Source organism: Ranitomeya variabilis, chromosome 5, assembly GCF_051348905.1.
Source record: "Ranitomeya variabilis isolate aRanVar5 chromosome 5, aRanVar5.hap1, whole genome shotgun sequence".
Lineage (NCBI taxonomy): Eukaryota > Metazoa > Chordata > Amphibia > Anura > Dendrobatidae > Ranitomeya > Ranitomeya variabilis.
In genome coordinates, this window is record NC_135236.1 from 677,058,221 (window position 1) to 677,202,399 (window position 144,179).

General features: G+C 45.2%; 1 protein-coding gene across 1 annotated transcript; it reads right to left on the reverse strand.

Moving 5' to 3' along the window:
* Window positions 1-51,279: 51,279 nt before the first annotated feature.
* SYT10 (synaptotagmin 10) lies at window positions 51,280-117,908 on the reverse strand. The gene is made up of 7 exons (XM_077266914.1): window positions 117,641-117,908; window positions 97,857-98,214; window positions 91,879-92,443; window positions 68,224-68,344; window positions 63,518-63,689; window positions 63,220-63,349; window positions 51,280-60,047 (listed from the first exon to the last, which is right to left on the reverse strand). The coding sequence occupies exons 1-7, from the start codon at window positions 117,795-117,797 to the stop codon at window positions 59,976-59,978; spliced, it is 1,575 nt and encodes a 524-aa protein (XP_077123029.1). The 5' UTR covers window positions 117,798-117,908; the 3' UTR covers window positions 51,280-59,975.
* Between the last annotated feature and the right edge of the window lie 26,271 nt (window positions 117,909-144,179).

Below are 144,179 nucleotides of genomic sequence, written 5' to 3' on the forward strand. Positions count from 1 at the left end.
ATCTACAGAGCAGGGAGCATTCTAGTGATCTACAGAGCAGGGAACATTTTAGTGATCTACAGAGCAGGGAACATTCTAGTGATCTACAGAGCAGGGAGCATTCTAGTGATCTACAAAGCAGGGAACATTCTAGTGATCTACAGAGCAGGGAGCATTCTAGTGATCTACAGAGCAGGGAACATTCTAGTGATCTACAGAGCAGGGAACATTCTACTGATCTACAGAGCAGGGAACATTCTAGTGATCTACAAAGCAGGGAGCATTCTAGTGATCTACAGAGCAGGGAGCATTCTAGTGATCTACAGAACAGGGAACATTCTAGTGATCTACCGAGCAGGGAGCATTCTAGTTACCTACAGAGCAGGGATCATTCTAGTAATCTACAAAGCAGGGAGCATTCTAGTGATCAACAAAGCAGGGAGCATTCTAGTGATCTACCGAGCAGGGAGCATTCTAGTGATCAACAAAGCAGGGAGCATTCTAGTGATCTACAGAGCAGGGAGCATTCTAGTTACCTACAGAGCAGGGAGCATTATAGTGATCTACAGAGCAGAGAACATTCTAGTGATCTACAGAGCAGAGAACATTCTAGTGATCTACAGAGCAGGCAGCATTCTAGTGATCTACAGAGCAGGGAACATTCCATGGATCTACAGAGCAGGGAACATTCTAGTGATCTACAGAGCAGGGAGTATTCCAGTGATCTACAGAGCAGGGAACATTCTAGTGATCTACAGAGCAGGGAACATTCCAGTGATCTACAGAGCAAGCAGCATTCTAGTGATCCATAGAGCTGGAAGCATTCTAGTGATCTACAGAGCAAGGAACATTCCAGTGATCTACAGAGCAGGAAGCATCTAGTGATCTACAGAGCAGGGAGCATTCTAGTGATCCCAATACAAAAGAAAGAGTTGTTGTTGGTCATGATTAAGGGAGCTTAGTCTCCAGAAACTCGTTGAGATTCACATCCACATGGCTTGTGCTGAAGTTTGTATCCTCTGTGTTACAAGTTTGTGAATAAAGAAACTTTATTTTCGCGGATTCGGTGAAGCTGGACATTTTTCTTCTTTAGCATTCTAGTGATCCCCATACAAAGAGCATTCTCATGATTCTAGCACAATGCATTCTAGAGGTCTTCATACAACACTGGGAGCATTCTAGCTGTCTTTGTACGTGATCCGTGAACAATATACTATGAAACATAAGAAGAAAGTATTTTTGCCATCACAGACTTTGGGCTTCTGTTCTTGCTTCTTCTTCCATGTGTCTCGATAGGTCATTTACACATTTATCACTGTCTGCGTTTATGAGGAGTCTCCTGGTGATTGTCCAATTGATGTTCTCTCCAATTTCCTCCTTCCTTTTGTCACTTCTCGATCCATACAGAATGTCAAGCCGGGATCGGCAATTCTAGTATCTGGAGCAGTTTGTTTTGTATGGCGCGGCGGATGGGCGAGTGCTGCTATTTTTGGAATTACTTATTTTTCTTCGTGATACAAACAGGTTATTTAGAAGAGTCTGGAAAGGGGAAAGATAATTATGATGCTGTGCAGGTTCACGTCTGTTGGTGAATTTTGGTAAAAGGGGACCTGAATATTTGTTAGAAATAATAGGTTTCGAGCAGGGGTGAAGATTAGGAGGCATTTAAAAAGCGAGTCATATGACCTATAAAAAGAGAGCTGGGGGCGCTAAGAAGCCTCCCGTCTTGGACCACTTATTTTCTTTGTGTGAGGGAAAGTTAAGCTGAAAGTGAAGTATCTAGAAAGTGGCCCCACATTTCTTCTACAGTGGCCACTATTAGGAAAATATATCTTTCCGTGGACCAAACTTTCCCGGTATGTCAATATGACTTTCTAAATTCTCTGTGGCCCAGTCAGTACTGAAGGGTAAACGAGTGAAAGGTCCCAGTATCAACCTACCTGCACCTCCAGAAAAACACAAGTCCCAAAAATTCATCCATCTGGTTTTGCTGAAGAACTCAATTTTCCTTGATATCTTCATCTCAACTAGCATTCCTGGGGTTGGTACGGTGACTGAAGCCATCCATCGTAACTTTTCCTTGGGTCTAATGCCTATGAACAGCAATATGTCTCAGCACGTAGCATCTCCAGAACTGGATTAGTATTGGTCTTCTTGAAGAATCCTTTCTAGGACCACTTGGCCACCATCACTTATGAACTACCATGAGAACATTCTACCATTTTCTGAATTTTTCAACTCTTCTTCTAGAGAACATCTTACAAGTTGGAGACATATTGTAGAGTTTGTCCTCCTGGGACCTGACTGAGCCACAGGGGCACTACAGAGGTTGTCCTCAGTATAAGGAACTTAAAAAGTATGATCAGAACATCAATCCACGAGTGCACAGGATCCAAGATCCAAGGAAAGACAATGAAAAGGGGGGAATTTGAAGCAGCAGATAAAAAGTTTATTCCATCAATAAAAACATTGTTCAAAGGAAAATTCACATATTCAAATGAGAAGTTATGTCATCTGAGGAAAAAGTCCCAAGAAAAAGATTCAGGGTCCTGATTGATGCGTTTCGCAGTGGTACTTCTTATTCATAGCCTGTTGCCTTTAGTATCTAGTTACCTTTCCATCAGGTTGGCCTACATCAACATGGCCTACATATCTGACCTAGCTCTGAAGGTCACCAGTTAGACACAGACGATCAGTACTGGTGTAGAGGAACCTGGATCCATTTTTTTACCAGGTAGAAGAGACCATACTTTTCGAACCTGACAGGTTTGTCCACCTTGATCAACCAGCCATGGTCTTTGGCTCAAAGAGAAGCTGTTACTACCCAAAGCAAGCAAGAACCTCTGCTTTTATCTTCTCATTTTAGCATAGTCCTCGGCATCCTGGTCGCTAATGTCACAGTAGGCTTTTTTGAGGCTTATCCATTAGATGGGGTGTGAGAACATCAGCAAATATTGTCAGGTAGGCCTCAACGTCATCCTCAGGTGTGATACTTTGCAAAGATCTCTGCACACTTTCTTACTTACAGTCTTTCTAAGTGCAGTAACTTGATCCCATACTACTGTTACAAAACCATTTACCTAATTAGCGCCTCCGTGGCACTTGAATAGGTTTGTAAGGTGGCAACGGATTTCAACCAGGACATAAGCAGTTTTCAGCAGCATTAACATTCTATTTCAATCAGCAGAGAACAGTCTCTCACAAATCGAGCTTCTGGCATTACTTCCATAAGATCTTTTTTTGTGCCCGCATCCTCCACCAAATTTGACAACGATCTTTAGCAGAGGTGTCAAACTGCATTCCTCGAGGGCCGCCAACAGGTCATGTTTTCAGGATTTCCTTAGCATTCCACAAGGTGCTGGAATCATTCTGTGCAGGTGATTAAATTATCACCTGTGCAATACAAGGAAATCCTGAAAACATGACCTGTTGGCGGCCCTCGAGGAATGCAATTTGACACCTCTGATCTTTAGGGTTAGATGGATGACACTGATTTACTTGTCATAGCAAAGCGAGTTACACCAACCAAAGCCGTGTTAATCACCTATATATAAATGAAACAGTGCTGCATTCAGTGGGTTTATTTCTCCACTAAATACACAACTTTCTAAACATTTTCTAACCAAGTCGAAATTAACTCCAGACACTATGTAGTCAAATAATAAGCACAGAAACTTTGCCTCATCTTATTGAAGACCCTACACAAAACCAATGTTGTGGGGTGATGGAGTAGCAGGACCCTCTGCCTTAGTACCTACCACTCTTTATAAATCCAGGCCCAGAAATTGGGGTCTATCCAGAGTCCTAAGGTTCTGAGGCCAATTCCCAGCCAGGGCCCCTATTAGCTATACATATATGTCAATATTACCAGTATCTGTAATACCAACTTCTTGCACCTTATATTAATGCCTCATGTGCCATCACATAGTAATAATGTTCTCACGCACCCCCATATATTATTATTTCCCCTTTGTGCCACATCTATTATTAATGCCAACATGTGCCCCCATGTAATATTAATGCCCCTTTGTTCCACCATGTAATATTAATGCCCCTTTGAGCCACCATGTCTTATTAATGCCCCTTTTTGCCACCATAGAATATTAATGCCCTCCTTTGCCACAATGTAATATTGATGCCACCATGTAATATTAATGCCCTTGTGTAATATTAATGCCCCTTTGTGCCATCACATATTATTAATGCCCCCTTGTGCCTCAATATATTAATACACCTTTGTACCAGCATATATTTGTAATGCCCCAGTATTAATAATACCCCAATATATTAATTTTGCCTCCTTGTGCGTCCATGTATTCTTAGCTTTCCCTTTGTGCCCCCCCCCCTCATATAATGATACTTTCATACCCTCTTTGTGAATTAAAAAAAAAGAAAAAAAATACACCTCAACTCTATGGCCAAGATGAGGGACACGGCTCTGCTCCTCTGGTCAGCCCAACACAGGCAGTGCAATTCCTGTTGTTCTTAGGGTCATTCCTTTGTCCTTTGGGCCATTCCTTTTGTTCTTTTGCCCTTAGGGTAATTCTTTTTGTCCTTTGGGTCAATCCTTTTATCCTTAGGGTAATTTTGTTATCCTTTTGGTCATTCCTTATGTCCTTTGGTCCTTAGTGTTCATCTTGTTGGGCTTTTGACCTTTGGGTTATTCCTTTTGTCCTTTGTGCCTTTCCTTTTATCCCTAGGGTCATTCCTTATGTCCTTTTGTCCTTTGGGTCATTCCCTGTGTCCTTTGGATCATTCCTTTTGTCCTTTGGGCCATTCCTTTTATCCCTAGGGTCATTCCTTATGTCCTTTTGTCCTTTGGGTCATTCCCTGTGTCCTTTGGATCATTCCTTTTGTCCTTTGGGCCATTCCTTTTATCCCTAGGGTCATTCCTTATGTCCTTTTGTCCTTTGGGTCATTCCTTTTGTCCTTTGGATCATTCCTTTTGTCCTTTGGGTCATTCCTTTTGTCCTTAGTATGAGTCCTTTTGTCCTTATGGTCATTCCTTTTATCCTTAGGGTAATGTTGTTATCCTTTTGGTCATTCCTTATGTCCTTTGGTCCTTAGTGTCTCTCTTTTTGGGCTTTAGACCTTTGGGTTATTCCTTTTGTCCTTTGGGTAATTTCTTTTGTCCTTTGGGCCATTCCTTTTATCCCTAGGGTCATTCCTTATGTCCTTTGCGTCATTCCCTGTGTCCTTTGGATCATTCCTTTTGTCCTTTTGGTCATTCCTTTTGTCCTTAGGGTCATTTATTTGCATACACATGGTGACACATGTGCAGATTACTTTATGGGTTTAGTTGAAGGAATACAATGGGGGCAAAATGTAACAGTTGTCATGAAAAATGGCGTCCGGAAACTTGGTGTTATTTTACCGCTTCTCGGATATGTAAATTTACAGTAAACAAGCAGAACAATATAATAATGGCGGACAGCGGGGGAGCGCGGGTGATGATTAAACTATCATTAAAAACATATTATAGAAAGAAAGTGTAATTTAAGCCTTTATATAGCACAGATAAGACGGAATGATTGGCAGAGGAAAGTATACATCATCTTACAGAGAATTACCGAGCTCTCTACGTATCTCATCCCCGTACCGCCTGAAATAGAGCAGGAATAATCGGAAGTTTATCACATGTATCGCACAGGCGGCGATCATGGAAATGTGCAACTGCAATCACATTCACGTTATTTCCTCGCTATCTTTGGCTTCAAATTCACCGGAAACCTGATGGATTATTAGTCAATGGGATCCATTTATGGCTTCTAGGAAACATCATGAAAACTCCGAAAAGCAAACAGTTTTTAAATCTGCCCCAAATACTTATGTAGGACGTGCCCCGACCTAAGGGATATTAAATGGAAGTGATGTTTATAGCTCAAAATAAGTACAAACCCCACCAGACTCCAGAAACGATTGTAGAGCTTCCACCCACAGATCAGACCCCATAGCTTAATGCTGACCCTAGATCTTCTCAACTAAGGGTACCGTCACACAGTGGCATTTTTATCGCTACGACGGTACGATTCGTGACGTTCTAGCGATATCGTTACGATCTCGCAGTGTCTGACACGCTACTGCGATCAGGCACCCAGCTGAGAATCGTACGTCGTAGCACATCGTTTGAAACTTTCTTTCGTAGCTGGATCTCCCGCTGTCATCGCTGGATCGTTGTGTGTGACAGCGATCCAGCGATGCGTTCGCTGGTAACCAGGGTAAACATCGGGTAACTAAGCGCAGGGCCGCGCTTAGTAACCCGATGTTTACCGTGGTTACCAGCGTAAAAGTAAAAAAAAACAAACAGTACATACTCACCATCTGATGTCCGTCAGGTCCCTTGCCGTCTGCTTTCCGCTCTGACTGCCGGCCGGAAAGTGAGAGCAGATCACAGCGGTGACGTCGCCGCTGCGCTCTGCTCTCACTGTACGGCCGGATCTCAGTCAGAGCGGGAAGCAGACGGCAAGGGACCTGACGGACATCAGATGGTGAGTATGTACTGTTTGTTTTTTTTTACTTTTACGCTGGTAACCACGGTAAACATCGGGTTACTAAGCGCGGCCCTGCGCTTAGTAACCCGATGTTTACCCTGGTTACCTGGGGACTTCGGCATCGCTCCAGCGCCGTGATTGCAACGTGTGACCGCAGTCTACGACGCTGGAGCGATAATCATACGACGCTGCGACGTCACGAATCGTGCCGTCGTAGCGATGTAAATGGTACTGTGTGACGGTACCCTAAGTATCCTTGACTTTTAAATAAATACAAACCTCAGGCTAGACCCTCTAAACTAATGTAGACCCCAGACCACACCCCTAAACTAATACAGACCCCAGACCAGACCCCCTAAACTAATGCAGAAAACAGATCAGACCCCCTAAACTAATACAGACCCCAGACCAGACCCCCTCAACTAATGAAGAAAACAGACCAGACCCCCTAAACTAATACAGACCCCAGCCCAGACACCATAAACTAATACAGACCTCAAACCAGATCCCTAAACTAATACAGACCCCAGACCAGACCCCCTAAACTAATACAGAAAACAGATCAGACCCCCTAAACTAATACAGACCACAAACCAGACCACCTAAACTAATACAGACCCCAGACCAGACCCCTTACACTAATACAGACCCCAGACTAGACCCCCTAACTAATACAGACCACAAACCAGACACCCTCAACTAATACAGACCGCAGACCAGACCCTCTAAACTAATACAGACCCCAGACCAGACCCCCTAACTAATACAGACCCCAGACCAGACCCCCTAAACTAATACAGACCACAGAACAGACTCCTTACATTTATACAGACATCACACCAAACCCTTTAAATCTATATGGACCCCTGACCAGGCCCCTAAATAAATACAGACCCCAAAACAAGACCTCTAAATATATACAGATCCCAGACCAGAACCCTAAATAAATATAGATCCAAGAGCAGACCCCTTAAATAAATACAGACCACAAACCAGGCTCACAAATTAATACAGACGCCAGACCAATTCCCTAAAATAAATAGAGAACCCCCACTAACCATAACTTTCTCCCCTTAAAAAAAGGAACAATGACCTCAGACCATGCTCCTAAATAACTACAGGCCCCCAGACCATAATCCCTAAAGACAGAACCCCTAAATAAATACAGACTCCAGACCAGGTCCCCAAAATATTTAAAACTCAAAACCAGACCCCCCTAAACACAGACCACCTAAATACTTTATACACAGACTTCAGAACAGAACCCTAAACACAGATCTCATACAAAAGCTGTGAATAAATACAGACCCAAGATCAGACCCCTTGAATATATACAGACCCTAAAGCGACCCCCGTAATGTAGACAAATCCCCAACCAGTGTAGGGTGCTGGCGGTCGGTAGTCGTGGTTGAGCTGCTGTTTCATGTCGGCTTGGTACTCTACAGAAAATCTGTGTCCCAGGTGAATGTGCCATGGTGCGTGGGGTATGTTGCACCCACTTCTTGTAGGCCGCAGCCCTCAGCTGTGTCCAGGTCTTCAGTTTCCGGAGACCCCGGAATCAGGAGACCCCCCAGTCTGTTTCATGACAGAGGAGTTTACACTTCCAGGTTTTCCATCCGTTTGGCCTGGACTATCCCTGCTGTCACTGATCTTGTAAGTCCCAGGGATCCCCAACCCAGTCCCGCAGTACATCCGAGGTCCGTTACTTCTCCCACTCGTGACTCCATGTTAATCTTCTTCTGTATGGAAGGGGTCAAAGTGCCCGCCAAAGCACCAGGATCGAGCCTTGAGCTCCAGACATTACAGGAGTATGTTCGTCCAGGGAATTCTAGTAAGGCCTCGTATTGCCTAGTTCTTCCCCTTTCTATTCAGCTCTAACTCTCAATCTTAGGTAGCAGCTGTGCCCAAACACTCAGCCCCTTCCACTATGGGCTAGTCCCGAAAATTAATTATATCTTACCCTAATGTTACCTAACTACAGTCAACTATAATATGCTACATACAGTTGGGGAAATAAGTATTTGATCCCTTGCTGATTTTGTAAGTTTGCCCACTGACAAACACATGAACAGTATATTATTTTAAGGGTCGGTTAATTTTAACATTGAGAGGTAGACTATCAAAAGTAAAACCCAGAAAATCACATTGTATAAATTATGTAAATTTATTTGCATTTTGCAGTGAGAAATAAGTGTTTGATCCCTCTGGCAAACAAGACTTAATACTTGGTGGTAAAACCCTTGTTGGCAGGCCCAGCAGTCAGACGTTTCTTGTAGTTGATGATGAAGTTTGCGCACATGTCAGGAGGAATTTTGCTCCACTCCTCTTTGCAGATCATCATTAAGTCATTAAGATTTTGACGCTGTCACTTGGCAACTCGGAGCTTCATCTCCCTCCATAAGTTTTCTATGGGACGAAGGTCTGGAGACTGTCTAGGCCACTCCATGACCCTAATGTGATTCTTTTTGAGCCACTCCTTTGTTGCCTTGGCTGTATGTTTTGGGTCATTGTCTTGCTGGAAGACCAAGCCACGACCCTTTTTTATGTCCTGGTGGAGGGAAGGAGGTTGTCACTCAGGATTTTACGGTACATGGCTCCATCCATTCTCCCATTGATGTGGTTAAGTAGTCCTGTGCCCTTAGCAGAGAAAGGCCCCCAAAACCTAATGTTTCCACCTCCATGCTTGACAGTGGGGATGGTGTTCTTTGGGTCATAGGCAGCATTTCTCTTCCTCCAAACACGGCGAGTTAAGTTAATGCCAAAGAGCTCAACTTTTGTCTCCTCTGACCACAGCACCTTCTCCCAATCACTCACAGAATCATCCAGATGTTTATTCTAAAACTTCAGAAGGGCCTGCACATGTGCCTTCTTGAGCAGGGGGATCTTGCGGGCACTGCAGGATTGTAAACCTTTACGGTGTAATGTGTTACGAATGGTTTTCTTGGTGACTGTGGGAGATCATTAACAAGTTCCCGCCGTGTAGTTTTAGGCTGATCTCTCACCTTCCTCATGGTCAAGGATACCCCACGAGGTGAGATTTTGCATGGTGCCCCAGATCGATGTCGATTGACAGTCATTTTGTATTTCTTCCATTTTCTAACTATTGCACCAACAGTTGTCTCCTTCTCACCCAGTGTCTTACTTATTTTTCTGTAGCCCATTCCAGCTTTGTGCAGGTCTATGATCTTGTCCCTGACATCCTTATAAAGCTTTTTGGTCTTGTCCATGTTGTAGAGGTCAGAGTCTAACTGATTAATGGAGTCTTTTATAAAGGTGACTATGTAAGACAGCTGTCTTTAATGCAGGTAACGAGTTGATTAGGAGTCTAACTGGTCAGTAGGAGCAAGAACATAATGGTTGGTAGGGGATCAAATACTTCTTTCTCACTGCAAAATGCAAATAAATGTATATAATTTATAGAAGGTGATTTTCTGGATTTTATTTTTGATATTTTATCTCTCAATGTTAAAAAGAACCTACCCTTAATATTATAGATTGTTCATGTCTTTGTCAGTGGGCAAACTTACAAAATTAGCAAGGGATCAAATACTTATTTCCACTCACTGTATGTTATGTCCTGAGCTATGTCTTACCCTATGCTTTCCTATATTGTACACTACCATCTTGATTCATTACATCACATCACACGATATATTCATGTAAAAGCCGTAGGACATAGTTTACACCACCATACAAGGCAGTTGGTGTCTTCAGGGGCAGGAACGAGATATCCATGGTCAACCACACTTACAGAGGCAATATATCATAGTCACACTCCCAGCAGCACTATGAATGCAGCTCTGGTAGTGACTGGAGTATAAGGATTCCGGGAAGCAGGAAGTCTATGAGCCACATAGAGTATATTGTATATAAGCTGACATATCAGTAACGAATCAGTGCTGCCGATCCCACCCGGCATTATCTAATGGGCCCAACAATATGGGAGGCGATCACAAGGTCCCTGCTGGTCCCAGATATTTATGGGATACAATTAGAGGCGGAGGTCTTCTGTGCGCAGGATGGAGACACCTGTTACCCTGACAACAAGGAATCTTACACCGCATAATGGCATTGGTATTCAGAGCGATAATTACCGAGAGCAGAAAACCCACATCGTCACCTGGAAGTGAGGCCATGTAATCTCCTATCATAGAAACACCAAGAAATGCCCCGGACCACCGACGGTGGAGGAGAAAAAAGGAAAATAGTAACTGTACCATCCCCTACATCAGTACATAGGGGCAGTATTATAGTAGTTCTATTCTTGTACATAGGGGCAGTATTATAGTAGTTATATTCTTGTACATAGGGGCAGTATTATAGTAGTTATATTCTTGTACATAGGGGCAGTATTATAGTAGTTATATTCTTGTACATAGGAGCAGTATTATAGTAGTTATATTCTTGTACATAGGGGAAAGTATTATAGTAGTTATATTCTTGTACATAGGGGCAGTATTATAGTAGTTATATTCTTGTACATAGTAGCAGTATTATAGTAGTTATATTCTTCTACATAGGAGCAGTATTATAGTAGTTACATTCTTGTACATAGGGGGCAGTATTATAGTAGTTATATTCTTGTACATAGGGGCAGTATTATAGTAGTTATATTCTTGTACATAGGGGACAGTATTATAGTAGTTATATTCTTGTACATAGGGACAGTATTATAGTAGTTATATTCTTGTACATAGGGGGCAGTATTATAGTAGTTATATTCTTGTACATAGGGGCAGTATTATAGTAGTTATATTCTTGTACATAGGGGCAGTATTATAGTAGTTATATTCTTGTACATAGGGGCAGTATTATAGTAGTTATATTCTTGTACATAGGGGCAGTATTATAGTAGTTATATTCTTGTACATAGGGGCAGTATTATAGTAGTTATATTCTTGTACATAGGGGCAGTATTATAGTAGTTATATTCTTGTACATAGGAGCAGTATTATAGTAGTCATATTCTTGTACATAGGGGGCAGTATTATAGTAGTTATATTCTTGTACATAGGGGCAGTATTATAGTAGTTATATTCTTGTACATAGGGGGCAGTATTATAGTAGTTATATTCTTGTACATAGGAGCAGTATTATAGTAGTCATATTCTTGTACAAAGGGGGCAGTATTATAGTAGTTATATTCTTGTACATAGGGGCAGTATTATAGTAGTTATATTCTTGTACATAGGAGCAGTATTATAGTAGTTATATTCTTGTACATAGGGGGCAGTGTTATAGTAGTTATATTCTTGTACATAGGGGGCAGTATTATAGTAGTTATATTCTTGTACATAGGAGCAGTATTATAGTAGTCATATTCTTGTACATAGGGGGCAGTATTATAGTAGTTATATTCTTGTACATAGGGGCAGTATTATAGTAGTTATATTCTTGTACATAGGAGCAGTATTATAGTAGTCATATTCTTGTACATAGGGGGCAGTATTATAGTAGTTATATTCTTGTACATAGGGGCAGTATTATAGTAGTTATATTCTTGTACATAGGGGCAGTATTATAGTAGTTATATTTTTGTACATAGGAGCAGTATTATAGTAGTCATATTCTTGTACATAGGGGGCAGTATTATAGTAGTTATATTCTTGTACATAGGGGCAGTATTATAGTAGTTATATTCTTGTACATAGGGGCAGTATTATAGTAGTTATATTCTTGTACATAGGGGGCAGTGTTATAGTAGTTATATTCTTGTACATAGGGGCAGTATTATAGTAGTTATATTCTTGTATAAAGGAGCAGTATTATAGTAGTTATATTCCTGTACATAGGAGCAGTATTATAGTAGTTATATTCTTGTACATAGGGGACAGTATTATAGTAGTTATATTCTTGTACATAGGGGACAGTATTATAGTAGTTATATCCTTGTACATGGGGCAGTGTTATAGTAGTTATATTCCTGTACATAGGAGCAGTATTATAGTAGTTATATTCTTGTACATAGGAGCAGTATTATAGTAGTTATATTCTTGTACATAGGGGCAGTGTTATAGTAGTTATATTCTTGTACATAGGAGCAGTACTATAGCAGTTATATTCTTGTACATAGGAGCAGTATTATAGTAGTTATATTCCTGTACATAGGGGGCAGTATTATAGTAGTTATATTCCTGTACATAGGGGGCAGTATTATAGTAGTTATATTCTTGTACATAGGAGCAGTATTATAGTAGTTATATTCCTGTACATAGGGGGCAGTATTATAGTAGTTATATTCCTGTACATATGGGGCAGTATTATAGTAGTTATATTCTTGTACATAGGAGCAGTATTATAGTAGTTATATTCTTGTACATAGGAGCAGTATTATATTAGTTATATTCTTGTACATAGGAGCAGTATTATAGTAGTTATATTCTTGTACATAAGGGCAGTATTATAGTAGTTATATTCTTGTACATAGGAGCAGTATTATAGTAGTTATATTCTTGTACATAGGGGCAGTATTATAGTAGTTATATTCTTGTACATAGGAGCAGTATTATAGTAGTTATATTCTTGTACATAGGAGCAGTATTATAGTAGTTATATTCTTGTACATAGGAGCAGTATTATAGTAGTTATATTCTTGTACATAGGAGCAGTATTATAGTAGTTATATTCTTGTACATAGGGACAGTATTATAGTAGTTATATTCCTGTACATAGGGGGCAGTATTATAGTAGTTATATTCTTGTACATAGGAGCAGTATTATAGTAGTTATATTCCTGTACATAGGGGGCAGTATTATAGTAGTTATATTCCTGTACATATGGGGCAGTATTATAGTAGTTATATTCTTGTACATAGGAGCAGTATTATAGTAGTTATATTCTTGTACATAGGAGCAGTATTATAGTAGTTATATTCCTGTACATAGGGGGCAGTATTATAGTAGTTATATTCTTGTACATAGGGGCAGTATTATAGTAGTTATATTCTTGTACATAGGAGCAGTATTATATTAGTTATATTCTTGTACATAGGAGCAGTATTATAGTAGTTATATTCTTGTACATAAGGGCAGTATTATAGTAGTTATATTCTTGTACATAGGAGCAGTATTATAGTAGTTATATTCTTGTACATAGGGGCAGTATTATAGTAGTTATATTCTTGTACATAAGGGCAGTATTATAGTAGTTATATTCTTGTACATAGGAGCAGTATTATAGTAGTTATATTCTTGTACATAGGGGCAGTATTATAGTAGTTATATTCTTGTACATAGGAGCAGTATTATAGTATTTATATTCTTGTACATAGGGGCAGTATTATAGTAGTTATATTCTTGTACATAGGAGCAGTATTATAGTAGTTATATTCTTGTACATAGGGGCAGTATTATAGTAGTTATATTCTTGTGTATAGGGGCAGTATTATAGTAGTTATATTCTTGTACATAGGGGCAGTATTATAGTAGTTATATTCTTGTACATAGGGGCAGTATTATAGTAGTTATATTCTTGTGTATAGGGGCAGTATTATAGTAGTTATATTCTTGTACATAGGGGCAGTATTATAATAGTTATACTCTTGTACTTAGGAGGCAGTATTATAGTAGTTATATTCTTGTACATAGGGGCAGTATTATTGTTTATATTCTTGTACATAGGGGCAGTATTATAGTAGTTATATTCTTGTACATAGGGGCAGTATTATAGTAGTTATATTCTTGTATATAGGGGCAGTATTATAGTAGTTATACTCTTGTACTTAGGAGGCAGTATTATAGTAGTTATATTCTTGTACATAGGGGCAGTATTATAGTAGTTATATTCTTGTACATAGGGGCAGTATTATAGCAGTTATATTCTTGTACATAGGGGGCAGTATTATAGTAGCTATATTCTTGTACATAGGGGCAGTATTATAGTAGTTATATTCTTGTACATAGGGGCAGTATTATAGTAGTTATATTCTTGTATATAGGGGCAGTATTATAGTAGTTATATTCTTGTACATAGGGGCAGTATTATAATAGTTATACTCTTGTACTTAGGAGGCAGTATTATAGTAGTTATATTCTTGTACATAGGGGCAGTATTATTGTTTATATTCTTGTACATAGGGGCAGTATTATAGTAGTTATATTCTTGTACATAGGAGCAGTATTATAGTAGTTATATTCTTGTACATAGGAGCAGTATTATAGTAGTTATATTCTTGTACATAGGGGGCAGTATTATAGTAGTTATATTCCTGTACATAGGGGCAGTATTATAGTAGTTATATTCTTGTACATAGGGGCAGTATTATAGTAGTTATATTCCTGTACATAGGGGCAGTATTATAGTAGTTATATTCTTGTATATAGGGGCAGTATTATAGTAGTTATATTCTTGTACATAGGAGCAGTATTATAGTAGTTATATTCCTGTACATAGGGGCAGTATTATAGTAGTTATATTCTTGTACATAGGGGCAGTATTATAGTAGTTATATTCCTGTACATAGGGGCAGTATTATAGTAGTTATATTCTTGTACATAGGGGGCAGTATTATAGCAGTTATATTCTTGTACATAGGGGCAGTATTATAGCAGTTATATTCTTGTACATAGGAGCAGTATTATAGTAGTTATATTCTTGTACATAGGGGCAGTATTATAGTAGTTATATTCTTGTACATAGGGGCAGTATTATAGTAGTTATATTCTTGTACATAGGAGGCAGTATTACAGTAAATTCTCATGTAGAGTATTATCGGATTCCCCTTATTTCTGCGTAGGTCACAGTTTGGCAGCGAATACAAAACATTCACTTGCAGTTGAATTAGAAAATTGTAGAATTTGATTCAACATCAGTCAAACAGCAGAAACATTGTATCCGCCAAGTATCTTGTATAATTACATTTCGCTCAGACCCATAAACACAGATGTAATATCATTAAACATCAGTTAATTGCGAAGCAATTTTGGCTGATTTGTTTTCCTCGACTGTCAATCATTCTCCTAGAAAAGCGCAAGAAATCATCTCCGGTGACGCTCAGGAGTTAATTACAGGTCTCGACTCTGCAATGAGAACTTTGTGCTGTGGGAGTTTTACCCGTGTGGCGCCATTTATTCTCCGTCCGGTGGCCACTCAGGATACTTTGCGTTATCATGGTGACAGATTATCTGATGTGGGACCTCAGGCCATTCTGCACCAGATATGGATGAGACACAATCTTCTTCAGAACGATGCAAGGAAAGTAAAGTAAATGCAAGGTCTGACTACGCACGGTGCGTCTGTAGTCTGTAGCCATGGCAACACATAGGTCTTACTAGGGGCTGTATATGAAAAAGAGGACAAGATTTTTGATCAAGACTTTCTTGCAGCCACCTGTCACATAAGTGTGAAAGGCTCATGGAAGTCTTTTACAGAGATACCAGTCCCGGATACAGTCCAGTAATAGGATAAATGCCCTGGGAGATAAGAGTCACAATCCTCCGCTTAGAGATCGATATAGCACGGCGGCTCCAGATACTTCTCCGTATAGGCTCCTCCAGCAGTATTATCCAGGGTGATCAGAGTTTCTCCAAGTCTCTCTGGGGTGCTGGCTTTAGCATCCGCATCCCACAAAGGATCTATCTTATTGGTCTCTCTTCTCAGGAGGATAGAAAATCCCTCTTTATACCCACATTTCGGCTCCCACAAAATTGCACTGTATCTCTTCCTCAGGCAAGATGCACTGGACAAAGTGAGGGTGCGTGGGTCTCCCTCCTAGTCCTTGAGGGACAGCTGGCTTGCAGGTGCCCAGGTTGCCCACACCCATAACATCTTCTCGCTGTGATCTCCTCCAGGTTGTGGTCGGAACTGTTGGGGCCCAGGATTGTGAGGCGTCGTTGTCATCGGCCTGCAGCTGGATGAAGGGGCTGATGTAACCTGAGAGGGCCAGGGCACAGGAGCAGGCTGTGGTTTATTGTAAAGAAGCCTTCCAGAAGCCTCCTCCATTGTGGTTGGATAGTAAGGACCTCATCGGCCAAGGCTGCAGCTCTATGAAATGTGCGCAGCGTGTCATGACTGGGACATCCTATGGGCATACTTCCTAAACGATCCCCCCCGTGGTGCATGTGAGGTCTCGGAACTGGGCCCTATATGAGTCTGGGGTAATAATAACATGGTAATCCAGAATAGTCCATTTGGCAATGTTATAATCCCGGTTCCGCTGTGAAACAACGTTTCTGTAAGCCTTTGCCATGCTTCCGTTCAGGAGTCCCACTAATTAATGGAGCCAAAGTGGGGCGCCTATGTGGTGCCCCAGGATCCTGGTCATCACAGCAGCATTGCTTTCCTCACGGGGAGAGTGATGTAACGTTTGAAAGCGATGAAGGAGATCTTTTATCAGGTAACTTCAATGCATACAACATGTTTACACTCCAGATCAGAAGGGGGAGCTCTAAGCCTACTTTAGGGTGAACTCCCCTATAAATACATCCTGATCTGGAGGGAAAGAGTTCAGTTTCAGTTTCAGTTCAGAAAGTGAGAGAAAGAGAAGAGAGCAGACCGATATAGAGTGTCAGAAGGTCTGAAGGGGCCTGTAGTCTGAAGTACTGCAGCCCCTGGAGGTAGAGACATACAGAAAGCCGAACATTGTTCAGTCAGGGTGACGGAGAGCGAAACACAGGAGAGTAACATCAGGAGAGACCAGCTAAGATCAGGCTGCCTCCCTCTGAAACGCAGATAACGGTAGCTGGACCACCGAGGTTGTAAGGACCTCTAAGACTTACAGCAGAAACCGACAGGACAGCTGAATTGCAAGTTATCTGTCCCGACACACACCTGAAGACATGGTGACACCTTTAGAGCCTGGGGCGAGCTAGAGTCCCTATAAACAGGCTCAAGTCATCAGTCATATGGGTTATGTCCTATCCTATACGGGGGACAGAGAGAGAACATCTCTGAGGACCTTATCTGAAGCCGTAGGCAGTAAGGGACTACAACCCTAATGCGCTAGAGGAAGGCTTTTAACTCCACTTGGTAAAGGTGACTCTGGATTCGCTTCCAAGCCGGCCGGACCCTGCCTGCCCTGTGATCTGGTGCCCTGGACTGTAGCTGCCTGAAGTCTTCAGTAAACAAGGTAAAGAGACTGCAAACCTGTGTCCTCGTTCTTTACTGCGTCATTCACCATCTTCCATCTGCACATCTGTAGCCCTGGGGCTATACTTCACCTGTGGGAAGTTATACCATCTAGCTGCCGTAACATCACCACAGAGGACCTCTTTAAAGCAGCGTCGGTACCCACTGACCGAATACCACAGGTGGCGTCACGAACATAAACTTTATTCTCTTTAAATACCTTTCTTTTTTTACATGGGCGCCCAGGGCCATGGACCGGGTCGCCACCGTGACATCCCCCTGTGAAACACCGGACCCAGTTCCGAGTATCCCACGGCCCTGGCGGGGCTACTCATCTACATCACGATACACTCTTGATCAAAGTCTGTGAAGAATCCCTCCACATCTTCAGAAGCGTCATCTAATGGCTTGAAGTCTGTCCAACCGGGTGAACCATACAGGCCCCCGAATCATTAGTTTTACACTTAAAGCCACAATACTCCCTCTTTCGGGCTCCATTGCTTCTTGTCTCCTTTGTTGTCGGAGAGCAGCCTCCTCCTTACACTCCTGAGAGAAGCCTGGGCCCAGAGCCGCCATCTTTTCTTCATACTAAACCAAACACTAACTTTTGGGGGCGGGGATCCCCGTCTCCAACGCTTGTCCACTAAACATCTGGGAGGAGGTGATCTGGTTAGCACCCACTAGGAGATCAATTAAGGCCTCTTTAGTCAGTCCCAGATCTTTCAGGCCCAGATCTCTGGCTCCCTCCTGTAGACTGGATACAGCCCAGCTTCTGTATTCACTCTATGGGTGGTTCTCCATTGGGTTGCGTTCTACTGATCCCACTGCTGCCACCAGTTGTCACGCGGTCCTAATCTGGTATCACGCAATCAACAGAGTAAGAGATGAGTGAACAGTCCCAAGTACCCTTACTACATGCAAACCGAAAAAGTTCCATAAAAGCAATCCACCACATAGAGGATAAAATAGTCCAGGAACATGAATACAGTACATTAATGGGATAAATGCCCTGGGAGATGGGAGTAACAACCCTCCCCTTAGAGATCGATATGGCAGTGCGGCTCCACATACTTCTCCATATAGGATCCTCCAGCAGCATTTTCCAGGCTAATCAGTGTTTCTCCAAGTCACTATGAGGTGCTGGCCTTAGCATCATCATCCCACAAAGGATCTATCTTACTGGTCTCTGTTCTCAGAAAAGTAGAATCTCTCTCTTTATACCCACATTTTCAGGTCATCATCCACAGGTCAAGGAGGAGGTAGGATGAGTTTGACTCTCATTGTTTGAGTATTGAATCAATCGACCTAGTTTGTCCTCCTCTGTTTTGCAGGTCAACAAACTAGATGACCTGGTACAATGTGTAATCAACATATTAACAAACATCTATTGTTCAATTACCCTATGTTCAGGTCTTGTAAAGATATTAGTACAATGAGCGGCAACTAACAGCAACTCAAAAGTCAATATCCAGGTTCATACGAACAATAGTCTGTGTTTCTTGATCTACTGAAAATAGATGGGATAATTAAGATTAAATGCTGTGTTGTCACATTAGAGGGCATACACAGAATGACAAAGAGCAACACGACAACACTCCTAAAATCAGAAAAAGTATAAACGTAAAAAGAAAGATACCCCACATCGATTCCATGAAGGTCCTATAATCACTTTGAGGAACTCCAAATAAACTCCCAAACATATAAGCATCAGCAGCACTTCTTAAAGAAATAACTAAAGTTAAAGAAAACAAAGCTATTACATTTCTATATACTCAGACTGTCTCTTTAACTGCTCTGTAAGTGCCTCTGGATACAGCTGCGCTCTGTATTGGCTGATACGTTCTGTTCTCAGGCACAAAGCGCACGTCTTCTCTTCAGTCGGCAATCTATAATTATTTTTTTCCTTAACAAGTGTTATCATTAGGATTAGTCATCCCCTTATGTGATAATAGAGTCAGACGAACATGTGGAAAACTGGAAATGTCTGTGATATTTCCTCCATCTACTCTGAGTGAATACATAACAAAATCCTGCAAATGGCACAACCATCTATCACAAATTATACAGAGCAAATCATTGTAAAACTACTAACTACAGTACTGCCCCCTATGTACAGGAATATAACTACTATAATGCTGCCCCTATGTACAAGAATATAACTACTATAATACTGCTCCTATGTACAAGAATATAACTACTATAATACTGCCCCTATGTACAAGAATATAACTACTATAATACTGCTCCTATGTACAAGAATTTAACTACTATAATACTGCCCCTATGTACAAGAATATAACTACTATAATACTGCTCCTATGTACAAGAATATAAATACTATAATACTGCCCCTATGTACAAGAATATAACTACTATAATACTGCTCCTATGTACAAGAATATAACTGCTATAATACTGCCCCTAAGTACAACAATATAACTACTATAATACTGCCCCTCTGTGCAATAATATAACTACTATAATACTGCTCCTATGTACAAGAATATAACTACTATAATACTGCTCCTATGTACAAGAATATAACTACTATAATACTGCTCCTATGTACAAGAATATAACTACTATAATACTGCTCCTATGTACTAGAATATAACTGCTATAATACTGCTCCTATGTACAAGAATATAACTACTATAATACTGCTCCTATGTACAAGAATATAACTGCTATAATACTGCCCCCTATGTACAAGAATGTAACTACTATAATACTGCTCCTATGTACAACAATATAACTGCTATAATACTGCCCCTATGTACAACAATATAACTACTATAATACTGCCCCTGTGTACAAGAATATAACTACTATAATAATGCTCCTATGTACAAGAATATAACTACTATAATAATGCTCCTATGTACAAGAATATAACTACTATAATACTGCTCCTATGTACAAGAATATAACTGCTACAATACTGCCCCTATGTACAAGAATATAACTACTATAATACTGCCCCTATGTACAAGAATATAACTACTATAATACTGCTCCTACAGTATGTATGAGAATATAACTACTATAATACTGCCCCCTATGTACAAGTCTATAACTACTATAATACTGCTCCTATGTTAAAGAATATAACTACTATAATACTGCTCCTATGTTCAAGAATATAACTACCATAATACTGCTCCTATGTACAAGAATATAACTGCTATAATACTGCTCCTATGTACAAGAATATAACTACTATAATACTGCTCCAATGTACAAGAATATAACTACTATAATACTGCCCCCTATGTACAAGAATATAACTACTATAATACTGCCCCCTATGTACAAGTATACAGCTACTACAGTACTGCCCCTATGTACAAGAATATAACTACTATAATACTGCTCCTATGTACAAGAATATAACTACTATAATACTGCTCCTACGTACAAGAATATAACTACTATAATATAGCTCCTAAGTACAAGAATATAACCACTATAATACTGCCCCTATGTACAAGAATATAACTGCTACAATACTGCCCCTACGTACAAGAATATAACTACTATAATACTGCCCCTATGTACAAGAATATAACTACTATAATACTGCTCCTATATACAAGAATATAACTGCTACAATACTGCCCCTATGTACAAGAATATAACTACTATAATACTGCCCCTATGTACAAGAATATAACTACTATAATACTGCTCCTACAGTATGTATGAGAATATAACTACTATAATACTGCCCCCTATGTACAAGTCTATAACTACTATAATACTGCTCCTATGTTCAAGAATATAACTACCATAATACTGCTCCTATGTACAAGAATATAACTACTATAATACTGCTCCTATGTACAATAATATAACTACTATAATACTGCTCCTATGTACAAGAATATAACTGCTATAATACTGCTCCTATGTACAAGAATATAACTACTATAATACTGCTCCTATGTACAAGAATATAACTACTATAATACTGCCCCCTATGTACAAGAATATAACTACTATAATACTGCCCCCTATGTACAAGAATATAACTACTATAATACTGCTCCTATATACAAGAATATAACTACTATAATACTGCTCCCTATATACAAGAATATAACTACTATAATACTGCCCCCTATGTACAAGTATACAACTACTACAGTACTGCCCCTATGTACAAGAATATAACTACTATAATACTGCTCCTATGTACAAGAATATAACTACTATAATACTGCTCCTACGTACAAGAATATAACTACTATAATATTGCTCCTAAGTACAAGAATATAACCACTATAATACTGCCCCTATGTACAAGAATATAACTGCTATAATACTGCTCCTATGTACAAGAATATAACTACTATAATACTGCTCCTATAAACAAGAATATAACTACTATAGTACTGCTCCTATGTACAAGAATATAACTACTATAATACTGCTCCTATGTACAAGAATATAACTACTATAATACTGCCCCTGTATACAAGAATATAACTGCTATAATACTGCGCCTATGTACAAGAATATAACTACTATAATACTGCTCTGTTATGATCCCAATGGCAGGGGACCTCAAAGATTACAGCAAAGTCTGCAAAACATAAATGCCAGCTCATAGGGAAGTGGTAACTAGGCTGACCATATACCTGATCCTAGCGCAAACACTAACAGCAGCCGGGGAACGTGCCTACGTTGATCCTAGACGTCTCGCGCCAGCCGGAGAACTAACTACCCCTATCAGGGAAAATAAGACCTCTCTTGCCTACAGAGAAAAGACCCCAAAGTAATACAAGCCCCCAACAAATAATAACGGTGAGGTAAGAAGAAAAGACAAACGTAAGAATGAACTAGATTTAGCAAAGAGAGGCCCACTGACTAATAGCAGAATATAGTAAGAAGACTTACATGGTCAGCAAAAAACCCTGCAAAATATCCACGCTGAATATCCAAGAACCCCCAAACCGACTGACGGTGTGGGGGGAGAATATCAGCCCCCTAGAGCTTCCAGCAATAACAGGAATCACATATTGTACAAGCTGGACAAAAAATATGAACAATGCAAATGATCAAGAGTACGAAAGCAGGACTTAGCTTATCTTGCAAAGAACCAGGACCTGAAGACAGGAGCAAACAGAAGTGAACTGATTACAACGATGCCAGGCACTGGACTGAGAATCCAGGAAGTTTAAATAGCAACACCCCAGGCCTAACGAAGCAGGTGAGCACCAACCTGATAAAAGACAATCCAAGTGCCAAATCACTAGTGACCACAAGAGGGAGCCAAAAAGTATAGTTCACAACAGTACCCCCCCTTTAAGGAGGGGTCACCGAACCCTCACCAAGACCACCAGGGCGACCAGGATGAGCAGCGTGGAAGGCACGAACCAAATCGGCCGCATGAACATCAGAGGCGGCCACCCAGGAATTATCCTCCTGACCATAGCCCTTCCATTTGACCAAATACTGGAGCCTCCGTCTAGAGAGATGAGAATCCAAGATCTTCTCCACCACGTACTCCAACTCGCCCTCAACCAACACCGGAGCAGGAGGCTCAACAGCAGGAACCACAGGCACAACGTACCGCCGTAACAAAGACCTATGGAATACGTTGTGAATGGCAAACGACACCGGAAGATCCAAACGAAAAGAAACCGGGTTAAGAACTTCCAAAATTTTATAAGGACCAATAAAGCGAGGCTTAAACTTAGGAGAGGAAACCTTCAGAGGGACATACCGAGAAGACAACCAAACCAAATCCCCAACACGAAGTCGGGGGCCCACACCGCGGCGGCGGTTGGCAAAACGCTGAGCCTTCTCCTGTGACAACTTCAAGTTGTCCACCACATGATTCCAAATCCGCTGCAACCTATCCACCACGGAATCCACCCCAGGACAGTCAGAAGACTCAACATGACCCGAGGAGAAACGAGGATGAAAACCAGAGTTGCAGAAGAATGGCGAAACCAAAGTAGCGGAACTAGCCCGATTATTAAGGGCAAACGCCGCCAATGGCAAGAAGGTCACCCAATCATCCTGGTCCGCAGAAACAAAACATCTCAAATAAGCCTCCAGTGTCTGATTAGTTCGCTCCGTTTGACCATTAGTCTGAGGATGGAAGGCAGATGAAAACGACAAATCAATGCCCATCTTAGCACAAAAAGATCGCCAGAATCTGGACACAAACTGGGATCCTCTGTCGGACACGATATTCTCCGGAATGCCGTGTAAACGAACCACATTCTGAAAAAACAAAGGAACCAGATCGGAAGAGGAAGGCAACTTAGGCAAGGGTACCAAATGGACCATCTTGGAAAAACGATCACACACCACCCAGATGACAGACATTCCCCGAGACACCGGAAGATCAGAAATGAAATCCATGGAAATGTGCGTCCAAGGCCTCTTCGGGACGGGCAAGGGCAAAAGCAACCCGCTAGCACGAGAACAACAAGGCTTAGCCCGAGCACAAGTCCCACAGGACTGCACAAATGACCGCACATCCCGTGACAAGGAAGGCCACCAAAAGGACCTAGCCACCAAATCTCGGGTACCAAAAATTCCCGGATGCCCTGCCAACACCGAGGAATGAACCTCGGAAATGACTATGCTGGTCCATTTATCAGGAACAAACAGTCTGTCGGGTGGACACGAGTCAGGTCTACCAGCCTGAAATCTCTGCAACACACGTCGCAAATCCGGAGATATGGCCGACACGATCACTCCCTCTTTAAGAATACCAGCTGGCTCCGAGACTCCAGGAGAGTCAGGCACAAAGCTCCTAGAGAGAGCATCAGCCTTAACATTCTTCGAACCAGGCAGGTATGAGACCACAAAGTCAAAACGAGAGAAAAACAATGACCAACGAGCCTGTCTAGGATTCAGGCGCTTAGCAGACTCGAGATACATCAGATTTTTGTGATCAGTCAAGACCACCACACGATGCTTAGCACCCTCGAGCCAATGACGCCACTCCTCAAATGCCCACTTCATGGCCAACAACTCCCGATTACCAACATCATAGTTCCGCTCAGCAGGCGAAAACTTCCTAGAGAAAAAGGCACATGGTCTCATCACAGAACAACCAGAGCCTCTCTGCGACAAAACAGCCCCAGCACCGATCTCAGAAGCATCCACTTCAACCTGAAAGGGAAGTGAGACATCAGGCTGGCACAAAACAGGCGCCGAAGTAAACCGGCGCTTCAGCTCCTGGAAGGTCTCCACGGCTGCAGGAGCCCAATTAGCCACATCAGAACCTTTCTTGGTCATATCCGTCAAAGGTTTAACAACGCTAGAAAAATTAGCGATAAAGCGACGGTAGAAATTAGCGAACCCCAAGAACTTCTGAAGACTCTTAACAGACGTGGGCTGAGTCCAATCATGAACAGCTCGGACCTTGACTGGGTCCATCTCCACGGCAGAAGGGGAGAAAATAAAACCCAAAAAGGAAACCTTCTGCACTCCAAAGAGACACTTTGAGCCCTTCACAAACAAAGCGTTATCACGCAAAACCTGAAACACCATCCTGACCTGCTTTACATGAGAATCCCAATCATCCGAGAAAACTAGAATATCATCAAGATACACAATCAAAAATTTATCCAGATACTTCCGGAAGATATCATGCATAAAGGACTGAAACACTGAAGGGGCATTAGAGAGCCCAAAGGGCATCACCAAGTATTCAAAATGACCTTCGGGCGTATTGAATGCAGTTTTCCATTCATCTCCCTGCCTAATGCGCACAAGGTTGTACGCACCACGAAGATCTATCTTGGTGAACCACTTGGCGCCCTTAATCCGAGCAAACAAGTCTGACAATAGCAGCAACGGATACTGAAACTTAACAGTGATTTTATTCAGAAGCCGATAGTCTATACAAGGTCTCAAAGACCCGTCTTTCTTGGCCACAAAAAAGAATCCCGCACCGAGAGGGGAAGAGGATGGACGAATATGCCCCTTCTCCAAAGACTCCTTGACATAAGAACGCATCGCGGCATGCTCGGGTACAGACAAATTAAATAATCGTCCCTTAGGAAATTTACTGCCTGGAATCAAATCTATAGCGCAGTCACAGTCCCTATGAGGAGGAAGAGCACTGGACCTAGACTCACTGAATACATCCTGATAGTCACACAAATACTCAGGAACTTCTGAAGGAGTAGAAGTAGCAATAGACACCGGCGGAGAATCGCAATGAATTCCCTGACAACCCCAACTTGAGACAGACATAGCCTTCCAATCCAAAACAGGATTATGCGTCTGTAACCATGGCAGACCTAAAACGACCAAATCATTCATTTTATGCAGAACAACAAAACGAATCACCTCCCGATGTTCAGGAGTCATGCACATGGTCACTTGTGTCCAATACTGCGGTTTATTTTCCGCCAGTGGCGTAGCATCAATTCCTCTGAGAGGAATCGGAACCTTTAAAGGCTCCAGGACAAAACCGCAGCGCTTGGCAAACGACAAGTCCATAAGACTCAGGGCAGCACCTGAATCCACAAACGCCATAACAGGGTAGGAGGACAATGAACAAATTAAAGTCACAGACAAAATAAATTTAGGCTGCAAATTACCAATGGTGACAGGACTGACAACCTTGGTTAGGCGTTTAGAGCATGCTGATATAACATGTGTAGAATCACCACAGTAAAAACACAGCCCATTCTGACGTCTATGATTTTGTCGTTCAGTTCTAGTCTGAATTCTATCGCATTGCATTGAGACAGGTGTCTGTTCAGACAACACCGCCAGAGGTTTAGCGGATTTGCGCTCCCGCAAACGCCGATCAATCTGAATAGCCAGCGCCATAGAATCATTCAGACTTGTAGGAATTGTAAAACCCACCATCACATTCTTAATGGCTTCAGAAAGGCCATTTCTGAAATTTGCGGCCAGAGCACATTCATTCCATCGAGTAAGCACGGACCATTTCCGAAATTTTTGGCAGTACACCTCAGCTTCATCCTGGCCCTGAGAGATGGCCAGTAGGGCTTTTTCTGCCTGAATTTCAAGATTAGGCTCCTCATAAAGCAATCCGAGTGCCAGAAAAAACGCATCAACATCCGCCAATGCAGGATCTCCTGGCGCTAACGAGAAAGCCCAATCCTGAGGGTCGCCACGCAAGAAGGAGATAATAATTTTAACTTGCTGAGCTGAATCTCCAGACGAACGAGGTTTCAAAGATAGAAACAATTTACAATTATTCCTAAAATTCCTAAATTTAAATCGATCTCCAGAGAACCGCTCAGGAATAGGTATCTTAGGCTCTGACATAGGACTGCTAACAACAAAATCCTGAATGCCCTGCACACGTGCAGCAAGCTGATCCACACTAGTAATCAAGGTCTGAACATTCATGTCTGCAACAAAGCTTCAAGCCACTCAGAGATAAAGGGGAGGAAGAAAAAAAAAAAAAAAAAACTCGGAACTTCTTTTCTTTAAATCCCACTTCAGCAATGCATTAACTATTTATGGGCCTGGCATACTGTTATGATCCCAATGGCAGGGGACCTCAAAGATTACAGCAAAGTCTGCAAAACATAAATGCCAGCTCATAGGGAAGTGGTAACTAGGCTGACCATATACCTGATCCTAGCGCAAACACTAACAGCAGCCGGGGAACGTGCCTACGTTGATCCTAGACGTCTCGCGCCAGCCGGAGAACTAACTACCCCTATCAGGGAAAATAAGACCTCTCTTGCCTCCAGAGAAAAGACCCCAAAGTAATACAAGCCCCCAACAAATAATAACGGTGAGGTAAGAAGAAAAGACAAACGTAAGAATGAACTAGATTTAGCAAAGAGAGGCCCACTGACTAATAGCAGAATATAGTAAGAAGACTTATATGGTCAGCAAAAAACCCTGCAAAATATCCACGCTGAATATCCAAGAACCCCCAAACCGACTGACGGTGTGGGGGGAGAATATCAGCCCCCCTAGAGCTTCCAGCAATAACAGGAATCACATATTGTACAAGCTGGACAAAAAATATGAACAATGCAAATGATCAAGAGTACGAAAGCAGGACTTAGCTTATCTTGCAAAGAACCAGGACCTGAAGACAGGAGCAAACAGAAGTGAACTGATTACAACGATGCCAGGCACTGGACTGAGAATCCAGGAAGTTTAAATAGCAACACCCCAGGCCTAACGAAGCAGGTGAGCACCAACCTGGTAAAAGACAATCCAAGTGCCAAATCACTAGTGACCACAAGAGGGAGCCAAAAAGTATAGTTCACAACACTGCTCCTATATACAAGAATATAACTACTATAATACTGCTCCTATGTACAAGAATATAACTACTATAATACTGCCCCTATGTACAAGAATATTACTACTACAATACTGCCCCTATGTACAAGAATATAACTACTATAATACTGCCCCTATGTACAAGAATATAACTACTATAATACTGCTCCCTATGTACAAGAATATAACTACTATAATACTGCTCCTATGTACAAGAATATAACTACTATAATACTGCCCCTATGTACAAGAATATAACTACTATAATACTGCCCCCTATGTACAAGAATATAACTACTATAATACTGCCCCTATGTACAAGAATATAACTACTATAATACTGCCCGCTATGTACAAGAATATATCTACTATAATACTGCTCCTATGTACAAGAATATAGCTACTATAATACTGCCCCTATGTACAAGAATATAACTACTATAATACTGCCCCCTATGTACAAGAATATAACTAATATAATACTGCCCCTATGTACAAGAATATAACTACTATAATACTGCCCCCTATGTACAAGAATATAACTACTATAATACTGCTCCTATGTACAAGAATATAACTACTATAATACTGCCCCTATGTACAAGAATATAACTACTATAATACTGCCCCCTATGTACAAGAATATAACTACTATAATACTGCCCCTATGTACAAGAATATAACTACTATAATACTGCCCGCTATGTACAAGAATATATCTACTATAATACTGCTCCTATGTACAAGAATATAACTACTATAATACTGCCCCTATGTACAAGAATATAACTACTATAATACTGCCCCCTATGTACAAGAATATAACTACTATAATACTGCCCCTATGTACAAGAATATAACTACTATAATACTGCCCCCTATGTACAAGAATATAACTACTATAATACTGCTCCTATGTACAAGAATATAACTACTATAATACTGCCCCTATGTACAAGAATATAACTACTATAATACTGCCCCCATGTACAGGGACATAATTACTTTAATACCGCCCCCTATGTACAATAATATAACCAGTATTAATAAATCTCTCTTTAGTCATGGCATTGCAGTATTATTTTGGCATTGTACTGTTATTTGGGGATTATTTTGGCGGTATTGCTCTGTAATTTCCTCCGTGTGGATGTGTTGTGCTTTGCAGCTCTGTGTACAGCACACGGGGGTAATGAGCGGTGGGGCTGTGTACCATGTACTTATGAACAACCTAAAACCTGTGTAATTTTCATTCTAGATCCTGTTTTTTGCTCGGCACAGTCACAATGCCTTGTGCTGTAATGACGGGGAGCAGCGTGCGTGGCCATGGTAACCGGCTCAGCTTCTGATGAATGGGCTGTCAGGAAAATGGCTCTCGTCAGTTTAATAAAGGAGAAAAAGGCATTTCCCAGAATATTCACCAGTATCGTGAACAGCGAGAATGCACATAATAGCGCCACATACCCATAGAAGTGGATAGAGCTCTGGTCACACATACACTGCACCGCCCCGGACCACTGGACTGATGTTTTTTCTTTGCTGACACCAACCAATGATTGAAATATTTAGACTCCACTCCAATCCCTTTGAGACCGCCCATAAAGTGACAGTACATTTGCATAGTGTGCATATTTTTTCAGCACTACACCCCTTTTGCCACTCCCATACTCATAGCTGGTGATGCATGTAGGATGCACAGCCATGATCCCGAGTTATTATATAGCTATAGTATAATGGATGGTGATGAATATAAGATGCACAGCTATGATCCCGAGTTATAATATAGCTACAGTAAAATGGAAGGTGATGAATGTAGGATGCACAGCCATGATACTGAGTTATTATACAGCTACAGTATAATGGATGGTGATGCATGTAGGTTGCACAGCCATGATCCCGAGTTATTATATAGCTATAGTATAATGGATGGTGATGAAAGTAGGATGCACAGTCATGATCCTGAGTTATTATATAGCTATAGTATAATGGATGGTGATGAAAGTAGGATGCACAGTCATGATCCTGAGTTATTATATAGCTACAGTATAATGGATGGTGATGAATGTAGGATGCACAGCCATGATCCTGAGTTATTATATAGCTACAGTATAATGGATGGTGATGAAAGTAGGATGCACAGCCATGATCCCGAGTTATTATATAGCTACAGTATAATGGATGGTGATGAAAGTAGGATGCACAGTCATGATCCTGAGTTATTATATAGCTACAGTATAATGGATGGTGATGAATGTAGGATGCACAGTCATGATCCTGAGTTATTATATAGCTACAGTATAATGGATGGTGATGAATGTAGGATGCACAGCCATGATCCCGAGTTATTATATAGCTACAGTATAATGGATGGTGATGAAAGTAGGATGCACAGTCATGATCCTGACTTATTATATAGCTACAGTATAATGGATGGTGATGAATGTAGGATGCACAGCCATGAACCCGAGTTATTATATAGCTACAGTATAAAGGATGGTGATGAATGAAGGATGCACAGCCATGACCCCGAGTTATTATATAGCTATAATATAATGGATGGTGATGCATGTAGGATGCACAGCCGTGACCCCGAGTTATTATATAGCTACTGTATAATGGATGGTGGTGAATGTAGGATGCACAGCCGTGATCCCGAGTTATTATACAGCTACAGTATAATGGATGGTGATGCATGTAGGATGCACAGCCATGATCCCGAGTTATTATATAGCTACAGTATAATGGATGGTGGTGAATGTAGGATGCACAGCCGTGATCCCGAGTTATTATACAGCTACAGTATAATGGATGGTGATGCATGTAGGATGCACAGCCATGATCCCGAGTTATTATATAGCTACAGTATAATGGATGGTGGTGAATGTAGGATGCACAGCCATGATCCCGAATTATTATATAGCTACAGTATAATGAAAAACAGATGTGGAATTCTCCTTTAATTATAAAAACATCTGTAGTAAATTGCCTTCTCCGGTCTTCATTACCATAGATAAATTAATATTTGCATCGTTTCTTCCAGATACTTCGAAGGCCATAACCCGCGCTGCTGTCATTGCCATGGGGGAAAAGCGACACCTAATTTAATTCATGTAAATTATCCCATTAATTTAATCTGTTTATTTTTCACGCTTTTCTCCCAGGAGTAATAAATGTAATTTCTGCCAAAGATTTAGAGGAATCACCATTCATTTATAGGTTCTGCTAGCATTCATTATAGATGCATCATTTATTGGCCCTGGCTGTGGAGGATGGGAATTATATTTTGGCAGAAATGGGGCACGCTTAGACTTGTAGTTGTACGAATGTCTATTTACAGTGGTTTAAACAACTTCTTTTGCCCTGGAGGACCAAAAGTATCTATACATCGTACAGACATTGCACTGATTTCATTGAGAGTTGCGTAATGCTTCATTTTGCCTTTAGAGGCGCTGTAGGGAATGTGAACACTATATTTTCCTGTAGATTTTGGCTAAAGGCAGCAAGATACCAGGGACTGGGTTCACAGGAGGCCAATCAGTTTTTATCCTTTTGTCAAAGGGGTACATAGAAATGACAGGGACACATAGAATAAGTTAGATTTGCCCCAAGTAAAAATAGGAAGGTACCAGAAGAGAGTGTTGTTAGACAGTGTCAGGCTTCTGTAGAACACCTTATTGACCTTTGTACTTATTGTGCCTGGGCTTGTCCACCATGGTAGAATTGATGAGGTGGAATCCAGAGTAGACTTGTCCATTAAGGGAAAGAAGATGGACTGGAGGCCAGAGTAGACTTATCCATCTAGAGAGAGTTGGTAGGCTGGAGGCCAGAATAGACTTGTTCATTATGAAAGAATGGGGAATTATCCATCATGAGAGAGTTGATGGGCTGGATACTGGAGTAGAATTGTCCATTACGAGAGAAAGAGTTTATGGGCTGGAGGCCAGAGTAGCCTTGTCCATCATGAAAGAGTTGATGGGTTGAAAACTGGAGTAGACTTGTCCATCATGAGACAGTTGGTGGGCTGGATACCAGAGTAGATTTGTCCAACATGAGAGAGTTGGTGGTCTGTAGACTAGAGTAGACATGTCCATCTTGAGATAGTTTGATTGGAGACTGAACTAGATTTGTTCATCATGAAAGGGTTGAATGGCTGGAGACTATAGTACACTTTTCCATCATGAGAGAGTTGGTGGGCTGCAAACTAGATTAGATTTGTCCATAATGAGGGAGTTAGTGGACTGTTGACCAAAGTAGACTTGTCCATCATGAAAGAGTTGGGTGGCTGGAGACTATAGTAGAGTTGTCCATCCTGAATGAGTTGGTGGGCTGAAGACTAGAGTAGGGTTGTCCATGTTTGGGTAGCTAAAGATGGAATAGACTTCTCCATAATGAGACTGGAGAATGGAGTAGATTTATTTATGATGAAATGGATTGTGGGCTCCAGTCTGGAGTAGACTTCTCCATCATGAGAGAGTTGAGAGTTAGTGGGCTGGAAACTGGAATAGACTTGTCCATCATGAAAAAATTGTTAGACTTGTTCATCATAAAAGAGTTGGCGAGTTGGAGACGGAACAGACTTGTTGACTATGAAAGAGTTGGTGGGCTGGAGACATGAGCAGCATTATCCATAATGAGAGACTGGAATCTGGAGAGAGTGATGAGGTTCATGGTGCAGTGGATGATTCTATGGTGACCCAGAGGAACAGAGAACCTGTAGTTGCCAATAGTCGTGGATTTTCCAGAATTGCCCACATTTTTCAGAAACAGTCGCAACAAATTTATATGTAACTGAAAGGCAGTGGAGTTTACACAAACCTCACCCAAAAATGAGAGTTTTGTGTAGGATTGGGGCAGTCCAGCGTTGGGTAGGTAATACCATCACAAAATTACATAAAACAGTGTGGTTATCTATTGCTATCATGTCACATGGCCCAGAAGTCTTCTCAAGAAACACAGGGTCAGCTCTATAAAGTAGCGGGTTGTAATTACCTTTAGCCCTGAGAAGAGCATTGGGAAGTCCATGTGGACTGTGGGTGTGATTTTGTAATGTGATGTGTGCTATGTGAGAACTTCAACCCTGTGGGAAGTCAACGACCTAGTAGATGACAATTGAAAGTACGTTCTGCAAATCCATCCGTTAGTAGTATAAAAATTGGATACTTTATTATTGGTCCATTAAAAAACAAAAACCAGAACAGATACGAGGACATTAAATTCTCACGCGTTTCAGGTGAGAAACTATCCTCAATAATGCTATGATTGAGCGCGTTTCAGTTAAATTTGAGCATTGCTGGGACTTGTGTTCCTCCAACCATTATATGTGTTTCTGCCGTGAACTGATTATTCTGTTGTAAATTACTCTCTGCTGGGACAGGAAAGATATATATCTCTGCTGGGAGTCATAAGTGGGGTCTGGGTTCCCCTGGGATCTGCTAAACAGACTAGCTAGCGCAAAGCCTGTCCGAGGGATCACTATTAAGACCTTCCAGCCTTTCTAGTTCTTCTCAGAGAAACTATCAGAGAATGTTCAGAGGGCATCAGCGAGACACTACAGCTGTTATGTTTCTATGCCTGGAAACGCTTCGTCTTTGGGAATGAGAGACATTAGTGCGACACTACAGGTGTCATTTTTCTATCTCTAGAAATCCTTCGTCCCTGGGGATGAGAGACACTAGTGAGACGCTACAGCTGCCATTTTTCTATGTCTAGAAACCCTTCTTCCATGGGAATGAGAGACACTAGTGAGACGCTACAGCTGCCATTTTTCTATGTCTAGAAACCCTTAGTCCATGGGAATGAGAGACAATAGTGAGACGCTACAGCTGCCATTTTTCTATGTCTAGAAATCCTTCCTCCCTGGGGATGAGAGACGCTATTGAGAAGCTAGAGCTGCCATTTTTCTATGTCTAGAAACCCTTCTTCCATGGGGATGAGAGACACTAGTGAGACGCCACAGCTGCCATTTTTCTATGTCTAGAAATCCTTCCTCCCTGGGGATGAGAGACGCTAGTGAGAAGCTAGAACTGCCATTTTTCTATGTTAAGAAACCCTTCTTCCATGGGGATGAGAGACACAATTGAGAAGCTACAGCTGTCATTTTTCTATGTCTAGAAACCCTTCTTCCATGGGGATGAGAGACACTAGTGAGACGCTAGAGCTGCCATTTTTCTATGTTTAGAAACCCTTCTTCCATGGGGATGAAAGACACTAGTGAGACACTACAGCTGCCATTTTTCTATGTCTAGAAACCCTTCTTCCATGGGGATGAAAGACACTAGTGAGACACTACAGCTGCCATTTTTCTATGTCTAGAAACCCTTCTTCCATGAGGATGAGAGACACTAGTGAGATGCTAGAGCTGCCATTTTTCTGTGTCTAGAAACCCTTCTTCCATGGGGATGAGAGACACTAGTGAGACACTACAGCTGCCATTTTTCGATGTCTAGAAACCCTTCTTCCATGGGGATGAGAGACACTAGTGAGACACTACAGCTGCCATTTTTCTATGTCTAGAAACCCTTCTTCCATGGGGATGAAAGACACTAGTGAGACACTACAGCTGCCATTTTTCTATGTCTAGAAACCCTTCTTCCATGAGGATGAGAGACACTAGTGAGACACTAGAGCTGCCATTTTTCTGTGTCTAGAAACCCTTCTTCCATGGGGATGAGAGACACTAGTGAGACACTACAGCTGCCATTTTTCGATGTCTAGAAACCCTTCTTCCATGGGGATGAGAGACACTAGTGAGACACTACAGCTGCCATTTTTCGATGTCTAGAAACCCTTCTTCCATGGGGATGAGAGACACTAGTGAGACGCTACAGCTGCCATTTTTCTGTGTCTAGAAACCCTTAGTCCATGGGAATGAGGGACAATAGTGAGACACTACAGCTGCCATTTTTCGATGTCTAGAAACCCTTCATTCAACGAAATGATAAAGAGTGGGGCACGGGCACTTTGAAATCCACAGAACAATAATGTCATAAAGAGGATGAGAGACTCTTTTGGGAGTTACTACAAAGTTGATACCGATAAACATTATTGGATGATTCTATACCACCTAGAGGGTCTTCTCCTGGGACTTTTTCTTGTGGTTTCCAGTTTGGTCAACCTGAACGCTGTGAACAAAGAGAGTTCTGTCAAGAGACCAGCTTTTCCGATGTGGGTGGCCGAGCTCCAGGGACATAGGATGCAGGGGCCAGACCATCTACCCATCAAAGGACAATCGGGAGACAACAAGAATGTGTTTTTCATATTCACAAAGAGTTTGTTTTTTGGCATCATGGGCAAGAATCACAATGAAAGTCAATGTATCCAGGTGCCATCCATCGTATTTAGGGGCAAGGGCCACCCGGTACCATCAGACCCTCGTACAGGCAGAGTTACAGCCTTTCAGGGATATTTTATACACCAGATACTTCTTCTCTTCAGTCATTTTGTTCAATTCTGTTGACAGACAGAAAAGACAAGCAACTTATTTGCTGCATTGATTTTCCGGCCTGCACAATCAGAGATGACACGGATGGGGAAGATAATCTATTTGTCTGGTGTCAGTGCCGGTGACTCGTGAAGATTGATGAGGAGCCGCTGCCGAGTTATTTCACTGCCGTTAGATGTGGATGGTATGTAAGTGCAGGCAGCTGAAAAACCTCCATGGAAAGTGTCTTCAATTATTAATTTATCATCAGATTGTAATAATTCCAACAAATTCTATTATCTGCGTAGGGGTTATGGGTAATTAAAAGAAACGCAGAAAAAAAACTGTATATCACAACCAAGTCTATATGGGGTGTGAAAATGTTCCAATATCCCATAGATTGAGGATATCTTTGTTAGGCTCACATTCAACACCCAATCCCATCTCCCATTATATAAAAAGTATTATTTCCTGGTGCCTACTTTTGAGCCGCGTTGATTTGACTCTGTGTCGCAAAGAGGCCACAACGCATAGGATACATTACTTAGTATACCCGCTGTAGGGTTTCGCTCAGCTAGTGCTTGAGGTAGGAGCACTATGACCAAAGACCGCTCAGCTCCTCAGCCGACTCCCCAGTCACTCCATTCAGAGAGAGACCTTCAGTTGTCTCTCTCCCAGCTACAGCTCACATCTTGGCTGGTCACTCATGAGCTTATGCAGCGCCCCCACTGCCGCAGGGCCGAGGGGTACCCGGTACCGGGCCTCTGAGTCTCTGCTCTGGGGTTGTCACGGTGGCTAGACCCGGTCCATGACCCTGCTGAGGGGCGCCCAATGAAAGGGGTGGATAAATGATGATAATGTGATGTGATGAAGTGCCGGTCGCGGTAAATAACGAGGACACCAGGTTGCAGTCTCTTTACCTCTTTACTGAAGATCTCTGGGTCCTCAGTCCAGAATACGGTTCACCAGGCTGCGCAAGTCCGGCCGGTCCGATGGCACCTCCAGAGTTCTCTTAACAGGTGGAAATCTGTGCCTTCCTTCTTGCGCTATGTGTTGCGGTCCTTCCCTGCTGTGCTTACGGAAAGTCCCCACAACTGTTGTGTCTGTTTCTTAAGTTCCCTCACAACTCGATTAAATGATGTTCTGCTAATCTTCCGTCCCTCCCTGATGTTACGGTTAGGACGGCACCCGTTTGACGGGTAGGCTCGGAGCTCTTCCGAGACCCTAGAGTCGCCCCTCTCCACAAGTTGCCCCCCAAGACTGCATAGGTGATTTAAGTGAGTCAGCCCGCCTGAGACTGACTGTCCTGCCGTAGGTTCGAAGTATTGCGTGAAGCTGTATATAGAAATACTTCCTTCGGCGTTCCGGCCACCGGTTGTTTGCGCCTCAGTAGGATGTTGCCTCGGTCTTACAGCACGACCCCTACTGGTATTCTCCTTGTTGCTTTGATCTCGTTTCTCACTCAGCACAATCTATCTCGCTTCTAGTCCTTCCTTGGGCACCGCCGCTATACTGAGCAGGCACGGTCCCGTTACGTTCTCTCAGTTTGCCAAGCCTCTGTCAGGATCCCACCCCTGAGAGACCCTACCGAATCTTCCCCTGCAACACCCTCTGCCACAAGGTGTTGCCTGGCTCCAACCCAGTCAGCTTTCTATCTAACTTCCTGCCTGACCCCCAGTTTTACCAGTGTGTGGAGAGTGGCCTAGTAAATAGAACCCTTAGCTCCCCCTGGAGGCCCGGCGGTGAAATGTATTGGTGTCTGTGATACCTGCTCAGATGAACTCCTTCAGTGCCATCAGACGTACCATAGCTCCCCTTAGTGGCGGAGCCACAGTACTGCAACGACCAGGACTCTGGGGCGCTGCACTCCCCCCTGGTTAAATCCAGTACTCCGGGACTGGGAAGAAAACAACAATACAGGTTAGCAAAAAGACATACAATTTGTTGAGTGCAAATAACAATACGTATACTTGAACAGAGCTTCCCTTTATGGGAGGTGAGGACAATTGAACGTTACAAACATGGTTAAATATCATAGCAACATGCTATAAGTAACTTTTCTTACCCAACCGGGTATTCTACTTAGTACAAATTCTTGAACAATAATTTAACATTGCCTGTAAGGACGTACACTCAATATCCGCTAAAGACCCTCTTATAATCACATTATAAGGCAATTTAACTTTTTCATTCTCCTTCTTTAAATCTGCAGGACCGCCTGTCCTAACGGCACCAGACCTACTGCCTCTCCTTTCTTACAGGACCGCTCCTTTCAGCCCGAGCCTTCTGTCTTTTCAACTACTATACACAGTATAGAACATAACATTACTTTCAATTTTAAGAGCACTGAGCCATCTCTATATGGCTCCTAGGAGGACTCAAGGTTTACCTTCTATCCTCATTTTCTATCAACGTTATCAACATTTTCTTAAAGCATTAACTTCCATCATTACTTTCTTACTAGCAACTATGCAGGACACTACGTCTACCCCTACGGGCCTACTGCATCTTTTCTTCTAACTTTCACTTTCTTTCGGGAAACATTATCAGCATTCTTTTACAATTAACTAGTTCAATACATATAACTTTTACATGTAAACATTATCATTTTCTTTCAAGGCATCGTTATCACTTTACTGTTTTAAGGCAGTATTACTCATAAGTACACAGATAGACATCCCCTTTAAGAGGGGACCAAGTCTTTATGAGGTAGCATATCCTCTCAGGCTACCAGTCCATACTCATCAAAGGCTCCGGTGCGGTATCTTCGCAAAGAGTCTCTCTTTAAGTAAAACCAGTAGGGAGCACCTTTAAGAAGGTGCAAACTATTTACAAAAAGTTTGTATCATGCACTGTTCATGATTGCGGCAGTTCTGAAAACTTGTGCAAAACTTAGAAAAACAAACAAAACAAAACAATAGGGATCCCGGGTCAACAAAGGGATCCCTTTAAAAGTTAACCCAGGACGGGCTTAGCAGCAAAGAGTAGACAAACAGTTAAACAAGGAACTATTTACATTCTCATGGTATCGAGGTTTATCTTCATAGTAATTCACAAGACATCAGCCGAAAGTGGGCACCTTTCGACTGCAGGCTTTGATCCTAGGTCAGCAGCTGATGCAGCACCAGTGTCACTGGTGGGTTTCCCGGGTGCAGTCAGACCACCCGATGTCTGGATTTGAAGGCGAACTCTAGCCGCCAGCTCAGTTGCTGCAATAAGACGTACAGCGGCAATGTTGGTAAGATCTGTCACATCCGGTTCCATCATGGTTGAAGCAACAGATGCCACTCTCCCAAGTTCACAGCGGCGAACGTTCCGGGCGTACCATCCGTATGCATTCCGATGACGGGTATAAGTCACCTGATCCCCCTTTTGCAATGGGTCACCACTTCGGCCACAGCAGGGAGTCTTCACGTTGCAACTGGCAACGAAGACGTCAGTTAGTAGCCCCGGTTCCTGTATGGAGCCCCATCCCCTCTTCGGGTGGAAGGCCAACACAGTGCCCCGCTTTACCATGTCCCTGTCATCACATGCAAGAGGCGATTGTTGTACCCTCGGTGGGTCGGTCAGCTCTGCCTCTTTTTGCCTTTTCCAATGTAGGATCAAGCATTGTTTGTATTGTTCCCAAGTAAGCACAGCAAGGGTGAATCCTTCCTCCCGAACTCCATCTGGCCCAGCCCGGGGGGTGTCCCACTGGAGGATCACCCCATCTGGGCCCACGTCGATGGGTTCTCCCATCCTAGTCGGCAGCGGTGGTACCAGCTTCCCCATCGCATCGGGGGGTAACACTACTAGCTCTGCCGAAAGGAGACGGCTTTTACTGGAGTGAGGGCCGGTTGCGGGAGCGGGACCGAGCGGGGGAGCAGGGGCGTCTTCCATACCTGCGCCTGATGTGATTCCACCGATGTCGATCCGGTCCATTAACGAGGATGCTGGAGTCGGCTGCAGCCCGGACCGCGGCTCCTCCAATGTGGTCCCCGGATGAGGCTCCGCCCACCATGGTTCCTCCTCCGCTGGCTCTGAGGACGGGATGGGTAGACTCGGTTCCGCAGCCGGTTCCGAGGACTTCAGATCCTTCCGCTGCGGTGGACGTAGGTCCGCCTCTGGTGGATGAGGGCAAGCCGGGGTCACTCCTCCCCGGTTCAGGCACTTGCTGTTCATCATCGCTGTCTGATAGTCGGTGGCAGTGCATGCACCTAGCTCCGCCATTTCTCCGGGGTCGAGCTTCTCCGTCACCCGCTTCCCGCCGTTGCAAATCAATAGGTGGTCCTCTGCTTTGAGGCAGGTCCTCGCTTTGCAGTAAGAGGCGCAGGGGCGGTCGCCACTTCGGTAGTCTCCTCCCATGGCACGCCCTCCTTCTTCTTTGGTGTAGCAATGGCGGCGATTTTTGGTGGGAACTTCTGGCGGTAAACGGCAATACACAGTCTCTCAATAAAGCACAGTCCAAGCCCAGTAAATCACAGTTCCAAGGCACACATGACCTGATTCTTCAGGCTTAAGTAGATCCTGTTCGTGACGCCAAGTTGCAGCGCCCCCACTGCCGCAGGGCCGAGGGGTACCCGGTACCGGGCCTCTGAGTCTCTGCTCTGGGGTTGTCACGGTGGCTAGATCCGGTCCGTGACCCTGCTGAGGGGCGCCCAATGAAAGGGGTGGATAAATGATGATAATGTGATGTGATGAAGTGCCGGTCGCGGTAAATAACGAGGACACCAGGTTGCAGTCTCTTTACCTCTTTACTAGTGTTGAGCGATACCGTCCGATACTTGAAAGTATCGGTATCGGAAAGTATCGGCCGATACCGGCAAAGTATCGGATCCAATCCGATACCGATACCCGATACCAATACAAGTCAATGGGACTCATGTATCGGACGGTATTCCTGATGGTTCCCAGGGTCTGAAGGAGAGGAAACTCTCCTTCAGGCCCTGGGAACCATATTAATGTGTAAAAGAAAGAATTAAAATAAAAAATATTGCTATACTCACCTCTCCGACGCAGCCTGCACCTTACCGAGGGAAGCGGCAGCGTTCTTTATTTAAAATTCGCGCTTTTCTTTCCTTTACAAGAAGTCCAGGCTTGTGATTGGTTGCGTGCCGCCCATGTGGCCGGGACGCAACCAATCACAGCAAGCCGTGACGTAATTTCAGGTCCTTCAGGATTTTAAAATTACGTTCCGGCGTTGTGATTGGTTGCGTTGCAGTCACATGGGCGACGCAACCAATCACAGCAAGCCGTGAGGTAATTTCAGGTCCTTAAGGATTTTAAAATTACGTCCCGGCTTTGTGATTGGTTGCGTCGCAGTCACATGGGAGACGCAACCAATCACAAGCCGTGACGTCACGGGAGGCTGGACACGCGCGCATTTTAAAATGGGCGCGTGTCCAGCCTCCCGTGACGTCACGGCTTGTGATTGGTTGCGTCTCCCATGTGACTGCGACGCAACCAATCACAAAGCCGGGACGTAATTTTAAAATCCTTAAGGACCTGAAATGACGTCACGGCTTGCTGTGATTGGTTGCGTCGCCCATGTGACTGCGACGCAACCAATCACAACGCCGGAACGTAATTTTAAAATCCTGAAGGACCTGAAATTACGTCACGGCTTGCTGTGATTGGTTGCGTCCCGGCCACATGGGCGGCACGCAACCAATCACAAGCCTGGACTTCTTGTAAAGGAAAGAAAAGCGCGAATTTTAAACAAAGAACGCTGCCGCTTCCCTCGGTAAGGTGCAGGCTGCGTCGGAGAGGTGAGTATAGCAATATTTTTTATTTTAATTCTTTCTTTTACACATTTTTACATTAATGTTGTTTCGATACCGATACCCGATACTACAAAAATATCGGATCTCGGTATCGGAATTCCGATACAGCAAGTATCGGCCGATACCCGATACTTGCAGTATCGGAATGCTCAACACTACTCTTTACTGAAGATCTCTGGGTCCTCAGTCCAGAATACGGTTCACCAGGCTGCGCAAGTCTGGCCGGTCCGATGGCACCTCCAGAGTTCTCTTAACAGGTGGAAATCTGTGCCTTCCTTCTTGCGCTATGTGTTCCTTCCCTGCTGTGCTTACGGAAAGTCCCCACAACTGTTGTGTCTGTTTCTTAAGTTCCCTCACAACTCGATTAAATGATGTTCTGCTAATCTTCCGTCCGTCCCTCCCTGATGTTACGGTTAGGACGGCACCCGTTTGACGGGTAGGCTCGGAGCTCTTCCGGGACCCTAGAGTCGCCCCTCTCCATAAATTGCCCCCCAAGACTGCATAGATGATTTAAGTTAGACAGCCCGCCTGAGACTGACTGTCCTGCCGTAGGTTCGAAGTATTGCCTGAAGCTGTATATAGAAATACTTCCTTCGGCGTTCCGGCCACCGGTTGTTTACGCCTCAGTAGGATGTTGCCTCGGTCTTACAGCACGACCCCTACTGGTATTCTCCTTGTTGCTTTGATCTCGTTTCTCACTCAGCACAATCTATCTCGCTTCTAGTCCTTCCTTGGGCACCGCCGCTATACTGAGCAGGCACGGTCCCGTTACGTTCTCTCAGTTTGCCAAGCCTCTGTCAGGATCCCACCCCTGACAGAGACCCTACCGAATCTTCCCCTGCAACACCCTCTGCCACAAGGTGTTGCCTGGCTCCAACCCAGTCAGCTTTCTATCTAACTTCCTGCCTGACCCCCAGTTTTACCAGTGTGTGGAGAGTGGCCTAGTAAATAGAACCCTTAGCTCCCCCTGGAGGCCCGGCGGTGAAATGTATTGGTGTCTGTGATACCTGCTCAGATGAACTCCTTCAGTGCCATCAGACGTACCATAGCTCCCCTTAGTGGCGGAGCCACAGTACTGCAACGACCAGGACTCTGGGGCGCTGCACTTACACTCACCTCTGCTGCATCCAGCAGACTCACTGGTTCACCAGTGACCACAAGCTGAACCCATGAACTGGTCCTTAGCAAAACACTTCAGGTGAACTCCTAACCAAGCCCTGAAGTGCTAGTGTAAAGTGCTGCAGAGCGGTAGTCGCGACCGAGCTGTTGTCCGGTTTGGCTCTGGCACTTTACAGACAAGGCATGTCCCAGTCCCAGTGTGCTGTAGGATGTGGGGGGCATCACACTCACTTGTGGGCCGCAGGACTCCGCTGCCTCCAGGCCTCCATCATCAGGAGCCACCGCACACAATGTATGGGACACCAGGTTCTTTGCAATGGACCAACAATTATTAAGTTCATCAGGTAGATGCAGGTGGGATACGGCACAGCAATTCGCACTTCCTTCCTCCTTAGCACAACTCTTCTGTTCTTCCACCTGTTCATACTGGACAATCCCCAAGCCCACTGACTCCATCAGCCCCAGGTATTCGTTGTCCACTGCTGCAGTGCACCTGGGTCCGGCTACCTGCCCCTCGTGGAACTCCATGTCCACCGACCTTGTGATGTTGGAAGACCAAGCCTTCTCCATGGTATCTGGCCTGAAAACCAGGCTCAGGATGCTGCTAAAATGTCCATCAGGGATCTCCATTTGGCCGCCCTCTGCCCTGAATGTTCGGCCCATGCTGCCCCTAGCAGCCCCCCGCACCTGAACCTGAACTCGCCCCCACACTTCACTGAACTCACTCTAACCAGGACGTGCCCCCCCCACTGGCCAATAACCATTTCCTATCTAGCATGCTAACCTATTATCCTTATTCTATATATTATGGTGTGCTAAGCTTATCCTATGCTATACTCACATTATGCATTAACACGTTACATACTGCATATCACCATAATACATTACATTAGACACACGTTACTTTTACATATAAAACCGTACGACGGTATTCACATGACGCATCTGTTATCTTCAGGGGCAGGAACAGGGTAAGACAGTCCACATCGCTACACTAGCACTTAACCCTCACCATCTTGACCTTGCTACCGCTTGTATATTTTGGCCTAATGGTGATTGCCTTATCATAGAGAGCCCGGAGGAGTGGGTTTGGGGCAGCTGCACAGATAGCTCTCTCTTGTCCCTGAGTTCATCAATATGATCAGTGCTGAAAAACAGTGTATAACACCAGCCCCCTACCCATGTGTAACAATGAGCCCCATTGCCCCAGCGTATAAAATATCAAACCCCCTCCCACCCACGATGCATAACATCCAACCCCCTCGCCCCGAGGTATTTCATCCAACCACCTCATGACCCCAGGGTATAACATCCAACCTCCTCAACGTATATCATCCAACCTCCTCATGCACCCTGATGTATAACATTCAACTCCTTTGACCCCCAGTGTATATAATCCAACCCCCTCATGTCCCTGATGTATAACATCCAATCCCTTCAATCCCCCTCCACTCGGTGTATATCATCCAACGACCTCATGCTCCCTGGTGTATAACATCCAACTCCATCGCCCCCAAGGTATATCATCCAACCATCTCATGCCCCCGGTGTATAACATCCAACCCTCTTTAGCCCCCTGTGAATAACATCCAACTCCCTCACACCCCCGGTGTATAACATCCAACCCCCTCAACCTCCCGGTGTATAACATCCGACACCCTCACGCCCCCGGTGTATTACTGAGTACGACATCCAGCCCCTTGCCCACCAGTGTCTAACATTCAGCCCCAGGTCTACAGCATCTCCCCCGTGTATAACTTCCAGTCCCATCGCCCCCACTGTATAACATCCAGTTCCTTGCCCCTTGGTGTATACTATTCGTCCCCTTGCTCCCCGAATATAACATCCAGCCCCTCGCCCAACTCCCCCCATGTATGATATCTGGCCCCCTTGAACCCGCTGTATAAAATCAAGCCCCTCGCCCCCCAGGGTATAACATATGGCCCTTCACCACCAGTGTATAACATCCAGTCCCATTACCCCTCAGTGTATAATCTCCATAACCCCCCGGTATGTAACCTGCTGCCCCCTGCCGTAACGTCTGCCTCTACTATCACGTGACAGGCCAGAGGTGCTGAGCTCACGGATACCAGTGCGGTCCTGTAGTAGGAGCCACCGGGGGAACAAGTCCATCCATGAAAGTTCTTCCTCCTGAATTTTCCGCATAACCTGTGACTGATATTACTGAGAAGTGGAAGGAACCGCAACTCAGCCATGAAGTGAAGACCTCGTAATGTTACAGAGCGGCGGGCCAAGTGCTGAGGAGCAGAGGGCAGAAAAGTCACCACCGCTCTGCTGACCCCATAGCTGTAGAGTCCAGACCTTCTCTGGTATAAGCACAAACACTGCACCCCACTGGGAGCTTCATGGCCTGGATGAAGGGGCAGAAATTCCCACAGACGCCTCCAAAATCTTGTAGAAAACCGTTCCAGAAGAGTGGAGCCGTTATATCTGTAGAGGGGCCGACTTCACATTAATTTCTATGGCGGGAGGATGGGAGGTCAAGAAAGATCCTGTAGTAGATGTGGGGTGGGGGGCACATACTTTTCTCCATAGAGTGTAGATGTAGATCTGCTGTCATCTTGCTCAGGTGAACTGATATCTGTGATAACACATACTGTTAGTTTTTGATTGATGGTTTTGTCATCTTGTTTTTGAAGACTGTCAGAAGAATTGAAGATATGTGATCATTGTCCTCCCTCGCGGAATGTGAAGTAACCAGGAGGTCATTGTGCCCTTCATTCCCAGCAGCCCGGCCGGCAACGTATAAACAGAGCGGAAGATATATATCTATACATGCACATTATACACAGCATGTGGAACTGGTGGCGTCCAATACGTCCGTCTGTTTCGGTTAAATGTTTTTCTGGAGATTGGTTGACTTGGAGGCAGGGGAGGTTGTAAACCAATCACGTGTTTACCAACGAGTCGGCAAACATCATTGATCAGCTCAATTCTTCACTACCTAAAAGGCACCCTCTCCTCCACGAATGGTGAAAGCAATTCTTATAGCGGCCATGTTGGCCATTTTCAGATGATATACCTCGGGTGAAATAAGTATTGAACACGTCACCAAAAAAAAGGCAGCTGGCCTAACACAAGGTGTCTCATTATCAAGGTGCCACACAAGAAAAACCAGTGAGCTGTCTCAAGACCTTTGCAACCTTATTATTGCAAAACATACTGATGCCATTAGTTACAGATGAAGTTCTAAAATACTGAAGGTTCCAGTGGCGCCTTAATTTGGAAAGAACATAATTTCACCATAACTAGCCATGAATAGGTGCTCCTGAAAGATTTCAGACAGAGAAGTAAAAACAATTATCAGAAGAGTTGTCCAAGAGTCTAGACCATCTAGGAAAGCTATAGAAAGACTTGGAATCAGCAGGTACAATTGTTTCAAAGAAAACTATAAGTAATGCACTCAACCTCCATGGCCTGTATGCACGCTCACCATCTAAGACTCCATGGCCTGTATGCACGCTCACCATTTAAGACTCCATTGCTGAAGAAAAATCATGGTCAAGCATGTTTACTGCTTGCTCAACAACATTTAAACAAGTCTGTGAAATACTGGTAGAATATAGTCTGGTCAGATGAGACCAACATTGAACTCTTTGGATGGTCTAAATATACACCATGTTTGGAGGCCAAAAGGCACTGCATATCACCCCAAAAACACCATACCAACAGTGAAGTTTTTGGAGGTGGAAACATCATGATGTCGGGGGTGTTCTTCAGCATACGGCACTGGCAGACTTTATACAATTGAAGGAAGGATGAATGGACAAATATATCGAGACATTGTTGATAAAAATCTGCTGCCGTCTACCAGGATGATGATGAAATACTGTGGATTGGATGGGTTGTTACCAACAGCTGGTGAGAAGTTCATTTCAATAGCACCTTTAGAAAAAGATTTAAGTAGAAAATTGGTGACATGTTCAATACTTATTGAGCTGTTGTAGTTGTACTAGGCACAGTGACGTACATTGGGCAATGACTGCTAATGGTCCTGAAGCCCACATCATTCTATGTTTTATTCAAATAAATGTGCCCATGCTGTGGTAATAGGCTTAGTGCCGTGCATTTGATAGTGATTTTGCCTGGTTCTGCAAATTAAAATCAATTTGGTCCTGTTCAGGAGCAAGAAACTGAGATACAGTACCAGGAACAGTGATGTACAGTACAATACGCTATGACTGTGCCTGGTCCTGCTGTTCACATAAAGTTGTTCCTGTTCTAGTGAAAAGGATTGAGCATAGTGAAGTACATTTGGCTGTGACCATGTCTGGTCCTGTAGCTCTCATCAATTTAATTTTATTCAAATGAATGCGTCTGAGCTGCAGGACTAGTCTTAGTGTTCTACAATTGTTAGTGAATGTACCTGGTCCTTCCTCAGCTCACATCACATTTGTCCTGTTCAAGGGAATAAGACTGAGATACAGCACCAGACCCAGTGAAGTACATTAGGCTGTGACCATGCCTGGTCCTGTAGCTCTCATCAATTAAATTTTATTCAAATGAATGCGTTTGAGCTGCAGGTCTAGTCTTAGTGTTCTACAATTGTTAGTGAATGTGCTTGGTCCTTCCTCAGCTCACATCACATTTGTCCTGTTCAAGGGAATAAGACTGAGATACAGCACCAGACACAGTGAAGTACATCAGGCTGTGACTGTGCCTGTTTCTGCAGATCACGTGAATTTAGACTTATTCGAATGAATAGGACTGAGATGTACATTAGGCTGTGACTGCGCCTGGTCCTGCAGCTCACATCAAGACTGTCCTGTTCAACTGAAAAGGATTGAGCTGCAGAACTAGGCCCAATTATGTACTTTTGGCAGTGACCGTGCCTGGACCTGCAGCTCACTTCAGTTTAGTTTTATTCAAATGAATGCATCTGAGCGGCAGTACTAGGCCGTGTTGTACAATTGTTAGTGAATGTGCCTGGCCCTGCAGCTCGCATCAAGTTTGTCCTGTTCAAGAGAAAAAGACAGATACAGTACCAGGCACAGAGAGGTACATTTGGCCGTGATTGTGCCTGGTACTGCAGCTCACATCAAGATTGTCCTGTTCAAGTGAAAAGGATTGAGCTGCAGTACTAGGCACAATGACCTACATTTGGCACTGACCTTGCCTGGACTTGCAGTTCACATCAACTTAATTTTATTCACATGGATGGGTCTGAGCTGTAGTTCCAGGCTGAGAGTTGTTAATTTAGGAGTGAATGTGCCTGGTTCTGTAGCTCATATCAAGCAGGTCCTGTGACTGTGATACAGTACCAGGCACAGTGATGTACATGTGGCCGTGTCTGTGCCTGGTACTGCAGTTCACATGAATTTTGTCTTATTCAAATGAATGAGACAGACCTGCAGTACTAGGCTTAGTGCCGCACATTTCATAGCGACTGTGCCTGGTCCTGCAGCTCACATCTACAGTCCTGTTCAGGTGGATAAAACATACTGTAAAAGAAGAAAAAGAAGTTAAAAGGATGCAAAAGCACAAAATGCACTTGGAAAAAATATAAGGATAAAATCCAAACTATATAATATTACAAGACAGGATAATAACGTATTTTTGCCCTTATACACGGGTCTTTTTCGTTTTTGCTTAACAGTTTGTCTAATGGCATCGCCTATTACATATTTGATTTTGTTGCTTTTAGGTTGAAAAATAAAATTTTTTAAAACTAAACAAAATTAAGTTTTTTTAAGAATGTCAAACTATTTCAAAAATAAAAAATTCAAAGAGGTAAAAAAAATTTTTAAAAAAATTTAAATGTAAAAAAAATATAAAGCAAATTTTAAAAATGGATACCAAATAAACACAACCTGTAAGTCGTGAATTTAGAATATCTTTATTCTTTTAAAATACATATGAAACAGATCAAAATTATATTTAATATCTTTAATATCTTTTTTTTTTTACTTTATTACATTTTTTTTCACTTATTTTTTAGAAAATTATCACAAACTGTACACTCCATGACAAATAATGTTGAGGTTTTGCTGTTTCAGTACTCATCTGTAATGACAAACATTTTTGCACATTTTTCCAGAGCAGACGATTTTTGAAAATACTGAAATGCGATACATCTTTTCCAGACCAGTGCAAATCAATGGAATAAAAGAAGAAAAAACAAAAACAGAAAAACAGAGATCGAAGGTCGTACAATAAATAGATTCTGATATATAGGTAAATACTCTCTTGTAGCTCAAAATTTCACAAACATTAGAGTCAGCGCGTACAAAAAGCCAGATACACAATTGTTCCAAAAAGTTTGTCTTCATCTTAAATAGTACAGAAGCTGGAGATATTGACTTCAACAATAGGCAAGTATCAAATCACAAACCCCATTAAAAATTCACATTTTGCTGGACACAAGTAAAAGTGTACAAAACGCTCAAGTATTGTAAGTCAGCCAACGACAATTAGCACAAATAATTGACATCCTGCAAGAGATTTTTTTTTTTTTTTGACCAATGTATCTTTCCATAGAGCTCATTTATTAAATGTACTTAAAAATTCCACTATAAATAGAGGCTTATGAAATATACACAAAAACAACTAGAAAAAAAAAAATCACTACTTCGTAAAGTGCAGCATTGTAACCTGGCAAACTCTCTATCTCGCTATTTTTCCTTGGTTAGGAAAGAGTGAAAAAAAATAGGGTTGGGGAAAACCCTAACATGCTATCCCCTAACACTGATGCCCTAACCTTAGCACCCTACCCCCAAAATCCATCCTATACCCTATTACCCCATCATCCTATCCCCAACAACCACTTCTCTAACATCCAATCTCCTAACACTAATGCCTTAACCTTAGCACCCTATCCCATAACTCCCTATCCCTCAACATCCATCCTAACCCCAACTGTTAAGTTAACTTCTTATCCCTAAAATTCTATCCCCAACATCCATCGTATCCCAAAACATCCAACCTATCCCCCAACGTCCATCCCTATTATCCCATCATCCTATCTCCAACAACCATTCCCCTAACATCCTATCCCTCAAACATCCTCACTAGCCCCCAACATCCTCACTACCCCCCAAAATCCTCACTATCTCCAAAATCCTCCATACACCTCAACCTCCATCCTATCCCCAACCTCCAGCCTATCCCCCAACACCCTCCCTATTCCCAACATCCATCCTAACCTCTCAACATCCATTGTATCCCCCAACATCCATTCTATCCCTCAACATCCTCTTTACATCTCAACATCCATCCTATCCCCCAACATCCATCGTATCCCACAACATCCATTCTATCCTTCAACATCCTTTCTACACCTCAACATCCATCCTATCCCGCAACACCCTCCCTATCCCCAACATCCATCCTAACCCCTCAACATCCATCGTATCCCCCAACATCCATTCTATCCCTCAACATCCTCTCTACATCTCAACATCCATCCTTTCCCCCAACATCCATCGTATCCCACAACATCCATTCTATCCTTCAACATCCTTTCTACACCTCAACATCCATCCTATCCCGCAACACCCTCCCTATCCCCAACATCCATCCTAACCCCTCAACATCCATCGTATCCCCCAACATCCATTCTATCCCTCAACATCCTCTCTACACCTCAACATCCATCCTATCCCCCAACACCCTCCCTATCCCCCAACATCCAGCCTAACCCCAACATCCTCCCTATCCCACAAAATCTTCCCTATCTCCCAAAATCTTCCCTATCCTCCAACACCCTCACTATCCCCCAACATCCATCCAATCCCATCACCCAACATCCATCCTATCCCCAACATCCATCCTTATCCCCAACATTGTATCCCCAACATCCATCCTATTCGCCACATTCTTTCTATCCTCAACACCCTCCCTATCCCCGAACATCCATCCCATCCCCCAACATCCATCCTATCCCCAACATCAATCCTATCCCACAACATCCTCTCTACACCTCAACATCCATCCTATCCCATAACACCCTCCCTATCCCCCAACATCCAGCCTAACCCCTCAACATCCTCCCTATCCCCAAAATCTTCCCTATCCCCCAACATCCATCCCATCCCTCAACATCCATCCCATTGCCCAACATCCATCCTATCCCCAATATCCATCCTATTCCCAAACATTATATCCCCCAACATCCATCCTATCCCCCAACATCCATCCCTTAACATTCTCCCTATCCCCAACATCCTCTATCCCCCAACATTGTACCCCCCAACATCCATCCTATCTCCAATATCCTTTCTATCCCCCAACATCCATCCTATCTCCAATATCCTTTCTATCCCCCAACATCCATCCTATCTCCAATATCCTTTCTATCCCCCAACATCCATCCTATCTCCAATATCCTCCCTATCCCCAGCATTTATCCCATTCTGAACATCCATCCCATACTCTAACTCCAACTTCCTATCCCCCAACCCCATCTTCCTATCTGATTAACCTATTTTTATTTTTTTAGGAGAAATAATAATTTACAAGTTTAAGAAAAGGCCTTTTGAATTACAATGAATGAAATTATTATTATTATTTTTTATTCTGGAATACATTTTCAAAAAATTGCATAATTGTGTGACAAACACATTTTTGCATAAATTATTTTTGCCCAATATTTTTATTTTCAAAATTGCATATTTTTTTTTTGTTTTAATCCTATAGAACCCATATATTTTATTATTTTTTTATGGTACTTGGTGAAATAAATGATTACTATATTTTTTTTATTATAATGTTCACATTATCGTATATTTTCATCTTCACGTTATGAAACTTCACTTATTAAAATGTGAAAGTTTTTTTCTACTTTTTTTTTTAAATAAAAACACTTCTTAAAACTCTACATATATTTGTGATACATAAGTAACCGTTTTTTAGTATATGGAAAACAAATATTTTAATACTAATTAAACAATTATTATTATTAAACATTTATATAGCGCCATTTATTCCATGGCACTTTACATGTGAATAAGGGGCAAATAACAAAAAAAAATAATAATAAACAAGAGACAAATGATAAAAAATAATACAAATTCAATAATTTAAAAAAAAATCCCATATACGGCCTAATTAAAAAGGAGTCTATCATTTTTTTTTTAAATTATTATTATTATTATTATTTAGGTATTTCTTTTTCGCCTGTGCGTTTACTGGCCAGATTACATGGCTGCACTAATTTTTTTATTGTTTTTTTTTTCCCACCATTGATCTCTGCACATTTCATTCGATAATTTTTTTATTAAATAAAAAATTCCCCAATAATTTAATTGCAAAAATGAAATCTGTACAACTCGAACACAACAAACACGTCCGGTAATTTAAAAAAAATAAAATAAATTAAACATATATTTCTAGAATGCTACATTTGAAAGGAACAATTTCCGATATTCAGAAACGCGTTTTTTTGTCAGGTACGTTTTTGTTGGAAAGTGGTCGCTGTACAAATAACCGGTTATTTCTCTTTAAAAAACGGAATACTGAGGCACGGAAAAAAAGGTTCATCTAAGTAGACATTGCAGAAGCTTCCGGGCCCCAATGCAAAGACTTCTCCCGCCTATACCTCTGGAAGCAAGGTTCTGAGGAGTTGCTCCGCTTTGTAAAAAATACAAGGAAAAAGGTTATTTATTGTGAAATATTTAGAATTTTTTTTTTTAATTGTTTATTATACGTTACTAGAATCTTATTCTTAATCGGTTTTATATTTTTTTATTTTATGTCTTTTTTAGCTGCAGACTTTCCTGATGCAATCGATATTTTGGGGGAAAAAAAATGACTAAATAAACTATTCCTGTAAATTCACCCCTCAACCATAAGGAAATACCAGTGAGATTTACAAATAATATACATATTCGAGTAAAATTGATAATAAAAAAAATTACCCCCCCCCAAAAAAAAACAAACAAAAAAAAAACAAAACACACACTTTGGTTTTCCGTGGTCATGTGAGGACTATTTTATTGATTTCCAGTCATCGGTATGCTGTACACAGTGTGTAATAGTCAAGAATGAAAGGATTAAGATTTGCTTCCCTGGTGGTCTAGTGTTATGGAGGGGGTTAATATTTTATTTTCCTTGTGGTCTATGGTATTATCAAAGGATCAATTTTTGTTTTCCTGGTGCTCTAGGGTCATAAAGGGGTTAATGCCTCCTTCCCTTGCGATCTAGGGTACTGGAAGGATTATTATTTACTCCCCTGGTGGTCTAGGATAGTTGATGGGTGGTCTACGTTAATGGAAGTGTAATTTGCTTCCTTGGTTGTATAAGAAAAAGTGATAAAAAAATGTTTGGAAGTTTGTGAGAAAATAATTTTTTTAAGGGGTTAACATCTGCATTAGGCTACGTTCACATTTGCGTTGTGCGCCGCAGCGTCGGCGCCGCAACGCACAACGCAAACAAAAACGCAGCAAAACGCATGCACAACGCTGCGTTTTGCGCCGCATGTGTCCTTTTTTTCATTGATTTTGGACGCAGCAAAAATGCAACTTGTTGCGTCCTCTGCGCCCGGACGCGGGCGCCGCAGTGACGCATGCGGCGCAAAACGCAAGTGCGACGCATGTCCATGCGCCCCCATGTTAAATATAGGGGCGCATGACGCATGCGGCGACGCTGCGGCGCCGACCGCAAATGTGAACGTAGCCTAAAAATTACAAAAAAAATTTTAAACAATCCCTCAATTTTTTTTTTTTTTTTTTAGTTTGATGTAAATTTAATCAGAATTTTACACGGATGATCTAATAAAATTAGATTTAATAATAATAAAAAAAAAAAAAATTTCAATGAACTCATTAATAATAATAATAATAAAATAACATGTTTTCTTTCTTTGCTGCCGCCTGTAGAAGAAATCCCATTATGTAACTCGTCGCCGAGGAGCGCAGCAGCTTGATTTCTCATCTTCTCTGTAAATGTCTGCACTTATCTGACAGGTATCAATTTAGCTTGAAAGGACATCATCTAAGAATTCGCCCACGTTCCCCGTTTACTACAATGGCTTCTCTTCTTTTCCAGTCTCACCGTTAATAATATTAAAAATGTAATGTATTTCAACTTAAAAGTAATTTTTCACTGTGTCATTTTATAGCAGATCTTGATGAGGCTGGTAGACTTACTATTGTAGAATCGAGGGGGTTCAATCCGGATGTTAAAATGAGCATGTGAAGTGTCCGGCTTGTCAGTCAGGCTAGGTGGGTGGAGGGAGGGACATTGAAGAGCTGTCAGACTACGTAGGGTCACGACAGAGAGGAGCCAGAAGACCGCAGTGTCTGATTTCTCCTACTCCTGCACTGGTTAGAAGCACTTCCCTTCGTATTAAATGGTGTAAGTTTCTTTTTGCAGTGTAGGGGTTAATCTGCTCAGTTGAGAGCTCCAGGAGAGTTAAGGCTCAGCTGTGCACTGTTAGCCTCTCCGATCTCCTATATAATCTGGGCCCTGGATAGCACTCATTGTCAGAGCTAGCTTATGCTGGATGCATGGAGGTTGTTGCTCGTGGTTATTGGAGAAGGCATTTGGTAGATTTATCTGTGACTGTTGCTAGGTTTTGAGTGTGTGTTAATTCCCTTTCTTCTCCTACTTTGGTTTTTCCCCCATCCTCCACTCCCCAATGTTTACCTCTGTTTGTGTGTGTGTATATTTGTATGTTTGGTATTTTCCTTTATCCCTGTTCGTATTACCTGGTTATTCTGGTTGGTGTATCACGGTACACTACTACTTTCCTTTTTCCTGGGTGGGGGAAGGGTACAGACTGAGGGCGGATTAAGGAGGTAAGGTACCTAAGACAAGGTGGCCCCGGTGTCTTAACCATAGAGCGCACCTAGCATTAGGGACATTGAAGGAGCTCCTGGTCTCGAGACACTCGACTAGAGTAGTAAGACGTAGATGGATATTAAGCCGCAGGGAGGAACACTAATGAGCTTGCAATTCAGGCTAAGGGGAAAGAGCTAAAGCAGTAGCAGGGAAGGGCACACTGCGGAGATTGTCAGTCAGGCTAGTTGTAGAAGGCTTCAGCAGCAGCAAAGAGGAGGGACACTGAGGAGCCTGCTTTTTTTAGGTGTCAGAGATCCAGAAGCAGGGAGGCTGAACTCTGAGGAGCTTGTCAGTTAGCGTAGTTGGTTTGAGGTTCAGCAGTAGCAAGAAGGAGGGACATTGAGAAGCTGTGAATCAGGCTATATAGATGGATATTAATCAGCAGGAAGGAGGGACACCGATAAGCTTGGTATTCAAGCTAGGTGGATCAGGCTGAACTGTGAGGAGCTTGTCAGTCAGGCTAGATGGGTGCAGGTCCAGAAGTAACAGGGAGGAGGGACACTGAGGAGCTTCTCAGTCAGGCTAGATGGGAGGAGGTTCAGCATTAGCAGGGAGGAGGGACACTGAGGAACTTGCCAGTCAAGCTAGATGGGTGGAGGTTCAGCATTAGCAGGAGGGAGGGACACTGAGGAGCTTGTCAGTCAGGCTAGTTGGGTGGAGGTTCAGAAGTAGTAGGGAGGAGGGACACTGAGGAGCTTGTCAGTCAGGCTAGTTGGGTGGAGGTTCAGAAGTAGTAGGGGGGAGGAGGGACACTGAGGAGCTTGTCAAGTCAGGCTAGTTGGGTGGAGGTTCAGCAGTAGTAGGGTGGAGGGACACTGAGGAGCTTGTCCGTCAGGCTAGTTGGGTGGAGGTTCAGCATTAGCATGGAGAAGGGACACTGAGGAGCTTGCCAGTCAAGCTAGATGGGTGAAGGTTCAGCATTAGCAGAGAGGAGGGACACCGAGGAGCTTGTCAGTCAGGCTAGTTGGGTGGAAGTTCAGCATTAGCATGGAGGAGGGACACTGAGGAGCTTGTTAGTCAGGCTAGTTGGGTGGAAGTTCAGCATTAGCATGGAGGAGGGACACTGAGGAGCTTGTTAGTCAGGCTAGTTGGGTGGAGGTTCAGAAGTAGTAGGGAGGAGGGACACTGAGGAGTTTGTCAGTCAGGCTAGTTGGGTGGACGTTCAGCAGTAGTAGGGAGGAGGGACACTGAGGAGCTTGTCAGTTAGGTTAGGTGGATGGAGATTTGCCAGCAAAAAGGATGGACAATGAGGAGCTTCTTATGCTTGGTGGTCAACGGAGGATAGGGTGGAAAGTTGAAGCAGCAGGACACGGCGTGGCCAAGTTCAGTGTACCATTTTTTTTTAATTTTTTTTTTAACCTCTTTCCCAGGTTTCTACAATCCAGAAAACCGGCCATAAACTTTCTGGATTCTCACAAAGAGAACCGCCCAAAAAATTAATTTGGCCATGACTGGGACATATTCATCGGTGGACTCAGCCATCCCAAGACTAATGAGCACGTCCACTTTGACAGGCCTTGCGTTTTACATCATAACTGTGTACAGCATGCCGGTGATTTAGGAGACCGGACGTCAGCGATCCACACAAGTCTTTAACATAACCTGCACTTTAAGCTAATTTGATCACTAATCTAATAAATCTGTTAATAGACATCTGCTATTAAAAAAACATGGCAGGCTTACATCACATTTTAGTATCCAATAAGTGTGTAAATGAGTAAAAAAATAAATAAATAATTGTAATAAAATCAAATAAAATTAAATTTAAATAAAGCACAAGGAATTTCAAATAAAATGTAAAATAACTTACTGGCAAATTATATAAATCACATTCTAATATGTTTGAGAATTAAACTTTGTAAAATCTACAATTTTAGATCATCTGAATTTTTTTTTTTAATGATCCATAAATAAGAAAATAATTCAAAAATAATAAAAATTGTGCTTTTTTTTCATCGATAAAATTCCCTTTTAGCCCAAATGGCCTCTTCGAAGCATAAGCGTCTATTTAGATTTGAAGTTAATACTTGTATTGGTAAATATCAAACCATACTACCTGGAATTGATGTATAACAGTCTCGAGATATTGCTGCTACAGTGTATCGTGATGCTCGAAAAACACACAACTCTACACACGCACCACATAAAAGTACATTCAAATAAAGTGTCACAGGCAGGAATCAAGTGAAAAAGAAGAGGAGATTAATAATCGGCGTCCTTCATTGATGACTTGGGGAATTTAACAAATAAAAAATAAAAAAATAAAATCAACAAAATGAAAAACAATAAAACATTTTTTTGCTTCGCTGGATTAATCTTCCTAAAATTGTGTAAGTCAAACCATTGGAATTTTTTTAACTTAATTTTTGGCACTAGTAGGTAGGAAAAAGCGTCAATTCATTGGTGAAATAATACAATTTTACAACTTGTCCAAATTCCTAAAATGTTGCCAGGTTGCTGCCAAGACAGGAACGGAGCAAAAATAAAATGCTTCACAAAAAAAAAAAAAAAAAATCAGTGTCAACGAGTCCCTTCATTTTGGGAATTGAAAGAAAAAAATTATGAAATTTTAGCCATTTTTAAATTTACAGCCCAAATTTTAAATTTTGTATAAATTTTAAAAAAATGTTTGTAAAAGTCCCAAATTAAGGCAGATCTGACACCAGGTTAAAAGTGACCAGATATTACTCTCAGCTCCGCGGAGTATTTAATTTTTTTTCAATCCGGCATACAGTTTCAAAGATATTGGCCTTTTTATGATCTTCACCAATGAGAGCCTTTCTCATAAGATCCTCAAGGGCGGGTCTTTAGTGAGCTCCACCCTCGTAGTAAAGACCATAAAAATTAAAAAAAGCTCATATCTCTGGAACCGTAAGTCGGATTTGAAAAAGGAAAAAAACGGAATACTCAGTGGGGATAAAATAACAACAAATTAGATACTGTTGTTCAGGTGACTAATTCTAAATGGCAGAATTCAAATCAATGTAAATCAAAGTGGGCCACAAGGGACCAAAGGACATAGTTAATGATGGGTGGCGGAAAACAGTGAATCCTGGCCCAATCATCTTCGTACATCTTGAGGAGGATCGTTTTTTCCCAAAAGAATATAATCTAATATTTAAAGATTTGTTTCAGTATCTGATTTCCTTTTAGATTTTTTTTTTCCCAGTCTATAAAAATATTTCCGCTGCTGCACAGAGCAGGGACGCGGCTCTTTGTATGCGAGCACGACTGTCTGTGCAGGCATTGAATGGCCCGTGTCATGGCAACAGACAGCCCCTGTGTTAATTGGCTCTTTCATCAACATTATAATAGGCGATGGGTCTAATGGACTCCCCAGGCATGTGCCAGAAAATCGTAAGGTCAGGGGCGACTGCTAATAATAGTCCCTATTTATTCAGGGAAGTGATCAGTCATCTCTCTGGAAATGCTGCATTTATTTCTGCAAATTGATCTGCAGTATGTATCTAGGAAAAAAATGATAAAAAAAATACTACTTTTATCCACGTTTGAATTTTTTATTCTTAAAGGGATAAGATTTAGAGATGGGCCTTTTATATGTGATTACCCCAACTCACCCATCTACAAAACAGGGCTCAGAAATGCCCCGTTAGGATCGAGATCCGGTATCTCCTCTACTGTTCCATCCTTAGAGTCCTGTTCTAAGATTGGAAGTGGTCACTACGTTCGGACCCCCAATGATCAGCAAGTTGGGCTCAATTTAGCGTTTTTCAACCAACAGGGTTGGGGAACCTTTGGCTGGAGGTTACCTTTTATCTGGCCGCTGGGAAGAATGCCGGAGACCGAGGTGCTCAATCCGACAGCTGTGTTTTGACTGCCACTGGCCCTTTAATTTCTTCTTCCTCCGTGGGCACGCGCTGCATGGTCTACTGTACCTCGAGATGGGTGCAATGAAATATTACAGCCTGACGCCAGTGCCAAAGATGTACCTTGTGGGCGGAGTTAGTGTACTGTTTGTACGGCCCCCGAAGAACGGTATAAACACTCAAATAGCCCTTGGCAGAAAAAAAGGTTCCTCATCCCTGGTTATAGTGTTCCAAAAAATGTATTTTACCCATTTTCTGCAGATGTTTGCTACTGTTGCTAAGTACTGCTCGCTGCCCGCCATCTGGTCCTTCGTTTATCATCACGAACCGCATCTCTGGAATTTTCATTACAAGCCAGAACTTCTGGCCACATCCCAGCTTCTCAGGCGTGACAGCAGAAAGAAGAGGACTGGACGGCAGGTGGGAGGTGAGCAGAGGGTAGGCCGGAGGGATCGGCGATGAGAGGACTATAAGTTTTCTTTCTTTTTTTTCCCACATCTTATGCTTGTAACCAAGTCGTACGTAAGTCGGGAACAAAAATATTTTTAAACCCTTCCCATAGGAAACATTTGAAAAATTCTAAAACTTAGTGATTTTTTTCAATCTGTTTTTACCTTTTTAAGGGAAATTCTGGGACATTTTACATTTTTCAGAATATGTAAAAAAAATATACATTTTGAATTCTCCACATCTCTTGGTAGGATCCACTAGCCCTATGCAAGCACCTTAGATGTAATGTTCACTGAGGCCTTCATTAGAGGACGTAGTAACATGACATCACCGTGGAAGGATCGTCAATGTATCTCAAGACTGGCAGCACCAGAAAAAAAGTCAATGGTATTGAGTAAGACCAAGTCCCGAAAAAACCAATATAAGACCAAAACTATCAACTCTGTGTAAGAATATCGAGAAGGAATAATTTCTTGTTCTACTTTTTGATCTAAGCCAAATGGAATTCCCTGTATCTGTACTTAAAGGAACGGTACATTAAAAAAAGGGTGTTTATAAGGAACCGTTACTACATTGGTTTTCGAGTAGAACTGATTACACTGGGGAAAACATTTAGTGTAAGCACAGGAAGCTTCCTGCCCAATAACTCAACAACATGGCAACATTAAGACTGAATTTCAAATTAAAAACTAAATTTGGCCTAATATAAATATTTTTAAGAAAGCCAACATGGACTTACAGTTAGTTAGCTTAACATTTTGGGTAAAAAATTCCAACTGAACCATAGGAGCCAATCAGGACGTGCCGGTAACGTAATGATGGCAAAGTTCTGATTGGCTTCAGTAGTAGACTCGCACAACTTTTCGAGTTAGTAAATTAGAAGGAAGTCTTCCCTTTAAAAATAAATAATTTAGAAGACTCCTTTAATAAAGGGTACTTGGTGAGTCCATAAGGCACCAACAATGATGCCAAAATTGGCCTAAACAGATTGGCAAAATGTCCGACCGGTCAGTCAACCTCTCATGCCAATTTTTCAATTTTTCATTTCCAATGGTTTTACTCATGGACATAAAACTCCTATAACGATGTCGCCCTAACCCCTAATTGCCTCCTAAAAATCCGATGAAAAATTTTAGATATTTTTTTCATAAATACATTCCTGAATTTCGCCTCTGGAGAAAACAAATTCAACTTTTAGAACCCCTCCTCCCTGAAAAAAAAATCTCTAGGGAAAACATCAAATGTTATCTCCAGCTAAACATTTCCCCTCGGAGCCCAACTAATATTGTGTGGAATGGAAATTTTACAAAAAAAAGTGGCTAGAAATAATTCTGCATAAAATTTGGAGATACTTTACTTAAAGACTGAGCTTTCATTCGATGTGGTCAAAGTTTTACCGCCGGTTTGATGGTTAAGCCCAAACGGATGTAGGCGGAGTCATAAATGGGCGGAGCCCTACACCCAGAATGCACTGCTCTCTGTCGTTCGGTTAGAGATAACGATATATATATATAAAACAAAAAAAAAAGACATAGAAATATTACTCCTGAGTGCGTTTGTGTTCAGAACAACACATTTCAGGGAGACCCACCACAAGGAACAATGAAAATGCCCTCACAATTCTTGTGTCGGTGTCAGATCCGGTTCCCGTTTTATCGGCGGGACTGTGAGTGCTCCTGCTGGAGACGATGAGTGTTGGCACGATGCAAAATAAACTCACTTCTGATTGGCTGCTGTGCACCGAGCTCCTGGATGGGGCCACGTATGTGTTTTAGGCAAGTGGTTGACGTGTAAGACCTCGTACCGGCGGTTCTAAGGTGTCAACGGAGGCTTTGGAGAAGAACAAGATCCTTGACTGTCAAAACTGGTAGCTCTGCCCGGCATCTGGAAATACAGAATTTATTATATTTTTACGTATTGAGGTTTTGTTCAAAAATGTAAAACAAAAATCTATTTTAATAGAATATTTTACCCACAGTCAGTCAGTTCTGGCTGCATCCAGATATATATAGTGACGAGCAAAAGGGTAACAATGTTTTGAACCTTTTTCTTGGAGGCTCCATATCTCACCATCCACTACAGACTTCAAACCTGAGACTACCATCATCTTGTAGACTATCATCTTGGCTATCTCATACATATATTTGACTTGCGGCTAATTAGCATATGATTAGTTATGCAGATTCTGTTTGGCTGATTTTGTAAATCCACCTTTGGCTTTCACCACGGCCTGAATCCTTCTGGGCTGCTTAGATTCAAACATGTCTCAACCAAAACCTGATCCCAGGTCTCTTCTGCGAGTTCCCAGAGTTGGTGCATACTGGTCGCCTCACTTGGGTAATTATACAGCTTTCTCTTCTCCTCTACCCACATGTGTTGGATTGGGTTGAGGTCTGGAGACTAGTGGTACGAACGTCGTGTGCACAACTAACATAGTGGTGCCTGGGTAGGTTCCCAAACCATAATGACAATCAAAACATAACCCAGCACTCAACTTAGCGGTGATGAAAATATAGAGGATTTTATTCATCCAATGTAAACCAAACGTTTCGGTCCCTAACCGGGACCTTCATCAATGACAAAAGTATGTAATGAAAATGACTCGAGGGAGAATTAGATGAAACGAGGACTAAACCTGAGTCCTGGTGGCCGCGGCATCCACCGCTGTTTAGACAGCGGTGGATGCCGCGGCCACCAGGACTCAGGTTTAGTCCTCGTTTCATCTAATTCTCCCTCGAGTCATTTTCATTACATACTTTTGTCATTGATGAAGGTCCCGGTTAGGGACCGAAACGTTTGGCTTACATTGGATGAATAAAATCCTCTATATTTTCATCACCGCTAAGTTGAGTGCTGAGGTCTGGAGACTGTCTGGCCAATCTAGCATCTCTACTTCATTGTCACTGAACCATTTCTTCACCAATCTCGACCTTTGCTTCAGGTCGTTCTCCTGCTGGAACACTGTTGTCCTTTTCATCCCCATAGTACTTGAGTGTATGAAGTAACTCGTCTTGTAGGACACTCACATATAGCTCAGTATTGAGATCATAGATCCTGGTCAAGTATCCAATTCCTTTGGCTGTGAAACAATTTCATAACAATTCCATATCATCAGGCTTCCTCCACCGAACTTCAAAGTTCCTTCAATTTCTCGATCCGTTGGCCCATTTTTCCCTTGTTTCTTCCAAACCCATTTGCACCCATCAGAGTCTAGTCTATTGACTTTCATGTCATAGCTCCAAATCACCCGTTTCCAATCTTCTACTGTCCACTCTTCCTAGTTTTTTGCAAACTCGTGCCGATGCTTTTTAAGACGATATTTAAGTCGAGGCTTCTTCACCTTTTGTGGGCCACCATTCCAGACTTATGTAACACGCGTCGCAAGGTGCTTACATGGAAGTCTGTGACCTCACTATAATAAAGCATACGAGACACCTCCACTGCTGCGTTTGCCGCCCCAGAACTGATAGACCTTGTGATGAGCCAACTTGTTGACTCCGATATTTTGCCTGGACGTCCACCTCTTGGCTTCTGAATGGATGGACAGACTTCATCTCGTATTCTTCAACCTGGCATGGCGCTCATTTAATGGAGTTTGGCAATTTTCTTGGCCGAGAGACGGCCCGACTTGTTGATTCCGATATTTTGCCTGGACGTCCACCTCTTGGCTTCTGAATGGATGGACAGGCTTCATTTCGTATTCTTCAACCAGTCATGGCGCTCATATAATGGAGTTTGTCAATTTTCTTGGCCGAGAGACGGCAATCGATGAACTGGATGATGCAGTTTCTCTTTCCTTGGGAAATCTTCTTCATGGCTGCGCCTTGATTCGAACCAATGACTTTTCTTTTGGGAATCAACCTAATAACACACTGAGCTATTATGGAATGTGAGACTTAGCCCCCCCCCAAAAAAAATTGTACAAAAAAATAGAAAATCTATTCAAATTGAATTTTATTCCTATATCAGTCAGTTCTAGCTGCATACACAATATCTATAGAATAGTTTTAAAAAGTGTTTATAATTAAATTTTTTAAAATTAAACCTTAATCCTTGAAATTTTGCCTTACAAAAATTGAAAAAAATAAATAAAATTAATCTATTTAAATAGAATTTTGTTCCCTGTATCAATCAGTTCTGGCCCTGCATACGAATATGTAAAATAATTTAATAAACGTTTTATTTTATTATCTTTTTTTTCTTTCAAATTAACATCCTTATCCTTGAGTTTTAGCCAAGAAAAAATGATTACTTTATATATTCCGGACAGAGAAACAGAACTTTTTTGATATTAGAAGAACGTTGTATATGCTTAGTTACTTTTTTATTTTTATTATAATATTATTTAAATGAAAAATTACAAAACCAAGTTTACATTTTTTTTTTATATCCAGCTGCAAAAACAAAAGGTCTAGATATAAGAAAAAAAATTAGATTTATTTTTCTTTCTTTATTTCATTTTTGATAAGTCCTTAAAAGTTAATATTTAAATCAATAAGAACTAGGATATGAATAAATATTATTTGGGGATTTTTTTTTTATTATTTATTTATTTAAAATGTTCAATTTTACGGCTTAGTCCAAAATGAAAAAAAAAAAGTTCTGTATATTTAAAGTAAATAAAAAGTATTAATAATTATATATATATATTTGAACACATTTGAATAAATTGAAAAAAAAAATTATATACGGTATTTTAAATCCTAATCCTTACATCCAAAATGTATAAAAAATAAATAAATAATAATAAAACATGTAAGTAAATATACCTTTCTACCTAGAAGTACTGTCCCTTAATAGTTCTGAACTATTTAGTGGGAAAAAAGTTTAGTTAAAGTTTTAATACCACACAGTCTACTTATTTGATAGTATTAGCAAATATCAGCCAATCGGATTTCAGCTTTAATTGTTCCGCCAATTTTGGACCTATAGGAGCAATCTTAGGGGGTCCACGGGCATCGGTTCTACTTTTCTGTAGCACCGCAAAGTCAAGAAAATGGAAAGATTAAATGGTTAAACGCGTCAAGGATGAAAAAAAAAGTTGACGTCTCGTTACCTCCACCAATGCGTGCCAGTGGGTGATTGGCTTTCTTGGGTAGGCCAACATCTCGTTCCAGTGGTCTCTGCCAAGCCCCTCGGCATCCACTCCAGTTCGGCACACCCCAATGACTTCATTGTGTCCCACCCTGTAAGGAAAAGTCAGATCTGTTTATCAAAAGAAGGAAAATCCGCAGCCAAAACCTTCATCCTCCCGAGACTAATCCTCCGGGAGACAGGAGCAAAACAAAGGATTAGAGGGGATCTCTAGAAATAAAAGTGAAATATCGCTTCATTTCCAATGACAAAGCTAATACCGATCATAATCCATGACGGCGATAGACAAGCTGACTTGGTCCATGTTCTCCGGAGGGATGTCAAATATGATGGCCTCGTTGTAGACCGGATTTAAGGTGTTCTTTTTTGTGGTGGTTTTGCGCTTCTTCAACCTACGACCATCGCACATCAGTGACACCTTCACATACGGATCTAGGACGAGAGCGAGAAGGTAAGAAAAACACAGAGAAAGGGATTATAGCAGTTATACTCTGTACATAGGGGCAGTATTATAGTAGTTATAGTCTGTACATAGGAGCAGTATTATAGTAGTTATATTCTTGTACATAGGAGCAGTATTATAGTAGTTATATTCTTGTACATAGGGGCAGTATTATAGTAGTTATATTCTTGTACATAGGGGGCAGTATTATAGTAGTTATATTCTTGTACATAGGGGGCAGTATTATAGTAGTTATATTCTTGTACATAGGGGCAGTATTATAGTAGGTATATTCTTGTACATAGGGGGAAGTATTATAGTAGTTATATTCTTGTACATAAGAGCAGTATTATAGTAGTTATATTCTTGTACATAGGGGCAGTATTATAGTAGTTATATTCTTGTACATAGGGGCAGTATTATAGTAGTTATATTCTTGTACATAGGGGCAGTATTATAGTAGTTATATTCTTGTACATAGGAGCAGTATTATAGTAGTTATATTCTTGTACATAGGGGCAGTATTATAGTAGTTATATTCTTGTACATAGGAGCAGTATTATAGTAGTTATATTCTTGTACATAGGGGGCAGTATTATAGTAGTTACATTCTTGTACATAGGGGCAGTATTATAGTAGTTATATTCTTGTATATAGGAGCAGTATTATAGTAGTTATATTCTTGTACATAGGGGTAGTATTATAGTAGTTATATTATTGTACATAGGGGCAGTATTATAGTAGTTATATTCTTGTACATAGGGGCAGTATTATAGTAGTTATATTCTTGTACATAGGGGCAGTATTATAGTAGTTATATTCTTGTACATAGGGGCAGTATTATAGTAGTTATATTCTTGTACATAGGGGCAGTATTATAGTAGTTATATTCTTGTACATAGGAGCAGTATTATAGTAGTTATATTCTTGTACATAGGGGTAGTATTATAGTAGTTATATTATTGTACATAGGGGCAGTATTATAGTAGTTATATTCTTGTACATAGGGGCAGTATTATACTAGTTATATTCTTGTATATAGGAGCAGTACTATAGTAGTTATATTCTTGTACATAGGGGCAGTATTATAGTAGTTATATTCTTGTACATAGGGGCAGTATTACAGTAGTTATATTCTTGTACATAGGAGCAGTATTATAGTAGTTATATTCTTGTACATAGGGGGCAGTATTATAGTAGTTATATTCTTGTACATAGGGGCATTATCATAGTAGTTATATTCTGTACATGGGGGCACTATTATAGTAGTTATATTCTTGTACATAGGAGCAGTATTATAGTAGTTATATTCTTGTACATAGGAGCAGTATTATAGTAGTTATATTCTTGTACATAGGAGCAGTATTATAGTAGTTATATTCTTGTACATAGGAGCAGTATTATAGAAGTTGTATTCTTGTACATAGGAGCAGTATTATAGTAGTTACATTCTTGTACATAGGGGCAGTATTATAGTAGTTATATTCTTGTACATAGGGGGCACTATTATAGTAGTTATATTCTTGTACATAGGGGGCAGTATTATAGTAGCTATATTCTTGTACATAGGGGCAGTATTATAGTAGTTATATTCTTGTACATAGGAGCAGTATTATAGTAGTTACATTCTTGTACATAGGAGCAGTATTATAGTAGTTATATTCTTGTACATAGGGGGCAGTATTATAGTAGTTATATTCTTGTACATAGGGGGCAGTATTATAGTAGCTATATTCTTCTACATAGGGGCAGTATTATAGTAGTTATATTCTTGTACATAGGAGCAGTATTATAGAAGTTATATTCTTGTACATAGGAGCAGTATTATAGTAGCTATATTCTTGTACATAGGGCCAGTATTATAGTAGTTATATTCTAGTACATAGGGGCAGTATTATAGTAGTTATATTCTGTACATAGGGGCAGTATTATAGTAGTTATATTCTTGTACATAGGGGCAGTATTATAGTAGTTATATTCTTGTACATAGGAGCAGTATTATAGTAGTTATATTCTAGTACATAGGGGCAGTATTATAGTAGTTATATTCTTGTACATAGGGCCAGTATTATAGTAGTTATATTCTAGTACATAGGGCCAGTATTATAGTAGTTATATTCTGTACATAGGGGCAGTATTATAGTAGTTATATTCTTGTACATAGGGGCAGTATTATAGTAGTTATATTCTTGTACATAGGGGCAGTATTACAGTAGTTATATTCTTGTACATAGGAGCAGTATTATAGTAGCTATATTCTTGTACATAGGGGCAGTATTATAGTAGTTATATTCTTGTACATAGGGGCAGTATTATAGTAGTTATATTCTTGTACATAGGGAGCAGTATTATAGTAGATATATTCTTGCACATAGGGGCACTATTACAGTAGTTATATTCCTGTATACAGCCACGATAAATACAGCAGCAGGGACTCGACCATATTACTCGAGCACGCAGGAGACACCCAGGTAGCAATGAGCAAGATAACGCCTTATAATACCACGTTCACTCATAACTAATCAGAATCCTATTGTCAGTGTTTTGTTCCGCTCTGATTTATGGTCGCCTTTTCGTTTAGCTTTCTGCCGTCTTTTTCCAAAATGTCGGCCCCTGGAACTTGTACCATTGTTGGGTCCCGTGCCACCCCGGCCACATGCACTAGTAACAGAGGAGTCCCGTCCGCCCCCGGCTGAACCTTCCTGACAACCGTGAGCCCTGCAGTAAAACCACAGAGAGCGCCATGAGACAAACATGTCTCTTGCCATAGAAAGTGCCGTAAATGGGATCATTGGGTCCAGCAGATAGAGAAATGGAAGTTCCCGAGCGCTTTGTTCCTGGATGTGAGAATGCCACATCCGTTTTCTGATAACTGTGCGGGGAAACCATGGAAGTCCGCCATGTTTTTGCCTACGACTGGAGCGTCCCAGGGATCAGACCAACATTTACAGCAATTCCTATTAATACTGAAGAAAGAAAGGAAGAGGAGGAAACAAATGGTGGAAGAAGGAAAGAAAAAAAAAGAGGCGGAGGGAAGAAGGATTTAAAGAAAAATAGAATAGAAAAGGAGAAAAGGTAAAAGAAAAGAAAGGGGAAGATGACCAAAGTAATCAGGAGAAGGGATTGAGGAAGGAAACGTAAGGAAGGAAGTAAAGCTGGCTGGGGAATAAGGGCAAGGGAAAGGTAAGGAAGGAAGGAAAGCTGGCTGGGGAATTAGGGTAAGGGAAACGTAAGGAAGGAAGGAAAGCTGGCTGGGGAATAAGGGCAAGGGAAAGGTAAGGAAGGAAGGAAAGCTGGCTGGGGAATTAGGGTAAGGGAAACGTAAGGAAGGAAAGAAGAAAAGCTGGCTGGGGAATAAGGGCAAGGGAAAGGTATGGAAAGAAGAAAAGCTGGCTGGGGAATAAGGGCAAGGGAAACGTAAGGAAGGAAAGCTGGCTGGGGAATAAGGGCAAGGGAAAGGTAAGGAAGTAAGGAAAGCTGGCTGGGGAATAAGGGCAAGGGAAAGGTAAGGAAGGAAAGCTAGCTGGGGAATAAGGGCAAGGGAAAGGTAAGGAAGGAAAGCTGGCTGGGGAATAAGGGCAAGGGAAACGTAAGGAAGGAAGGAAAGCTGGCTGGGGAATAAGGGAAACGTAAAGAAGGAAGGAAAGCTAGCTGGCGAATAAGGGCAAGGAAAACGTAAAGAAGGAAGGAAAGCTGGCTGGGGAATAAGGGCAAGGAAAACATAAGGAAGGAAAGAAGAAAAGTGCTAATGTAACAGGGAAGAGGAATGAAGGAAAGCAGGAAGCATGATGGATGGAAAAGGAAAGAAGTAAGAATGAAAGGAAAGATAGGAAGGAAGGAAACAAGGAAGGAGAAGGGAGGAGGAAAGGGAATGAAGGAAGAAAAATGGTAATGAAATGGAAAAAGAATGAAGAAAAGCAAAAAAAAAAAGAGGGTAAAAGGAAGGAACAAACGAAAGAAGGAAAGATGATGGATGGAAAAGGGAAGGAGGAAAGGTAGGGAAGGAAAAGAAAAGAAAGAAGAAAGGTAGGAAGGAATAAAACTGGGAATGAAACAGGGAAGGGGAAGTAAAAGGAAAGTAAAATAAATGAGGAAGGAAGGAAAGCTGGCTAAAAGAATAATGAAGGAAGAAAGAATGAAGGAAAGATGATGGATGAAAAAGGAAGGAAGCAAGGAAAAAGCAAGACAGGAAAAGGAAGACAGCAACAAAGGAGGAAAAGGAAGGAAGTAAGGAGGGAATGGAAATTGGAAAGGAAGAACAAAAAGAAAAAAGGGTAAAAGGAAGGAAGGAAACAAAAAGAAATGAACAGAGACTAGGAAGTGTAGGAAAAATAGTGGGTGGGATGGAGCAAAGAAACACTGAAGAAAAAAAAAATAAAGTAATGAAAAATAAAGACTGTGAATGGACAGGCTGTGAAAAGATGATAAAACTTTTCCTATTTCTTATTTTTAGTGCCGGATACTGACACTGGTGCATAATTTAGCCCCAGACATCGTCATCTTCCGTCTCTGCGGGGAACGTACCGGAGGATCCTGTGATGTCCATCGCCTTCAGATTCCGACACTTGATCACCGTCAGCGTCATCCTGCCGGCAGTCGGGAGGTAACACAAGGAATACATGATCTCCCCGAGGTCCACACTTTCCTGGAAAAAATTCCCCAAAAAAACCACAATCACTGAGCAGCACATCACATTAATGCCGGTGACTCACGAGGGCCCTGGTGACACCGAATCTGAGAAAACTGGGACACAAACGACCCCCCACAGAGCTTTATGGCTTTTACCACAGACTTGTAATAAAGAGATAAATCCCGATCATTTGATGAAATTCCCAAAGACATTAAGGGGAAATTATGCAGTATGCTAATCAGCGGGCTTCTCGGCCGTCCAATCAGCTGACAGCAGCAATCAGCGGATCCATTAATCAGGGAGCGTCGCACCAATTCAACTCTGATTACATGGTGATTTACGGTCGCCCAGGTCAGTGCACCGCGGGTAATAATCGCTCTACGTAGAAAGATATTTACACCGTTCATGGGGAATTCAGAACGGTGACGGATTATTAGATCTGGGCAGGAATAATAACAAAATATCAGAAATGGACAGAAAGTATAAATCATATAAACTAAAAAACACATCATATACGGTCGTCCCTTTAAAGAGCTGGTGTCTGGTGGGGTTCTGATGACAGGTGGGGTTTTGGGTCTTTTGACCTCCAACAATTACTCGAACCACAGAGATAAAGGGTTCATTTTATGCACCACTGTGTGGGCCTCTCATGCCTTCTCCTCGGGGGGTCTAAATGATCGTCAGAGGTCTTAGAAGTCAGACCCCTACAAATCAACATTTAAAAAAGAAAATTAAAGTTAGGCAAAAAGATTGGCAGGACCACGTGGTTGGTCTGTGGGCCACCAGGCCAGAGCCTTGCGAGCCTCCTCCTCCTACCAACTGGAATCCACTGCGCCTCTTCTGATTAGTACCAAGGTTAACTCTAGCTACACTTAAAATAATAACAAAATAATTAAAATACTAATATTATACAGTGCCTTGTGAAAGTATTCAGCCCCCTGGAACTTTTCAACCTTTTCCCACATATCATGCTTCAAACATAAAGATACCAAATGTAAATTTTTGGTGAAGAATCAACAACAAGTGGAACACAATTGTGAAGTTGAGCGAAATTTATTAGTTATTTTACATTTTTGTCGAAATTCAAAAACTGATAAGTGGGGCGTGCAATATTATTCGGCCCCTTTACTTTCAGTGCAGAAGTTCGTTGTGGATCTCTGAATGATCCAATGTTGTCCTAAATGCCTAATGATGATTAATAGAATCCACCTGTGTGTGATCAAGTCTCCGTATAAATGCACCTGCTCTGTGATAGTCTCAGGGTTCTGTGTGAAGCACAGAGAGCATCATGGAGACCAAGGAACACAACAGGCAGGTCCGTGATACTGTTGTGGAGAAGTTTAAAGCCGGATTTGGATACAAAATGATTTCCAAAACTTTAAAGGGAAAGTGTCACCAGTTTTTTTGCCTATCAACTAAAAATATCATCTAATAGAGTGTGAGCTATACATTCCCCAACTACTTGTGAAACCCCCCGACTCCCCATGAATCCCCCATAAGAACCTTTTATATTGCTCCCGCGCTGTATGGAAATATCCTCGGTCCGGTCCGATGGGCGTTGCTTCTGGCCCCTCAACCCACCCCAAATCTGTATGCTGTACGCATTCCATTCTGTGAATAGCGTTGTTCGCGGACAGGTCCCGCGCGTGCGCCTTCAAATTGCCTTCTGCGCGTGTGCAGTATGCTTTGCCCAACTGCGGGCAAAGCTGAAAAGCAATTATGTCTTATATTCTAGGTTCTTCAAAGTAGCCACCTTCTGCTTTGATGACTGCTTTGCACACTCTTGGCATTCTCTTGATGAGCTTCAAGAGGTAGTCACCGGGAATGGTTTTCAATTCACAGGTGTGCCCTGTCAGGTTTAATAAGTGGAATTTCTTGCCTTATAAATGGGGTTGGGACCATCAGTTGTGTTGTGCAGAAGTCTGGTGGATACACAGCTGATAGTCCTACTGAATAGACTGTTAGAATTTGTATTATGGCAAGAAAAAAGCAGCTAAGTAAAGAAAAACGAGTGGCCATCATTACTTTAAGAAATGAAGGTCAGTCAGCCCAAAAAATTGGGAAAACTTTGAAAGTGTCTCCAAGTACAGTGGCAAAAACCATCAAGCGCTACAAAGAAACTGGCTCACATGAGGACCGCCCCAGAAAAGGAAGACCAAGAGTCACCTCTGCTTCTGAGGATAAGTTTATCCGAGTCACCAGCCTCAGAAATCGCACGTTAACATCAGCTCAGATTAGAGACCAGGTGAATGCCACACAGAGTTCTAGCAGCAGACACATCTCTACAACAACTGTTAAGAGGAGACTTTGTACAGCAGGCCTTCATGGTAAAATAGCTGCTAGGAAACCACTGCTAAGGACAGGCAACAAGCAGAAGAGACTTGGTTGGGCTAAAGAACACAAGGAATGGACAATAGACCAGTGGAAATCTGTGCTTTGGTCTGATGAGTCCAAATTTGAGATCTTTGGTTCCAACCACCGTGTCTTTGTGCAACGCAGAAAAGGTGAATGGATGGACTCTACATGCCTAGTTCCCACCGTGAAGCATGGAGGAGGAGGTGTGATGGTGTGGGGGTGCTTTGTTGTGACACTGTTGGGGATTTATTCAAAATTGAAGGCATACTGAACCAGCATGGCTACCACAGCATCTTGCAGCGGCATGCTATTCCATCCGGATTGCATTTAGTTGGACCATCATTTATTTTTCAACAGGACAATGACCCCAAACACACCTCCAGGCTGTGTAAGGACTATATGACCAAGAAGGAGAGTGATGGGGTGCTACGCCAGATGACCTGGCCTCCACAGTCACCAGACCTGAACCCAATCGAGATGGTTTGGGGTGAGCTGGACCGCAGAGTGAAGGCAAAAGGGCCAACAAGTGCTAAGCATCTCTGGGAACTCCTTCAAGATTGTTGGAAGACCATTCCCGGTGACTACCTCTTGAAGCTCATCAAGAGAATGCCAAGAGTGTGCAAAGCAATCATCAAAGCAAAAGGTGGTTACTTTGAAGAACCTAGAACATAAGACATAATTTCAGTTGTTTCACACTTTTTTGTTAAGTATATAATTCCACATGTGTTAATTCATAGTTTTGATCCCTTCAGTGTGAATGTACAATTTTCATAGTCATGAAAATACAGAAAAATCTTTAAATGAGAAGGTGTGTCCAAACTTTTGCTCTGTACTGTATATAATAAAATAAATCAAACAAAAAATAATAAATTAAATAAAAAATAAATTATAATAAATAAATACATAAAATAATAATAGTAATAAAATAATACGGTTATAAATAAAATGTTTAAATAAATAGAAATGAAATGTGAAACAAGCAATAAAAAGATTGGCAGGACCACGTGGTTGGTCTGTGGGCCACCGGGCCAGAGTTTGCTTTATTTATAAAATAAATAAAGCAAACAAAAAATAGTAAGTAAAATAAATTATAATAATAAATACATAAAATAATAATAGTAATAAAATAATAATAAATAAAATGTTGAAATAAATAGAAAAGAAATGTTAAACAAACAATAAAAAGATTGAAACAAGCAACATTTGGAAAAGCATTAAAAAAATTAAAAAAAATTAAGACAGTATAGTAAAAAAAATATTTTAAATATATAATGATTTGACTTTAAAGATTCAACCAAAAGTACAGAAGAATTTTCTTCTTGAAAAAAGTACTCATACCCTGTTAAGTTTAAATATTTAGAAAACCGTCCATAATTTCCTTTACACGTCATTTTGTTTTCATATCACAGAAAATCCCAATAAAATATATTTCCGTTAATGGGTGCAACGTGAACATGTGGAAAAGTTCACGGGGTATGTGATTAGATGTAATACCCCAAGCAGCCACAAGGATGACAGTAGCGCTGTTTCTACAGACTAATATATTCTACTCCACTAAAACTCCTCCAAACACAGAATAACGAATATCTGGCCCCGGCCGCTCGTCCGACCCAGGGATTACAGTCACAGCTATATCGGTCAGGAGTCTCTTAAATAACCCGAAAAAGGTAGAAAGAGAAAAATCTCAGTTTTTCCATTTCTATATCTTCCTTCCAAAGTTCTGGCTTTATTTTGCCCCCGGCGGGATCTTAAAAAAAAAAAGTCGGCAGAGTAATCAGAAAGTCATCTGTCAGAGCCGTCATCCAACTACACTAAGTAATGATAATTAATAACCCCGCAATACAGTGCACAGTATCAGAACTAAATATGGAAACTGCACAAGAGTCAAGAGAGAAACCTCAACTGACAGCAGATATCAGTCACCGCCGGCTGTCATCACTACATCACATCCTGCACCAAAGGTAATTATACCGCCACTCCTGACAATCCCGGGGAATCATATCTGTACTGAGCCACAGAGAAAGATGTCACCGTCACATAACACTCACATCATAAGTACCGGGACCCATGGGAAATAATAACTATAATACTGCCCCTATGTACAAGAATATAACTACTATAATACTGCCCCTATGTACAGGAATATAACTACTATAATACTGCTCCTATGTACAAGAATATAACTACTATAATACTGCCCCTATGTACAAGAATATAACTACTATAATACTACTCCTATGTACAAGAATATAACTACTATAATACTGCTCCTATGTACAATAACATAACTACTATAATACTGCTCCTATGTACAGGAATATAACTACTATAATACTGCTCCTATGTACAGGAATATAACTACTATAATACTGCCCCTATGTACAAGAATATACCTACTATAATACTGCTCCTATGTACAAGAATATAACTACTATAATACTGCTCCTATGTACAAGAATATAACTACTATAATACTGCTCCTATGTACAGGAATATAACTACTATAATACTGCTCCTATGTACAAGAATATAACTACTATAATACTGCCCCTATGTACAAGAATATAACTACTATAATACTACTCCTATGTACAAGAATATAACTACTATAATACTGCCCCTATGTACAAGAATATAACTACTATAATACTGCTCCTATGTACAAGAATATAACTACTATAATACTGCCCCCTATGTACAAGAATATAACTACTATAATACTACTCCTATGTACAAGAATATAACTACTATAATACTGCCCCTATGTACAGGAATATAACTACTATAATACTGCTCCTATGTACAAGAATATAACTACTATAATACTGCCCCTATGTACAAGAATATAACTACTATAATACTACTCCTATGTACAAGAATATAACTACTATAATACTGCCCCTATGTACAAGAATATAACTACTATAATACTGCTCCTATGTACAAGAATATAACTACTATAATACTGCTCCTATGTACAAGAATATAACTGCTATATGTCATGGGGGTACTGGGTAGACTACAGCTGATTACCCGGGCCCCTGCGATATCCCTGAGACTAGGGAAAACCCTGTCTGTCCCTCTCCCAGAATTTACACTGATGGTGTGCTTGTCTGGGCCGCCAGGCCTGACCCTGACTCCTGTTTCAGTCCTATGCTGAAACCTCCACCCACCACCCAGTGATAAGACCTCTCACCAACCCCCTCAGAAAGCACAGACAGGGAAAACTAAAAAAATGCACCACGCCGCAGACACAGGAAAACACTATAATGTGCACAGGGCAAAACAAACACAAATATAGGAAGAAGGAATATAACAAAGGATAATACACCACCAGATACGATATTTCATCTCCTAGACCACCACTCCAGACCGAGATCACCAGGTACAAGACACAAGCTATAATCGGCGACGCCCAAAGTCCAGAATTACTATTTAAAGGCCACGGGCGTGACCCAGCCTCCAACCAGATTACCAGCGAGATTAACCCCGGATAACCTGGATAAAATCTAGATCAAAAAGAGAGGCAGCACTCCATTTTCAAAAAGGTGCAGGATTTATTCAAATCCACATGTCTGTGCGACGTTTCAGCTCTACTGAGCTTTTCTCAAGCTGGATAAAATCTAGCCGGCGCCACTGAGCGTATAGTGGACGAATGTGGAATTACCGCTGTCTGTCGGACGCCCTAGTGTGAATAGCGTCCGACATGACAGTACCCCGCCTTTCTTCGAGGGACCCCAGGGCCCTCAGGACTTATAGGACCCGGCTTGTCCGGATGGTGGCGGTGAAACATACTGACCAGCCGGTCCACATGTATGTCCCAAGCTGGTACCCAAGACCTCTCCTCCGGCCCATAACCACGCCAGTGTACCAGGGACTGTAATGTGCGGCGCACTATACGAGAGTCAACCACCTTGGAGACTTCAAACTCCAAATTGCCATCCACCAAGACTGGAGGTGACATCGGTGCCGCGTCCACGGAACCCACCACCTTCTTTAAAAGAGATCTGTGAAACACGTTGTGTATTTTATATACCGTAGGAAGCTCCAATCGGTAGGCTACCGGGTTAATGATGGCGGTGACCCTAAATGGACCAATAAACCTTGGACCCAATTTCAGGGATGGTACTTTGAGTTTTATGTTTTTTGTGGACAACCACACCCAATCACCCACACTCAAGTCCGGACCTGGCACACGTCTACTGTCAGCCACTTGTTTATACCTTGCACCCACGCTCAGCAAGCGCTGTTTCACTCTCCTCCAAACGGATGACAGTTGTGCTCCTAACTGGTCCTCCTCCGGAACACCAGCAGAGCCACCCTGACGCAGAGTACAAAATTGAGGATGTAGCCCATAAACACAAAAGAACGGGGACTCCCCAGACGACTCCTGGCGGTGATTATTAATGGCAAACTCAGCCAAAAGAAGGAACGTCGACCACTCCTCCTGGTTATCAGAGACAAAGCAGCGTAAGTACTGCTCCAAATTCTGGTTCATATGCTCGGTCTGACCATTTGACTGAGGATGAAACGCCGAAGAATGCGACAACTTGATCCCCAGCCGTGAGCAAAATGCTTTCCAAAACTTTGCCACAAACTGAGTACCCCTATCAGACACTATGTCAGATGGGACCCCGTGAAGTATGACCAACTCCTGCACAAAAACCTGAGCCAGAGTCGTTAGGCAACGAAGGCAAAGACACAAAGTGCGACATCTTTGAGAACCGATCAACAACCACCAAGATGACCGTGTTCCCAGCTGAGGAGGGTAGGTCTATAATAAAATCCATGGAGATCTCCGTCCATGGCGTACTGGGTACCCCTAGAGGATGTAATGAGCCAGCAGGACGGGAGCGAGGCGTCTTAGCCCTAGCACACGTGGTGCATGCTGATACGTACGATACCACGTCCTGTCGGATTTTGGGCCACCAAAAGCGACGCGATACCAACTCCAAGGTACCCCTAACCCCTGGATGGCCAGCCAGGACAGCATTATGATGCTCACCCAACACCTTTAGGCGAAGATGGAGCGGTACAAATGATTTGTTAATGGGAAGCTCTGGTGGTACCTCCTCCTGAGACTCGGCAATCTCAGCCTCAACCTCTGTCGTGAGAGCCGAGACCACTACACCCTTTTGGAGGATGGGTACCGGATCCTCATGGGGGTTCTCCCCCCGGAAAACACCTGGACAAAGCATCTGCCTTAGTGTTCTTAGACCCCGGACGGTACGTGACAAAAAAGTTGAATCGCGTGAAAAATAATGCCCAGCGAGCCTGCCTGGGGGACAGACGCTTGGCTGACTCTAAATAAAGCAGATTTTTATGGTCGGTGATAACTGTAACTTGGTGGACCGACCCCTCCAAGAAGTGTCGCCATTCCTCAAAAGCCAACTTGATAGCCAACAACTCCCTGTTGCCGATATCATAGTTACGTTCTGCGGGCGACAGCTTCTTGGAAAAGTAGGCGCATGGACGCAACTCGCCCAAGGATGAGCCTTGTGACAGCACCGCCCCCACTCCAACCTTAGACGCATCGACTTCCACAGTAAATGGTTTCGATACGTCCGGTTGCACCAGAATGGGGGCCGAAGCAAAACTGTTCTTCAGAATATCGAATGCGCGCACAGCAGGCTCAGACCAGGCGGAGAAATCGGTACCTTTTTTTGTCATGTCAGTAAGCGGTTTAGCAATGGTAGAAAAATCTTTGATAAATTTTCTATAATAATTAGAAAATCCAAGGAACCGCTGGAGTGCTTTTAGGTTATCAGGCCGTTCCCAATGCAGCACCGCTTGCACCTTAGCGGCGTCCATTTTAAACCCTGAAGCAGACACAATATAACCCAAGAAAGGCAACTCCTGAACCGAAAACACACATTTCTCCAATTTAGCATACAGCTTATTCTCTCTGAGTAGCTGTAACACCTGCCTGACATACTCTAAATGAGTATCACGGTCGCATGAATAGATGAGAATGTCATCAAGGTACACAATAACGAATTTCCCAAAAACATGCGAGAACACATCATTTATGAAATGTTGAAAAACTGCAGGCGCGTTTGTCAACCCAAATGGCATCACCAAATTTTCAAAATGACCCTCAGGAGTATTAAAAGCCGTTTTCCACTCATCCCCTTGACGGACTCTTATGAGGTTGTACGCCCCCCTGAGGTCAAGCTTGGTAAACCACTTAGCACCTGCCACCTGGTTGAACAGATCGGGTATCAGCGGCATAGGGTATGGATCACGGACCGTAATCTGGTTTAACTCCCTGAAATCCAGACACAGGCGTAATCCGCCATCTTTCTTCTTAACGAAGAAGAACCCTGCTTCCACCGGCGAGGATGACAGCCTGATGTGCCCTTTGCTCAAACTCTCAGCAATGTAATCTTTGAAGCTTGCCTCTCAGGACCAGAGATGTTAAACATCCTTGCTTTAGGCAATATAGCCCCTGGTTTAAACCTAATAGTACAGTCATAGGGCCGATGTGGTGGCAATTCTGAACAACCCTTCTCAGAGAACACATCTGCAAAATCCAGCAGTGACTCAGGAATGCTAGGAGTCACAGCGGACACACATGTGGCCAGGCAATTCTCCTGGCAAAATCCGCTCCACTGGATTATGTCCTGGGTTTTCCAGTCAATCACCGGGTTGTGCATAGACAACAATGGAAAACCCAGAACCATTTCTGCAGGAAGATTACTGAGCACCTTACATGTAACCTGCTCGGAATGTAGAACCCCAATGTGGAGTTTCACCTCAGCCACAAATTCAGTAATCTCCCCCTGTGGGAGTTAAGTAGAATTGATGGTGACCACCCGGATAGGATGAGGCAGTTTTTCGACCGTGAACCCGGCCGTGAGCGCAAACTCTTCATCAATGAGATTAGTGGCCGAACCACTATCCACAAAAACAGTGAATGGCAGCTCTCTGCCAGCGACCATAACTCTGGCAGGGAGCATACATTGAGAGACCACCATGGAGGATATGCATAAGCTCAGATTGGCCTCCTCCACACCCTCTGAGCTTAGTAGTTTTCCGCCGTTGCTCTTTTCTTAGAAAACAGAGGACAAGCATTAACATAATGCCCTTTTTTACCACAGCAAAAACAGGCTCCCTGCTTCCTGAGTGAGGGGGCTCGATGATGTGACACCCCTGCGATTTGCATAGGCTCCGTGGGCTCACCTGCAGCAACCTCACGTGCACCTACGTCCTCCCCCATAAGCGGCATCTCTTGCACCCCCTGACGCAAACGGCGATCAATGCGGACAACAAGACTCATGGAAGACTCTAGAGAAGCAGGAGTCTCATACATCAGGAGGGCTTGTTTAACCCTTCTTGAAACCCCATGAACAAACTGACTCCGCAGCGCAGGGTCATTCCATTGTGTGTCCACCGCCCAGCGGCGAAATTCAGAACAGTAATCCTCCGCCATTCGCTCCCCCTGGCGGAGAGCGCGTATTTTAGATTCTGCTAGTGCCAATCTGTCAGGATCATCATGTATGAGTCCAAGAGCAGAAAAAAAAATCTCCACTGAGTTAAATGCAGCTGAATCAGATGGTAAAGAAAATGCCCATGCTTGGGGCTCTCCGTTCAGTAATGACAATACCAGGCCCACACGCTGAGCCTCATTACCTGAGGAAACCGGGTGCATACGAAAATATAATTTGCAAGCTTCACGAAAAACAACAAATTTACTGCGTTCCCCAGCAAACCTCTCAGGTAAAGGGATCTTTGGCTCTGCAACTCTACCTGCAGTTTCAGCTTGCACATTAGATACTACAAGACCCTGTTGCTGAACTGCCCCCTTTAACTCAGTGACCTGTAAGGACAGCACCTCCAACTGGCGGGTTATGGAAGTCATGGGATCCATGGCATCCAAAAATGTATTTAGGCCGATTATAATGTCACAGGGGTACTGGGTAGACTACAGCTGATTACCCGGGCCCCTGCGATATCCCTGAGACTAGGGAAAACCCTGTCTGTCCCTCTCCCAGAATTTACACTGATGGTGTGCTTGTCTGGGCCGCCAGGCCTGACCCTGACTCCTGTTTCAGCCCTATGCTGAAACCTCCACCCGCCACCCAGTGATTAGACCACATACCAACCTCCACAGAAAGCACAGACAGGGAAAACTAAAAATGCACCACGCCGCAGACACACAGGAAAACACTATAATGTGCACAGGGCAAAACAAACACAAATATAGGAAGAAGAAATATGACAAAGGATAATACACCACCAGATACGATATTTCTTCTCCTAGACCACCACTCCAGACCAAGATCACCAGACACAAGACACAAGCTATAATCGGCAACGCCCAAAGTCCAGAATGACTATTTAAAGGCCACGGGCGTGACCCAGCCTCCAACCAGATTACCAGCTAGATTAACCCCGGATAACCTGGATAAAATCTAGCCAGCACCACTGAGCGTATAGTGGAAAAATGTGGAATTACCGCTGTCTGTCAGACGCCCTAGTGTGAATAGCGTCCAACATGACACTATAATACTGCTCCTATGTATAAGAATATAACTACTATAATACTGCCCCTATGTACAAGAATATAACTACTATAATACTTCCCCTATGTACAAGAATATAACTACTATAATACTGCCTCCTATGTACAAGAATATAACTACTATAATACTGCTCATATGTACAAGAATATAACTACTATAATACTGCCTCCTATGTACAAGAATATAACTACTATAATACTGCCCCCTATGTACAAGAATATAACTACTATAATACTGTCCCTATGTACAGGAATATAACTACTATAATACTGCCCCTATGTACAAGAACATAACTACTATAATACTGCTCCTATGTACAGGAATATAACTACTATAATACTGCCCCTATGTACAAGAACATAACTACTATAATACTGCCCCTATGTACAAGAATATAACTACTATAATACTGCCCCTATGTACAAGAATATAACTACTATAATACTGCCCCTATGTACAAGAATATAACTACTATAATACTGCTCCTATGTACAAGAATATAACTACTATAATACTGCCCCTATGTACAAGAATATAACTACTATAATACTGCTCCTATGTACAAGAATATAACTACTATAATACTGCCCCTATGTACAAGAATATAACTACTATAATACTGCCCCTATGTACAAGAATATAACTACTATAATACTGCTCCTATATACAATATAACTACTATAATACTGCTTCCTGTGTACAAGAATATAACTACTATAATACTGATCCTATGTACAAGAATATAACTACTATAATACTGCTCCTATGTACAAAAATATAACTACTATAATACTGCTCCTATGTTCAAGAATATAACTACTATAATACTTCCCCTATGTACAAGAATATAACTACTATAATACTGCCTCCTATGTACAAGAATATAACTACTATAATACTGCTCATATGTACAAGAATATAACTACTATAATACTGCCTCCTATGTACAAGAATATAACTACTATAATACTGCCCCCTATGTACAAGAATATAACTACTATAATACTGTCCCTATGTACAGGAATATAACTACTATAATACTGCCCCTATGTACAAGAACATAACTACTATAATACTGCTCCTATGTACAGGAATATAACTACTATAATACTGCCCCTATGTACAAGAACATAACTACTATAATACTGCCCCTATGTACAAGAATATAACTACTATAATACTGCCCCTATGTACAAGAATATAACTACTATAATACTGCCCCTATGTACAAGAATATAACTACTATAATACTGCCCCTATGTACAAGAATATAACTACTATAATACTGCTCCTATGTACAAGAATATAACTACTATAATACTGCCCCTATGTACAAGAATATAACTACTATAATACTGCTCCTATGTACAAGAATATAACTACTATAATACTGCCCCTATGTACAAGAATATAACTACTATAATACTGCCCCTATGTACAAGAATATAACTACTATAATACTGCTCCTATATACAATATAACTACTATAATACTGCTTCCTGTGTACAAGAATATAACTACTATAATACTGATCCTATGTACAAGAATATAACTACTATAATACTGCTCCTATGTACAAGAATATAACTACTATAATACTGCTCCTATGTACAAGAATATAACTACTATAATACTGCCCCTATGTACAAGAATATAACTACTATAATACTGCCCCTATGTACAAGAATATAACTACTATAATACTGCTCCTATATACAATATAACTACTATAATACTGCTTCCTGTGTACAAGAATATAACTAATATAATACTGCTCCTATGTACAAGAATATAACTACTATAATACTGCTCCTATGTACAAGAATATAACTACTATAATACTGCCCCTATGTACAAGAATATAACTACTATAATACTGCTCCTATGTACAAGAATATAACTACTATAACACTGCCCCTATGTACAAGAATATAACTACTATAATACTGCTCCTATGTACAAGAATATAACTACTATAATACTGCTCCTATGTACAAGAATATAACTACTATAACACTGCCCCTATGTACAAGAATATAACTACTATTATACTGCTCCTATGTACAAGAATATAACTACTATAATACTGCCCCGATGTACAAGAATATAACTACTATAACACTGCCCCTATGTACAAGAATATAACTACTATTATACTGCTCCTATGTACAAGAATATAACTACTATAATACTGCCCCGATGTACAAGAATATAACTACTATAATACTGCCCCGATGTACAAGAATATAACTACTATAATACTGCTCCTATGTACAAGAATATAACTACTATAATACTGCCCCTATGTACAAGAATATAACTACTATAATACTGCTCCTATGTACAAGAATATAACTACTATAATACTGCCCCCTATGTACAAGAATATAACTACTATAATACTGCTCCTATGTACAAGAATATAACTACTATAATACTTCCCCCTATATACAAGAATATAACTACTATAATACTGCTCCTATGTACAAGAATATAACTACTATAATACTGCTCCTATGTACAAGAATATAACTACTATAATACTGCCCCTATGTACAAGAATATATCTACTATAATACTTCCCCCTATATACAAGAATATAACTACTATAATACTGCTCCTATGTACAAGAATATAACTACTATAATACTGCTCCTATGTACAAGAATATAACTACTATAATACTGCCCCTATGTACAAGAATATATCTGCTATAATACTTCCCCCTATGTACAAGAATATAACTACTATAATACTGCCCCTATGTACAAGAATATAACTACTATAATACTGCCGCTATGTACAAGAATATAACTACTATAATACTGCCGCTATGTACAAGAATATAACTACTATAATACTGCCCCTATATACAAGAATATAACTACTATAATACTGCTCCTATGTACAAGAATATAACTACTATAATACTGCTCCTATGTACAAGAATATAACTACTATAATACTGCCCCTATGTACAAGAATATATCTACTATAATACTTCCCCCTATATACAAGAATATAACTACTATAATACTGCCCCTATATACAAGAATATAACTACTATAATACTGCCCCTATATACAAGAATATAACTACTATAATACTGCCCCTATATACAAGAATATAACTACTATAATACCGCCCCTATGTACAAGAATATAACTACTATAATACTGCCGCTATGTACAAGAATATAACTACTATAATACTGCCCCTATATACAAGAATATAACTACTATAATACTGCCCCCTATGTACAAGAATATAACTACTATAATACTGCCCCCTATGTACAAGAATATAACTACTATAATACTGCCCCCTATGTACAGGAATATAACTACTATAATACTGCCCCTATATACAAGAATATAACTACTATAATACTGCTCCAATGTACAAGAATATAACTACTATAATACTGCCCCTATGTACAAGAATATAACTACTATAATACTGCCGCTATGTACAAGAATATAACTACTATAATACTGCTCCAATGTACAAGAATATAACTACTATAATACTGCCCCTATGTACAAGAATATAACTACTATAATACTGCCCCTATGTACAAGAATATAACTACTATAATACTGGTTGAACAATAAAACGTTTACTGATCCTTTCATTTCCTTCTGGAAACTTTGGAACATTGTAGTTTACGACAATGAACTTTTCTTACCGGCTCCTGACATTCTCCGCGCTCCTCCCCCCGGGACCAGGACAATTCGTACACTCCATAGTTGCACCTGTTACTTTGTTGCAGCGTCTCTGAATGCAGGATAATTACTTCCGCTATAATGAGGGTTTATATGGCGGGTAAATGGCCTCCGCCGGGTTCTGCTTACTTTGCGTTATATCAGTCACATCCAGCCATTATATTATCAGTGTATAACACCTGCAATGTACGGATGGAGAATAATCCATTGTGAGAGGCTTCCACAGAGAGCCTGAAATGGCTGATAACAGAGAGCAATCTATTATATCTATGCTCCACACAGTCGGCCTCTTTCTAGCCTCAAATGGGTAATAGGAAAGAGTAATAGACTGAATATAAGTTCGATTAATATCAACCATTGTTCCCTGTGAGCAGCCACGTCTAGCAGGCAACATATTAATATAATAATCTAACCAATTACTCTCTGTTATCAGCCATTTCAGGCAGGGGACAAACTGACTATATCTAGGACAGACGACTACAGTCTTTCTCCACTCTGAAATTGACTTGGCGCTGCCGCTCGGCAATATCTGCTCATCGCTCCCCGGATGCTTCATAGATTCAATATTCTGCTGGATCTCGATTGTTCTGTTCTGTGCCCAGAAGGGATCCTGGCACTCTGCCCGGGCACCCGCGCTAATAAAAAAAGAAGCACATCCACTGAATGATCCCCAAAGTGCCGGTCAGGGGAAGAAGCGAGAGCGGAACCGTAAAGATTATTGGTTGGATTGGGAGCACAGTCTCACCTAAGAACATACCAAGCAATTAGTGATACATATTTCTGGCATTTTATATCTGTGTAGCTTTATGGGGGGTTGGGGTCCAACTTTACAATAATTTTTCTTGTTCCAATGCCATCTAGGGTCACAGTGAGCAAGTGGAAGAAGGTGCGACCAAAAAAAGAACTTTTTGAAAACTAATATTGCACATCGCCCTGAAAACACCATCCACACCGTCACACACGGTGGTAGCCCCATCATGCTTTGGGGAGGCTTTTCCTCAGCAGAGGCAGGGAAGCTGGTCAGAGTTGATGGGAGATGGATGGAGCTAAATACAGGACAATCCTAGAGGGAAAACTTGTAAGAGGCTTCAAAAGACTTGAGATTGGGGTGTAGCTTCACCTTCCAAGAGGACAATGACCCTAAACATCCTGCCAGAGATACAATTACAGGGAAAAGTGGTCCTACAAAGTAGTGGTTCAGGGGGCTGAAGACAAATGCACCTCACAATTATCAGATTTATATTTTTAAAACCATGTGTAATTTCCTTGACATGTCACAAATACTTGTTACTTTGTGTTGGCATCGCATAAAATCCAATTAAATAACCATACATTTAAGTTTGTGGGTGCAACGTGGGAAAAAAAATATGGAAATTTTCATGTGGCATGAAGACTTTTCAAGGCACTTTATATATCACATACATAATTCCTATACGTAACTATGCATCTCCATGGTAACAGACTACAAACAAACTCTTTGTAGTCAGATCCTGCAGTCCAATCCCTACCATCCATCACTCAATAACTTAATAACTCTAAAATATTTTTTAGGTAGCAAAGTAGGATTTCAGGATCTGACTACGCAGGATTTGTTTGTAGTCTGTTACCATGGAGACACATGGAGAATCATTACACACCAGCTTTATTTTACATTGTAGAAGCATTAGAGCAAAAAAAAAAAGAAAACTGGCTGTAAAGATGTACTTCCTCTTTAAACTTAAAGGGGCCGTGAGGTGCATGTCATATGCATTAAGTGTTATCCTGTGGATGAAGAATGCCAGATGCTTCAGTATAAGTGTTTCTGGGGGAAAAGAATCGAGTAAGGAAGGCTCGGATTACACCCCAAAAAAAATTACAAAAAGGGGTGGGGCAGTGGTAACAATGGCCCTGTAACGAGCAGGAGGCTGTTATAGGTGTATAATAATTTGGAAATTACACCATTATTCATTAATACTGCCATAAGGAGACATTTGGTACCCCATGTCTCATCATCAGGGCTGTGGAGTCGGTAAGCCAAACCTTTGACTCTGACTCCACCAAAATGGGCTCCAACTTCAACTCCATGACTCCACAGCCCTGCCAGGCCTGTGGAGCCGGTAAGCCAAACCTCCGACTCCGAAATTTCCATGACTCCGACCCCACAACCATGCCAGGGCTGTGGAGACAGTAAGCCAAACCTCCGACTCCGAAATTTCCATGACTCCGACTGCACCAAAATGGACTTCGACTCCAACTCCACAGCCCTGCTCATCATGCCAAAACCCCCTTTAATTATGACCCATCAGGCTTGACATAGGGGTCATGGAATCCCTTGTGGTGTTATGAATATAGTGAATGGAGTCTGGAGACCAGAGATTCCCCTTTAAACTCAAGGTACTTCTCTACAAAACCTGAGATAACATTTTACAGCACACGTAAAAAGAGCAGCACCGGAGATTTGGTGACAGCTGTCGTCTCCGCGCCTCCTGGAACATTCATCATTTCCTAAGAAGCTCTAAAATAGCGAAATCTGGGCATAAATTATCAGCAAACACCGAAGGAAACATATGGACGACTTCTAATACAATCTCTCCACGTTGGTAAGGAAAGACCAGGATCTCCTCCTGGAATTCATGGCTCCGTTCCCCGTAGTGGACCGAATCCTCGGAGCACAGAGAAATCAAAAACTTCTGCTCGACGTCACAATAGTTCAGTCGTCCATCAGGAAAGAACCAAGAACAAGAAAAGAGAGAAGAACCTAAGATGCCGGCTGCTCTCTGTAGCACGACACAACGTGACCTGGACTTGTCCTGCTGATAGATGGGTCCTGGGACACTTTGGAGAATTGGCCACTTTGCTGATCCATAGACATCACACACAGACCCTGATGGTCTACACAAACCATCAGAAGGTGTCATCACGACAATGGTCTACGAGCTGGACGTCCGACTACAGGTGTTCCATGCCCTCATGCTACAGTACTCAAGATGGCAATGGAGGTCTATCCTCCTCATTGAGCTTCAGTCTTGGAGGCAATGATGGTTGGAGATTAGTCTGGAGACACCATGAAGAGGCCTTCATGAGGAAAGGTCACCTTGGTCCTACTCAAAGGATTATGGTATGGAGTGGCATAATGTATGGTTGCAGGACAGCTTTTGAAGTGGTAGAACCCACAGTGCGACTATATGTCCAGTGTTCCAAGAGTCGACTTACAAAATGACAACAACATTCGGCCACGTGTTCCTCATACTACCGTGAGCAGCCTGCATGACCCAAGTGTTCTACCATGGTTGCAGCATCTCTAGACTTGCCTTCCATCGAGCACATCTGGGACATCAATGTTCGGTGTTTAGACAGGAGCTGCCACCAGCGGATCTTGGTGATTTTCCCAAGTGCATTCAGTGGCAGAACCTTCCTCAGACAACCATAATGACCTCACTGATAGCATCTTAGGAAATCTACAGGTTTTGGAAGTTTAGTTTTAATTTTTCCCTAATTTGCAGATCAGTAACGTCTCCATCCTTAAATAGGATCATCCAGAATGATCTCCATCATTCCATGACTTTTCATTCTTGGTGTTTCAGTGTTGAGGAGAGTATAATACACATATAATCTTCTGAAAAGTTATATAAAAACAAAATCTGAGATTCCGATATTTACAAACTAAAAGAAAAAAAAAAAAGAAAAAAAAAATTGTACAAAATTTTTCAAGAAATCCACTAAGAATTTACATTTCCCCCAAAGAATCCAAAACACAGCAAGCACCCCGAAAATAATGACAAATTACATATATTTAATGCCCTAAAATAAAAAACCCACATATGACTCCCTCCCAAATCCTGTGCTCTCTCAACCCACATGGTTTCCTCTCCTCTGGCACTTAGGACCCATCAGGTCAGACAGCGGGGGAGGGTGAAGTAGGTGGCCACCAAAGAGGATTAGAGTTACGAATGGCGTTGGGAGGCGGGAAGCAAATTGGGCAATTGCCCAGGGACACCACTCCCATGGGGACCCTCAGTGTTTACTGCAGAAACTACCGTACATTTATAGTAGAGAATGGAAGAAACACAAGATGACTGTCAATCTTCCTTGGTCTGGGGCTCCATTTAAGATCTTGACTTGTGGGGCAAGGATGATTCTGAGAAAGATTAGGAATCAGCCCAGAACTACACGGGAGGACCTGGTCAATGGCCTGAAGAAAGCTGGGGCCACAGTCTCACAGATTACCGTTAGTAACACACTTTGCTGTCACACAAGGTCTCCCGCTCACACCAGCACATGTCCAGGCCTGTTTGAAGTTTACCAATGACCATCTGGATGATCCAGAGGAGGCATGGGAGAAGGTCATGTGGTCAGATGAGACCAAAACAGAACTTTTTGGTATCAACTCCACCCGCCATGTTTGTAGGAAGAAGAGGGATGAGTACAACCCCAATAACAGCATTCCAACCGTGAAGCATGGTGGGGGAAATATCATTCTTTGTGGTGCTTTTCTGCAAAGGGGAGAGGACGACTGCACTGTATTGAAGGGAGGATGGATGAGGTCATGTATCGCAAGATTTTGGCCAACAACCTCCTTCCCTCAGTAAGAGCATTGAAGATGGATCATGGCTGGGTCTTCCAGCATGAGAATGACCCAAAACACATAGCCGGGGCAACTAAGGAGTGGCTCCGTAAGAAGCATTTCATGGTCCTGTAGAGGCCTAGCCAGTCTCCAGATCTGAACCCAATAGAAAATCTTTAGAGGAACTGAAATTCATTGTTGTCCAGTGACAGCCCCGAAACCTGAAAGATCTGGAGAAGATCGGTATGGGGGAGGGGGCCAATATCCCTGCTGCAGTGTGTGCGAACCTGGTCAAGAACTACAGGAAACATCTGACCTCTGTAACTGCAAACAAAGGTTTCTGGACCAAATATTAAGTTCTGATTTCTATTGTATCAAATACTTATTTCCTGCAATAAATGCAAATTAATTATGTAAGAATCCTACAATGTGATTTTCTGGATTTTGTTAGATTCTGTCTCTCACAGGTGAAGTGTCTCTATGATAATAATTACAGACGTCTCCATTCTTTTTAAAAGTTGCAAAATCGCCAGTGGATCAAATACTTATTTTCCCCACTGTATATACTTTCATGTGTCACATATTGCGTGTTTATGTCGTAGTAACGACTTGAATATTGTCGATCGCGCTCGTTTAACGGTCAGAACTGAGTACACGTGAATAAAACTGAAATCTTTGTGTGTGATGGTCCAATATGTCAGTATTTAGGGCCAAACTTTTCACTTTTGCCCAGGGTCTCATTTTGTCTAAAAACCGGCTCTGCTTGGAAAGGAAAGGTGTGGGAAGAAAGCAGGATCCTTCAGGTGAGTTCTGGGATATTAAAGGGATTCTCCATTAAAAAAAAAAAAGAAAAAAAGCTGACTAATAAGGTAGAAAGTCTTACTTGACAAATTCACAACTTCCTCACCGCCTTTCTTAAATACAACTACGGTAAGTCAAAGTGAAATTGATAAAAGCTGGGAGCACGTACCCAGCAGAGAAGGAGTAAACTGCAGGATAACAGTCACATCACACGTCCTCCTGCGTTATTAATCAGATCTTTCTTATTCTTACAGATTAAGTGTTTAACAGAGCAAAAAAGAAAAAAAATCCACTTTACTGGGTTCTTGGCCCCCCATCAAGACTGGGAAAAGAGAAGCATTTCCTTTTGCCTTATTAATCAGATTTTTCCTCTTTTTGTTAATAGGTAAGTATAATAAACATTAGAGAAAAAAGGTTTAAAAAAAAAAAAAAAAGCCAAAACAATTGAAAAATAAAATCTGATTAATATGGCTGTAAGATTTTTTTCAAATAGGTAAATGTAATAAAATATTTTTTAAAAAAGGTAAAAAAAAACAAATGAAAAAAGAGAATCTTTACGAAAAATCTGCTTAATATGGCTTTAAGATTTTTCCTATTTTTTTAAAATAGGTAAATATAATAAATATTAAAAAAGGTAAAAAAAAAAAAGAATCTGATTAATACAGCAGTTAAAGAAACATACAGGGATATGAGATACATATAGTAATTAAGAATGTAGCGGAGATTTACCGCTCAGCGGCTCATGTAATATGAAATTAGAAAAGTGACAGTGAAGAGTCATTATCCCTCCAAGGGGAAATCACGGTCTTCTCCACTTTCTCTAATGAGGAGACGTCACATAGGTAAGTTTTATGCTGTGGGCCCTGGAATTCTCTTCGTTGTACCCAGGACATGAGTATTGAGTATTCATATTCTTCTAGGCAGCCACCAATCCCCTGAAATTCCAGTTAGAATCCTATAACACGTAGCCACACCCCTTCATCATTGTGCCCACCCCCGAGGAGAATGTCACACACCCAGATGTGAAACCCATATCATACGTACAGTACAAAGCTTCGTCACCATCAAAAAAACTAATTTTCGCGGTTTTAGTCCAATTCACAGACAGAGAGATCAGTAATTTGTCTTGACGTGAACTCCACTCGACTATAGGCGCTTAGATCATGGTGCCACATTAAAGTCCAAGATGGAATTCAGGGAGAAGGATGAAACGTTTTACTCTGTCTACAATGGAGGAGAGGACTATAGGGGACAGCAGGAAGAAGGAGAAGAGCTAAAGGAGATGGCCCCCTCTCAAACAGGGATCAGGAACGTTTCTCCATGTTATCACCCACCGCTTACCTAGTAAGCCCTGAGACGTGATATAGAAGGTTGTATTCATCTTTTAACCCACCCATTATCTACTGATCTCCGAGAAGAGATGCAGGAACTATTAGACATGTTATAACCCACCCCTTACCCAGTGAGTCATGAGAAGTGTTGCAGGAACTTTTCTCCATGTTACCATCCACCTCTTATCTAGTGAGCTCTGGGAAATGATGCAGGAACTTTTCTCCATGTTACCATCCACCTCTTATCTAGTGAGCTCTGGGAAATGATGCAGGAACTTTTCTCCATGTTACCATCCACCTCTTATCTAGTGAGCTCTGGGAAATGATGCAGGAACTTTTCTCCATGTTACCATCCACCTCTTATCTAGTGAGCTCTGGGAAATGATGCAGGAACTTTTCTCCATGTTACCATCCACCTCTTATCTAGTGAGTCCTGAGAAGTGTTGCAGGAACTTTTCTCCTTGCTACCATCCACCTCTTATCTAGTGAGCTCTGGGAAATGATGCAGGAACTTTTCTCCATGTTATCAACCACCTCTTATCTAGAGAGCTCTGGGAAATGATGCAGGAACTTTTCTCCATGTTACCATCCACCTCTTATCTAGTGAGCTCTGGGAAATGATGAAGGAACTTTTCTCCATGTTACCATCCACCTCTTATCTAGTGAGCTCTGGGAAATTATGCAGGAACTTTTCTCCATGTTACCATCCACCTCTTATCTAGTGAGCTCTGGGAAATGATGCAGGAACTTTTCTCCATGTTACCTTCCACCTCTTATCTAGTGAGCTCTGGGAAATGATGCAGGAACTTTTCTCCATGTTACCATCCACCTCTTATCTAGTGAGTCCTGAGAAGTGTTGCAGGAACTTTTCTCCTTGCTACCATCCACCTCTTATCTAGTGAGCTCTGGGAAATGATGCAGGAACTTTTCTCCATGTTATCAACCACCTCTTATCTAGTGAGCTCTGGGAAATGATGCAGGAACTTTTCTTCAAGTTATCAGCCACCCTTTAACTAGTGAACCCTGAGAAGTGATATAGGAACGTTTCTTCATAATTTAACCCATCTCTAACCTTGTAAGCCCAAAGAAGTAACAGAGGAACTTTTCTCCTTGTTATCACCCACCCCTTAACTCGTGATCTCTGAGAAGTGATACTGGAAATGTTACACGTTATAACCTACCCCTTATCTAGTGAGTCCTGAGAAGTGTTGCGGGAACTTTTCTCCATGTTATCATCCACCTCTTACCTAGTGAGCTCTGGGAAGTGATGCAGGAACTTTTCTTCATGTTTTCACCCATCTCTAACCTTGTAAGCCCCGAGAAGCAATTGTGGAACTTTTCTCCTTCTTATCACTAATAAACCCTGAGAAGTGATACAGGAACTTTTTTGATGTTATCATCCATCTCTCTCCAAGTAATGCCAAAGAAGTAATAGAGGAACTTCTCTCCATGTTATCACCCACCTCTTAACTAATGAGCCCGGAGAAGTGATACAGGAACTTTTCTTCATGATATCACTAATCCCTTATCTTGCGAACCCTGGAAAATGATGCAGGATCTTTTCTTCATGTTATTACCTCCATTTACAACTCATGGAGGATGTGAGCATTCAAAGTCAGAGTGTCGGGGGGCTACTTTTATTTTGGGAGGCGAGAGCTACATGTGATAAAGGAACTCTTCCTCATACTATCACCCCCCCTTACTAATCAGACAGAATATGTCATCTCTGATCAGAGCATTATTCTGTGAGTAAGAGGCAGGGAATCATTAATAGGTCTGTAAAGGAGAAGGAAGGACGTACAACAGAAGAAAGGGGAAGCTACCAGTCCCTGCTAATGGTATAAGGAACTTTTCTTCATGTTATCACCCCTTTATATGTGCTCTCCTTCCATCACATTAAGGATGGTTTCTATGTTCTCCTAAAAAAGTGAGTAGTTGCCCATATGATTAGCCCTTGTACCTTCACGGATCATATGTGGATGTGGATCTTGGGAGATTTTTGGTCTTTTCAGTTCTAGCGATGATAAAGGCATAAGTCTCATGTATGAACAAAGTGTATCTTATACTGAAGGTCTCCTTAAAATATACGCCTCTCACACTCCGCCTGGGTCGGATTTTTTGCCCACTATTGTGACTTCTCATGGATTTTTACAAAATATTGCACTTTAGAGTCCCATGACGGTAGCCATAACCAAAAAGTGCTGGTCGGCATTATCAAACATTCAATAAAACGACTGATATAAGATAAGAGAATACGGCTGGAACTTACGGTCGTGGCACAGTGGATGTCCTTCCACACTGTGGCTTCTCTGGAGAGATCCGAGACCTCAAATAAATTGTCAAGGATAACTTCCCCGATCATGTCATGTCTGGAGAAACGGTCAAAGTCGTACACACTAAAATGCAGTTTCCTATTGCTGAGCTGCTCGTAAGCCACCGGGAACTGGAAAGTCTCATCAAACATGGGGTTAAGAGTCTTCCTGTGAACCCGGGTCTGAAACTTCTTCTTCCTGTCGGGGAGGAGATAGATCTTGACGTAGGGATCGGAGGTCCCACACAAGTCTTTAGCCGGCAGTTCCAAGGCTTTCAGGATCTTGACCACGAGCAGTTCGTTCTCGTAGTCGTACAGGAGGGCGAAGTTGAGCTTCCCGCACGTCTTGACGTCTTCCTTCTTGTTGTCTTCGGAGTCTACGGACTTTTGCTTGTATAACTCGGGCTTGATCCTGCCGATGCTGGTGGTGGTCTCGCCTCTTTGTAGGGGTTCCACGCCCATGCTGAAGTCTACGCTGGACACTTGCATTTGTCTTGGTAAATGTCTCCTGAAGGAATTGTGTCTGCGAAGAAAATAAAAGTAAAAAAATAAATGCATACGATTTTTGTGTACGATATTTAGAAGAAACAAGATTCCACTCCCCTAATCTTCTAGTTATTCGAGCTCACTCATCTCCTTAAATACTCTGTTCTGCTGGAGAATGCTCCTCCTACAATGTAACGTTCAGCAAATTTTTCTCTACCCTCTACTTCTTTGTATACAGGGAGCTCCCCCTAGTGGTGGCTGCAGACAGGATCTTATCATGTATCTCTGTATACAGGGAGCTCCCCCTAGTGGTGACTGCAGACAGGATCTTATCATGTATCTCTGTATACAGGGAGCTCCCCCTAGTGGTGGCTGCAGACAGGATCTTATCATGTATCTCTGTATACAGGGAGCTCCCCCTAGTGGTGGCTGCAGCCAGGATCTTATCATGTATCTCTGTATACAGGGAGCTCCCCCTAGTGGTGACTGCAGACAGGATCTTATCATGTATCTCTGTATACAGGGAGCTCCCCATAGTGGTGGCTGCAGACAGAATCTTATCAGGTATCTCTGTATACAGGGAGCTCCCCCTAGTGGTGACTGCAGACAGAATCTTATCATGTATCTCTGTATACAGGGAGCTCCCCCTAGTGGTGACTGCAGACAGAATCTTATCATGTATCTCTGTATACAGGGAGCTCCCTCTAGTGGTGACTGCAGACAGGATCTTATCATGTATCTCTGTATACAGGGAGCTCCCCCTAATGGTGACTGCAGACAGGATCTTATCATGTTTCTCTGTATACAGGGAGCTCCCCCTAGTGGTGGCTGCAGACAGGATCTTATCATGTATCTCTGTATACAGGGAGCTCCCCCTAGTGGTGGCTGCAGACAGGATCTTATCATGTATCTCTGTATACACGGAGCTCCCCCTAATGGTGACTGCAGACAGGATCTTATCATGTTTCTCTGTATACAGGGAGCTCCCCCTAGTGGTGGCTGCAGACAGGATCTTATCATGTATCTCTGTATACAGGGAGCTCCCTCTAGTGGTGACTGCAGACAGGATCTTATCATGTATCTCTGTATACAGGGAGCTCCCCCTAGTGGTGGCTGCAGACAGGATCTTATCATGTATCTCTGTATACAGGGAGCTCCCCCTAGTGGTGACTGCAGACAGGATCTTATCATGTATCTCTGTATACACGGAGCTCCCCCTAGTGGTGACTGCAGACAGGATCTTATCATGTATCTCTGTATACAGGGAGCTCCCCCTAGTGGTGGCTGCAGACAGGATCTTATCATGCATCTCTGTGTACAGGGAGCTCCCCCTAGTGGTGGCTGAAGACAGGATCTTATCATGTATCTCTGTATACAGGGAGCTCCCTCTAGTGGTGACTGCAGACAGGATCTTATCATGTATCTCTGTATACCGGGAGCTCCCCCTAGTGGTGGCTGCAGACAGGATATTATCATGTATCTCTGTATACAGGGAGCTCCCCCTAGTGGTGACTGCAGACAGGATCTTATCATGTATCTCTGTATACAGGGAGCTCCCCCTAGTGGTGGCTGCAGACAGGATCTTATCATGTATCTCTGTATACAGGGAGCTCCCCCTAGTGGTGACTGCAGACAGAATCTTATCATGTATCTCTGTATACAGGGAGCTCCCCCTAGTGGTGGCTGCAGACAGGATCTTATCATGTATCTCTGTATACAGGGAGCTCCCCCTACTGGTGGCTGCAGACAGGATCTTATCATGTATCTCTGTATACAGGGAGCTCCCCCTAGTGGTGACTGCAGACAGGATCTCGTCATGTATCTCTGTATACAGGGAGCTCCCCCTAGTGGTGGCTGCAGACAGGATCTCGTCATGTATCTCTGTATACAGGGAGCTCCCCCTAGTGGTGGCTGCAGACTGGATCTCATCATGTATCTCTGCATACAGGGAGCTCCCCCTAGTGGTGGCTGCAGACAGAATCTTATCATGCATCTCTGTATACAGGGAGCTCCCCCTAGTGGTGGCTGCAGACAGGACCTTATCATGTATCTCTGTATACAGGGAGCTCCCCCTAGTGGTGGCTGCAGACAGGATCTTATCATGTATCTCTGTATACAGGGAGCTCCCCCTAGTGGTGACTGCAGACAGAATCTTATCATGTATCTCTGTATACAGGGAGCTCCCCCTAGTGGTGGCTGGAGACAGGATCTTATCATGTATCTCTGTATACAGGGAGCTCCCCCTAGTGGTGGCTGCAGACAGGATCTTATCATGTATCTCTGCATACAGGGAGCTCCCCCTAGTGGTGACTGCAGACAGGATCTCGTCATGTATCTCTGTATACAGGGAGCTCCCCCTAGTGGTGGCTGCAGACAGGATCTCATCATGTATCTCTGTATACAGGGAGCTCCCCCTAGTGGTGGCTGCAGACTGGATCTCGTCATGTATCTCTGCATACAGGGAACTCCCCCTAGTGGTGACTGCAGACAGGATCTCGTCATGTATCTCTGTATACAGGGAGCTCCCCCTAGTGGTGGCTGCAGACAGGATCTCATCATGTATCTCTGTATACAGGGAGCTCCCCCTAGTGGTGGCTGCAAACAGGATCTCATCATGTATCTCTGTATACAGGGAGCTCCCCCTAGTGGTGGCTGCAGACAGGATCTTGTCATGTATCTCTGTATACAGGGAGCTCCCCCTAGTGGTGGCTGCAGACAGGATCTTATCATGTATCTCTGTATACAGGGCGCTCCCCCTAGTGGTGGCTGCAGACAGGATCTTATCATGTATCTCTGTATACAGGGAGCTCCCCCTAGTGGTGGCTGCAGACAGGATCTTATCATGTATCTCTGTATACAGGGAGCTCCCCCTAGTGGTGACTGCAGACAGGATCTTATCATGTATCTCTGTATACAGGGAGCTCCCCCTAGTGGTGGCTGCAGACAGGATATTATCATGTATCTGTGTATACAGGGAGCTCCCCCTAGTGGTGGCTGCAGACAGGATCTTATCATGTATCTCTGTATACAGGGAGCTCCCCCTAGTGGTGACTGCAGACAGGATCTTATCATGTATCTCTGTACACAGGGAGCTTCCCCTAGTGGTGGCTGCAGATAGGATCTTATCATGTATCTCTGTATACAGGGAGCTCCCCCTAGTGGTGACTGCAGACAGGATCTTATCATGTATCTCTGTATACAGGGAGCTCCCCCTTGTGGTGGCTGCAGACAGGACCTTATCATGTATCTCTGTATACAGGGAGCTCCCCCTAGTGGTGACTGCAGACAGAATATTATCATGTATCTGTGTATACAGGGAGCTCCCCCTAGTGGTGGCTGCAGACAGAATGTTATGTACCAGTAACAGAGAATGTTGGACATGGTCAGGGTTCTTGTGATGTTTTTCAAAGGCTCTTGCTATCTTTCTTCATGTGATTTTCCCTCGCCAGCTACACTGAGATGGGGCCACCTTTGCTCGCTGATCCCATTTACCTCCAATGAACCCAGAGTACAAAGACTCAGTGAATAACCCGTCCTCTATTGTACCTGTGGGAACAGACTGCATGAATCCAGCGCCAAAGAGACGCGCCGAGACCCCGCCGTCCTACATCTACAGATCCTTCCACTTTCAATTAATTTTGCTCTTTTGTTTGTCAAATTAGCAGAAGGAAATTGCTTATGCAGAACATAAATTACCTGCCGCCATTGTTCTCCGGTTGTCCGAATGTTCCGTGTAATTACTTTTCATACACATTTCATGTCTGTGAGCAATCTCTCGTTACCCCGCATGATTGTAGTCATGTCCTTCCCTCTCCAGACAGACCCTCGGGAAGACAATTGCGCCAAGTTTTTCTTTTGTCTATGGGTCTTATTTAGCCCGATCTATTGATTTGTGTTTATTCGAGTGTTTTGCCATTTTGTGTAGCTGGAATCGTGACCTAATTAAGCCTTAAAGGGTTTGTCCTCGATCCAGAGTTCGCTGGGGGGTCCCACCGCTGGGACTCTTACCAATCCCAAAAATATGAAATGGAACAGTCCTCCACCATCTCCAGCAGTCCTTGACCCCACTAATATAACTTTTACCCCACCATATGGAACATGAGTGGGTCATGAGCTCACTTAAAGGACAGTTCTACATATAATAGAGTTAAAAATGTGCCCGAAACAGACCTGCCCACGCAGGATTCATGGGCCTTAGTCAGGAAATCATCAATTAAGGGATCATTCAGGTGGGTTTTCTTTCCTTTACTGCCATTTATACATCACGTACACCAAATTTATAGGCTATAGTGGTGTGGCAGATCCTCAGGGGCGGGGCTATGCTGTTGCTCAGGGGTGGGATTATGTTCTTCAGTGTTTTATATAATAATAGGAAAGTCCAAACGTTTCTCATTAACAACAAAGGGAAAAAAGAAGGAAGAAACAACCTGGTCTCTCACACTGTACCCTACCCATTTTAAAGAGTCTCTTCAGGTCAGGATACATTTTAGCTGTAACAAACCCTCAGCTGTGAGAAGTATATTCTCTGAATTAGGTTTTTAGACTCTGGAATGAAAACAATGAAGGATTTCATTCACCGTCAGCCAGCTGAGAGATTGAAAAATGATGAAGAATGGAATCAAGGTGAAAGAAAGAGGAAGATCTTCTTATATGAAGGATTAAAGGGATCATGGATTAAGGGTATACGGCCATCATGCAAGAGGGTCACCTCTTCGGGACCTCAGGAGTGGAGTTCATTTCAATGGTCATCCTGCAATCCTAGATTTCCTCTGCTCTCATTTTCAACCAGCTTTATTTATAGCGCCCTGGACATTTGCACTCCCGACCACCGATCTATTTAGTAGGTTCAATAGATTTTTTTTCATTTTTGTTTTATTGGAGGCCTCTAAATGGTTGTCTGCACTCGCAGTGGAGGTCTAACAGACCCCATTATAGTCGATCAATCTGTCAAAAGAACTGAGCCTTAAATTATTTGATAAAATAGGCCCTAAGGCCTGTTCAGCCTTTTTACAGGAACCTAGGGGGCAGGGCTTGGGAAAAAAAAAGGTGGAGCTTAGTTTACTTTTTCTTCAATTAGCAGCCTTGCCTTTAGATTCCGCCCTAAAATTTGAATACTCTAAGAAGGAAACACAATGGAGGCCTCCTGAGAAACGTAAAAGGCTACTGTTCTTACTAATTTAACAGAACAACGCATATACCCCGCCCTGTGCACCTTTTTGATCAATCTGGTGCAATTTGCAATGTGAAAATTTCACCACTGTGATACCCTCTATGACCGTGTCAGATGTTGACATTGTGGTGGACAAAGGTTTCGATCCTTCTGGCTTCTCAATGACAACTCTGAACTGCGAGAGCAGCCGGGCAGTGTAGTCGTGAGGACAGCTCTACACAAAAATATAAGGTGGAAAAATATAAAATAATGAATAAAGAAAGAAAATTGGTTCCCTTACCGCGAGGAGGACGCGGGCTCAGTGATTTGGCGCTGTATCCGCGCATGCTTCATCAAATGTTCCTTCAGTGCGTTCTGCACCTCGGCCGGGATGTCGGGTGATGTGTGGCTGATCTTCATGGCGGCTTCCTGCAGTCTCACCGAATGCCTCCCATTCTGTTTGATTTCCTTTTTCTCATTGGTTTCCATCACTTCAGGGGGGGCGCTGGGGACACATTGTGGGACGCCATTGGTTGCAGATATGACGGGTTTACTTCTCCAACACGGCCAGCAAAGCTTCCAGAAAACGAAGAGCGAGACCACCAAAAGAGCCAAACCACAGAAGCTGACCACGACAGCGAGGAGGCTGACCGATACATCTGGGGGGGGGGGAAATAAAAAAAATCAGTATCCATATCTTATAATACCGCCCCCTGTGTACAAGAATATAACTACTATAATACTGCCCCCTATGTACAAGAATATAACTACTATAATACTGCTCCTATGTACAAGAATATAACTACTATAATACTGCTCCTATGTACAAGAATATAACTACTATAATACTGCTCCTATGTACAAGAATATAACTACTATAATACTGCCCCTTATGTACAAGAATATAACTACTATAATACTGTACCCTATGTACAAGAATATAACTACTATAATACTGCCCCTATGTACAAGAATATAACTACTATAATACTGCCCCTATGTACAAGAATATAACTACTATAATACTGTCCCCTATGTACAAGAATATAACTACTATAATACTGCCCCTATGTACAAGAATATAACTACTATAATACTGCCCCTATGCACAAGAATATAACTACTATAATACTGCCCCTATGTACAAGAATATAACTACTATAATACTGTCCCCTATGTACAAGAATATAACTACTATAATACTGCCCCTATGTACAAGAATATAACTACTATAATACTGCTCCTATGTACAAGAATATAACTACTATAATACTGTCCCCTATGTACAAGAATATAACTACTATAATACTGCCCCTATGTACAAGAATATAACTACTATAATACTGCCCCTATGCACAAGAATATAACTACTATAATACTGCTCCTATGTACAAGAATATAACTACTATAATACTGCTCCTATGTACAAGAATATAACTACTATAATACTGCCCCTATGTACAAGAATATAACTACTATAATACTGTCCCCTATGTAAAAGAATATAACTACTATAATACTGCCCCCTATGTACAAGAATATAACTACTATAATACTGCCCCTATGTACAAGAATATTACTACTATAATACTGCTCCTATGTACAAGAATATAACTACTATAATACTGTCCCCTATGTACAAGAATATAACTACTATAATACTGCCCCTATGTACAAGAATATAACTACTATAATACTGCCCCTATGTACAAGAATATAACTACTATAATACTGCCCCTATGTACAAGAATATAACTACTATAATACTGTACCCTATGTACAAGAATATAACTACTATAATACTGCCCCTATGTACAAGAATATAACTACTATAATACTGCCCCTATGTACAAGAATATAACTACTATAATACTGTCCCCTATGTAAAAGAATATAACTACTATAATACTGCCCCCTATGTACAAGAATATAACTACTATAATACTGCTCCTATGTACAAGAATATAACTACTATAATACTGTCCCCTATGTACAAGAATATAACTACTATAATACTGCCCCTATGTACAAGAATATAACTACTATAATACTGCCCCTATGTACAAGAATATAACTACTATAATACTGCTCCTATGTGCAAGAATATAACTACTATAATACTGCTCCTATATACAAGAATATAACTACTATAATACTGCCCCTATGTACAGGAATATAACTACTATAATACTGTCCCCTATGTACAAGAATATAACTACTATAATACTGCTCCTATGTACAAGAATATAACTACTATAATACTGCCCCTATGTACAAGAATATAACTACTATAATACTGCCCCTATGTACAAGAATATAACTACTATAATACTGCCCCTATGTACAAGAATATAACTACTATAATACTGCCCCTATGTACAGGAATATAACTACTATAATACTGCCCCTATGTACAAGAATATAACTACTATAATACTGCCCCCTATGTACAAGAATATAACTAGTATAATACTGCCCCCTATGTACAGGAATATAACTACTATAATACTGCCCCTATATACAAGAATATAACTACTATAATACTGCTCCTATGTACAAGAATATAACTGCTATAATACTGCTCCTATGTACAAGAATATAACTACTATAATACTGACCCTATGTACAAGAATATAACTACTATAATACTGCCCCCTATGTACAAGAATATAACTACTATAATACTGCCCCTATGTACAGAATATAACTACTATAATACTGCTCCTATATACAAGAATATAACTACTATAATACTGCCATTTACTGAATTTTCAGGTCTCTATAGCGCTCTACGATGATACAGACTGTATAGACTGTGTCTAATTGAAGGCTTTTCACATCTTCCTCCCAATTATTTGCCGTCTTCTCTCTGGTTTATTTCTCTAACCTTTTCTCGCTGCCATCAGAAGATCTAATTAGACATTTTATTACGTTCTAGAGGATTTAGATAAATGTTCATATATATATATAATATTGCAGCTCAGCCGCCGCTTATACAGGAAGGAAACAAAACCCGAATAAACCTGTGTAAAATTTCTAATCGTTTCTGATCAAGATGTCCTTTATAAAGGGTCAGTACCAAAGCTTAGCTCCGCAGGGGTTGAGAAAGCCACGCCCATGCTTAAATATGTAAATGTATCGATAGCCAATCACAAATCGTCCTAACTTTTTATACGCTCCTGTAACATTTTCGCTGAAGATAAGAAAATAAATAGTGGTGCAGCCCCATGTAAATCCCTTTTATAATGGCTCTCTGCAGGGAAGGAGTCTTGTATAACCGTTGCTATAGCAGCAGTCTTGGGATCATCCCCAGCGTTCGGGTGACAGGGTCAGAAATACCCATAATGTCTGTGCGTTAACCCTAAATGACACCAGCATGGCCGCAGAGCGCCGCTTCCCGCATAAAGGTCTCGTTATTGACTCTCGCTGTCATGACAACCGAAGGGGATCCACAGAGAGGTATGAACACGAAATAATGACCCCTCATAACGCTGCGCACTGGAGAGGAGAACGTCAGCCATATTGTCACCCCGTTGTCATAGAAACGGAGGGAACCAAGAAATGGGAAAGGGTTAAAACACAAAGGCACAGAAGTACAGCTGTGGCACGCTCCGCTCGATGAGATTCTCCTTCCTCGAGAACCGTGATGGTCTAATATATGCAGGAGGAGGAGCTAATTGAACGAAGGGGAGGAGCCGAGTATATGAAAACAAACAGCACTAAATATGTCATGTCCCTTTAAGACAGTGCAAAAACTACAACTCCCAGCAGACCCTGGCCGCTTGCAGCAGCCTTTGCAGCTCTTAGAGCCATTAAATACAATCTGGCTCCAGTTCTGGGCATCCTCATTAGTACAAGAAGCAGCCCCCCCATCACAGCTGAATATTCCCAGCATTCCCTGAGCCGCCACCACCGCCCTGCCCCCGCTCCATTCATAAACGTTTTATGACAGAACAAGAGATAAATCTGCGATACATAAAGCTGCAGTCGCTCCCCGGCTCATTCACAAAAACTGGCTGCAAATTGGAAGCTGTGGCAAAACGACTACAGCAGGCATGCTGGGAGTTGTAGTCTTCCGACAGGTCGGAGACTGAGACATTACACTGTAGAAGTAAAGCAGCGGCGGGGAGATACCGGGGAGCAGGGGCGACGAGAACTGGGGAGATACCAGGGAGCAGTGGTGAGAAGGACAATGAGATACCAGGGAGCAGTGGTGAGGAGATACAGTGGTGAGGAGGACAAGGAGATACCGGGGAGCAGTGGTGAGGAGATACAGTGGTGAGGAGGACAATGAGATATTGGAGAGAAGTGGTGAGGAGGATGAGAAGATACCGGGGAGCAGTGGTGAGGAGATACAGTAGTGAGGAGGATGAGGAGATACCGGGGAGCAGTGGTGAGGAGATACAGTAGTGAGAAGGACAATGAGATATTGGGGAGTAGTGGTGAGTGGGATGAGAAGATACCGGGGAGCAGTGGTGAGGATATACAGTGGTGAGGAGGACGAGGAGATGCCGGGGAGCAGTGGTGAGGAGATACAGTGGTGAGGAGGACGAGGAGATACCAGGGAGCAGTGGTGAGGAGATACAGTGGTGAGGAGGACAAGGAGATACCGGGGAGCAGTGGTGAGGAGATACAGTGGTGAGGAGGACAAGGAGATACCGGGGAGCAGTGGTGAGAAGGTACAGTGGTGAGGAGGACGAGGAGATGCCGGGGAGCAGTGGTGAGGAGATACAGTAGTGAGGAGGACAAGGAGATACCGGGGAGCAGTGGTGAGAAGGTACAGTGGTGAGGAGGACGAGGAGATGCCGGGGAGCAGTGGTGAGGAGATACAGTAGTGAGGAGGACGAGGAGATACCGGGGAGCAGTGGTGAGAAGGTACAATGGTGGGAAGGACAATGAGATATTGGGGAGTAGTGGTGAGGAGGATGAGAAGATACCGGGGAGCAGTGGTGATGATATACAGTGGTGAGGAGGACGAGGAGATACCGGGGAGCAGTGGTGAGAAGGTACAGTGGTGAGGAGGACGAGGAGATACCGGGGAGCAGTGGTGAGGAGATACAGTGGCGAGGAGGACAAGGAGATACCGGGAGCAGAGGTGAGGAAAAACAGTATTGAGGAGGATGAGGAGATACATGGGAGCAGTGGAGGGAAGGATGAGGAGATAAAAGGGAGCAGTAGTGAGAAGGACGACAAGTTACCGGGAGTAGTGGCGTGGAGATATCGGGGAGCAATGGTGAGAACATACTGGGAAGCAGTGATCAGGAGATACTGGGAAGCAGTGATCAGGAGATACTGGGAAGCAGTGATCAGGAGATACTGGGAAGCAGAGGTGAGAATGATGAGGGAGATACTGAGGAGCAGTGGTGAGAAAACACAGTGGGGAGATACCTGGGGAGCAGAGGCGAGGAGAACTGGAGAGATACCAGGGAGCAGTGGTGAGAAGGTACAGTGGTGAGAAGGACAATGAGATATTGGGGAGTAGTGGTGAGGCGGATGAGAAGATACCGGGGAGCAGTGGTGAGAAGGTACAGTAGTGAGGAGGATGAGGAGATACCGGGGAGCAGTGGTGAGGAGATACAGTAGTGAGGAGGACAATGAGATACCAGGGAGCAGTGGTGAGAAGGTACAGTGGTGAGAAGGACAATGAGATATTGGGGAGTAGTGGTGAGGATATACAGTGGTGAGGAGATACAGTGGTGAGGAGGACAAGGAGATACCGGGAGAAGTGGTGAGGAGATACAGTAGTGAGGAGGACAATGAGATACCAGGGAGCAGTGGTGAGAAGGTACAGTGGTGAGGAGGACAAGGAGATACCGGGGAGCAGTGGTGAGGAGATACAGTGGTGAGGAGGACAATGAGATATTGGAGAGAAGTGGTGAGGAGGATGAGAAGATACCGGGGAGCAGTGGTGAGGAGATACAGTAGTGAGGAGGATGAGGAGATACCGGGGAGCAGTGGTGAGGAGGACGAGGAGATGCCGGGGAGCAGTGGTGAGGAGATACAGTAGTGAGGAGGACAAGGAGATACCGGGGAGCAGTGGTGAGGAGATACAGTAGTGAGGAGGAAAAGGAGATACCGGGGAGCAGTGGTGAGGAGGTACAGTGGTGAGGAGGACAATGAGATATTGGGGAGTAGTAGTGAGGAGGATGAGAAGATGCCGGGGAGCAGTGGTGAGGATATACAGTGGTGAAGAGGACGAGGAGATGCCGGGGAGCAGTGGTGAGGAGATACAGTAGTGAGGAGGACAAGGAGATACCGGGGAGCAGTGGTGAGGAGATACAGTAGTGAGGAGGACAAGGAGATACCGGGGAGCAGTGGTGAGGAGGTACAGTGGTGAGGAGGACAATGAGATACCGGGGAGCAGTGGTGAGGATATACAGTGGTGAGGAGGACGAGGAGATGCCGGGGAGCAGTGGTGAGGAGATACAGTAGTGAGGAGGACAAGGAGATACCGGGGAGCAGTGGTGAGGAGATACAGTAGTGAGGAGGACAAGGAGATACCGGGGAGCAGTGGTGAGGAGGTACAGTGGTGAGGAGGACAATGAGATATTGGAGAGTAGTGGTGAGGAGGATGAGAAGATGCCGGGGAGCAGTGGTGAGGATATACAGTGGTGAGGAGGACGAGGAGATGCCGGGGAGCAGTGGTGAGGAGATACAGTAGTGAGGAGGACAAGGAGATACCGGGGAGCAGTGGTGAGGAGGACAAGGAGATACCGGGGAGCAGTGGTGAGGAGATACAGTGGTGAGGAGGACAAGGAGATACCGGGTAGCAGTGGTGAGGAGATACAGTGGTGAGGAGGACAAGGAGATACCGGGGAGCAGTGGTGAGGAGATACAGTGGTGAGGAGGACAAAAAGATACCGGGGAGCAGTGGTGAGGAGATACAGTGGTGAGGAGGACAAGGAGATACCGGGGAGCAGTGGTGAGGAGGTACAGTGGTGACGAGGACAAGGAGATACCGGGGAGCAGTGGTGAGGAGATACAGTGGTGAGGAGGACAAGGAGATACCGGGGAGCAGTGGTGAGGAGATACAGTGGTGAGGAGGACAAGGAGATACCGGGGAGCAGTGGTGAAGAGATACAGTAGTGAGGAGGACAAGGAGATACTGGGGAGCAGTGGTGAGGAGGACAAGGAGATACCGGGGAGCAGTGGTGAGGAGATACAGTGGTGAGGAGGATGAGGAGATGCCAGGGAGCAGTGGTGAGGAGATACAGTAGTGAGGAGGACAAGGAGATACCGGGGAGCAGTGGTGAGGAGGACAAGGAGATACCGGAGAGCAGTGGTGAGGAGGTACAGTGGTGAGGAGGATGAGGAGATGCCAGGGAGCAGTGGTGAGGAGATACAGTAGTGAGGAGGACAAGGAGATACCGGGGAGCAGTGGTGAGGAGGACAATGAGATACCGGGGAGCAGTGGTGAGGAGATACAGTGGTGAGGAGGACAAGGAGATACCGGAGAGCAGTGGTGAGGAGGTACAGTGGTGAGGAGGATGAGGAGATACCGGGAGCAGTGGAGGGAAGGATGAGGAGATAAAAGGGAGCAGTAGTGAGAAGGACGACAAGTTACCGGGAGTAGTGGCGTGGAGATACCGGGGAGCAATGGTGAGAAGATACTGGGAAGCAGTGATCAGGATATACCGGGAAGCAGTGATCAGGAGATACCGGGAAGCAGTGATCAGGAGATACTGGGAAGCAGTGATCAGGAGATACTGGGAAGCAGTGATCAGGAGATACTGGGAAGCAGAGGTGAGAATGATGAGGGAGATACTGAGGAGCAGTGGTGAGAAAATACAGTGGGGAGATACCGGGGAGCAGAGGTGAGGAGATACTGGGAAGCAGAGGTGAGGAGATACTGGGAAGAAGTGGTGAGGAGATACTGGGAAGAAGTGGTGAGGAGATACTGGGAAGAAGTGGTGAGGAGATACTGGGAAGAAGTGGTGAGGAGATACTGGGAAGAAGTGGTGAGTAGATACTGGGAAGCAGAGGTGAGGAGATACTGGGAAGCAGAGACCAGGAGAATCTGGGAAGCAGAGGTGAGAAGTATGAGGAGATACTGGGAAGCAGAGGTGAGGAGATACTGGGAAGCAAAGGTGAGGAGATACTGGGAAGAAGTGGTGAGGAGATACTGGGAAGAAGTGGTGAGGAGATACTGGGAAGAAGTGGTGAGGAGATACTGGGAAGAAGTGGTGAGGAGATACTGGGAAGAAGAGGTGAGGAGATACTGGGAAGCAGAGGTGAGGAGATACTGGGAAGCAGAGGTGAGGAGATACTGGGAAGCTGAGGCCAGGAGAATCTGGGAAGCAGAGGTGAGAATGATGAGGAGATACTGGGGAGCAGAGGTCAGGAGAAACTGGGAAGCAGAGGTGAGGAGATACTGGGAAGCAGAGGTGAGGAGATACTGGGAAGCAGAGGCCAGGAGAATCTGGGAAGCAGAGGTGAGGAGATACTGGGAAGCAGAGGTCAGGAGAAGCTGGGAAGCAGAGGTGAGGAGATACTGGGAAGCAGAGGTGAGGAGATACAGGGAAGCAGAGGTGAGGAGATACTGGGAAGAAGTGCTGACGAGATACTGGGAAGCAGAGGTGAGGAGATACTGGGAAGCAGAGGTGAGGAGATACTGGGAAGCAGAGGCCAGGAGAATCTAGGAAGCAGAGGTGAGAATGATGAGGAGATACTGGGAAGCAGAGGTCAGGAGAAACTGGGAAGCAGAGGTGAGGAGATACTGGGAAGCAGAGGTGAGGAGATACTGGGAAGCAGAGGTGAGGAGATACTGGGAAGCAGAGGTGAGGAGATACTGGGAAGCAGAGGTGAGAATGATGAGGAGATACTAGGAAGCAGAGGTCAGGAGAAACTGGGAAGCAGAGGTAAGGAGATACTGGGAAGAAGTGGTGAGGAGATACTGGGAAGCAGAGGTGAGGAGATACTGGGAAGCAGAGGTGAGGAGATACTGGGAAGCAGAGGTGAGGAGATACTGGGAAGCAGTGGTGAGGAGATACTGGGAAGCAGAGGTGAGGAGATACTGGGAAGCAGAGGTGAGGAGATACTGGGAAGCAGAGGTGAGAAAGATGAGGAGATACTGGGAAGCAGAGGTCAGGAGAAACTGAGAAGCAGTGGTGAGGAGATACTGGGAAGCAGAGGTGAGGAGATACTGGGAAGCAGAGGCCAGGAGAATCTGGGAAGCAGTGGTGAGGAGATACTGGGAAGCTGAGGTGAGGAGATACTGGGAAGCAGAGGTGAGGAGATACTGGGAAGCAGAGGTGAGGAGATACTGGGAAGCAGAGGTGAGGAGATACTGGGAAGCAGAGGTGAGGAGATACTGGGAAGCAGAGGTGAGGAGATACTGGGAAGCAGAGGTGAGGAGATACTGGGAAGCAGAGGTGAGGAGATACTGGGAAAAAGTGGTGAGGAGATACTGGGAAGAAGTAGTGAGGAGATACTGGGAAGCAGAGGTAAGGAGATACTGGGAAGAAGTGTTGAGGAGATACTGGGAAGAAGTGGTGAGGAGATACTGGGAAGCAGAGGTGAGGAAATACTGGGAAGCAGAGGTGAGGAGATACTGGGAAGCAGAGGTGACGGGATGCTGGGGGCAGAAGCCGCAGATATCGGGGGGTCACACACAGATGTGAGAATCTGGGAAGCAGAGGTGAGAATGATGAGATACTGGGAAGCAGAGGTCAGGAGATACTGGGAAGCAGAGGTGAGGAGATACTGGGAAGCAGAGGTCAGGAGAAACTGAGAAGCAGTGGTGAGGAGATACTGGGAAGCAGTGGTGAGGAGATACTGGGAAGCAGAGGTCAGGAGATACTGGGAAGCAGAGGTGAGAATGATGAGGAGATACTGGGAAGCAGAGGTCAGGAGAAACTGGGAAGCAGTGGTGAGGAGATACTGGGAAGCAGAGGTGAGGAGATACTGGGAAGCTGAGGCCAGGAGAATCTGGGAAGCAGAGGTGAGGAGAAACTGAGAAGCAGTGGTGAGGAGATACTGGGAAGCAGAGGTCAGGAGAATCTGGGAAGCAGAGGTGAGAATGATGAGGAGATACTGGGAAGCAGAGGTCAGGAGAAACTGGGAAGCAGAGGTCAGGAGAAACTGGGAAGCAGTGGTGAGGAGATACTGGGAAGCAGTGGTGAGGAGATACTGGGAAGCAGAGGTCAGGAGATACTGGAAAGCAGAGGTGAGAATGATGAGGAGATACTGGGAAGCAGAGGTCAGGAGAAACTGGGAAGCAGTGGTGAGGAGATACTGGGAAGCAGAGGTGAGGAGATACTGGGAAGCTGAGGCCAGGAGAATCTGGGAAGCAGAGGTGAGGAGAAACTGGGAAGCTGAGGCCAGGAGAATCTGGGAAGCAGAGGTGAGAATGATGAGGAGATACTGGGAAGCAGAGGTCAGGAGAAACTGGGAAGCAGTGGTGAGGAGATACTGGGAAGCAGAGGTGAGGAGATACTGGGAAGCAGAGGTGAGGAGATACTGGGAAGCAGAGGTGAGGAGATACTGGGAAGCAGAGGTGAGAAAGATGAGGAGATACTGGGAAGCAGAGGTCAGGAGAAACTGAGAAGCAGTGGTGAGGAGATACTGGGAAGCAGAGGTGAGGAGATACTGGGAAGCTGAGGCCAGGAGAATCTGGGAAGCAGAGGTGAGAATGATGAGGAGATACTGGGAAGCAGAGGTCAGGAGAAACTGGGAAGCAGAGGTGAGGAGATACTGGGAAGCAGAGGTGAGGAGATACTGGGAAGCAGAGGTGAGGAGATACTGGGAAGCAGAGGCCAGGAGAATCTGGGAAGCAGAGGTGAGGAGATACTGGGAAGCTGAGGTGAGGAGAAACTGGGAAGCTGAGGCCAGGAGAATCTGGGAAGCAGAGGTGAGAATGATGAGGAGATACTGGGAAGCAGAGGTCAGGAGAAACTGGGAAGCAGAGGTGAGGAGATATAGGGAAGCAGAGGTGAGGAGATACTGGGAAGCAGAGGTGAGGAGATACTGGGAAGAAGTGGTGAGGAAATACTGGGAAGCAGAGGTGAGGAGATACTGGGAAGCTGAGGCCAGGAGAATCTGGGAAGCAGAGGTGAGGAGATACTGGGAAGCTGAGGTGAGGAGAAACTGGGAAGCTGAGGCCAGGAGAATCTGGGAAGCAGAGGTGAGAATGATGAGGAGATACTGGGAAGCAGAGGTCAGGAGAAACTGGGAAGCAGTGGTGAGGAGATACTGGGAAGCAGAGGTGAGGAGATACTGGGAAGCTGAGGTGAGAATGATGAGGAGATACTGGGAAGCAGAGGTCAGGAGAAACTGGGAAGCAGTGGTGAGGAGATACTGGGAAGCAGAGGTGAGGAGATACTGGGAAGCTGAGGCCAGGAGAATCTGGGAAGCAGAGGTGAGGAGATACTGGGAAGCTGAGGTGAGGAGATACTGGGAAGCTGAGGCCAGGAGAATCTGGGAAGCAGAGGTGAGGAGATACTGGGAAGCAGAGGTGAGGAGATACTGGGAAGCAGAGGTGAGGAGATACTGGGAAGCTGAGGCCAGGAGAATCTGGGAAGCAGAGGTGAGGAGATACTGGGAAGCAGAGGTGAGGAGATACTGGGAAGCAGAGGTGAGGAGATACTGGGAAGCTGAGGCCAGGAGAATCTGGGAAGCAGAGGTGAGAATGATGAGGAGATACTGGGAAGCAGAGGTCAGGAGAAACTGGGAAGCAGTGGTGAGGAGATACTGGGAAGCAGAGGTCAGGAGATACTGGGAAGCAGAGGTGAGAATGATGAGGAGATACTGGGAAGCAGAGGTCAGGAGAAACTGGGAAGCAGTGGTGAGGAGATACTGGGAAGCAGAGGTGAGGAGATACTGGGAAGCTGAGGCCAGGAGAATCTGGGAAGCAGAGGTGAGAATGATGAGGAGATACTGGGAAGCAGAGGTCAGGAGAAACTGGGAAGCAGAGGTCAGGAGATACTGGGAAGCAGAGGTGAGGAGATACTGGGAAGCAGAGGTGAGGAGATACTGGGAAGCTGAGGCCAGGAGAATCTGGGAAGCAGAGGTGAGGAGATACTGGGAAGCTGAGGTGAGGAGAAACTGGGAAGCTGAGGCCAGGAGAATCTGGGAAGCAGAGGTGAGAATGATGAGGAGATACTGGGAAGCAGAGGTCAGGAGAAACTGGGAAGCAGAGGTGAGGAGATACTGGGAAGCAGAGGTGAGGAGATACTGGGAAGCAGAGGTGAGGAGATACTGGGAAGCAGAGGTGAGGAGATACTGGGAAGCAGAGGCCAGGAGAATCTGGGAAGCAGAGGTGAGGAGATACTGGGAAGCTGAGGTGAGGAGAAACTGGGAAGCTGAGGCGAGGAGAATCTGGGAAGCAGAGGTGAGAATGATGAGGAGATACTGGGAAGCAGAGGTCAGGAGAAACTGGGAAGCAGTGGTGAGGAGATACTGGGAAGCAGAGGTGAGGAGATACTGGGAAGCTGAGGTGAGAATGATGAGGAGATACTGGGAAGCAGAGGTCAGGAGAAACTGGGAAGCAGTGGTGAGGAGATACTGGGAAGCAGAGGTGAGGAGATACTGGGAAGCTGAGGCCAGGAGAATCTGGGAAGCAGAGGTGAGGAGATACTGGGAAGCTGAGGCCAGGAGAATCTGGGAAGCAGAGGCGAGGAGATACTGGGAAGCAGAGGTGAGGAGATACTGGGAAGCAGAGGTGAGGAGATACTGGGAAGCAGAGGTGAGGAGATACTGGGAAGCAGAGGTGAGGAGATACTGGGAAGCAGAGGTGAGGAGATACTGGGAAGCAGAGGTGAGGAGATACTGGGAAGCTGAGGCCAGGAGAATCTGGGAAGCAGAGGTGAGAATGATGAGGAGATACTGGGAAGCAGAGGTCAGGAGAAACTGGGAAACAGAGGTGAGGAGATACTGGGAAGCAGAGGTGAGGAGATACTGGGAAGCAGAGGTGAGGAGATACTGGGAAGCAGAGGTGAGGAGATACTGGGAAGCTGAGGCCAGGAAAATCTGGGAAGCAGAGGTGAGGAGATACTGGGAAGCAGAGGTGAGAATGATGAGGAGATACTGGGAAGCAGAGGTCAGGAGAAACTGGGAAGCAGAGGTGAGGAGATACTGGGAAGCAGAGGTGAGGAGATACTGGGAAGCAGAGGTGAGGAGATACTGGGAAGCAGAGGTGAGGAGATACTGGGAAGCTGAGGCCAGGAGAATCTGGGAAGCAGAGGTGAGGAGAAACTGGGAAGCTGAGGCCAGGAGAATCTGGGAAGCAGAGGTGAGAATGATGAGGAGATACTGGGAAGCAGAGGTCAGGAGAAACTGGGAAGCAGTGGTGAGGAGATACTGGGAAGCAGAGGTGAGGAGATACTGGGAAGCTGAGGTGAGAAAGATGAGGAGATACTGGGAAGCAGAGGTCAGGAGAAACTGAGAAGCAGTGGTGAGGAGATACTGGGAAGCAGAGGTGAGGAAATACTGGGAAGCAGAGGCCAGGAGAATCTGGGACGCAGAGGTGAGGAGATACTGGGAAGCTGAGGTGAGGAGAAACTGGGAAGCTGAGGCCAGGAGAATCTGAGAAGCAGAGGTGAGAATGATGAGGAGATACTGGGAAGCAGAGGTCAGGAGAAACTGGGAAGCAGTGGTGAGGAGATACTGGGAAGCAGAGGTCAGGAGATACTGGGAAGCTGAGGTGAGAATGATGAGGAGATACTGGGAAGCAGAGGTCAGGAGAAACTGGGAAGCAGTGGTGAGGAGATACTGGGAAGCAGAGGTGAGGAGATACTGGGAAGCAGAGGCCAGGAGAATCTGGGAAGCAGAGGTGAGGAGATACTGGGAAGCTGAGGTGAGGAGATACTGGGAAGCTGAGGCCAGGAGAATCTGGGAAGCTGAGGTGAGGAGATACTGGGAAGCTGAGGCCAGGAGAATCTGGGAAGCAGAGGTGAGAATGATGAGGAGATACTGGGAAGCAGAGGTCAGGAGAAACTGGGAAACAGAGGTGAGGAGATACTGGGAAGCAGAGGTGAGGAGATACTGGGAAGCAGAGGTGAGGAGATACTGGGAAGCAGAGTTGAGGAGATACTGGGAAGCTGAGGCCAGGAAAATCTGGGAAGCAGAGGTGAGGAGATACTGGGAAGCAGAGGTGAGAATGATGAGGAGATACTGGGAAGCAGAGGTCAGGAGAAACTGGGAAGCAGAGGTGAGGAGATACTGGGAAGCAGAGGTGAGGAGATACTGGGAAGCAGAGGTGAGGAGATACTGGGAAGCAGAGGTGAGGAGATACTGGGAAGCTGAGGCCAGGAGAATCTGGGAAGCAGAGGTGAGGAGAAACTGGGAAGCTGAGGCCAGGAGAATCTGGGAAGCAGAGGTGAGAATGATGAGGAGATACTGGGAAGCAGAGGTCAGGAGAAACTGGGAAGCAGTGGTGACGAGATACTGGGAAGCAGAGGTGAGGAGATACTGGGAAGCTGAGGTGAGAAAGATGAGGAGATACTGGGAAGCAGAGGTCAGGAGAAACTGAGAAGCAGTGGTGAGGAGATACTGGGAAGCAGAGGTGAGGAAATACTGGGAAGCAGAGGCCAGGAGAATCTGGGACGCAGAGGTGAGGAGAAACTGGGAAGCTGAGGTGAGGAGAAACTGGGAAGCTGAGGCCAGGAGAATCTGAGAAGCAGAGGTGAGAATGATGAGGAGATACTGGGAAGCAGAGGTCAGGAGAAACTGGGAAGCAGTGGTGAGGAGATACTGGGAAGCAGAGGTCAGGAGATACTGGGAAGCTGAGGTGAGAATGATGAGGAGATACTGGGAAGCAGAGGTCAGGAGAAACTGGGAAGCAGTGGTGAGGAGATACTGGGAAGCAGAGGTGAGGAGATACTGGGAAGCAGAGGCCAGGAGAATCTGGGAAGCAGAGGTGAGGAGATACTGGGAAGCTGAGGTGAGGAGATACTGGGAAGCTGAGGCCAGGAGAATCTGGGAAGCAGAGGTGAGAATGATGAGGAGATACTGGGAAGCAGAGGTCAGGAGAAACTGGGAAGCAGTGGTGAGGAGATACTGGGAAGCAGAGGTGAGGAGATACTGGGAAGCTGAGGTGAGAAAGATGAGGAGATACTGGGAAGCAGAGGCGAGGAGACACTGGGAAGCAGAGGTGAGAATGATGAGGAGATACTGGGAAGCAGAGGTCAGGAGAAACTGGGAAGCAGAGGTGAGGAGATACTGGGAAGCAGAGGTGAGGAGATACTGGGAAGCAGAGGTGAGGAGATACTAGGAAGCAGAGGTGAGGAGATACTAGGAAGCAGAGGTGAGGAGATACTGGGAAGAAGTAGTGAGGAGATACTGGGAAGCAGAGGTGAGGAGATACTGGGAAGAAGTGTTGAGGAGATACTGGGAAGCAGAGGTGAGGAGATACTGGGAAGAAGTGTTGAGGAGATACTGGGAAGCTGAGGCCAGGAGAATCTGGGAAGCAGAGGTGAGGAGAAACTGGGAAGCTGAGGCCAGGAGAATCTGAGAAGCAGAGGTGAGAATGATGAGGAGATACTGGGAAGCAGAGGTCAGGAGAAACTGGGAAGCAGTGGTGAGGAGATACTGGGAAGCAGAGGTCAGGAGATACTGGGAAGCAGTGGTGAGGAGATACTGGGAAGCAGTGGTGAGGAGATACTGGGAAGCAGAGGTCAGGAGAAACTGGGAAGCAGAGGTGAGGAGATACTGGGAAGCTGAGCCCAGGAGAATCTGGGAAGCAGAGGTGAGGAGATACTGGGAAGCTGAGGTGAGGAGATACTGGGAAGCTGAGGCCAGGAGAATCTGGGAAGCAGAGGTGAGGAGATACTGGGAAGCTGAGGTGAGGAGATACTGGGAAGCAGAGGTCAGGAGAAACTGGGAAGCAGTGGTGAGGAGATACTGGGAAGCAGAGGTGAGGAGATACTGGGAAGCTGAGGTGAGAAAGATGAGGAGATACTGGGAAGCAGAGGCGATGAGACACTGGGAAGCAGAGGTGAGAATGATGAGGAGATACTGGGAAGCAGAGGTGAGGAGATACTGGGAAGCAGAGGTGAGGAGATACTGGGAAGAAGTAGTGAGGAGATACTGGGAAGAAGTGGTGAGGAGATACTGGGAAGAAGTGGTGAGGAGATACTGGGAAGCAGAGGTGAGGAGATACTGGGAAGCAGAGGTGACGGGATGCTGGGGGCAGAAGCCGCAGATATCGGGGGGTCACACACAGATGTGAGAATCTGGGAAGCAGAGGTGAGAATGATGAGGAGATACTCGGAAGCAGAGGTGAGGAGATACTGGGAAGCAGAGGTGAGGAGATACTGGGAAGCAGAGTTGAGGAGATACTGGGAAGCAGAGGTGAGGAGATACTGGGAAGCAGAGGTGAGGAGATACTGGGAAGCAGAGGTGAGGAGATACTGGGAAGCAGAGGTGAGGAGATACTGGGAAGCAGAGTTGAGGAGATACTGGGAAGCTGAGGCCAGGAGAATCTGAGAAGCAGAGGTGAGGAGATACTGGGAAGCAGAGGTGAGGAGATACTGGGAAGCAGAGGTGAGGAGATACTGGGAAGCAGAGTTGAGGAGAAACTGGGAAGCTGAGGCCAGGAGAATCTGGGAAGCAGAGGTGAGAATGATGAGGAGATACTGGGAAGCAGAGGTCAGGAGAAACTGGGAAGCAGTGGTGAGGAGATACTGGGAAGCAGAGGTGAGGAGATACTGGGAAGCTGAGGTGAGAATGATGAGGAGATACTGGGAAGCAGAGGTCAGGAGAAACTGGGAAGCAGTGGTGAGGAGATACTGGGAAGCAGAGGTCAGGAGATACTGGGAAGCTGAGGTGAGAATGATGAGGAGATACTGGGAAGCAGAGGTCAGGAGAAACTGGGAAGCAGTGGTGAGGAGATACTGGGAAGCAGAGGTGAGGAGATACTGGGAAGCAGAGGCCAGGAGAATCTGGGAAGCAGAGGTGAGGAGATACTGGGAAGCTGAGGTGAGGAGATACTGGGAAGCTGAGGCCAGGAGAATCTGGGAAGCAGAGGTGAGAATGATGAGGAGATACTGGGAAGCAGAGGTCAGGAGAAACTGGGAAGCAGTGGTGAGGAGATACTGGGAAGCAGAGGTGAGGAGATACTGGGAAGCTGAGGTGAGAAAGATGAGGAGATACTGGGAAGCAGAGGCGAGGAGACACTGGGAAGCAGAGGTGAGAATGATGAGGAGATACTGGGAAGCAGAGGTCAGGAGAAACTGGGAAGCAGAGGTGAGGAGATACTGGGAAGCAGAGGTGAGGAGATACTGGGAAGCAGAGGTGAGGAGATACTAGGAAGCAGAGGTGAGGAGATACTAGGAAGCAGAGGTGAGGAGATACTGGGAAGCAGAGGTGAGGAGATACTGGGAAGAAGTGTTGAGGAGATACTGGGAAGCAGAGGTGAGGAGATACTGGGAAGAAGTGTTGAGGAGATACTGGGAAGCTGAGGCCAGGAGAATCTGGGAAGCAGAGGTGAGGAGAAACTGGGAAGCTGAGGCCAGGAGAATCTGAGAAGCAGAGGTGAGAATGATGAGGAGATATTGGGAAGCAGAGGTCAGGAGAAACTGGGAAGCAGTGGTGAGGAGATACTGGGAAGCAGAGGTCAGGAGATACTGGGAAGCAGTGGTGAGGAGATACTGGGAAGCAGTGGTGAGGAGATACTGGGAAGCAGAGGTCAGGAGAAACTGGGAAGCAGAGGTGAGGAGATACTGGGAAGCTGAGCCCAGGAGAATCTGGGAAGCAGAGGTGAGGAGATACTGGGAAGCTGAGGTGAGGAGATACTGGGAAGCTGAGGCCAGGAGAATCTGGGAAGCAGAGGTGAGGAGATACTGGGAAGCTGAGGTGAGGAGATACTGGGAAGCAGAGGTCAGGAGAAACTGGGAAGCAGTGGTGAGGAGATACTGGGAAGCAGAGGTGAGGAGATACTGGGAAGCTGAGGTGAGAAAGATGAGGAGATACTGGGAAGCAGAGGCGATGAGACACTGGGAAGCAGAGGTGAGAATGATGAGGAGATACTGGGAAGCAGAGGTGAGGAGATACTGGGAAGCAGAGGTGAGGAGATACTGGGAAGAAGTAGTGAGGAGATACTGGGAAGAAGTGGTGAGGAGATACTGGGAAGAAGTGGTGAGGAGATACTGGGAAGCAGAGGTGAGGAGATACTGGGAAGCAGAGGTGACGGGATGCTGGGGGCAGAAGCCGCAGATATCGGGGGGTCACACACAGATGTGAGAATCTGGGAAGCAGAGGTGAGAATGATGAGGAGATACTCGGAAGCAGAGGTGAGGAGATACTGGGAAGCAGAGGTGAGGAGATACTGGGAAGCAGAGTTGAGGAGATACTGGGAAGCAGAGGTGAGGAGATACTGGGAAGCAGAGGTGAGGAGATACTGGGAAGCAGAGGTGAGGAGATACTGGGAAGCAGAGGTGAGGAGATACTGGGAAGCAGAGTTGAGGAGATACTGGGAAGCAGAGGTGAGGAGATACTGGGAAGCAGAGGTGAGGAGATACTGGGAAGCAGAGGTGAGGAGATACTGGGAAGCAGAGGTGAGGAGATACTGGGAAGCAGAGTTGAGGAGATACTGGGAAGCTGAGGCCAGGAGAATCTGAGAAGCAGAGGTGAGGAGATACTGGGAAGCAGAGGTGAGGAGATACTGGGAAGCAGAGTTGAGGAGAAACTGGGAAGCTGAGGCCAGGAGAATCTGGGAAGCAGAGGTGAGAATGATGAGGAGATACTGGGAAGCAGAGGTCAGGAGAAACTGGGAAGCAGTGGTGAGGAGATACTGGGAAGCAGAGGTGAGGAGATACTGGGAAGCAGAGGTGAGGAGATACTGGGAAGCAGAGGTGAGGAGATACTGGGAAGCAGAGGTGAGGAGATACTGGGAAGCAGAGGTCAGGAGAATCTGGGAAGCAGAGGTCAGGAGAAACTGGGAAGCAGAGGTCAGGAGAAACTGGGAAGCAGAGGTGAGGAGATACTGGGAAGAAGTGGTGAGAAGATACTGGGAAGAAGTGGTGAGGAGATACTGGGAAGCAGAGGTGACGAGATACTGGGAAGCAGAGGTGACGAGATACTGGGAAGCAGAGGTGACGAGATACTGGGAAGCAGAGGTGACGGGATGCTGGGGGCAGATGCCGCATATATCGGGGGTCACACACAGATGTGGGGGGCAGGAGCAGCAGATATCGGGGTCACACACAGATGTGGGGGGGGCAGCGGTTAGTGTCTGCACTGTACTGTACTGGGGGATCCGGGACCTGTTGCTGTCACTTCTTTGCTCATTCTGCCCGCTCTTGATGCCGCTCTGTCCGCTCTCTGTGGTACTCGGTGGTACTCTGCCCGCTCCCGGTGACTCTCTGCCCTCTCCCGGTGACTCTCTGCCCGCTCCCTGTGCCGCTCTGCCCGCTCCCTGTGCCGCTCTGCCCGCTCCCTGTGCCGCTCTGCCCGCTCCCGGTGCCGCTCCCGGTGACTCTCTGCCCTCTCCCGGTGACTCTCTGCCCGCTCCCTGTGCCGCTCTGCCCGCTCCTGGTGACTCTCTGCCCGCTCTCGGTGGTACTCTGCGCTCTCCCGATGCCCGCTCCCTGTGCTGCTCTGCCCGCACCCTGTGACTCTCTCCCGCTCCCGGTGACTCTCTGCCCGCTCTCGGTGGTACTCTGCCGCTCTCGGGGACTCTCTGCCCGCTCCTGGTGACTCTCTGCCCGCTCCCGGGGGTACTCTGTGGTACTCTGCCCTCTCCCGATGCCCGCTCCCTGTGCCGCTCTGCCCGCTCCCGGTGACTCTCTGCCCGCTCTCGGTGGTACTCTGCTCGCTCCCGGTGACTCTCGGTGGTACTCTGCCGCTCTCGGGGACTCTCTGCCCGCTCCCGGTGACTCTCTGCCCGCTCCCGGGGGTACTCTGTGGTACTCTGCCCGCTCCCGGTGACTTTGCCCGCTCCCGGTGGTACTCTGCCCGCTCCCGCTCTGCCCGCTCCCGGTGACTCTCTGCCCGCTCCCGGGGGTACTCTGCCCGCTCCCGCTCTGCCCGCTCCCGGTGACTCTCTGCCCGCTCCCGGGGGTACTCTGTGGTACTCTGCCCGCTCCCGGTGACTTTGCCCGCTCCCGGTGGTACTCTGCCCGCTCCCGCTCTGCCCGCTCGCACACTCACCTGCAGTGCCGGCTCCCTGGTTGCTCCGGGGGAAGATGCCGGTGCACTTGTCCCACTCCACCTGCCCCCCCAGGCAGAGCTCGGACACGATCTGCAGCGCCTTCTGGCACAGGCTCACCCCGTCCTCCTTGTGGAAACTCATCCCGTCCCCGGTCATCTAGGGCATGGCCGCACACAGCAGCACACGGCGGCAGCGGAGATCGGGCGGGAGCAGCAGCCGGCACCATCCGCCGGGCACAGCGGAGCGCAGCGCACTGACAGCGGGGACAGGAGCCGGTAATAAGCGCCGCCTTATAACGGGAGAACGGCCGCCAGGAGGCAGCACTGAGGGGACAGCGCCGGGAGACAGCGGGACCGGAGAGGAGCGGGGCTGCGGTGTAATAATATTATATAAGGTGGATCGTGTGTACATGTCCAGTGTGTGGAGGCTATGAAGCAGCTGTGTGTGTCACTCTGGGGGGCTGCAGAGGAATCAGGGGGCCACACAGCGCAAGTTCTAATTGCCCCCCTCAAAAAAAGAGCGAATCCCACAACACTGCAGACCGGACTAAGTGACTTTCCTCCTAACGAAGCCCCCATCTCATTGCCCCCATAAAGTATGACGCCAGCAAAAGTGCCCCCAACACAGTATGATGCCCCCCACTGTACCCAACCTCAACCCTCCCAGCCAAGTATGGAGACCCCCGGCCCCAACACTGTATGATGCCCCTCCATATAGCATAATGGCCCCCACATAGCCCTCCATATAGTATAATGGCCCTCACATAGCCCTCCATATAGTATAATGGCCCCCACATAGTCCTCCATATAGTATAATGGCTCCCACATAGCCCTCCATATAGTATAATGGCCGCCACATACCCCTCCATATAGTATAATGGCCGCCACATAACCCTCCATATAGTATAATGGCCCCCACATAGTCCTTCATATAGTATAATGGCCTCCACATGGCCCTCCATATAGTATAATGGCCCCCACATAGCCCTCCATATAGTATAATGGCCGCCACATAGCCCTCCATATAGAATAATGGCCGCCACATAGCCCTCCATATAGTATAATGGCCCCCACATAGTCCTTCATATAGTATAATGGCCTCCACATGGCCCTCCATATAGTATAATGGCCCCCACATAGCCCTCCATATAGTATAATGGCCCCACATAGCCCTCCATATAGTATAATGGCCCCACATAGCCCTCCATATAGTATAATGACCCCCACATAGTCCTTCATATAGTATAATGGCCCCCACATAGCCCTCCATATATTAATGGCCGCCACATAGGCCTCCATATAGTATAATAGCCCCCACATAGCCCACCATATAGTATAATGGCCCCCACATAGCCCTCCATATAGTATAATTACCCCCACATAGCCCTCCAGACAGTATAATGGTCCCCACATAGGCCTCGAAACAGTATAATGGCCCCCACATAGCCCTCCATATAGTATAATGGCCCCCACATAGCCCTCCATATAGTATAATGGCCAACACATAGCCCTTCATCTAATATATAATTGCCTAGAATACTACTTCCTGCAATTTGTGCCAACTTCCGTGGCTTTGTCCGGAGCTAATGTCCGGAGATAATGTCCGGAGCTAATGTCCGGAGCTAATGTCCGGAGCTAATGTCCGGAGCTAATGTCCGGAGATAAGTGACGTCACCAGTGTCCTACACCCAGGCAGAGCACAGGGGCCCCAGGCAGCATATGGGGCCCCAGGCAGAGCACAGTGACCCCAGGCAGAGCACAGGGGCCCCAGGCAGCATATGGGGCCCCAGGCAGAGCACAGTGGTCCCAGGCAGAGCACAGGGGCCCCAGGCAGCCTATGGGGCCCCAGGCAGAGCACAGTGGCCCCAGGCAGAGCACAGGGGCCCCAGGCAGCATATGGGGCCCCAGGCAGAGCACAGGGGCCCCAGGCAGCATATGGGGCCCCAGGCAGAGCACAGTGGCCGCAGGCAGAGCACAGGGGCCCCAGGCAGCATATGGGGCCCCAGGCAGAGCACAGGGGCCCCAGGCAGAGCACAGGGGCCCCAGGCAGCATATGGGGCCCCAGGCAGAGCACAGGGGCCCCAGGCAGCATATGGGGCCCCAGGCAGAGCACAGTGGCCCCAGGCAGCATATGGGGCCCCAGGCAGAGCACAGGGGCCCCAGGCAGAACATGGGGCCCCAGGCAGAGCACAGGGGCCCCAGGCAGAGCACAGGGGCCCCAGGCAGCATATGGGGCCCCAGGCAGAGCACAGGGGCCCCAGGCAGCATATGGGGCCCCAGGCAGAGCACAGTGGCCCCAGGCAGCATATGGGGCCCCAGGCAGAGCACAGTGGCCCCAGGCAGAGCACAGGGGCCCCAGGCAGCATATGGGGCCCCAGGCAGAGCACAGTGGTCCCAGGCAGAGCACAGGGGCCCCAGGCAGCTTATGGGGCCCCAGGCAGAGCACAGTGGCCCCAGGCAGAACATGGGGCCCCAGGCAGAGCACAGGGGCCCCAGGCAGAGCACAGGGGCCCCAGGCAGAACATGGGGCCCCAGGCAGAGCACAGGGGCCCCAGGCAGAGCACAGGGGCCCCAGGCAGCAAATGGGGCCCCAGGCAGAGCACAGGGGCCCCAGGCAGCATATGGGGCCCCAGGCAGAGCACAGGGGCCCCAGGCAGCATATGGGGCCCCAGGCAGAGCACAGTGGCCCCAGGCAGAGCACACACCAAATCGGAGGCCGAGGGGCCCCGCCAACCAAATCGGAGGCCGAAGGGCCCCGCCAACCAAATCGGAGGCCGAGGAGCCCCGCCCACCAAATCGAAGGCCGAGCGGCCCCGCCCACCAAAGCGGAGGCCGAGGGGCCGGCCCCGCCCACCAAAGCGGAGGCCGAGGGGCCCCGACCACCACATCGGAGGCCGAGGGGCCCCGCCCACCAAATCGGAGGCCGAGGGTCCCCGCCCACCAAATCGGAGGCCGAGGGTCCCCGCCCACCAAATTGGAGGCCGAGGGTCCCCGCCCACCAAATTGGAGGCCGAGGGGCCCCGCCCACCAAATCGGAGGCCGAGGGGCCCCGCCTACCAAATCGGAGGCCGAGGGTCCCCGCCCACCAAATCGGAGGCCGAGGGGCCCCGCCCACCAAATCGGAGGCCGGGGGTCCCCGCCCACCAAATCGGAGGCCGATGGGCCCCGCCCACCAAATCGGAGGCCGATGGGCCCCGCCCACCAAATCGGAGGCCGAGGGTCCCCGCCCACCAAATCGGAGGCCGAGGGTCCCCGCCCACCAAATCGGAGGCCGAGGGTCCCCGCCCACCAAATCGGAGGCCGAGGGTCCACACCAACCAAATCGGAGGCCGAGGGGCCCCGCCCACCAAATCGAAGGCCGAGGGTCCCCGCCCACCAAAGCGGAGGCCGATGGGCCCCGCCCACCAAATCGGAGGCCGATGGGCCCCGCCCACCAAATCGGAGGCCGAGGGTCCCCGCCCACCAAATCGGAGGCCGAGGGTCCCCGCCCACCAAATCGGAGGCCGAGGGTCCCCGCCCACCAAATCGGAGGCCGAGGGTCCACACCAACCAAATCGGAGGCCGAGGGGCCCCGCCCACCAAATCGAAGGCCGAGGGTCCCCGCCCACCAAAGCGGAGGCCGAGGGTCCCCGCACACCAAATCGGAGGCAGAGGGACCCCGCCCACCAAATCGGAGGCCGAGGGGCCCCGCCCACCAAAGCGGAGGCCGAGGGTCCCGACCACCAAATCGGAGGCCGAGGGTCCCTGCCCACCAAATCGGAGGCCGAGGGTCCCCGCCCACCAAATCGGAGGCCGAGGGTCCCCGCCCACCAAATCGGAGGCCGAGGGGCCCCGCCCACCAAAGCGGAGGCCGAGGGTCCCCGACCACCAAATCGGAGGCCGAGGGTCCCTGCCCACCAAATCGGAGGCCGAGGGTCCCCGCCCACGAAATCGGAGGCCGAGGAGCCCCGCCCACCAAATCGAAGGCCGAGCGGCCCCGCCCACCAAAGCGGAGGCCGAGGGGCCCGGCCCCGCCCACCAAAGCGGAGGCCGAGGGGCCCCGCCCACCAAATCGGAGGCCGAGGGTCCCCACCCACCAAATCGGAGGCCGAGGGTCCCCGCCCACCAAATCGGAGGCCGAGGGTCCCCGCCCACCAAATTGGAGGCCGAGGGTCCCCGCCCACCAAATCGGAGGCCGAGGGTCCCCGCCCACCAAATCGGAGGCCGAGGGGCCCCACCAACCAAATCGGAGGCCGAGGGGCCCCGCCCACCAAATCGGAGGCCGAGGGTCCCTGCCCACCAAATCGGAGGCCGAGGGGCCCCGCCAACCAAATCGGAGGCCGAGGGGCCCCGCCCACCAAATCGGAGGCCGAGGGGCCCCGCCCACCAAATCGGAGGCCGAGGGTCCCCGCCCACCAAATCGGAGGATAAGGGGCCCCGCCTACCAAATCGGAGGCCGAGGGGCCCCACCAACCAAATCGGAGGCCGAGGAGCCCCGCCCACCAAATCGAAGGCCGAGCGGCCCCGCCCACCAAAGCGGAGGCAGAGGGACCCCGCCCACCAAATCGGAGGCCGTGGGGCCCCACCAACCAAATCGGAGGCCGAGGAGCCCCGCCCACCAAATCGAAGGCCGAGCGGCCCCGCCCACCAAATCGGAGGCCGAGGGTCCCCGCCCACCAAATTATTCTTACATTTGAATAAATAAAGTATATATAAGGATTCTAGACTCCCGATTCTTTAGAATCGGGCTGCCATCTAGTATAGTATAATGGCCTCCACATAGCCCTCCATATATTAATGGCCGCCACATAGTCCTCCATATACTATAATTACCCCCACATAGTCCTCCAAACAGTATAATGGTCCCCACATAGACCTCCAAACAGTATAATGGCCCCCACATAGCCCTCCATATATTAATGGCCCCCACATAGCCCTCCATCTATATATATAATTGTCTAAGGGTTTTTCTGTCTGTCTGTCCTGGAAATCCCGCGTCTCTGATTGGTCGAGGCCGCCACCAATCAGCGAAGGGCACAGTATCGACGTAGATGTCATAATGGTTGCCATGGCGACGATGATGTCATAAAGGTTGCCTCGACCAATCAGCGACGGGCACAGTCTGCCGCGAATTCTGGAATCATCATTGTCCATATACTACGGGGACATGCATATTCTAGAATATCCGATGCGTTAGAATCGGGCCACAGCACTGTCATCAGAGCACTGTGTGCGGCACTATCATCAGATCACTGTGTGCGGCACTATCATCAGTGCACTGTGTGCGGCACTATCATCGGAGCACTGTGTGCGGCACTATCAGAGCACTGTGTGCGGCACTATCATCGGAGCACTGTGTGCGGCACTATCATCAAACCACTGTGTGCGGCACTATCATCAGAGCACTGTGTGCGGAACTATCATCAGAGCGCTGTGTGCGGCACTATCATCAGAGCACTGTGTGCAGCACTATCATCACAGCACTGTGTGCGGCACTATCATCGGAGCACTGTGTGCGGCACTATCATCAAACCACTGTGTGCGGCACTATCATCAGAGCACTGTGTGCGGAACTATCATCAGAGCGCTGTGTGCGGCACTATCATCACAGCACTGTGTGCGGCACTATCATCAGAGCACTGTGTGCAGCACTATCATCACAGCACTGTGTGCGGCACTATCATCGGAGCACTGTGTGCGGCACTATCATCAGAGCACTGTGTGCGGCACTATCATCACAGCACTGTGTGCGGCACTATCATCGGAGCACTGTGTGCGGCACTATCATCAAATCAGCGAAGGGCACAGTATCGACGTAGATGTCATAATGGTTGCCATGGCGACGATGATGTCATAAAGGTTGCCTCGACCAATCAGCGACGGGCACAGTCTGCCGCGAATTCTGGAATCATCATTGTCCATATACTACGGGGACATGCATATTCTAGAATATCCGATGCGTTAGAATCGGGCCACAGCACTGTCATCAGAGCACTGTGTGCGGCACTATCATCAGATCACTGTGTGCGGCACTATCATCAGTGCACTGTGTGCGGCACTATCATCGGAGCACTGTGTGCGGCACTATCAGAGCACTGTGTGCGGCACTATCATCAGAGCACTGTCTGCGGCACTATCATCAGAGCGCTGTGTGCGGCACTATCATCAGAGCACTGTGTGCAGCACTATCATCACAGCACTGTGTGCGGCACTATCATCAGAGCACTGTGTGCAGCACTATCATCACAGCACTGTGTGCGGCACTATCATCGGAGCACTGTGTGCGGCACTATCATCAAACCACTGTGTGCGGCACTATCATCAGAGCACTGTCTGCGGCACTATCATCAGAGCGCTGTGTGCGGCACTATCATCAGAGCACTGTGTGCAGCACTATCATCACAGCACTGTGTGCGGCACTATCATCAGAGCACTGTGTGCAGCACTATCATCACAGCACTGTGTGAGGCACTATCATCGGAGCACTGTGTGCGGCACTATCATCAAACCACTGTGTGCGGCACTATCATCAGAGCACTGTGTGCGGCACTATCATCAGAGCACTGTGTGCGGCACTATCATCAGAGCACTGTGTGCGGTACTATCATCAGAGCACTGTGTGCAGCACTATCATCACAGTACTGTGTGCAGCACTATCATCACAGCACTGTGTGCGGCACTATCATCGGAGCGCTGTGTGCAGCACTATCATCAGAGCACTGTCTGCGGCACTATCATCAGAGCGCTGTGTGCGGCACTATCATCAGAGCACTGTGTGCGGCACTATCATCAGAGCACTGTGTGCGGCACTATCATCAGAGCACTGTCTGCGGCACTATCATCAGAGCGCTGTGTGCGGCACTATCATCAGAGCGCTGTGTGCGGTACTATCATCAGAGCACTGTGTGCGGCACTATCATCAGAGCGCTGTGTGCGGCACTATCATCAGAGCGCTGTGTGCGGCACTATCATCAGAGCGCTGTGTGCGGCACTATCATCAGAGCGCTGTGTGCGGCACTATCATCAGAGCACTGTGTGCGGCACTATCATCAGAGCACTGTGTGCGGCACTATCATCAGAGCACTGTGTGCGGCACTATCATCAGACCGCTGTGTGCGGCACTATCATCAGAGCGCTGTGTGCGGCACTATCATCAGAGCTCTGTGTGCGGCACTATCATCAGAGCACTGTGTGCGGCACTATCATCAGAGCACTGTGTGCGGCACTATCATCGGAGCACTGTGTGCGGCACTATCATCAGAGCACTGTGTGCAGCACTATCATCACAGCACTGTGTGTGGCACTATCATCGGAGCACTGTGTGCGGCACTATCATCAGATCACTGTGTGCGGCACTATGATCAGAGCACTGTGTGTGGCACTATCATCGGAGCACTGTGTGCGGCACTATCATCAGAGCACTGTGTGCGGCACTATCATCAGAGCACTGTCTGCGGCACTATCATCAGAGCACTGTGTGCGGCACTATCATCGGAGCACTGTGTGTGGCACTATCATCGGAGCACTGTGTGCAGCACTATCATCAGATCACTGTGTGCGGCACTATCATCGGAGCACTGTGTGCGGCACTATCATCGGAGCACTGTGTGCGGCACTATCATCACAGCACTGTGTGTGGCACTATCATCGGAGCGCTGTGTGCGGCACTATCATCAGAGCGCTGTGTGCGGCACTATCATCAGAGCGCTGTGTACGGCACTATCATCAGAGCACTGTGTGCGGCACTATCATCAGAGCACTGTGTGCGGCACTATCATCAGAGCACTGTGTGCGGCACTATCATCAGAACACTGTGTGCGGCACTATCATCAGAGCACTGTGTGCGGCACTATCATCAGAGCACTGTGTGCGGCACTATCATCAGAGCACTGTGTGCAGCACTATCATCAGAGCACTGTGTGCGGCACTATAATCAGAGCACTGTGTGCGGCACTATCATCAGAGCACTGTGTGCAGCACTATCATCAGAGCACTGTGTGCGGCACTATCATCAGAGCACTGTGTGCAGCACTATCATCAGAGCACTGTGTGCGGCACTATCATCAGAGCACTGTGTGCAGCACTATCATCAGAACACTGTGTGCGGCACTATAATCAGAGCACTGTGTGCGGCACTATAATCAGAGCACTGTGCGGCACTATAGTCAGAGCACTGGGACTCTGGCACGCATTATTATAGTGGCGGGCAGTATAATGTTGGCACTGTTGTTAGTATCTTGATGAGGTCATGATGGCAGGCTCGTGTGGCCACTGTGTTCCATTATGTGGCCCCGCCCCCTTCCAGTTCCTGACTGGTTGCCCCGTGATCCTCACATCTCGCACCGGATAGAACTGATAAATTTTTCACTATTACGTTTCTGTCAATGTAATAAACTCCGGCGCTGATATTACAGATTATTCATCGCCCTGCGGGCATCCTGTGTACGGCGGCGATAGCGGATAACCCCCGGCCATCCATCACGGGTGGGCTAATTGCTGCAGATGGGGCCGCCGTGCCCTTCTGTCTATTAGTCTTCATTTAGTGTTTTCGCGTCATACGATTTATTACAATTTTCACTGGGTTTTTTTTCAATTCAATGCAAGAATTAAAGGGATTTTCCATTTTTGGCATATGATGAATATTCTGTACTCAATAAAAAGTTATAAAATCATCCCAATATTCTTTCCTTATCAATTCTTTGTGGTTTTCAAGATCCCTCCTTTCTGTCTTTCCATATAATTGTCCTAAATTTTGTGTTCTAAAGGTTGACGCATACACTCAGTCCCTTATTATAGTCATCAAAATGTAATGTCAGGGTGTCCTGGAGGTTAATCCGCCAACTGTGGGAACCCAACAGGAGATCTATTTCCCTACAGCTCCCCTATAGGGGAAGTAAAGTATTACACAATTCTCTAAAAAACAAAATCTGTAAAACTTTTTTTTTTTCTAATTCAAGGACCTGGCAGCTCCTGTAGAGCAAGCGGGAAGATTTTGCAACTATTGTGGCTAATAGACAACCACCCTAAAAAGGCCACCCACAAATCACCCCAAAAGAAGTTACTTAAAGGAGACCTGTCACTTGCCATTGATATCTGATTCCCCCCCCGTTCCCCTGGTTTAAATGATGCTGTTCTCCTGAATCCAGTGCTGTTTTTCTTTTGTTCCTGCGCCTCTCCGTTCCTGAGATATGGCCCATTCTGTAGAAATACAGTCTTTTTGGCTCAGCGGGGGTGGTACTCAATTATTCCTCGTGGGCGTCTTCTTTATAACCACACCCAGTTGCCTACCAAAGACTAAAGGAAAAGAGGCCATATCTCAGGAATGGAGAGGCGTAGAAACAAAAGAAAAATATCTCCGGATTCAGGAGAACAACGGCATTTACACCGAGTGAAAACATTACAAGTTTATGGCAAGTGACAAGGCCTCCTTAAAGAGCCCCTTAAAGTAACTCTGCCAAGGACCTAAAGAACATTAATAATACTCCATTAATGTCTGAAAATCTGATATAGGAGGAGCTGTTTGTAGGGTCCTCTGACTATAGAACTGCCATAGCTGCAATAGCGAATAGTGAAGAGGCAGAAGGATCTACACATGGAAGATCTGGGGTCAGTTCTCCAAGAGGTTAGGAACAACCTCCATCATAAAGTTACTCGCTGGCCCTAAATTCATCCTTACGTACACAAAATTGCAAGCTTAAAGGGGCGATCCACCCGTCATATAGATAACTGACGTGGTATAGCTAAGCTACTTGTCATAGAAAAGGGTCCCCTTAAAGTGACAGTACACCTATTTGTAAGAAAGCGTTTTCAATCCTCTTATATGGTCAGCCCTGAATTTTTGGGGTCTGTGCAGAGTTATCCTGTAAATTGTAACTGTGCAGCAGGATAGGAATTAATGAGTCAATCCCACGTGATCGATTTCAGACGTCACTGATGAGTGTGACTAAGACGAGGTGACGCGGGCGGCGTGGGGTGCCCTCTGAGCTTCTTACATCTGACTTCAGAATATTAATACATTTTCTGCTCTCGTCACGCTTTCTGTCTCTGATCCAGGGGCCGCAGATGAAGCAATGACGATCGACTGACTGGCGGGGTAAAAAAAAAATCAATAATCAAAAAAAATTATAGAGAAAGATGAATCCAGGAGCCCCCAAAGGAGTCAACTTCGGATTTACGGCGGCAGGACTGGCCCTTTAAATGTAATTTTTCTGGAGTTTTTACGTCTCCGGCTTCGGCTGTGAATCAGCCCCGGCCTCGTGGTGCGGAGTCTTATTTTAGAAACTCGACGAGAAAGTAATGAAATTCGTGGATCTCATCAGCTCATCGTCCTCCTGAATGCCTCCTGCCTCAGCGCCCATCGCGGCCGGACCCTCGATTGTCCAGGCGTCAAGACACGACAGGAAATCTATAGGTTAATAAAAGGTGAATTATCTCCACCCTCATCTGGGCGGCCATTGTGCCTGCGGTCACCGGGGTCAGGATGGGTGGTCTGGGGGTCCACGCCGAAACGGGAGGAGAGGTCACCTGTGATGGCGGCAGACAACAGCGCCCCCTTTACCCTGAGGGTCATTATCCTGCACCCCGAGTGTCATTATCCCGTACCCCGAGTGTCATTATCCCGCACTCCGAGTGTCACTATCCCGTACCCCGAGTGTCATAATCCCGCACTCCGAGTGTCACTATCCCGTACCCCGAGTGTCATTATCCCGTACCCCGAGTGTCATTATCCCGCACCCCGAGTGTCATTATCCCGTACCCCGAGTGTCATTATCCCGCACTCCGAGTGTCACTATCCCGTACCCCGAGTGTCATTATCCCACACCCTGAGTGTCATTATCCTGTACCTCGAGTGTCATTATCCCGCACCCCGAGTGTCGTTATCCCGCACCCCGAGTGTCATTATCCCGCACCCCGAGTGTCACTATCCCGCACCCCGAGTGTCACTATCCCGTACCCCGAGTGTCATTATCCCGCACCCCGAGTGTCACTATCCCGCACCCCGAGTGTCATTATCCCGCACCCCGAGTGTCATTATCCCGCACCCCGAGTGTCATTATCCCGTACCCCGAGTGTCATTATCCCGTACCCCGAGTGTCATTATCCCGTACCCCGAGTGTCATTATTCTGTACCTCGAGTGTCATTATCCCGCACCCCGAGTGTCATTATCCCGTACCCCGAGTGTCATTATCCCGTACCCCGAGTGTCATTATCCCGTACCCCGAGTGTCATTATCCCGTACCCCGAGTGTCATTATCCCGTACCCCGTGTGTCATTATCCCGCACTCCGAGTGTCATTATCCTGCACCCCGAGTGTCACTATCCCGTACCCCGAGTGTCATTATCCCGCACTCCGAGTGTCATTATCCCGTACCCCGAGTGTCATTATCCCGTACCCCGAGTGTCATTATTCTGTACCTCGAGTGTCATTATCCCGCACCCCGAGTGTCATTATCCTGTACCCCGAGTGTCATTATCCCGCACTCCGAGTGTCATTATCCCGCACTCCGAGTGTCACTATCCCGTACCCCGAGTGTCATTATCCCGCACTCCGAGTGTCACTATCCCGTACCCCGAGTGTCATTATCCCGTACCCCGAGTGTCATTATCCCGTACCCCGAGTGTCATTATCCCGCACTCCGAGTGTCATTATCCTGCACCCCGAGTGTCACTATCCCGTACCCCGAGTGTCATTATCCCGCACTCCGAGTGTCATTATCCCGTACCCCGAGTGTCATTATCCCGTACCCCGAGTGTCATTATTCTGTACCTCGAGTGTCATTATCCCGTACCCCGAGTGTCATTATCCCGTACCCCGAGTGTCATTATTCTGTACCTCGAGTGTCATTATCCCGCACTCCGAGTGTCATTATCCCGTACCCCGAGTGTCATTATCCCGTACCCCGAGTGTCATTATTCTGTACCTCGAGTGTCATTATCCCGCACTCCGAGTGTCATTATCCCGTACCCCGAGTGTCATTATCCCGTACCCCGAGTGTCATTATTCTGTACCTCGAGTGTCACTATCCCGCACTCCGAGTGTCATTATCCTGTACCTCGAGTGTCATTATCCCGCACTCCGAGTGTCATTATCCCGCACTCCGAGTGTCATTATCCTGCACCCCGAGTGTCATTATCCCGCACCCCGAGTGTCATTATCCCGCACTCCGAGTGTCATTATCCTGCACCCCGAGTGTCATTATCCCGTACCCCGAGTGTCATTATCCTGTACCTCGAGTGTCATTATCCCGCACCCCGAGTGTCATTATCCCGCACTCCGAGTGTCATTATCCTGCACCCCGAGTGTCATTATCCCGCACCCCGAGTGTCATTATCCCGTACCTCGAGTGTCATTATCCCGCACCCCGAGTGTCATTATCCTGTACCCCGAGTGTCATTATCCCGCACTCCGAGTGTCATTATCCTGTACCTCGAGTGTCATTATCCCGTACCCCGAGTGTCATTATCCCGTACCCCGAGTGTCACTATCCTGTACCCCGAGTGTCATTATCCCGCACTCCGAGTGTCATTATCCTGTACCTCGAGTGTCATTATCCCGCACCCCGAGTGTCATTATCCTGTACCCCGAGTGTCATTATCCCGCACTCCGAGTGTCATTATCCTGTACCTCGAGTGTCATTATCCCGTACCCCGAGTGTCATTATCCCGCACCCCGAGTGTCACTATCCCGCACCCCGAGTGTCATTATCCTGTACCTCGAGTGTCATTATCCTGTACCTCGAGTGTCATTATCCCGCACCCCGAGTGTCATTATCCCGCACTCCGAGTGTCATTATCCTGCACCCCGAGTGTCACTATCCCGTACCCCGAGTGTCATTATCCCGCACTCCGAGTGTCATTATCCTGTACCTCGAGTGTCATTATCCCGCACCCCGAGTGTCATTATCCCGTACCTCGAGTGTCATTATCCTGTACCTCGAGTGTCATTATCCCGCACCCCGAGTGTCATTATCCCGCACCCCGAGTGTCATTATCCCGCACCCCGAGTGTCATTATCCTGTACCTCGAGTGTCATTATCCTGTACCTCGAGTGTCATTATCCCGTACCCCGAGTGTCATTATCCCGCACTCCGAGTGTCATTATCCTGCACCCCGAGTGTCATTATCCTGTACCTCGAGTGTCATTATCCCGCACCCCGAGTGTCATTATCCCGCACCCCGAGTGTCATTATCCCGCACTCCGAGTGTCATTATCCCGCACCCCGAGTGTCATTATCCTGTACTCCGAGTGTCATTATCCCGTACCCCGAGTGTCACTATCCTGCACCCCGAGTGTCACTATCCTGTACCCCGAGTGTCACTATCCTGTACCCCGAGTGTCACTATCCTGTACCCCGAGTGTCACTATCCTGCACCCCGAGTGTCACTATCCTGCACCCCGAGTGTCACTATCCTGCACCCCGAGTGTCTTTATCCTGTACCCCGAGTGTCACTATCCTGTACCCCGAGTGTCATTATCCTGTACCCTGAGTGTCATTATCCTGTACCCTGAGTGTCATTATCCTGTACCCCAAGTGTCACTATCCTGTACCCCGAGTGTCATTATCCTGTACCCTGAGTGTCATTATCCTGTACCCTGAGTGTCATTATCCTGTACCCTGAGTGTCATTATCCTGTACCCCAAGTGTAACTATCCTGTACCCCGAGTGTCATTATCCTGTACCCTGAGTGTCATTATCCTGTACCCTGAGTGTCATTATCCTGTACCCTGAGTGTCATTATCCTGTACCCCAAGTGTCACTATCCTGTACCCCGAGTGTCATTATCCTGTACCCCGAGTGTCATTATCCTGTACCCTGAGTGTCATTATCCTGTACCCTGAGTGTCATTATCCTGTACCCCAAGTGTCACTATCCTGTACCCCGAGTGTCATTATCCTGTACCCTGAGTGTCATTATCCTGTACCCTGAGTGTCATTATCCTGTACCCCAAGTGTCACTATCCTGTACCCCGAGTGTCATTATCCTGTACCCTGAGTGTCATTATCCTGTACCCCGAGTGTCATTATCCTGCACCCCAAGTGTCACTATCCTGTACCCCGAGTGTCATTATCCTGTACCCTGAGTGTCATTATCCCGTACCCCTGGTGTCATTATCCTGCACCCCGAGTGTCATTATCCTGCACCCCGAGTGTCATTATCCTGCACCCCGAGTATCATTATCCTGCACCCCGAGTGTCATTATCCTGCACCCCGAGTGTCATTATCCAGTACCCTGAGTGTCATTATCCCGCACCCCGAGTGTCGTTATCCCGCACCCCGAGTGTCATTATCCTGCACCCCGAGTGTCATTATCCTGCACCCCGAGTGTCACTATCCCGCACCCCGAGTGTCATTATCCTGCACCCCGAGTGTCATTATCCAGTACCCCGAGTGTCATTATCCTGTACCCCGAGTGTCACTATCCTGCACCCCGAGTGTCTTTATCCTGTACCCCGAGTGTCACTATCCTGTACCCCGAGTGTCACTATCCTGTACCCCGAGAGTCACTATCCTGCACCCCGAGAGTCACTATCCTGCACCCCGAGTGTCACTATCCTGTACCCCGAGTGTCTTTATCCTGTACCCCGAGTGTCACTATCCTGTACCCCGAGTGTCATTATCCTGTACCCCGAGTGTCACTATCCTGCACCCCGAGTGTCATTATCCTGCACCCCTGGTGTCACTATCCTGTACCCCGAGTGTCACTATCCTGTACCCCGAGTGTCACTATCCTGTACCCCGAGTGTCACTATCCTGTACCCAGAGTGTCACTATCCTGTACCCCGAGTGTCACTATCCTGTACCCCGAGTGTCACTATCCTGCACCCCGAGTGTCATTATCCTGCACCCCGAGTGTCACTATCCTGTACCCCGAGTGTCATTATCCTGTACCCCGAGTGTCACTATCCTGCACCCCGAGTGTCACTATCCTGTACCCCGAGTGTCACTATCCTGTACCCCGAGTGTCACTATCCTGTACCCCGAGTGTCACTATCCTGTACCCCGAGTGTCACTATCCTGTACCCCGAGAGTCACTATCCTGCACCCCGAGAGTCACTATCCTGCACCCCGAGTGTCACTATCCTGTACCCCGAGTGTCTTTATCCTGTACCCCGAGTGTCACTATCCTGTACCCCGAGTGTCACTATCCTGTACCCCGAGTGTCACTATCCTGTACCCCGAGAGTCACTATCCTGCACCCCGAGAGTCACTATCCTGCACCCCGAGTGTCACTATCCTGTACCCCGAGTGTCTTTATCCTGTACCCCGAGTGTCACTATCCTGTACCCCGAGTGTCACTATCCTGTACCCCGAGTGTCACTATCCTGTACCCCGAGAGTCACTATCCTGCACCCCGAGAGTCACTATCCTGCACCCCGAGTGTCACTATCCTGTACCCCGAGTGTCTTTATCCTGTACCCCGAGTGTCACTATCCTGTACCCCGAGTGTCATTATCCTGTACCCCGAGTGTCACTATCCTGCACCCCGAGTGTCATTATCCTGCACCCCTGGTGTCACTATCCTGTACCCCGAGTGTCACTATCCTGTACCCCGAGTGTCACTATCCTGTACCCCGAGTGTCACTATCCTGTACCCCGAGTGTCACTATCCTGTACCCCGAGTGTCACTATCCTGTACCCCGAGTGTCACTATCCTGCACCCCGAGTGTCATTATCCCGCACCCCGAGTGTCATTATCCCGTACCCCGAGTGTCACTATCCTGTACCCCGAGTGTCACTATCCTGCACCCCGAGTGTCACTATCCTGCACCCCGAGTGTCACTATCCTGTACCCCGAGTGTCATTATCCTGTACCCCGAGTGTCACTATCCTGCACCCCGAGTGTCACTATCCTGTACCCCGAGTGTCACTATCCTGTACCCCGAGTGTCACTATCCTGTACCCCGAGTGTCACTATCCTGTACCCCGAGTGTCACTATCCTGTACCCCGAGAGTCACTATCCTGCACCCCGAGAGTCACTATCCTGCACCCCGAGTGTCACTATCCTGTACCCCGAGTGTCTTTATCCTGTACCCCGAGTGTCACTATCCTGTACCCCGAGTGTCACTATCCTGTACCCCGAGTGTCACTATCCTGTACCCCGAGAGTCACTATCCTGCACCCCGAGAGTCACTATCCTGTACCCCGAGTGTCTTTATCCTGTACCCCGAGTGTCACTATCCTGTACCCCGAGTGTCACTATCCTGTACCCCGAGTGTCACTATCCTGTACCCCGAGTGTCACTATCCTGTACCCCGAGTGTCACTATCCTGCACCCCGAGTGTCACTATCCTGTACCCCGAGTGTCACTATCCTGTACCCCGAGTGTCACTATCCTGTACCCCGAGTGTCACTATCCTGTACCCCGAGTGTCACTATCCTGTACCCCGAGTGTCACTATCCTGTACCCCGAGTGTCACTATCCTGTACCCCGAGTGTCACTATCCTGTACCCCGAGTGTCATTATCCTGCACCCCGAGTGTCTTTATCCTGTACCCCGAGTGTCACTATCCTGTACCCCGAGTGTCACTATCCTGTACCCCGAGTGTCACTATCCTGCACCCCGAGTGTCATTATCCTGTACCCCGAGTGTCACTATCCTGCACCCCGAGTGTCATTATCCTGCACCCCTGGTGTCACTATCCTGTACCCCGAGTGTCACTATCCTGTACCCCGAGTGTCACTATCCTGTACCCCGAGTGTCACTATCCTGTACCCCGAGTGTCACTATCCTGTACCCCGAGTGTCGTTATCCTGCACCCCTGGTGTCACTATCCTGTACCCCGAGTGTCACTATCCTGTACCCCGAGTGTCATTATCCTGCACCCCGAGTGTCACTATCCTGCACCCCGAGTGTCACTATCCTGCACCCCGAGTGTCGTTATCCCGCACCCCGAGTGTCATTATCCTGTACCCTGAGTGTCATTATCCCGTACCCCGAGTGTCATTATCCTTTTCCCCGAGTGTCTTTATCCTGTACCCCGAGTGTCACTATCCTGCACCCCGAGTGTCTTTATCCTGCACCCCTGGTGTCATTATCCTGCACCCCGAGTGTCACTATCCTGCACCCCGAGTGTCACTATCCTGCACCCCGAGTGTCACTATCCTGCACCCCGAGTGTCGTTATTGTGGCATTACCCATTGGTTGTGGCAGTAGTTTTTTGCCCGGAGTAATAACTGAGGAGCGTCACAATGTCACTTTCTATAAGATCAGTGTCAGGTAGGTGTCGGGGGATTAGGGAGCGGTTTCTCCTCGTCCTCTGATCGGATCTGACAGATCCCGGACCCCTATAATTATTTCCGTATTAGGAGGTGACCCGACCCCTCGCCTGGAGGAGCCATTATCCGTTTCTCACAGGCATCGATGGATGTCCGCGTTCTTAGCATTCCCCATGCGGGGGCTGCACGGGACCCCCGGGGGCAGATCCTGAGCGTCTCATGTTCCCGGCTTTATTATATACAATTACCCTGTAATAACTGGAAGCGTTTCTGTATGAACCCGAGACGCGGACTCCGCTGATCCCCGTCGCTGGCAGCTGCGACGCTCGTCCCTGTGTAATTACACGGCTGTAATCTGACACGAGAGCAAAATAATAAAATTCATCAGCGGAGACATTTCCATGGAAATCCGCGGCGCACACAATATACTCGTGTAATGCTCCGATATCTCAGGGGGAGTCTGGGGGGGGGGCTACGTTACGAAATATAAGTCATACGTGAATTTTAACAGTGCGACCATAAACTGCAGGAACGGCATTTACTAACCTCCACCAATCACCAAGAGGGGGTACGTCGGGGGTGACATCATTAAAGGGGACTACTCCTTTAATGACCCCGTCATTCTGGAGAAGATCCAAATTTGACAACTCAGCATTTACACAGACAGACTGGTAATTTTTTTAAATTGAGGATGGTGTAATACCTCATATGTCCTGCGGGGGAGCTGTAGGGAAATTGAAATGTTACTTCCCGGTGGTGTCACAGATTGCAGCTGGTCCCTGGAGATATTAGCAGTGGGATAACCCGTGCTAACTTTACACCAGTGGGAGGTTGAGCAGTGATGAAATCATTAAAAGAGGTCTCCGGGCACTAAACTCATTTTCAGAGGAGGGTTCCTCATTTTGGAGCACATACAAAGAGCGTCTCTCACTCTGGAGGACTGAACATTACATAGACAACCTATTAACTTTAATTAGGGGTGGTGTAATACTTCATATGTCCTGTGGGGGAGCTGTAAGGAAATTGAATTGTTACTTCCAGGCGGCGTCACAGGTTCTAGTCGATCGCTGAGGATTTTAGCAGCGGGATAACATGTGATCAGCTTATTTTTTGAGTCACTTCACTTCAGTGGGGGTTTATCCGTCTTGATATCATTAATGGGGGTCTCCAGGTCTGAAAACTAATTTTTAGAAGAGGGTTCCCCTTTCTGATACATCTACAAAGAGGGTCTCTCACTATGAAGGACTCAACGTTACACAGACAGCCTATTACCGTGAATCAGAAGCAGTGTAATACCTCTTTTCTCCTGCGGGGGAGCTGTAGGGAAATTGAATAGTTACTTCCAGGTCGCTTCACAGATTCCAGCTGATCCTTAGGGATATTATTAGTGGGATAACCTGTGATTAGCCTATTTTGGGGCTGATTGTTCCTAGAGGAGACCCCGCCATGTTGTCTTAAAGGGATATTCCATATTTATGAAACTGAAGCTTAATCGCTCGATAACAAAATGTTTTGCAACTTTCTAATAGATCGCCTGCTGGAACCAGGGACCCACTGGTGGAAACAGTCAGCAAGCTAAAGAGCTAGGAGATGTATCCATACAGAACTGGGTGCATTCGCCATTCAGGAGGTTAGGAAAGCTGGGTGACAACCCTTAGTGAAAGTCGTTAAGCTGCTAGATTGGCTGTCAGCTGACTAAGAGGGTGAGTTAAGGACTTTCTCACTGTTCCAGTTTCTTCCACTTTTTCAGTTTGATGACATTTCTTTATCTGGGAAGATTTTGAGATCAGCGTGAAAATTGCCGCTCGTTGTCTTGAAAGCTCAATCACCTTAGGCTACGTTCACATTTGCGGTCAGCGCCGCAGCGTCGGGCGCCGCAGCGGCGCCGCATGCGTCATGCGCCCCTATATTTAACATGGGGGCGCATGGACATGCGTTGTGCTGCGTTTTGCGCCGCATGGCCGCAAGCGTTGGACGCAAGAAACGCTTCAAGTTGCATTTTTTTTGCGTCCAACTTGCGGCCAAAAACGACGCATGCGGCGCAAAACGCAGCGTTTTAGCGTGCGTTTTGCCGCGTTTTCGTTTGCGTTGTGCGCTGCGGCGCCGACGCTGCGGCGCACAACGCAAATGTGAACGTAGCCTTAAAGAAGACATTTTTAGAGTTCTTTGGACCCTTAAAAGCCGCCTCCCGTGGCGTCTGTGAGCGGTAATGAGGAGCGGTGAGTGGCGGCGTTACATCTCATCCTCCCGGCAATGCTCGGCTGTAATGTAATCGGTCGGGTACGCCTTCCGCGATAAGCGGCGGGGTTCCCCTTTAGCTCCAGAGCTCGTAAATTACGGCTCATTATATCACTCGCCGCACATTATGTTCCCCCTCCGTTACACCGGCGCTGTACGTGCTTGTACTAGGGCCATTGTGGCAGCAGTCTGGCAATCATCATACAGGGGATGAAGATGATGATTTATTTCCTTACGGCTTTTTACGAGCAATTTTTGCAACAAGTTGGAAAACGTTTTCCAAAATTGAAGGCAAAAAAGAAAAAAACTGCCCCCCCCCTCAAATCTAGAGACGTAATGTCCGGCTCTACCTGACAGTCACGGTTCTCAATGTGAAGAGTTATTTGTGGCGGTGCAGACATGTGTTATCTAAATAATACTGCCATATGCTGCACATATAATACCGCCATACTGTACAGCAAACAACAATGTCACCAACAACTGCACGTGTAAAACCGCCATACTGTGCACAAACAATACCACCAACTACATATGTATTACCACCACATCATGCACAAATAATACCGTCATAAACTACTTATATATTACCACCACTCAATGCACCAATAATACCGTCATAAACTACTTATATATTACCACCACTCAATGCACAAATAATACCGTCATAAACTACTTATATATTACCACCACTCAATGCACAAATAATACCGTCATAAACTACTTATATATTACCACCACTCAATGCACAAATAATACCGTCATAAACTACTTATATATTACCACCACTCAATGCACAAATAATACCGTCATAAACTACTTATATATTACCACCATAAAGAAATACAACAAAAGCATGCACATTTAAAACCACCACACCATGCACAAATAATAAACTACTTATATATTACCACCACTCCGTGCACAAATAAAACCATAAACTATTTATATATTACCACCATATAGCACCCACATACAGTAGTACAACCGAAAACCTGCACTTGTACTGCCACCACACCGTGCACAAATAATACTGCCATAAACTACTTATATATTACCAGCATAAAGCACACACAAACAATAATGCCAGCAAAAAGCTGTACATATACTACCACTAGGGTTGAGCGAAACGGGTCGATCATTTTCAAAAGTCGCCGACTTTTGGCTAAGTCGGCGTCTCATGAAACCCGATCCGACCCCTGTGCTTGTCGGCCATGCGGTACGCGACTTTCGCGCCAAAGTCGCGTTTCAATTACGCGAAAAGCGCCATTTCTCAGCCAATGAAGGTGAACGCAGAGTGTGGGCAGCGTGATGACATAGGTCCTGGTCCCCACCATCTTAGAGAAGGGCATTGCAGTGATTGGCTTGCTGTCTGCGGCGTCACAGGGGCTATAAAGGGGCGTTCCCGCCGACCGCCATCTTACTGCTGCTGATCTGAGCTTAGGGACAGGTTGCTGCCGCTTCGTCAGAAGCAGGGAGAGCGTTAGGCAGGGTCCACTAACCACCAAACCGCTTGTGCTGCAGCGATTTCCACTGTCCAACACCACCTTCGGTGTGCAGGGACTGTGGAAGCTATTTTTTTTTTTTTTTCCCCTCAGCGCTGTAGCTCATTGGGCTGCCCTAGAAGGCTCCGTGATAGCTGTATTGCTGTGTGTACGCCACTGTGGAAACCAACTGCTTTTTTCAAAGCACATATCCTCTTGTTCCTTCCTTTCTGCACAGCTATCTTTTTTGTTTGTCCACACTTTTTATTTAATTTGTGCATCAGTCCACTCCTATTGCTGCCTGCCATACCTGGCTTACATTACTGCAGGGAGATAGTAATTGTAGGACAGTCCCTGTTTTTTTTTTTTTTTTTTTGTGGGAGATTAAGATTGGCATTTCTGCTACAGTGCCATCCCTGTGTGTGCCATCTCTCACTGAGTGGGCCATAGAAAGCCTATTTATTTTTTCCTTCATTTGTGTTCTAAAATCTACCTCAACACAAAAACACTACATCAATCAGTGGGAGAAAAATATTGGCCTCAGTCAGGGCTTGTGTGCCACTGCTGTGTGTGCTATCTCTCATTCAGTGGGCTATAGAAAGCCTATTTATTTATTTATTTTTTTTCTTATTATTTGGTTTCTAAAGTCTCCCTGAAAAAAAAAAAAAAAACATAAAAAAACAGTGGGAGAGTAATATTGCCCTTTCAGCTTGTGTGCCAGTCTTGACTCCTGGGTGTGCCACCTCTCTCCCTCTCATTCAGTGGGCCATAGAAAGCCTATTTATTTTTTTTTTTAAATATTATTGGGTTTCTAAAGTCTCCCTTAAAAAAAAAAAAAACATAAAAAAACAGTGGGAGAGTAATATTGCCCTTTCAGCTTGTGTGCCAGTCTTGACTCCTGGGTGTGCCACCTCTCTCTCTCATTCAGTGGGCCATAGAAAGCCTATTTTTTTTTTTTGTTTTTTTAATATTATTTGGTTTCTAAAGTCTCCCTGAAAAAAAAAAAAAAACATAAAAAAACAGTGGGAGAGTAATATTGCCCTTTCAGCTTGTGTGCCAGTCTTGACTCCTGGGTGTGCCACCTCTCTCCCTCTCATTCAGTGGGCCATAGAAAGCCTATTTATTTTTTTTTTAAAATATTATTGGGTTTCTAAAGTCTCCCTTAAAAAAAAAAAAAACATAAAAAAACAGTGGGAGAGTAATATTGCCCTTTCAGCTTGTGTGCCAGTCTTGACTCCTGGGTGTGCCACCTCTCTCTCTCATTCAGTGGGCCATAGAAAGGCTATTTATTTTTTTGGTTTTTTTAATATTATTTGGTTTCTAAAGTCTCCCTGAAAAAAAAAAAAAAACATAAAAAAACAGTGGGAGAGTAATATTGCCCTTTCAGCTTGTGTGCCAGTCTTGACTCCTGGGTGTGCCACCTCTCTCCCTCTCATTCAGTGGGCCATAGAAAGCATATTTATTTTTTTTTTTAAATATTATTGGGTTTCTAAAGTCTCCCTTAAAAAAAAAAAAAACATAAAAAAACAGTGGGAGAGTAATATTGCCCTTTCAGCTTGTGTGCCAGTCTTGACTCCTGGGTGTGCCACCTCTCTCTCTCATTCAGTGGGCCATAGAAAGGCTATTTTTTTTTTTTGTTTTTTTAATATTATTTGGTTTCTAAAGTCTCCCTGAAAAAAAAAAAAAAACATAAAAAAACAGTGGGAGAGTAATATTGCCCTTTCAGCTTGTGTGCCAGTCTTGACTCCTGGGTGTGCCACCTCTCTCTCATTCAGTGGGCCATAGAAAGCCTATTTATTTTTTTCCTTGATTTGTGTTCTAAAATCTACCTCAACACAAAAACACTACATCAATCAGTGGGAGAAAAATATTGGCCTCAGTCAGGGCTTGTGTGCCACTGCCGTGTGTGCTATCTCTCATTCAGTGGGCTATAGAAAGCCTATTTATTTATTTATTTATTTATTTTCTTATTATTTGGTTTCTAAAGTCTCCCTGAAAAAAAAAAAAAAAACATAAAAAAACAGTGGGAGAGTAATATTGCCCTTTCAGCTTGTGTGCCAGTCTTGACTCCTGGGTGTGCCACCTCTCTCTCTCTAATTGTGGGCCATAGAAAGCCTTTTTTTTTTTTTTTTTTTTTAATATTATTTGGTTTCTAAAGTCTCCCTGAGAAAAAAAAATAAATAAATTAGGTGGGAGATTAATATTGACATTAGTGCTTGAGTGACAGTCCTGCGTGTGTGTCATCTCTGTGATTTTGTGCCACAGAAAACAGAGTGTGTAACATTGTGCCTGATTTTCCTTGTGGTCTCACCAACCTGTTAAGGGATATTGAAATCATACTGAAGTTATAGCTCACCGTGTAAGTTGTTTGACAGCAACAAATAAAGTTACTTTGGTTAAGATTTTAAAACAATGAGGAAGTCTGGTGCAAGAGGTCGTCGTGGGCGTTCATTGTCAGCTGGTAATGATGGTAGTGGTAGTGGAGCATCAGGTGGTCGTGGGGATAAAAATATTCCACCTAAGTCTGGAGCTGTGGAGCCAGTTTCGTCGTCAGGCTACACAAGGCCTCGAACGCTCTCTTTTCTGGGAGTAGGAAAACCGCTTTTAAAGGCGGAGCAGCAACAGCAAGTTTTGGCTTACATTGCAGACTCAGCCTCTAGCTCTTTTGCCTCCTCTTCCGAAACTGGTAAATGTAAAAGCAGCGCGTCGCTTGTGGATGTTCACGGTCAGGGACAAGTCGCTTCCTTGTCCTCCTCAGCAAAAACTACAACAAGAGAGAAGGATGCAGCAGGCGACACAACGGGTCACTCCATGGAGCTCTTTACACATACCGTCCCTGGCTTAGAAAGTGAAACATTTAACAGGCCATGCCCATTACAAGTATATTCTGACATGGAGTGCACTGATGCACAGCCACAGCCAGAGTACTATGCTGCTCCTTTGACTCAGACCACCACATTGCCCTCTCAGGGTACAGATCCACAATCAGACCCTGATGAGACTATGTTGCCCCGCCACGAACGCTATACCACCGACCGACACAGTGACACAGACGAAGTTGCACACGAGCTCGAAGAGGAGGTAATAGATGACCCAGTTATTGACCCCGATTGGCAGCCATTGGGGGAACAGGGTGCAGGCGGCAGTAGTTCAGAAGCGGAGGTGGAGGAGGGGCCGCAGCAGGCATCAACATCGCAACAGGTTCCATCTGCCGGGCCCGTATCTGGCCCAAAACGCGTGTCAAAGCCAAAACCTGTTGGAGCACAGCGTTGCCATCCGGTTAAAGCTCAGTCTGCAATCCCTGAAAAGGGATCCGAGTCTAGGAAGAGTGCAGTCTGGCATTTTTTTAAACAACATCCAACTGATCAGCGCAAAGTCATCTGTCAAAAATGTTCAACTAGCTTAAGCAGAGGTCAGAATCTGAAAAGTCTAAATACTAGTTGCATGCATAGACACTTAACCACCATGCATTTTCAAGCCTGGACTAACTACCAAACGTCCCTCAAGGTTGTAGCACCCTCGGCCAATGAAGCTAGTCAGCAACGCAACATCCCTTCCGTCACTGTAAGGACACCATTTTCCGCACCACCGGCAGTATCTGTGCAGGTTTCTTTGCCAGCCAAAAGCAGTCAGGGTCAGGGAATCACCAGTTTTGTAGGAGGAAATATTGCATCTAGGGCACCGGCGGAAACAATACCGTCTCCAACCGTCTCTCAGTCTGCCATGTACACCGGCACACCCGAAAGTTCCACGATCTCCAGCTCTCCAGTCCAGCTCACCCTACATGAGACTCTGGTTAGAAAAAGGAAGTACTTATCCTCGCATCCGCGTACACAGTGTTTTAACGCCCACATAGCTAGACTAATCTCGTTAGAGATGATGCCCTACCGGTTAGTTGAAAGCGAAGCTTTCAAAGCCCTGATGGAGTACGCTGAACCACGATACGAGCTACCCAGTCGACACTTTTTTTCCAGAAAAGCCATCCCAGCCCTGCACCAGCATGTTAAACAGCGCATCGTCCATGCACTCAGGCAATCTGTGAGTACAAAGGTGCACCTGACTACAGATGCATGGACCAGTAGGCATGGCCAGGGACGTTATGTGTCCATCACGGCACACTGGGTGAATGTGGTGGATGCAGGGTCCACAGGCGACATCAATTTAGGGACAGTTGTGCCTAGCCCACGGTCTAGGAAACAGTTGGCTGTAGGCGTTCGCACCCCCTCCTCCTCCTCCTCCTCGTCCTCCTGCAGAAGCTACAGCTCTTCCACAGAACGCAGTCTGCCAACCACTCCATCGGCAGATGACACTGTTGCACACCAGTTGTCCCATTATGGGCCAGCTACTGCCAAGCGTCAGCAGGCTGTATTGGCTATGAAGTGCTTGGGCGACAACAGACACACCGCGGAAGTTCTGTCCGAGTTCTTGCAACAAGAAACGCAGTCGTGGCTGGGCACAGTAGATCTTGAGGCAGGCAAGGTAGTGAGTGATAACGGAAGGAATTTCATGGCTGCCATCTCTGTTATGACCCCAATAGCGAGGGTCTCAGAGGAACGTGGAAGTCTGCAGAATACAAAAATCCAGCTCATAGGGCAGTGGTAACTGGGTTGACCATATATCTACTCCTAACGCCAACACTAGAAGTAGCCGGGGATCATTCCTACGTTGATTCTAGATGACACGCGCCAGCCGGAGAATCTAGCTACCCCTAGTAGAGGAAAACAAAGACCTTTCTTGCCTCCAGAGAAGGGGACCCCAAAGCTGGATAGAAGCCCCCCACAAATAATGACGGTGAGGTAAGAGGAAATGACAAACACAGAAATGAACCAGGTTTAGCACAGAGAGGCCCGCTTACTGATAGCAGAATAAAGAAAGGTAACTTATATGGTCAACAAAAACCCTATCAAAATCCACACTGGAAATTCAAGAACCCCCGAACCGTCTAACGGTCCGGGGGGAGAACACCAGCCCCCTAGAGCTTCCAGCAAAGGTCAGGATGTAGATTTGGAACAAGCTGGACAAAAATACAAAACCAAAACAAATAGCAAAAAGCAAAAGGCAGACTTAGCTGATATAACTGGAACCAGGATCAGTAGACAAGAGCACAGCAGACTAGCTCAGATAACTACGTTGCCAGGCATAGAACTGAAGGTCCAGGGAGCTTATATAGCAACACCCCTAACTAACGACCCAGGTGCGGATAAAAGGAATGACAGAAAAACCAGAGTCAAAAAACTAGTAACCACTAGAGGGAGCAAAAAGCAAATTCACAACACATCTCCCTTTCCCAACTGAAACACATTCCTTGCCTGGCTCACACCTTAAACCTGGTGGTGCAGTGCTTATTGAAAACTTATCCTGGGTTCTCCGACCTGCTCCTCAAAGTGCGTGCACTTTGCTCACATATCCGACGTTCGCCTGTACACGCCAGCCGTATGCAGACCTATCAGCGGTCTTTGAACCTTCCCCAGCATCGCCTAATCATAGACGTTGCAACAAGGTGGAACTCAACACTGCACATGCTTCAGAGACTGTGCGAACAGAGGCGTGCTGTTATTTATTTGTGGGAGGATACACGGGCAGGCAGTAGGATGGCAGACATGGAGTTGTCAGGTGTGCA

What these genes read in the sequence shown, in the direction of transcription:
- SYT10 (XM_077266914.1), bottom strand. Translation starts at nt 117,797, where the DNA reads ATGACCGGGGACGGGATGAGTTTCCACAAGGAGGACGGGGTGAGCCTG. An exon ending in GCCGTCATGGATTATGATCG is followed by an intron (nt 63,350 to 63,517) that starts GTATTAGCTTTG and finishes TTTTCCTTACAG; the next exon opens with GGTGGGACACAATGAAGTCA. An exon ending in ACTGGCACGCATTGGTGGAG is followed by an intron (nt 60,048 to 63,219) that starts GTAACGAGACGT and finishes CTGTATTTCCAG; the next exon opens with ATGCCGGGCAGAGCTACCAG.